Source organism: Lynx rufus, unplaced genomic scaffold (assembly GCF_022079265.1).
Source record: "Lynx rufus isolate CCGP_SWC_20201006 ecotype Redwood Valley unplaced genomic scaffold, mLynRuf1.p SCAF_15, whole genome shotgun sequence".
NCBI lineage: Eukaryota > Metazoa > Chordata > Mammalia > Carnivora > Felidae > Lynx > Lynx rufus.
Genome location: NW_025814829.1, coordinates 51,466,817 through 51,587,517, shown reverse-complemented (window position 1 = coordinate 51,587,517; position 120,701 = coordinate 51,466,817). Strand labels below are relative to the sequence as shown.

Below are 120,701 nucleotides of genomic sequence, written 5' to 3'. Positions count from 1 at the left end.
TACTGCATGGTATCACTATTCAGAATTAAAATAAAAAGCTGAAGTCATCGAAGCAAAGAGTAGAATGGTGATGCCAGGGGCTGGCAAGTGGAAGAAATGGGGGAGAACCTGGTAAAAAGGGTATAAACTTTCAATTATAGGATGAATAAGTTCTGAGGATTTAATATATAGCATGGAGGCTATAGTTGATAATACTGTATTTTATATTTGAAATTTGCTAAGATAGTAGATCTTAAGCATTCTGACCAAAACAAAACAAAACAAAACAGTAACTGTGAGGGGATGATGAGTTAATTGACAATGGGAATCCTTTACAATGGGAATCCTTTACAATGGGAATCCTTGACAATGGGAATCATTTACATATGTCAAATCATCAAGTTCTGCACTTAAACATATTATAGTTTTGTCAAATATATTTTAATAAAGGTGGGGAGGGGGAGAAAGCCATATTTTGTGGATGTTTGAAGTTCCCCTATGCATTCATAGGACTCAGCCCACCCATGGATGCAATAGGTAACTCTGATAGTATCTAAAGATGTTCCCAATGAATTCTACTCCTTGGGATGCACCTGTGACTTGTGTTAACCAATAGGACGCCGCAGAGCGAGGCTGTGCCAGTTCCAGGCCTTACCTTTAAGAGGACTGGCAACTTCTGCTTCCTAAACCATGAACACTTGCTTTGAGGAGCCCGAACCACCTTACATGAAGCCCAGCTCTCCTATCGGAGACAGCAAACGGATGGACCACTTGGCTGCCATGTCATGAGGAAATGACCTGAAACCACTTGAGGAGTGACAGAAGATCAGCTGTTTCAATGTCCCGTTGAGCCTTCTGATGACTCTGCCTCCAGCCCTGCCTATGACCTCACTGGATATCCCCACAATGTAGTCAGGAGTCAAACCACCCAGCCAAGCCCAGTCAACCCACAGAATCATGAGAAAGAATAAACGTGTTGCTTTAAGCATTCAGATTTGGGGTGGTTTGTTCCACAAAAAGATAGTCTTACCAGTGACTGCCTATCCCATGTGGCTGAAGTGGACCAGAGAGCTCCCCAGTCTCACGGTATCTATGGGATCATTGGATGCCAAGTTCCCATGGAAGGGAGCGCTGAAAGGGGAAGTTGTTGAGGAAGGGAGAGGGGGGAGGTTGGGGCCCTGGAAGGAAGGGCACTGAAAGAGAGCCACAATTGCTCGCCAGTTTTAGCAGGAACAGCTGCATTTGGGCCAGTGGTTCCAATGCTGCTTTACAGGTTTTAGCTTTCCCTTAGGTGAACCTATGCTTTGAAAAAACAGTATACCATTGTAGTGTCAGCTAGAGTGAGGCCAAGGGTTCATTTCTCCCATGGTTATTTGGGTTGTGTTTTGTATCTAAAGACCCCTAACTCTGGACATCATTTTATCTCATAGAGGGTCAGAAAAATCATTGTCACGTAAGGAAGGCAGGGTATTTTAATGACTCATTATTTCATATGGTAAGATATTTTTCTCTTCATGTCAAGAAAAATGAACCATTTAAAATTTTTATTTGTTTCCTTTACTCTTAAATCATAGTTCTTTTTTTTTTTTTTTAAGGTAGGTGTGAAAGCTATCCAGGTCTATAAATGGCTTAAAAAAGTAATATCTCTTTTATTAGTGTGTACAGGTTTAAAAAAAAAAAAGTGTTTATTTCTTAGAAGCACACGCTAGCGGGAAGGGGCAGAAAGAGAGGGAGATAGAGAATCCCAAGCAGGCTCTACTCTGTCAGCAAAGAGCCAGATGCAGGGCTCAAACCCACAAACTGCAAGATCATGACCTGAGCCAAAATCAGGAGTTGGACACGTAAATGACTGAGCCACCCAGGCGCCCCTAGTGTTTTTAGGTTTCAACAGAACTATAATGAAGCATGCTAACTACATAAATATTACTTTCTATAGCATTTTTAATCATTGTGACAGATAAGCCATTTGTTTGTTGGTTCTTGATATTTTCCCATATATCTGAATAAATAATAGCCATCATCTCACTGAATTGTAGCAAGGAGTTACATTATGAAAGTTTCATACATAAAATTTTATTCTCTAATAGAGAAAAGGGAAACAATCAAAATTATTAATATTTAAAATAGCTATAAAATACATTGCCCGCTCTAAATGGCTTGATATCTTTAAGAGTCTTTCCTATGTCCTTGAATATTCAATTCTAGTAAATATCACAGCCAAAGAGTTCCAAGCGAAGTGCAATACTTTGGTTCCATGTTTTAGGAATGATGCGGATAAACCTGGAAATAATTGGTGGGTTGAAAAAATTCTTCACATGTCCTTTGACATTATTATTTCCTTCGAAAATCTGAAAGGAAAATATGAGAAGATCTTTGATGATGATGTAACAGATATAAAAATCTTATAGGTGATTTTTTTTAAAAACAAAGAACACAGACATCATGATCAGAGATGATCTTCAGTCAATTATGAAATCATGTGCCTAACAGACCTCTTTAGGGATTCTACCTCACCAGTGATCCGAGCTGGGAAAATAAAGAAATCTGACGTCTGACGCGGTCCCTTTGTAGCTGTGTGACTCCTGGCAGGTTACTTATATTCCCTGATTCTCTATACTCATTGGCAAAATGGGGATAATAAAAGTTTACCTCACAGAAGGCGTTATAAAGACTTTTTTTAAGTATGTACACATATGACAAGTGCCAGAGAGTAGGGGTCACCAACATTTAAAATAAAACGCAACGATATGTGTTTTTACTTATTCTTTTTGCCAAATGCCTTATATCCTCAATTGAACTGTGTTTTATGCCCCCCCTTTTTCTTTTCCAGTTTTGCATTCCCAGCAGGTTCCCCCCAGATTTACATACACCAGAAGCTAAATCACTATTTGTTTATGACAGTGATGCTTATCAAGCTAGAAAGACATCCTAGCTTGTAGTCTATCCTAGCTTGTAGTACATCCTAGCTTGTACAGTGACAGATAAAACAAACTGAACCAACCAAGCGACCAAACAACCCAGGAGTTTAAAAAGAGAGAGAGGTTCAAACTCATTTGCTGAGATAAGTGCTGAGCCCAAGCTGAGCAGTCAGTAAATGTCACCCCCTTCTCCTGCGCTGCCCCTCCACCTGGCTCCAGCCTCACTTCCATTTCTGGAATATTAGGCTCATGTCCTTAGTTTTGCCCCAGCAGCATCTTAACACCATATGACAGGGAATTAAGGAGAATAATGGCGTAGTTCATCTTGAAGGAAATTAGTTTCCTCATCAGTGAGGCTAACAATTGTCTCCTGCTTAATAATATGATACAGAAAGCTTTGGGGCATGGGCATTTGCTGGGCATCAGTCAAGAATAACAAGTATGCCCGAGGTAATGCCAACATGATGTTATTTCACGGTGGAAGGTTTTCTAGACCCTGTTATGGACCGTATGTTTGCATCCCGCTCAGATTCCTACATCGACACCCTAACCCCCAATGGGATAGTATTAAGAGGCAGGGCCTTTGGGGGGTAATTAGGATTAGAGTAAATCGGGAGGGTGGGGCCATCACGATGGGATTAACGTACTCATAAAAAGAGGGGGAGGGGCGCCTGGGTGGCGCAGTCGGTTAAGCGTCGGACTTCAGCCAGGTCACGATCTCACGGTCCGTGAGTTCGAGCCCCGCGTCAGGCCCTGGGCTGATGGCTCAGAGCCTGGAGCCTGTTTCCGATTCTGTGTCTCCCTCTCTCTCTGCCCCTCCCCCGTTCATGCTTTGTCTCTCTCTGTCCCAAAAATAAATAAACGTTGAAAAAAAAAATTAAAAAAAAAAACAAAAAAAGAGGGGGAGACATGGGATCTCTCTCCACACAGAATTCTTAGAGAGGAGGTGCCTGTCTGTGCCTATTTGTCAAATCCCAAAAGCTATGTGCAAATAAATGTAGGGTACTTTTCTCATCACAGCAGCTTTCAAACTGCTTTGTCTTTGCTGGGACACTGGCCGGTACCTTGTCCGCCATGGAGGATTTCTGCCTGTACGATTTCCAATCCACTCCCTGGTCGCTGTAGTGGATGGTGTAGCTCTTCACGTACATTTCCGAGGACAGAGACTTGCAGCCCTGTGTTACAATCGCAGTTATTTTCTTGATTTTGAGTAGGTCAATTTGTAACCACTGCTTGTTGTTGTTTGCCTGTGAAAATGATGAGGACATGTGAATGAGGCAATTAAAACCTTTGATTTTTTTTAGACCAAGATACTCAGAAATGTACAGAGCTCAAGAGGATTTCTTTTCTGTCTCATCCCTTAAGATCCTTTCTCTCAGAGGATTTCCCTATTCCTTCGTGTTTGTTGTCACCGACATATATAAACTTTTACTTGAGTATGACAGACACTGTACAATAATGACTTACTTCTTTGTATCCCTTCCTTTTCGAGGGCCGGAATTTGTTTTGTTTCCACGTACTTACCACAATGCATGGCACATGGTTGGTGTTCAACAAATATTTGTTGAATGAACACATAAATGAATCCTACTTGAGAAAGAATATCATATTGCTAAGTTATCTGTAAATATTATTCTCTTAAATAAATTTGTGTAAATGCCATGAGGGTATCAGGGAAAGAATCTATTTAACTTATTTTAGAAAAGTCCCACTTTTCTTCCCATTGCTTCTATCAACGAGAAGTCCAATTTCTTCTCTTCTGATATTTCAAATAAATGTAATATTTGAGAGCCTTGATAAAGCCATACCTGGGACTTTATGGCATGGTAGCTGTCCTGCCTTCTGGCCTAACAAAATGCCTAATCATATGTTCGCTGATACATACTTGGAGAAAGAGGATCAGAAGGACTGAGTACGAGAGTAATCTAAGAGAAATTTTCACCTTTGGGAGATTTATCATGCCCCATAGTCTCATTCAGTTCTATATGAAATAATGAATATTGACATATTTCTTTATCATCACTTATGTGTACACATATGTATGTGTATATATTTATACACAGATATATGTATATACTCATATACTATGTGTATTTTTAAAGTAAATTAACTGAATTAAAATTATCATGTTAATTAATTTTTTGTCAAGTTTGTAACACTCTCTAGGGACTTTGGTGGTTTCTTTTTTTAAAAATTTTTTAATGTTTATATTTTATTTTATTTTTGAGAGACAGAGAGAAAGAGAGAGAGAGAGAGAGAGAGCCAGCCAGAGCAGGGGAGGGGAAGAGAGAGTGAGACACAGAATCCAAAGCAGGCTCCAGGCTCTGAGCTGTCAGCCCAGAGCCGGACATGGGCTTGTGAACCTTGAGATCATGACCTGAGCCGAAGTTGGACACTTAACCAATTGAGCCACCCAGGCGCCCCAAGGGAATTTGGTGGTTTCTTAGTGTACCTTTAAACTGTATGGTATCCAATCGAAGTTGTACCGGTGATATAGAATATAGGTTGCTAGAGGGTTTTTGAAGGCATGAAAATTTTCGTAGGCATGACAGAGGTAGAGACACCTCAGTCTGTGTGTGTACTTGCATAGGTCTGGCTTAGATTTTTAGCCTCTCTAAAGAGACCCTTTAAAGACATATAATCCTAATAGAAGATTACGTGAAACAGTTCTGACCTAGAATTCCAGATTTTAAAATGACAGCATTAAAAATTAAAATCAGCATTTCATCTTTGAAGCCCTTATTATAGTACAAAGACTAAGTGCAAATCATATACAGAGCAAAGTATTTCAAAAAGTTGTAAAATACGGAGTAGGGTGACACAGTTATACCTGTGTCATATATCTGTCATATATCATATATCTGTTCTATGAACAGATCTAAAGAGTTATCTGGGAAAAAATTGGATGACATCTCTATGTAACTTAATCCTTCATTTTTTATTATTTTATTTATATAATTATATTAGTATAATGTAATACATTATTACTTTTTAAATTTTAACTTCTTCAGGTCTGTTCACCCCTCCATGAAATTGCATAATAAGGGGTTTGGGTGGCTTTGAATGGCGGAAGGACCACTAAACTGTTTATCGGGAGAATGGGTTTCCTGATTCTGCCACCAGACTAAGCGAAAATGATGCAATCTTCTCTGTGTTTAAACTTAACAGGAAAAGTCTGGACCATATGCTTTGTAACCCCCTCACTGTTCTTCTATTCTGTGAGTCTGTGATGGACTAGCAATGAGTTCTGAGATACAGATGTCAGTTCCCAAGACTATCTGTATGGGGTCCAAGCTGTTGTACTTTCTCTACTCCCACCACAGCTCTCTTTCCATTTCTGACAGCCTAACTTAGGGTTAGGACCTGGAATTCTATGGAGTCCAGGGAACTAGAATGTAGGTGTCTTAAGGGAGGGACATAGGAAGATAGAAAATAAGGAAGGGTTAAGTTGACTGATAGAATTATTCTGGTTTCTGATGCCACTGTAATTTTTCAAGTCAGTTGAAAAGTGCGATAAAAATGAGTCAATATTAACAGTTACCCTAAAAACTAAGACACTGGAATTACTCAATGGGCTAATATTAGGAGCAATATTACTCTCTGGAAGATGCTTATTAAACTTAGGCCACTGATTTATAACCCCGGTTTTGTAGCATTTTACTGTGCCTCCAATTGTCCAAAGGAATGTCACAAAATTCTAAAAAATGGGAACATAAAACATTTAAATAGCACTATTAAGAAAATGAAAAATATTGCTAAATTGTGAAAAAAGAGAGAAGGTGTTGGAAATCTAAATCATTTATCACTAAATTGTCTTAATTCAGAGGTGGCAAGCTACAGCCCAAGGGCCATATTTGGCCCCCGGCCTGTTTTTGTAAATAAAGTTTTATTGGAATACAGCCATGCTCATGTACTTATTGTTTATAGCTGCTTTCTTGCTATAGTGGCGGAGTTGAGTAGTTATGACTAGAAATGTATGGCTCACAAAGTCTAAAATATTTATTATCTGGCCCTTTGCAGAAAAAATTTGCCCAGCCTCGTCTAAATCAAGACTAGACCAAAAACCAAGGAGATGGTAACTTCTCTCTGAGCCAAAGTCAGAGCTACAGCTATCAAGTCAACAGACATCCTAGGTCTAAGGACCTAGGATCATAATCTGCAGAAACAGGAGATAATATTCTTGCTTCCCAAGATGCCCATGCTCCTTGTAGTGAGGGCCGTGGTTTTCTTCTAGAAGGCTGAGAGAACTCCACTCATAGGCGTTATTTTACCTTGGCTTGCCAGGCATTCACACGGCCCTGGGCATTGAGACGGGCACGGAAGGGTTCCCAGTAATCTCCCCACCAAGATTTTTTAAATGAGGAAGCTGTGATTTGCTTGTTTTCTATCTTTCCACTTTCCATACCCAGCGGTGTGGAGCATCCTGTCAAGAGAAAAGTAATGTGATTAATTATGCACCACCAGTATTCCCTGTGTGGTGGTTTGCACTACAGAGGAGACAGTATTCATACTCGGTGACAACAAAACAACCATCGCCGACAGTGAACATTATTGCCCATGTGCCAAATCCTACTTTTAGGCTCTCCATGTATCATCTGATGCTGCTAACCACCTCCATTTTACAAATGAGAAGACAAAAGCAGAGCAAGAAAGAGTAACTTGCCTGAAGTAAGACTACCAGAAGAATCAGAAACTAAACTGGGGCGCAGGAAGTCTGACACCAAACACCGCGTTCTAAATATTTAAACTCATTTTCCTCCTTCAGAGAATCATGGAAACTGTCTTTTCTTTGAGGTAGAAAATACTCCTAAACTATCTCTGTATATAAGAGTATACTCCATTTCTCTTTCTAAGGAAAAGCTACAAAGAAGAAGATCCCTGGGGAGTCACATTCAATATTTTATTTTTAACCCTTTGAGGGTGGTTCATGTTACGAATTTTGCCAAGACGTGAACTTGAACGTCAGGCTTCGAGGCTGGGCTGCGAATGTAAGAAACGTAACTAGTGAGTGAGCCCAGCTGACCACACATCATCATCACCTCTGTGACACTTTGTTCTTGTTAGTAAATCATGCTGACATTTTCTTGAAGTGATATCTTTCTCCATGGAAAAAAAAGAGTTTTAAAAAAGAAAATCTACTCTAATAATTATATCAAGAAAGTGTAGAGATTATTATTATTATTATTATTTAATGTTTGTTTTTGAGCAAGAGAGAGAGAGAGAGACAGAGTGTGAGCAGGGGGAGGGACAGAGAGAGAGGGAGACAGAATCCGAAGCAGGCTCCAGGCTCCGAGCTGTCAGCACAGAGCCCAACGCGGGGCTCGAACTCACAAACTGAGCCGAAGTCGGATGCTTAACCAACTGAGCCACCCAGGCGCCCCAAGAAAGTGAAGAGATTTTTAAAAAGTAATGCTTCTTGAATAGAATATAAATGTTTTAAATAGATTGACAGAGTTGAATGTCACATTTTAGAGTGGCTTGTCTCTATGATCTGAACAAACTACCATTTACATCATGTGCCAGAGGGAAAGAAAGGCCAGTGATTTACGGAGCTGTCTCAAGGACTGCTCCTGCTATACAGAATTAGCATTTTATGTCGGAGGTGTTACATACCACTGCTAACTGCGCTTTGACAAAATGCCCATGTCCATGCCCCTCATGGTATCGGCAGTATAATGGATACCGTTATCTGCCTCGATAAGAAGCGGATTCCGAGTTTCAGCTGCTTTGTCCACTGTGAGCCGTGCGAGACTGAGAAGGTACTGTAGCTCCCCAACAGGTGGAGAAATGCACGTTTCAGGTGCGCTATGTATTGATCTCCCTCCCGCTCAGAGCCCTTGGGCAGCTGAGATGCAACGGAAGATTAGCGAGGGCCTTCTCTTACCCCAGATTGCTAGACAGATATTTTCTAGATGCGCTTTGAAGTGAAAGAATGTGGAGAGCTCTACTTTAAGAGTCACCATTCCGATTCTGTGTCTCCCTCTCTCTCTGCCCCTCCCCCGTTCATGCTCTGTCTCTCTCTGTCTTAAAAATAAATAAACGTTGGAAAAAAAAAAATTAAAAAAAAAAAAAAAAGAGTCACCAAAGGAGCATAGTTGATCAGATTCTTAAACATCTTTGTTCCACATGGTAGAATTTTATTATGGCCATTTGTGAGTACCTGGATTTATTTATACCACAGGTCACATTACATCCCTTGAAAAACAGCAGCTTACAGAGAAAGAGCTTGAGCGCCTACATTGGGTGCCAAAGAGAATGAAGAGTTCAATCAGAGTTTCAGGAGGTTGACAAGGAGTTTAGATTCGTTGAAAACATTCATCGAACATCTAATATATGCCAGTAATGTTGCTATGTTCTTCTACTGCATTAAAATCTGGGTGACCTGGAGAACTATGGAAGAGTCAGGCCTAGTCTGAACCTTAGTTCTTATTGAAATGGGCTGATGCAGTTATTCTAAGCTAGGGCCGTTCCTTGCAGGGTCAGGGCGGTGCCCATGCCATCCTGGCACTGTTCAGAGATGGTGCCTGCCCTTTGGCTGGTAGAACCAGTTTTGGCCCAGATCACAATGAGAGTTCACCTGAGCAGAACCGGTTTAGCCAAGGTTTTTCTAGGCACCCAAGTGATTGAAGAGAACTAAAAGTTCTAGCCATTCTTCCATATCTACTTGATTCTCTGCCTGGTGGTTGGACAACAATGCATCTTAGTTCCTTACCATTAACCTCACAGCCTTGTAGCTCCAAGCGAAGGGCAGCTCTATTGTAGGATCTGGTTGGAGAGATCCTAATATATCTAGCCACGATGGGTGGGTCAAACTGATTGTCTTTTATTGTAGAGGCATCTGAATTGCCATCAAAATACTAGAGGAAAAAAAGAGGAAGGCTTAGTTATATAACAATTCTCTATAAAGTGACTTTGTAATAAAATTCTGGATTAATTTAATATTGTCATTTTCAGTTTTCATGTGACCTGAATTAAGTCTCTTGGTTTAAAAAAAAATAATTGGAGGGGCGCCTGGGTGGCTCAGTCGGTGGAGTGTCCGACTTCAGCTCAGGTCATGATCTCACACTCTGTGAGTTCAAGCCCTGTGTCAGGCTCTGTGCTGACAGCTCAGAGTCTGGAGCCTGCTTCAGATTCTGTGTCTCCCTCTCTCCCTGCCCCTCCCCTGCTCATGCTCTGTCTCTCTCTGTCTCAAAAATAAATAAAAACATTAAAAAAAATTTTTTAAATAAAAAAAATAATTGGAGATCACTTCAGGAAGATGAGGTAGACATATTTTGCCTCGTTCCTTCTGCTGAGTACTACTAAAACATAAGGAGCCTCGGAGAGGGGGAGAGAAGAAGGCAGACTGGCTAGGGTCCTTGGGACCCAAGGAGCAACATGGCGGTGGGCTCCCTGGGTTTTATTGTTGCCTCATATGCCCCAGACTGGGAAGCAAAGAAGCCAGCAGCCAAGAAACACCAATGGGTGCAGCCAAAAAAAAAAAAAAAAAAGCCCCAATGAAAACCTGCTTTCTCTAGCCACAGGCCCAGGAAAGAGCAGCTCAGCAAGACAGAAAATTCTCAGATGATAACTGATCTATGTCCAGCTCAGCATTATAGAAAACATCATGGCCCTTCCTCTACTCACAGCATCAAAGGCCAAGTGGGGAGCCTAGACTTCCATGCTCATGAGATTGTAATGAGGCACCCCAGCACCCTCACTGGGATTGTGTCAGAGAAGGGCAAATAGGAATCCAGGACTTTGATCCCCACCAGCTCCTAACAAGACTCCCACCACCATCGTATCAGTGGACACTATCCCGTCCCCACCCAACAGCAAAGAGGAGCTCCCCTTTAGTGGAGAACCTGGACTTGGAAAGAGGCTGGAAAGAGCCAGCGAGGAAAGAGCCAGCTAACACAGGAGATAAGAGCCGCAAGACTGAAAACAGAAAAACAGTAGATAAACACAAGGAAACAGAATCAATTCTTTGAAAAGATAAAAAAAAAAAAAGGCAAACATCTAGCAAGACTGACAAAGCAAAAAGAGAAGAGGTGAATATTGCCAACATCAAATTCAACAGGCAATATCACTATAGATCTGCAGATATCAAAAGGATAATAAGAGTATACTACAAACACCTCTACACACATAAATTTAACAGCCTAGACGAAATGGATCAGTTTCTTGAAAAACACTATCTAGCTCACCCAATATGAAATAGGTAATTTGAACAGCCTGTAACTACTAAAGAAGTTGGATTTGTAATTTACAAGTTCCTGGAAAAAAAATCTCTAGGCCCCTATAGTTTCACTGCTGAATACTACAAATATTTAAAGAATTAACACCAATGCTAGAAAATCTCTCTCAGAACAGAACATGCTTCCCAAATTATTTTATGAAGCCAGTATTACTCTGATACCAAAACCAGAAAAAAAGTACAAAAAAAAAATAATACCACACACCAACGTTCCTCATAAGTATAAGGGCAAAAGTCTTTCAGCTACGAACTCTAACTGTAACCTGTGTTCTCTTTCCAAAACTGATCAGTAGGGACGATAATTTGAGATTTTCATGATCTGTTCTAAGGTGTAGTGCAAATAATTTATTACCAGGGGTAGCTAATAATAATATACAAACTAGTAAAATGGTAAGTGATTTACAGGAAAAATGAAACAGGTTCAAAGTTATCAGCATAATGGCAGACTGACGCCTTACATTCTGATAACTTTCTTTGGCAAGGGGGTTAGGGAGGAAGAGAAGAGTTAGGGCTGGTACATACAGGTTATTGGGAATAATCCCGCTGAGCCTCTGAAAGACCCAGCAGGGGACTGTCACTCCGCAGGCAGGGGTAGCAAAAAAAAAAAAAAAAAAAAAAAAAAAAAAAAAAAAAAAAAAAAAATTCCGAAAAGCACACTGCCTCAGAGCTGCTATTTCCTTCAAGTACACTGAAACAAAGAACAAATAAAATGTAAAAGTATTATCAAAACTTGGAGGCCAAACTCCAAGCTTAAGGAGCATGAGCTCCTTAAGGCACAAAACCAGATTAAATGCCCTACACCATGTCCCAATCTGAGAAGCATGGGCATTTAGTTTGATCGAAAAGTGATTTTTTTGTGTGTGTGGAGTTTTGAAGTTCCATAAATCAGGCTTATCCCTTTAATTTGTATAACAGACCCATGATTTTGCCACTTTCTTTCATAAAGCCCTAAGAAAGCCATTTGTATTTCTACCACCCAGAAAGTTATTTTTTAAGAAGACATAGTCATAGGCATAGTAGCCTAGTAATCCTAGGGTGAGTCTTGAGACTTAGAAAGAAACTGTCCACAGACCATCACGTTCCTTGTGCTGTTCCCTTTGAAGAGCTGCCAGTTTGTCTGGTCAGAGCTGTAGGCCACATAGAACTCCATGGTGTAGTAGGACTTCAGATAGTGTTTGGCACCTTGGGTCTGGATCCCTGTGAGGACCACTTCCCTCTGCATGTCAACCTGCAACAGAGCAAAGCCATTAAGCGGATCTGTCCTTGTCGACAACTCACATATCACCTTCCTTAATTCATTGTGTAACCCGCTTTCTTTAGAACTAAAAAGCCAGCACCTAAGTCAGCAAACTAATAAACTGGCTAGATACAATCCATATTTGAGCACAGAGTACCTGGACTTGAATCCAAGTTTGACCACTTTCTAGCTGTGTGTGATTTTTGGAAGTTAATCAGTCCCTCCGTTTCTTTGTTTTTTTCATCTGTAAAAAGGATATCTAGGATAACGCTAGAACTAACTTTATAGGGTTCATTTTGAATATGTAAAGCACTTAGAATAGTGCCTAAAACACTGCAAGAACAAGAAAGAAAAATATGAAATCACTGTCATTTTATTATTATAGCACAGTAAATGCTATCAGGTTAATAAGGTATACCTGGATCCAAGGTTTAAGGTCAACTTCTGAAGGCTTTTCTGTGATCCAAGCATTATATGATCCACCATTGTTTAATCTTGCTAGTTTGGGCTCCCAATAACCTAAATTCAAAAGAGAAAAAAATTTATTCTGAACTTAAAAAAAACCCAAAACATACAACTAGAAATTTCCCAAGTAAGTTTAGTCCCCGTGGAAAACCAGATCTCTGCAGGAGCCTCTATTAAAGTTAGGCAACCAGGCGGTTGTCACAGGCCTCAGCTACTAAGTCAGTTCATGATTATGAAATCTCGGCTTCAGGTCTGTGCTTGGTTGGTGTCAACCACCACCCACCCCCTTTCTTGCATGCAGGTTGTGTTTATCTTTTCTCAGCTATGTTGGTGTGGTTGCTGCTGAGTGTGCCTTGCCTAAGCGGAGGACATGGGAGGGATTATGGGAAGCTCGTGATCCCTTGCAACTGACCTCTTCATCTTGGGAAGTGCTTTGAGGCAGAGTGAGGCAATTTAGAAGGAGATCCTGACACAAAGTGGGTGATCAGCAGAGTTTCTGAATAGATGAATGGTTAGCACAGCAAAGGGCCCTGTTAGAGGGCAGTATGGCATGTGGCCAATAGACCTTGGGAATCTGGCTGGAATATCTCATTTGTGATCAAATGTGGAATGGGGATGAATGTAGAGAGTTTTGGAAATGGGCACATGGTCACAAGAGTATGGGATCGGAAGGAAGGAAGGAAGGAAGGAAGGAAGGAAGGAAGGAAGGAAGGAGAAAACAAAAAAAGAAAGAAAGAGAAAGAAAGAAAGAAAAGAAAGAAAGAAAAGAAAGGAAGAAAGAAAGAAAGAAAAAGAAAAAGAAAGGAAGAAAGAAAGAAATGAAGGAAGAAAAAGAAAGAAAGAGAAAAAGAAAGAAAGGAAAAGAAAAAAAAGAAAGAAAGGGGGTGCTTGGGTGGCTCAGTTGGTTGTATCTGACTTCTTGATTTCTGTTCAGGTCATGATCTCACAGTTTGTGGGTATCAAGCCCTGCATCAGGCTCTGTGCTAGGTATGGAACCAGCTTAAGATTCTCTCTCTCTCAGAGAGAGAGATCCACTCCTCGCTCAATCCCTGCTGAGAGGCTGTACTGCCTTGTAGAGATTCTGAGGACCCCTAGCTCTTGGTCTCCCGGGGGAGAGACTCCTTAGGAACATTATACACCAGGGAGGGAGGCAGTGATAAAGGAATGCCAACAGGTTTTTTGCTCCTTCCTCTACCAGATGAGCACCTTAAGATAGAGGTGCTTTCCTGTGGTAGAGAAAAGCCTGGAGACAAGCAATGATCCATAGATTCAACAGGCAGGGTTGTCACGGATGGTTTTTCAGGCTGTATACTGCAACAGTTATAGGAGGTGCCTTTCAAAGGCTATGATGCTACTACTTACCCCAATGCCCAGAAGCCCTGATCTGTGAATCAGCTATGATACCAGTGCTTAGTCCCATTGGCATCTTACATTCTACAAAAAAACAGAACAATCAATAATTTTTGCTTAGAAAATACATATTAACAAAGTAAAATTTCGTGGCTAGAGATTATACCTCTGGTGGGTCAGTGACTCAATAGTTTCACCTACCTTATGTGGCACTGACCTAAATATGTTGGATCATAACAGGTGAATGTACTCGCAAGACTGGTGCTCTAACAGAAATAGTGATACCCTAGAGGAAAACCACTGACGTCCTGAAATGCAGTTAGTCTTAAACTGATTTCCATTTGCTTGTATCTTAAAATAAAGCCATTTTACAACATTGCGTACTACCCTTATAAGTCTATGTTCCCAAAAGTTGGACCAAAAGTTACAGAGCTATTTACATTCTGATCACAAAAGAAAATACCAGCCACTGAGATACCTGGATGTGGACACAGTGCTTGGTATTCGACAGGTACCTAATAAATGCTGGCTGGCTGGCTGCATGGATGGACATATGGGAACTGTTTCTCAAATACTGAAATGCCAAGTTCAGAGACTATCCTAGTCATTGTTTAATTCCTGGTATCTTTTCCCTCCTCTGCTCTAGGAGTCTGGAAAAATTCTTCCACTCACTTTCCCATGAATCACATGTCATGAAGGAAGACGCTTTATACTGGTTTCCCAATTGAAAGGCATGCCTTTGGGCTGAAGCATGTGGTTTAAGGTTCCTAGAAGACTGATGTTTGCAGTATAATCAGACCACAGGTCAGAATACAAGCAGCTACTGCTACAGATTGTACCTCTGTCATGCAGAAGTCCCAGAGTTGAGTATTTCGAACTTAAAAGTTAATAATATTCTAGCAGGGACTGTCCTTCTAGAAACATCCCATGGAGCTCAGAATGTACCTCTGTCTATGATGAGAAAAGGTGTCTGCATCCCAGCTCTCTGGTTTTCTCCAACCTCTGTGTCAAGGAGCCACCAACCGGATTTTGATGCCTTCATTTCAAGAGTTTTAAATGAACCTAAAATAGGAAGTGAAGCATGACATTACATACCCAAAGATTAAAAGTTAATATTAGTTGACAGCTGTCAAAGAATCCTAAAATCCCTGCATCACAAGGAGTTTTAGAAAAGAACTCATGAATTATCCATTTCTCTTTAGGCAGGGCTAGAGTTGTAACAAACAGATAAAAACGAAACAAAACAGGCACCTGGGTGGCTCAGTCAGTGTCCGATTCGGCTCAGGTCATGATCTCATTGTTCATGAGTTCAAGCCCCACATCAGGCTCTGTGCTGACGGCTCAGAGCCTGGAGCCTGCTTCGGATTCTGTGTCTCCCTCTCTCTCTGCCCTTCCCCTGCTCATGCTCTGTCTCTCTCTCTGTCTCTCAAAAATAAATAAACATTGAAAAAATTTTTTTAAAAATGAAACAAAACAACACACACACATTACTAAAAGTTAATTGGCCCAGACTTTAAAAAATCTCCAGCATGCCTTACTAGAAAGTAACTTTTACTGATCTACATTTAATGTCACAAGCTAACCCATATATAACACAGCTTCACAGTCTTAAGTATTAAAGCGGCCTTGAATGACTCATTATTGGGCCTCAGGAATATTGTATGTGTTTCCTTCCTCTCCCTTCATTTCACTAGTGTTTCGTTTTTTACATAAGAAAAATAAAAATAAAACATCTATCTCCCATGTTTTCAAATTTTCTATTAGGTTTACATAGTTGGATAGAGATACACATAAACTGACTCAGAAAATCACTGAAGGGCGTTTCTGAAACCTCTGATTACCCACTCTGTTATTTCAATGCTACTCATTGCCAGTTTACACTTAAATTCTGCTGACTGTAATTCGTGACTATTTCCCAGATGGTGAATAAAAATTAATAGCTGATGGTCCTCCTCTAACACACGAAAAAAGATTCCAGCCTTCCACTCTCCAACGGAGATATTTAGATTTGAAGATTTGGATGGGCCAGCCAATTCCAGCTTCTCAGGCTCAAGGGAAGGATGATGGATCTGGTAATTTACATTTGGTAAAAAGCCAGAAGTTTGACCTAATCGCCTCTGTCCCTGATTTTAATAAAGTAGGTCTTCATAGCTCCATTAGTGAGCCACTGGCTTGAACAAACCAACCAAGAACACTCTCCCCCCACCTTTAACCAAACCAGTCCTGTTTGGACTTCTGTGCCTAACTGAGGCTGACCCACATAGGAACTTCCCAACCAAAGTTCTGGCAAAGGACTGACTGCCCTGCCTAGCTTCTCAGAGCATTTGTGGAAGCAAGGCTGCTTGTTAAAAATGCAGAGTCCTGGGCCCTTGTCTGACATCAAAGTCTCCAGAAGCAAAATCTCTGCCTTAGCATTTATGTTTTAACCGGCTTCCTAGAATTTCACTATGCATATTGCAGTTTGAGAATCAGGGTCCCTGGCACTCACACCCCTGCAATGCACAGATATGCCTATAAAACAACTCACTGGCACATAAAAATCCTTTGTGATGGTTGGTTTGTTTAAGCCTTTTCATTACTTTGTACATGAAAGCTCTAAATACCCCTCTTATTTTTTAGCTTTTATAATCCTTAAAAACACTCCCCCCTCCCCCCCGGCACTGCCCCAACAGCCTCATGAGTCAGTTTAAGATTAAGATTCCTGTAGTCACTTGCCCAAAGGTATCAGGGTCAGAGTGTGCAGAACAGAATTCACGGATGCAAGAATCCCAAAACCCTAGTAAGTTTTTAATCTCCTTCCCGACAGAAAGCTGCTAAAGCAGCCTGAGCCCTGTGGGATTCATTTTGTAATCTGTTTAAGACCTGGCCTACGTGACACAGTGCCGTTTGGAAAAAACTGCGTCAGACGTAACATCTCCGTAGAACCGAGTTGAGCCTGTGGGGAGCTGCACACAGTGCCTACACTGGCTGACTTTGTCATACTCTGTCTGCAGTTTGGGGAAATGGCTGTGCCCAGGATCTGTGCCAGAACCCACTCCTGACCCTTAGGAAGCAAATGCACAGGACGGAATGAGGGACAGTTACGTTGCCGAGATCGCCTTCCCTAGCCATTTTTTCCATCCGGGACCTCTTTACAGCGTGCCGATCTTTACCAGGCAGAAGGGGCCAGACCCCTAGCTGGTGCTGTTGGGTGCCGTTTTCCAGCAAGGTCTGGCCGTGAAAGTGAACCACATGAATGTCTCGGGAGCCGCCCATGTTCAGCAGGTGCAACCTCACCCACTCTTGCTCATACATTCTCAGGCCAGGCAAGCTGTAAATCATCCCATTAATGGCTGCAAGGACAGAGGTGCAATCGATTAGAAATCCGTGTACACCGGCAGAGGGGCTGGTGAGGAAGTAGGAGGGCCCTGTTCACCACCCATCTTCTTATCACTCCACCCGTCCGGACCCCTGTGTGTCCTGCTGCCAGAGGGAGGCTAAGACGGGCCCTCCAGCTCCTCCTCATGCCAGCCCACGGCAGCTTCTCATGTGGCTTCTCACTCTTCACCCTGGACCTCACACTTCTTCCCTGGGCTCCACTCACTTACCCTTGACATTTTCCTGCACTACCAAAACAGAAAGACTAACACGAGCCAGATAGGTGAACTCCAGTGGTTAAAGGAAAAAGACTGAGAGCACACACAGCACATCGCCCTGAGGCCTCCTAAATTCAGAGATAGTTCCAGGCAAAATTAGGAAGGCAGACCATAAGGGTTCATGTCTATTGTCTCATTTGTATGATAGCTCCTCTGCCCTCTTCCCAGCTTAAATGTCTGGGGTTCTCAGGCTTCATCCACTCTCCCTCAGTGAAGAGTGTGTGTGTGTGTTTAAAGCACTTCGCAAATTTGATCACCTTAAAAAATAATACAAAATTTTACTGATAAAGCTCTGGGCTACCATGCATTTAGCTGAGATTGAAGTGAGGGAAGTTTTTATTAGTAGTGTTTTTCCAAAGTAAAAAGAACTATATGGGACTTCAGGAACTGAGCGGGTGAATTTTGGGAGCAAAAGGAATTGAGGTCATTTTGGCACCCTTAAGGTTACATCAAGTAAAGAGTACCTATCTTCCTACTCCTCACACCAGGCCTAACCCCCTCACCTGTGCAGGAAATAGATTTCCTAAGAGTGAAACGTGTTTCAAGCAATTATTGGGTCAGCATTGCTAAATCATTACATCAGGATGTGGAATGAAGTCTCTCAACAAGCAGGTGCTCAGTAAACGTTTGATAAATTGAACTGAGTAATAGAATTCCTTCATTTACTCCCTATTTCACCACTTAGTTACAAGCGCGCACTGCACAGGCCAGGTGCTGAGTCTGAGGCTGGGAACTCGGGCTGTCTGCTTACCAAATACCCTGATCAATACTATGCCATGGGGATTACCAAATTACAGAGTACCTTTCAAACTAAACTATCCCGGATGCATTTTACTCTTTCTTTGAGGAATCGGAAGCAGTGGCTCAAGGGTACTGAACAGGAAAGGGGACAGCCAGCTGCCAAGCCTATCTGAGTCTGCAGCCATTGCGTTCCCACCAGCTTGGGAGGTTTTCAGAAGCGTGTGTTTGCCACCCACAACACCAAGTAGCCTAGGCTGAAAAACCTAGAAATGCTAGAAGAGAAAAGGAAGCTCCGCCCAGAGTTATTGGTCAGCTTTCCATTGACACTCTTCTAGAAAGCTTAAGAGAATCTTTTTAACTTCTTTGTGTGATAAGCAGTCAGAGGGTAGGGTTTTGGAGCAGATCATAAATTATGTTGTTCACCTTCCTCTACCCGCAAGCGTTTATACAGGTGAGATCAGATCAGAAGGGCAGCCTGAGTGTGTAAATGGGCTAGGGGAAGCAGAATACACCTACTTAGCCGTGGCGACTGGCTGGGGGAGGGGTGGTGGTGGCACTGAAGTGGATGTGGTATATAAGTCTTTTTTTTATTCCTCAAGCAATCTTCTCCTTTCCTGTTTCATGGAATGACCTACCCATACCCAAAGCACAGATCCATCCTGATGAGAAACCTTACAGCAATTCCCTCCATTCATCAAACTCTAAAAGCAGGGCTTCTCAGTCTTCATTTATTTTTCTAATCCCCAAGTCATTCTCTTTGTTTTTCACCTAATTCTAAATTCTGCCTTTCTCTAAAACTACAGTAAAACCTTGGATTGCGAGTAACTTGCTCTGCGAGTGTTCCGCAAGACGAGCAAACATTTCTAATAAGTTTTAACTTGATAAATGAGTGTTGTCTGGCAATATGCGTTGTACGTGATGCCGAACATCACATGACCACAACTGAGCCAATGGTTCTTGAAATTCGCTTTGATATACGAGTGCTCTGGATGACAAGCATGTTTCCGGGACAAATTATGCTCACAAACCAAGGTTTAATTCAGTGACAATTTACAGACAAAATTCCTGAATGGAGTTCAGAGTACATTTGCTTTTCCCACTCACCCCTCCCCCCCCCAGCAATGCTCTCTTGCCATGATTCTCCTGTGACCCAACTACCAAGTTTCTTATCTCATTTTGTTCTAGATGCTTCTGATGCCACCTGGGAAGTGCTGAGGGCTGGAACTGTCATGTTCTTATTTAGAAAGTACACATGAGTGATCACTTCTTCTAGATACATGGTTGTTCCTTTAGATCAAGGAACAGGTTCATTAACTGTTTACACTGCAGAATAGTGCTAATCCCTAAACTACCATAGACTGACGCACACTGGCTCCTTGTTGGCTGGTTGGGTCAGTTCTGCGGGCTCCTGCGCTAGCTTTCAGACTTCTCTGTCCCCTTCACCTGCAGCGCCACCTGCCGGGCGACATCGGAAGCACCTCTTTAGAAGCACCTCATGTCTAATCTTATGAGGACCGAGGGCAGGAATCACGTGCACCCAGGGGGATTTAGGTCAGAGATTAGATCAAAGTCAGAAGACGATACCATGAAACTCGTGGGAGGTTTTTTCTTCGGAGGATGACAGTCTCCAAGCCCTGGGAGACCGGGGTTTCTTTTCATAGTACCAGCTCTTCCTTTCGTCAAAGACCATAAAGAGTAAGACAAATTCTCTCATGTCCACGGGCGTGTTGCTCTCCTTATGAAGTACTCCTTTTTGGCAGATCAGAAGGGGACCTATCAAGCCAGAATGGATATCTTTTTCCTGGAAGACAGTAGGGACAAATTGCACATATTTCGCTCTCTTGCAGGATTTCCTCTGATGATACAGAAAAGGAAACTTCAGGGGCTCCGAGTTGGAAGATTATAAAGGAATAGCTTACTAAGCCTAGGTATCATTATCAAATACTGTGGCATTCATATTCCCTTCCTCTGATGAATACTTTATCTCAGCATGGCAGTCATGATAATGTTGCAATTAGTGACAATATCGACACTATTATAATCACTATTTATTGAGCATCTGCCAGTACACAAAACACTTTGCCTGTAGTGTCTTATTTAATTCAGACAACAATCCTGTATATTAAATACAAAGAAACTCATTTACTGAACAAATATTACCAAGTGCCTATTGTGTGCTATCTACTGTTTTCTCATTTTTAACTTTTGGAAACTGAGGCTGAGAGAGGTCAAGTAATTTTCCTAGGCCCACGCAGGAAGTGACAGGAGGGTTGACTCGAAGTCTGTGCTCTCTCTCTCTCCCATGCCCCAAACGAACGAGTCTTGATTTTGTAGCTGTTTCATAAAGGCAGAGCTAAAGAAAGCTAATACTTGCTCGAGGACATTGCAAATAAACGTCTTCCTCTGCAAACGTAGTCACTCTAACCAGGTTCAACAATTTAAGTAATCCCCACTGCCCTTCCTGAACACTTGCTTCTCTCTCGCTGACCTCTGAACACAAGTGGCTGTAGACGACTGGCCACAATCCTCACACATTCTTCATGGAAAACAGGACAGACATCTAACAGGAGATCAACTTGACCCTTCCATTTGGTGGACTCAAGTTATAGGGTTAGGGGAATGACAGAAATTTTTAATGGATGTACCTACCGGGTTCACTGCTGAGTAGTAGGCCCAAGCCCGGCAGGCAGAGCCAGGGTTTTCTGGCCCCGACCTTGGAGTGGCGTGCCATACGTATGTATAACTGCTGTTCGGCTGAACAACATTATCTTCCTTAAACCATTCAGGAGAATCATCTTCATAAGACTTTCCCTCTGATGACTTTTCATAGGAAAGCCCATGGGCATGAAGAGAATATGGTCTGGATGCTAAATTTTTAAAACGAACCTAGAAAAAGGAATGGTCCACAAATGTACTTAAGATCAACAAAAATCCAAATTAAAGAATGTCATTATTATAGGCCCAAGTAGATGGCTATTAAATTAGACATAGGTCTATATACAGTAGAATATATTAATTGCATGCAGGTTCAAAGTCACATATGTATTATTTCACCTGATTTTTACAATATCCTATGAGATAGGGCCCAAGTAGTTTACCCTAGAAATACCAAAACATGTTTATTCTTCTGCTAAGCAAAAAGTACTGACATTATGTTCGAATGAAATGATCACAATAGGTGCTGCAGATGTGGAGATGAATGAAGTCTGGGTCTTGCTAACAATAAGCTTTCAACCTCCTGATGAAGAGACACGTGCACATATGGATTCAAGTTAAAAATCTGGAGACCCAGGGCACAGGGAGGGCCCAGTCAGTTAAGCAACCGACTCTTGGTTTCGACTCAGGTCACGATCTCACGGTTCATTAGATCCAGCTCTGCGTTGGGCTCTGCACTGACAGCACAGAACCTGCTCGGGATTCTCTCTCCCTCTCTCTGTTCCTCTTCCCTGCTCACCCTCTCTCTGTCTCAAAATAAATAAACTAAAAAATCTGGAGATCAAAAGTGTTGTAAACAAAGTATGAATGGGGTTCATGGGAATGCCAGGAAGGAGCTATTCGGTTGAATGTGCAGGAGAGGTTGGGGTGGCAAAAAAAGTTTCTTAGGGAAAACAGAACTGACCCTTGCAGTGATGAATGGGAGCTCAGCAGAAGGGGAAATAAAATCATGAGATCATTTTTTTTCTTGAAGATTATCAAACGACAGTAAAACCGTGGTTTGTAAAAATAATTGGTTCCGGAAACATGCTTGTCATCCAAAGCACTCGTATGTCAAAGTGAATTTTAAGAACCATTGGCTCAGTTGTGATCATGTGACGTTCGGCGTCATGTACTACTCATATTGCAAGATATCACTCATTTATCAAGTTCAAATTTATTAGAAATGTTTGCTCGTCTTGTGGAACGCTTGCAGAACAAGTTACTTGCAATCTAAGGTTTTACTGTACTTGGCAAGCAGTCTCTGAAAAGATGTGTTATTATTTGTTCATTTTGGAAAGTAAATAAATTACCCATAGCCCTCCTGCCCCTTTCACTGTTACAACCCCCTGGTGCTTGTGGAAATTCCTCTGACGATCTTAACAATGCTCAAAAGATGACTTACTTGGATGACATCATCCACTTCAGCTCTAATAACAGGACCAAGAATGCCGAGATGAGCTTCAAGCTCCCCCATAGGATCACGTTTGGTAAAAGAGCCATCAAGATACTTTCGAAAGACCACTTTCTTGTATACGGTGTTCTCTGGAACATCGTCAATGTCTTCATTATCTACTTCACTGAAATAATAATAACAACAACAACAATAATAATAGTATTTGTTTAAAAGAACAAATGAAAGACCATTGAAGAATTGGAGGAATTATCCCTGCTTCTGAATATAGTGTCTAGCAGAGATATTTACTAAATACTTAATGAACAAATGAATGAAACTATAAATGAGTAAAAACTTAAGCCAGTAAATATCCTTCTGATCCCAGCTCATGTATCATCTCTTCGGTAAGGGCTCCTATGATCCTTTAGAGTAGGTGAAATCTGTCTATATTATTCTCTAAGTGTTCACAGTATTACCATAGTGTATATAGTATATTCCTGTAGTATTCTTAAATTTCTCTGTTATGTACAGTACAGTATATATCATTTATTTGTGATATTATCTATTAAAATCTGACTCTGACACTAGAGTGAAAGTCCCATGAGGTCAGGGATCGTGCCTAGTCTGCTCATTATTTAATTTCCAGTGCCTGGCAAATCATCTGACACATGACAGGCACTGGATCAACTTTTGTTTAACGTATTAATGAACGAATAATTATAATCATATAGTCACATAGAAGATTTTAATATCAGAAGCAGACAAAGCCATGCAATGGGATTGGCAGCTTGGGGCTGTCAGTTGACAATGGTCACCCCTGTGAACGAAAGTAGCCACCCTTCTCGTGTTTGCTGTTGTTAAATCGCATCATTCCTCACATAGTTCACCAGCTCAATCTGGGGCCAGAGCACATCAGATTTTCTCACTGACTCTTCCATTTCTCAAGCCTATGGAAACAGGCCAAAAGCTCATCCATCAATGTCATAGAATTTGTCATGCACCACAATCCATCAACAGAGAATCCCACTCTGTCTTCCTCCTGGTCTTCCTACACTACTGACCCCATCCTTCCAGACCCTAAGCATAGTTTCACAGAAACATGGGGATCAGCAAAGCAGCTGTGAGTGCCATAAACATGGGTTGCATATCTGGAATGGGATGTAAGATTTTGAAGGACCTGGTTCTATCCCTTTCTGCTTTGGAAACACCCTAAATCTTACTGTTTCAGGGCCTCTCTTAGAAATCCCTAGATAAATTATTCTCATATGGCAGTGGGAGCTACATTTAAATAGGAAGTCATGTGAAAATGTGTTTTAAGCTAACAGAGTTCTAATATGGAAATGCCAGGCATCAGATTAATGAAATAATTTCTGTGAGCCATACCATATATTGTGTTTGCTTACTCTAATTACACTTTGGCTTTTGATTTTCAGTGTAGTTGTTAGCTTTTATAAAATCTGTGAACTATATATTAGACATGGTGTGAGCATGGTCACCAAGCTGTGATTCTCCCACTATTGCTGGCTAAGACTTACCCCTTGTCCCCCCTGCCCCCAACCTCTTCTTTCTCTATATTGTCATCCCAGAATACAGCCCAAGTCCAGAGTCCAGCCCAATATGGCTTCCCATCCTTAAGCTTTCCATCCTTAAGCAGAATTGAATTGAAAACTGTTTTAAAAACATATATAGATCCCTTAGGAACCCTCTGTTGTAAGTCAGGCCACTTACATAATTGCATCTCTGGTTGAAGAATGGCTGGAACCTGAAATGTTAAAGCAGAAGAGGATCTTGGGGGACATTTGGTGTACCTCCTTCATTTAAAAGATGAAAGTAACAAGGTCCAGGAAAGGAACTGACATAATCTATGAAGCTAAGAATGGCTAAAGCTTTTGAAGGGCTTCTCAACACTCTTTGGATAAATACCAAACTTCTTCCCAAAGCCTAGTGGCATCTGGTCTTTGTAGAGCGAGCCCAATGTTTTCTTACACTCACCCCCTTCTTGAGCTCCAGCTACAGAGGCTTCAGGCTTCCTCCTTCCTTGTGGCCTCATTATGCTATTCTCTCTATCTAGAATGTTCAGTGTCAGGTTCCTGAATTCTCATATCACCATATCACCGTGTATCTGCCTTTCCTTTTCGGTCTTTAGCATAGTTGTATTTTACACTTATTTATGTGAGCATTTGATTCTTATCTACCTGCCCAACTAGATGCAAGTTCCATGAGGGCAGGAGTCATGTATGTTTATATTCTATTTTATAGTCTCAACACTTAGCACAATGCTTAGGAGAGTGTAAGCACTCATTCTATAAGCCAAGTTAAAATTCAAATTTAAAACAAAAGAAATCATTATGACTGCCTCAGTTGAAGGTATAAAGTTGCCTTTTTGTTTCTAAGCTGGTTTATATCTTTGGCCTCTGCCACTGGAATCTCATGTAATTTGAATTAAACTTCACCAAGATGCTATACACTTTATATTGATCAGCAAACAACTAAAAGATGTGTTTTTCCGCCAACAAATGCAAAAGGAGATTCCTTCTGATTAGCCAGATTAGCAGATAGCTATGGATAGGCTGGGCTCTGCACTTGGGCAACAAAAGGAGGTAGGAACATGAGTGATGAAAGAAGAGAGAGGAGGGAGCTTCTCTAGAGAATATCACAGACTTCTTATAGTGATTGTTCTTATATTGTCCAAATGTCATGTAATACAGAGAGGTTAATCATAGAATTGACAAAGGAAATTGTTTAGGACAAATTGCAATAGGGGAATTAAATTTTCCCAGAATTAGTATAATTTGCCCAGAATTATCTCCTCAAGACTATTGTAATCTTTTTAGCAGTAGTGGAAAAATGAGAAAATCAACGGAGAAAATTTGGCCAAACCTTTGAGCAAATTTTGAATAATCCCAGGATAGTTCTTCAGCAGCAATGTAATAATATTTCTTGTTTCCATTGTTGCTGCGGAGATACCATGCTGCAATGTTGTCGGGATTTCTGGAAGAGTTAATGTCTGTCCTAACATCAGTTTGGTAAGGGTCATCATAGGCCACGTAATCAATGTCATCAATGATTTCTTCACTGCTCTCTTCCTTCTGCCTTGGAATAATCTCAATGTAATCTCCATCGTTTCCACTGAGGCCTATTACAACTGGCGGGTTAAGTTCCCTTGGTATAAAAGTGTTATTTACTGTAGAAGATAGTGGAGGAGATGGCACCTGACTAAGGTCTGGAGAAGGGGAAGTCTGACCAAATTCTGGAAGAAGCAATGAATGACTAAATTCAGAGGTGTTGGATGTCTGATCAAGGTCTGGAGGAGATGATGTCTGCCTGAGATCAGGAGAAAGGGCTGTTTGACTAATGTCTGGGGAAAGGGGTATCTGACCAAGGTCTTGAGAGAGTGTTGTCTGGCTGGTATCTGGAGAAAGGGTTGTTTGGCCAACATCTGATGAGAGGGTCTCCTGGCCGAGGTCTGGGGAAAGAGGCATCTGGCTGAGGTCTGATGAGAGAGTCTCCTGGCTGAGGTCTGGGGGAAGGTTCATCTTTATGAGATCTGGGGAAATGGTTATCTCACTGAGGTCTGGGGAAACATCTGTCTGGCTGAGGTCTGGAGAAGGGGTTGTTTGTCTGTGGTCTGGAGAAAGGGCCATCTGGCTGAGGTCTGATAAGAGAGGCTCCTGGCTGAGGTCTGGGGAAAGGGGCATCTGGCCAAGGTCTGGGGTAACAGCTGTCTGGCTGAGGTCTGGGGAAAGGGTTGGTTGACTGAGATCTGCAGAGATGGTTGTCTGCCAGGCTTCAGGCTCCAAGGAAGGGAACATCTGAGCAATGTCAGTAGGGAAGGACTTGTTCCTTAGGTCATAGTTGAGCATCTGGCCAGGCTCTGGGAGAGATCCATGACTAGACTCTGTAGTGGAGTGCATTTGATCAGAGTCTTGAATAGGGAATGTTTGATAGCGTTCTTCTGGGGTTATTGTCTGATAAAGATCTGAAGGGGAGCTTGTCTGACTGGTGTCATTTGGGGGATTCTGATTATGGTTAGGAAGTGAGGCTATCAGGCTAAGATTCACAGAGGGGAATGTCTGATTGAGGTCTGTGGGATAAAAAGGTGTTTCCTTGGATTTCTGGAATAACAATGAGTGATTAAGTCTCCTGTCTGCAAATGTGGTATTAGCCTTTCTTAGAGGATGAAAGCCCCTTGGAGATAGAGGAATATGGTGTGCAAGCTTCTCTTCCTTTTTCTTTTTTCGTGTTTTAATGAAAAAAGGGCTTTTCTTCAATCTACCGTTTCCTCCATCCTGTCTTTCTTGCAGAAATTTCTTTCTAATTCCAGAAAATGGGGGGTGGCCACTCTGCTTTCTGTCTTTGTTTGTGAAAGGGCTGCTTTTTCCCAAAGTCCTCGAGGCATTCTGAGGGCTGCTCAGCAGCTTAGTGGCAGCTGTGTCTTCATCAGCATCTTGGACTATTTCATAACTACCTTTCTCAGAAGCCAGATGCCATTTCCCATTCAAAATCTTTGATGGGTTCTTTTGTCTTAAGAGTAACAGATCACCGGGAAGGTCTTCCCACGCTCCCGTTCTGGAAGGAGAAGAGTTGCCTTGTCTTAAATGTCTCCCAGTTTTATATGCTGAAAGTCCCACCTGGGAGATCCCATGCTTTGTTGTGTGGTCTCTTCCTTTCTTGGATCCATTGTGCTTAGCATGTTTTTGATTCCTGAAACCATCTGCATCGAGCGGAAGAAGGCTTATCCCTGTGATATCTGATGGGAGAGGATCCTCCATGGAGTCTTCGGAATAAGGGCTGGAATGTTCTTCTGTGGAAGAGTTGAGAACTGATTTCTTGTCCAAGCCAATGCGTCCCAAGGGGGGACCAGCTGTGGTGGCTTCTGGGCGAGGAAGCATTTTGTGAGGTCCTGCAAAGTTATGGACGATAAGCCTGCTAATGCTACTCAGGAAAGAAGAATTTGAATGAATAGCTGGATCAGTACTTGAAGGAATGAACTCAGAGTAGTTCTCCAGAGCTAGGGCAGTAAGATTAAACTCCTCTTCCTCCTGATTCAGTGATGAATTTCTGAATGACCTAATTCCTAACCACGAAGCCAGGTTTTCCTGATAATCATAGTCAGCATCGTCCTCTTCACCTCTGTTTTCTGAAGAATCACGCATTTTCCGTGTAGTCATGGCTGTAGATGCCAGAGGTTCATATATAATCTCATATGAATCTTCGTCTTCATCCCGGATACACTTAACGTCCCTGAATCGCAGCCTTAGGTTCTTGCTTCTGGGACTGGAATTCACTGTAGTTAATATCCACGTTCCTACAGAAGAGAGACAGAGAAAACAGAGAGCTCTAGGTCCCGAAAAATATAGAAAAACACTGGGATCCATTGTGGCAGATGATTTTCAATGAACTTCAGGCAGGGACGATCCAGCATGGTCTGTGGGCCACCACTGATCCGTGAACTGTTGATTAGTGTTCCACAGTGACAGAAGGAGATAAGTTGATCTAAGGTGTTTAGAAAGCCCGTTAGCAATTTGACATTGCTGTGACATCCAAGCATGTGATCAGTATCGGCCCAAAGGATTGGTCAGTGGAGATTAGGGATAAAAGAGTTAGCATAGAGAGTTTGAGAATCACTATTTTAGAATATATTTAAAAAGGATGCATGAAGAATAAAATGGGCTTTGAATACCATAACCATCCTGTTAGCTGCACATATTGCGAATTGGTGTGAGGGGAGGATGATGATGTTCACCCCAACAAATAAGAGACATATAGATATTTCTAAGCAATAAATGACTTGGGTGGGCCCAGGGAAACTTTGAATCTCTTTGAAATGCTATTATTTGCGGCGTACAGATTTCCTGGAGAGTCTCCAATAGTTAGAGCTCGTTGGGTGTCTGCCGAGTGCTAGGCACTTGGTACATATTACAATTAATGGTCAGAGCAACTCTGTAAAGTGTTGTTATTGTGTTTTTCAGATGAAAACACGGAGCTCAGTGAGGTCAACTCACTTGTCCATACTGAATGCCAGAGCGCATCTGAACAACTCCAAAGCCCACGTGCTTTCCACGGCGCTGCTGGCTTTGAGGCCAGCCTCTAAGGCGCTATATGTGATGGTCACTACTGCATGGTGGAATGACTATCTTTAAAAACTAAAAAAGAGGGGCGCCTGGGTGGCGCAGTCGGTTAAGCGTCCGACTTCAGCCAGGTCACGATCTCGCGGTCCGGGAGTTCGAGCCCCGCGTCAGGCTCTGGGCTGATGGCTCAGAGCCTGGAGCCTGTTTCCGATTCTGTGTCTCCCTCTCTCTCTGCCCCTTCCCCATTCATGCTCTGTCTCTCTCTGTCCCAAAAATAAATAAACGTTGAAAAAAAAATTAAAAAAAAATAAAAATAAAAATAAAAACTAAAAAAGAGAATCACTTTCTCCAACTGCAGACTGAGCCCCTGACCTACCACCACACCCACGCCTGGCTCCCCTCCTCCCCAGGTAGGTGATGGGCATTGAGGAGGGCACCTGTTGGGATGAGTGCTGGGTGTTGTATGGAAACCAATTTGAACAATAAATTATATATATTAAAAAAAAAAACTAAACTAAAAAAGGTAGGGGCGCCTGGGTGGCTCAGTCAGTTGAGTATCCAATTTTGGCACAGGCCATGATCTCCCGGTTCGTGGGTTTGAGCTCGGCGTCGGGCTCTGTACTGATAGCTCGGAGCCTGGAGCCTGCTTCAGATTCTGTGTCTCCCTCTCCTTCTGCCCCTCCCCTGCTCACACTCTGTCTCTCAAAAATGAATAAACATTAAACAAAAACCTGAAAAGGGTTTTTTTTTGATAAAAGAAATGCTCTTTTGTGGCTGAATGTTCACACTTCCTCCTCTAAGTCATGGCTTATCTCTTTGCTGTTGTGTCTTTACTTCTCACTTAGCCCAGAGAAGGATAAATGGAACCCACATTAAGCGACTGGACCCTTTAAGTAATTAATTCTACCCAATAGAAATCATGAGAAATACTGAAAGGCAAGCTTGAAAGGGATCAGAAAGATAAACCCAGGAACTGTGGGAGTCTGGAGAGCTGCAGCAGACCTTTAGAGATCAGAGATGCCTCTCCAAGTGTCTAGGCTCTTACCAACATTATCCATTGTGACGGTCACAGATTCCCCACGCATGGGGAAGAGCGTCAAGGTGTCCTCATGTCTCTTTCCATAGACGAATGAGTGCCCAGTGAAGTGAATGGTCAAAATGTCATCCTGGGTCCCTACACTGCAGAAGTGCCACTGGACAGTGTCATCAAAGCAGAATCCTAGCGTGGGTATACTCTCAGGCACATAGCCATTGATAGCTGAAAGAGTAAAATCTGTTAACACGCAGGCCTCCGCCAACAAAAGGACATGTGTCTAATTATACCTGGGATTAATGTCCTAATATTAACTTGGTTGTGTCAAAGCAGTGATCATCTGAGATAAGCTTCACCAGGTCTAACATGTGACTAGAAGATCAAAGTCAGATTTCCCAAATGAGAACTTAATTTCCTAAGTTAGCCAAGAGGAAATACTCCGATAAAGACAAAGCTTTTCATTCATGTTGACTTCTTCATTGTCAAGTGTGTATCAGATACTTTGTTTTCCACGGTCTGCTTTGAAAGATATTCTAAACATCAATTTAGAATATTATCTAGACTAATTCTACCTGGAAGGAAAGCATAATATAAGAAAGTCGTCTTGACACATGAGTTAGTGAATAAGAAGTAATGTCCCTAAAAGTCATGCATATTTAGTACATTTGCAACTTGTATTGTGCCCTCTTAGCACTGAGATAACCTATAGTTTTCATGCAGGGATTGAGTTCACACATCTTCATTATCTTTCAAAGGGACACAGCTTTAGGCAGTATCTTTTCTCAGATTCTAGGCATGGTAATGAAATCCCAGGCTTGATTTCTTTGAGGACACGGCCCACATCTGCCTGGTTTACCAGCCTAGCCCTGATCCTAGTATGAGGCCTAGCACTAGTGAACCCTTAAATATTTACTGAAGAACTGACACATGTTTTTAGTTTGTATTTCATTCAGGAGGCTCTTCTCAATGGTCGAAAGCTCTATAATATAGTAGCCAGTAGTGACAGGGGCCACTGAGCACTTGAAAGGTGGAAAATCTGGATGGAGATGTGCTCGAAGGGTAAAATATACACCAGATTTCAGAGACTTAGTATATGAAATAAAGAAAGCAAACCTCATCAATTTTTATATTGGTTATATGTTGAAATGATCACATTTGGGATGTATTTCTCTTCATTTTCTCATATGGCCATCAGAAAAGTTTAAATCGCATTTGTGGCTCATGCATAATTTCAAACTGGACAGCGCTGGCCCAGAACTATGACAGATTCGCTGCCAAGATGAAATTATGCAAAGAAAGCGGAGTAACTCCATGTTTTGAATGATTTCCATGGCACCTGCCCGTTCAGATAATCCCCAGCTGCCAGTCATCTGAAGCCATATGAACAGACCGCAGAGAAGCCATCCTCCTAACTATGATCACCTATCAGAGAAGGTGGTCAAATGACTCTTGAGTGTAAGGAAATGTGGTGAGGACCCTGACCACTGTGGCAGTGTTTGCTTCCAGCTGGCTTAGTCAAATCTCTCTCAGACTTGTCAGAGCAGTGGCTCTGGGCACTGAAATTGAAAACTGCAGCAAATGCCTGGACTTAGGCTCAGGCCACTCCCTCTGTTCTGAACTTCTTACTGCTCCCTTCAAACTTCTTCGTGGATTGGCTAAGACGCTTGGCTCCCCATATGCATTTGCCTTAGTCTGATTGGACAGTCCAGCTTTGGGTTACTTACTCAGTTTCTGCCCTGCTAGGAAGAGCGTTCACCTTGCCCCGCCCTCCGTCTGAAATCCCCATATGCCACTGACCAAGCCTGTAGCCCCTCTCCTCACCACCCCCACCCCTCACCCTGCTCCTCCGGAGTGTATGTGCCCAGAGCATGCACATCTGGAGCATGAGACCAAGACTTCCTAAGGGTCACAAGCTTTTGGCCTCGTGTCGTAAAGAAGTTTCTGTAATATCATCCATTAATTTCGTCATCAAAGCGAGGACTGCGAGTGAGGATAAGAGGTGAGTGGATTCTACTCCATGTCTCCACCTTTAGGCACAGTTCTACTTTAAGCACCGGAGTGAAAAACTGACGGACAAAAACAGTGATTTGACTTACTGCTCATGATGTTTGATTCATAAAACTTGGGGTCATCACGTTTCACCTTATCGGGATTTTCGCAGAACTTGTTGATATTGTCTTCAATGTACCAGCTCTTGTTCTCATCAAACACAGCAAACACAGCCTGCTGCTCAATGTCTGCTGCCCTCTGGAGGGTAGAAGTGCTGTGTTCAGTGATTGATGTGCCAGTCCATCACCCGCAACACTGAGCTCTTCTCAGAAACCAAAGAGGCACAGTCCCTGGGGCCACTGAAGCCACAAATGCAGGCATGTATGAAAACCCATTAGGGTTTGGCCCTCATTAGGGCCAAAGGTAATGTGCAAAAGCAAACTGAGCGGATCAGGAAATTCAGAGACTAAAACATCTTAATAGAAAAATTCCATCTCCTCACGGCCGCTGTAATTGTGTTCTATCTCTGTAAGTGAATACCTTTCAACCTGCAAGATTGACCAGATGTGCTCCAAATAGTTGCAAAGGATAAAACAGAAGGTTGCAATAGGAAAACTTTATCCCTCTTCCTATCTGTGTCCTTTCCTAGCTCAATAAGTTAGGGTCTTCCAAATGTCCATTTAAAAAATTTTTCCAAACATATATTTATGGTGTATGCCTTAGGATGAACTTCTTTAATAACAGCTTAGCCTGGTTGGGAATTTTAAGTTACTAATATGAGACTATTAGTCCCTGGTGAAGTTCCATATATTTGTTCACATTTTTTTTTGTATAATTTAGTCTCACTAGAGATGGACCATTGTCTGGGTCCAACTTCACCAGATGCTATCTCTCCAAAGTATTATCTCTCCCATCTCTCCCTAGTTCAGGTCTCTAAAAATAACAAGGACTAGTAGAGAGATTTACCCTTTTACCAGGTGGTATCTCACTGAGCCCCAAAGCAGCCGTGTCAAATTTTTTTAGGAGGGGTATTAGCCATTTCATAAAAGGAAGAAATTGAGAAAGGCGAAGTGACTTGCCGATCACATAGCAAAATATCTGGAATTTCAAACTAAAACAAAATACTGCATCACTCTATAGAATGATTGTCTTCTGCAGTGAGAGTCAGATGAAAATAGACAAGACAAAAAAAAAAAGGAATGTATATTGTCACATTTGCACTAAAGAGGACAACTTAGCATTTTCTGTTCTCTAGAAGAAGGCTCATTCTCTAGTGAGAAGACCTAATCTGTGTCAGCCAGAAGAAGTTCCTAGATTTTCTAAAAGTTTACTCCATGGACAGAATACCTGTATGCCTCGTTTATCCAGGGATCTGCTCTTACAAATTAGAAGTAGCCCGATCAGCCCAGAAGCAATGTCCCTGGTGATGTCCACATTACTGTAATATGGTCTTGTTAAGCACTGGGCATCATTTTCTGTGGGTTCATCAGACTCTAGGATGTTCCACTTGTAAGTATAGGTTTCCCCTGGCTGAACTGCTCTGATCATAGTGTTATTGCCTGAAAGAAAATGGAGGTAAAATTGTCTTCATTTTCAAAATTATTTCAGTAAACAAACAAACAGCAAAATTTTTATTAGAGCCAGGTAATATTAGGGAAGGAATATGTGTATACTAAGCTCCACTTGACAGAACCTTGGATTACGTGTCGCCGTTAGAAATCGCTCCACTAGAGGCCGCTATGGCACTAACAAAGAACAGCACATTTTAGGGTAAATAAATCCCTGAAGTGAGCAGGGTTTCGTTGTGACTTTTAGGATACCCCTACTTGTATATTGCCTGACTGCACAAGTCATGTTACTGAGCAAAGAGGACAGTAGGAAAGCGTGGCAGCCTCTCAGAGGTGAACAGTTTCATTCAGTAGACTCGGGTTCAAACCTGAAGTGAAGGAAGAGTTGACTTCATCTTCATAAGGAGAGAAGGTCACTCCATGAGGGTAAATGCTGTAGACACGGCTGGCCATATTTTTGAACACGATCTACAAAGTTAACTCAATTCATTATTTCAGGACTTAAGCTCAATCGTGAGAATTGATATGGGATGCTTAGCTTGGCAAACGCACTTGCTGGAGGGCGTGCTTATGTGTGTGTGTTCGCAAACTAGTTCTGTTTCTCTGAGCAGCAACCTCTCCCCATCACCTGGAAGAAACTTTTGAGAGAATTTCACTCACACGGTAGGGTGGAAAATGGAAAGAGAAGTCTGCTCTGTATTTTCCTCACAGTATATCACTCTTTCCAAACCTGTCCCCTTCCCCTCTCCTCTCAACTTGGACCACATCTGCCTTCAGATCTGTTCCTTCTCCTCTCTAGACCATGATTCCCTTCTCCAGCCTGGCAGACCTCCCAGGACACTGTCCTTGACATTATCTTCTTGAGGCGCATACAAATAGCCAGATCCTGAATTTCCAATGAGGTATATTTACACTTGCTAAGAGCACCTAAAAGGGATGGGGGAAATCAGAAATGGCGGAAGGGAAAGAAGAATAGAGAAAGGCTGCTTCCTATCCTTTTGTTATCTTTAAATGAACAGAATTGACCTTGTGTGCGGATATGTTAGTTTACCCCCAGGAAGGGGTGAAAGGAGGAGCATTATTTACACAGGAGTGATAGTTAGCCTTCTTAATCTTCAAAAGAGAACCTTAATCTTATCTCCTACTGGTCGATTGCCAAAGCATTTGGCTCATCCTTAATCTGTAGATTACCTGCATTCTAGAACCTTGCCAAAGATGCCAACCTTTAATTTTCTGCTGCCCAGTTCTTATCAAAAGCTTGACTGATGTGGCATATATTTAAGGAAAGCTGCCTGAAGAACACTCGGTGTTCTTGATACATGTCTAAATTTACCTTCATCAGACACCAGCTTATGGGAGAACTACATACCTAGAGCACAATGATGAATTGTTTATACTCAGTTGTGTTTACCGTTATGTTCTCAGCTATGAGGACAACCCTTATATTAAAAAGCTATGCAACTTATTTATTATACCAATTATAGGGATTCTATCAAGGATTCCATCCACTGTATTATACAGCATCCTCTTTTTAAGGATCCATGGGAGAAACTGATCTCACTATCAGGGAAAACGATACTTTCTTTATGAGTACTGCGAATCTTGCCCTGACATATTTCCCTTTTCACTCGGCTGCTGGAAAGCTTTGGACAAAATTTACAGACAACCCGATTGGAACATACTGCGTGTGTTCCATTGTATTTATCCATGGCTTTATTTTCTTTGTCCCCACATTATCCTTCACCTCAATGAAATTGGTTCTTTGCTTTATCCTTTTACAATTTGATGAATTGTCTTAGATTCTTTATGTTGTGAGGTAGGCTATAAATCAGAGAAAATACTACATAAAAACTGAAGTTGCATTTGAATCAAAAATTATAATGGACATATTTATACATTGTCTTTCACTACTTAATTTCTTCCATGGTTCCATATTTGTGGTACTTACTTTGAGTGTGTCTCTGACCTGGGCTCTGATAATAGGACCCAAGATCCCATCTTCTTTGATATTGGGATTCTCCATGCGTTTGGTGAAAGACTCATCTTGGTACTGCTTGTAGACAACCTTCTTATAATGTTTTCCAATTTGGTTTGAGAAATTATCCAAATGCAGAGATCTGTATTTTCTTAAAGTGAAATGAAATTAAAAAAAATTAAACCGTTCGCTCAAATAAAGACCCCAGGAGGATGAGGAAACCCTATGCTTAGAAAGAAGTTCTGCTCTTGAATTAGCTAAAATGCTAATTTTCTTTTAAAAAAATTCTTAACGTGGTTTGCAAAGTCCCAATATCTGCTCTCTAGTTGGAAAACTGGAAACCTCTCATCTGTCTGTCTTCTCCACCACTGATAAAGTTGTAGGTGTGGTTAGAAAAGGCTACCTAGAACTTCCTGTCGCTCTGGTCACTAGAACAGACCTTAGAAATCTCTGGAAAAAGAGCTATCCAAAAGCAATGAGAGGATAAGAGACTCTTGAGAACTGAGAACAAACTAAGGGTAGATGGGTGGTGGGGGAGAGGGGAAAGAGGGCAATGGGCAGGGAGGAGGGCACTTGTTGGGATGAGCACTGGGTGATGTATGGAAACCAATCTGACAATAAATTATATTTAAAAAAAAACAAAAGGAATGAGAGGGTATACTGTGAATTTTTTTTTCTCAAGTCTTCCTTATCACTTAATTTGTGGTACCCTTAGTGACTGACCAGGTATTTCTCAATCTCTAAAGATATGTTCCACCCAGGAAGCTCTGACTATTTTTATTAGACGTAGTTCTGTGCTGTTGGGCTATCCCTTCTACCATCCACCCGATCCCAGTGCCAACTAAAAAGCAGTCACTTTCACCCATCTTCTGTAGTTCTTATGATAAAAGATTTGGGGCAGCAACATGAACCACTTTTCCTTTTGGTCCTCTTTATTGCCTTAGTTTGCAAAAACAGAAGCGCCATGATAGAACTGATCCATTTATGCCTTTATTTTGCACAATAAAAAGCACAGACTGTTGCCAGAGTCCTGGAACCTTATTGCAGTTCTGCCAATTATTATTATCTGATTCTTGAGCAAGTTCCTTTTCTGCCCTTCTTTCTCAGTTACATTTTTTGAATAGCAGATTCGAATAGCAAATACATTCAAATGATTTTGATTACAGTGAAAATGCTCACTCACACACTATATCCCATCAATCCCATGTCTCTGACCATCCCTGAATTTTCTAAATATTCACTTGCATTAATTTCATGTGTATAATTCTAGAGCATCTTTATGCAACTATGAGTTGTAAATATAAATACACTTATAGTCTCATTCCTTAGCAAACAGGCAGCTATTTTATACTTAGTGCTACACCTTGACTTTGTCTTGTATTTTCCCAGCTTTATTGAGGTGATTTTGACAAACAAAAATTGTATATATTTGAGAAGTACAACATGATGATTCATATATGTATGTATGTGATTACCATAATTAAGGTAATTAACACTTCCATCACCTCACCTAGTTACTATATTCATTTTTGGGGGTGAGAATACTTAAGGTCTACTGTCTTAACAAATTTCAAGTATACGATACCAACTATGGTCACCATACTGCTTACTAGGTCCACATTTAAGTGAGATCAGGAGATCATACAGTATTTGTCACTTTGTGTTGGGATGTGTCTTAGCAGTATGTTCTGCAGCTTCATCCATGTTGTTTTAAGTGGCAGGCTTTCCTTCTTTTTTAAGGCTGAGTAATATTTCAGTGTGTGTGTGTGTGTGTGTGTGTGTGTGTGTGTGTGTGTCTGGAATTTTCTTTCCCCATTCATCTATCACCAGACCCTCAGGTTGTTTCCATATCTTGGCAATTGTGAATAATGATGCAATGAACATGGGGCACAGAGATCTCTTTAAGGTATTGCTTTCATTTCCTTTGGATATATATTCAGCAGTAGGATTGCTGGATCTTGTGGTACTTCTATTTTTGATTTTTGGAGGAGACTTCTTACTATTTTCAATAATGGCTATGCCAAATTACATTCTCACCAACAGTGTACAGAGTTCCATTTTCCTCACATCCTCACCAACTCTTGTCATCTCTTTTTTTGTGGTAGCCATCCTCACAGGTATGAGGTGATAATCTCACTGTGGATATGATTTGCATTTCCCTGATGACTAGTGATGTTGAACATCTTTTCATGTATCGATTTGCCATTTATATGTCTTCTTTGGAAAAATGTCAACTTAGGTCCTTTGCTCATTTCTAAAAGTTTACTTTATTTTTTAAAAGATTTTATTTTTAAGTGATTTCTACACCCAACAAGGCGCTTGAACTCACAACCCTGAGATCAAAAGTCCTACCCTCCACTGACTGAGCCAGCCAGGCACCTACCTTCACCCATTTTAAAATCAGGTTGGGTTTTTGTTTGTTTGTTTGTTTGTTTGTTCTGCCATTGAATTTTTTATATATTTTAGACATATGGCTCACAAATATTTTCTCCCATTCCATAAATTTCTTTTTCATTTTGCTGATTGTTTCCTTTGCTGTAGAGAAGCTTTTTAGTTTGATGTAGGCCCACTTATTTTTGTTTTTGTTGCCTGTGCTTTTCGTGTTATACCAAAAAAGAATCATTGTCAAGATCAGTGTCAAAAAGCTTTTCCCTTACCTTTTCTCCTTCCATTTAATTCTTTAATCTATGTTGAGTTAATTTTGTGTATCCTATAAGCTAAGGGTCCAATTTCATTCTTTTGCATGTGGCTATCCGGTTTTTCCAACATTATTTATTAAAGAGACTATCTTGTCCCCATTGTATATTTTAGTGCCCTTGTCAAAGATTCATTGATTATATATGCATGTGTTTATTTCTGGCCTCTATTCTGCTTCATTGGTCTGTACTGTTTGATTAGTATAGCTTTGTAATACAATTTGAAATAAAGAGTGTGATGCCTCTAGCTTTTGGTCTTCTAGTACAATATTGTTTTGGTTATTCAGGGTCTTTGTGGTTCCATATAAATTTTAGGATTTTTTTTTCTATTTTTATGAAAAATGCCTTTGGAATTTTGATAGGGATTGTATGGAATCTGTACACCACTTTGATTAATATGGATATTTTAACAAATTAATTCTTCCTATCCATTAACAGAGAACATCTTTCTATTTGATTGTCTCTTCTTCAATTTCTTTCATCAGTATCTTACAGTTTGTGGTATATAGATCTTTTACCTCCTTGGGTAAATTTATTCCTAAGCATTTTATTATTTTTAATTCTATTGAAATGGGATTATTTTCTTAATGTCTTTTTTGTATATATTGCTGTTAGTTTAATAAATGCAACCTATTTTTATACATTGATTTCACATCATGCAACTTACTGCATACTTTTATTAGTTCTAATAGATTTCTGGTGGAGTCTTAAGAGTTATCATCTGCAAAGAGAGACAGTTTTGCTTTTTGTTTACCAAGTTGGATGTCTTTTATTTCTTTTTCTTGCCTGATTGCTCTGGGTAGGATTTCTAGTAAGATGTTGAATAAAAGTGGTGAGAGTAGTCACTCTTGTCTAGTTCCTGATCCTACAGAAAAAGCTTTCTTTGAGTATGATGTTAGCTTTGGGTTAATTATGTGGAGGTACATTCCTTCCATAGCTTACTTGTTGAGAGTTTTTATCATGAAAAGATGTTGAATTTTGTCAACCACTTGGCAAATGGTGCTCGTGTCAAGACAAAGACCAAGTGGGACTGTGGCTGAGTCCAAAATGGGACAAGGCTGTTTCCAAGTTTGTAGATGGGAGCACTGTCAGAAAACCTACCTCCTAAGCATGAGGTGCCTTCTAAAAATATCTCTCCTTGGTCTTGGCTTCCACTGGGAAGATTCTGGAATTTCTCAAATCCTACCTGGATTCCAAAGCTCTCACAGAAGCACTTTTGTTTGTGGCAGCTGTCAAATTACTACTGTTATGGAGGGATACGATCGGGGGACCTCCTAATCTGCCATTTTTTCCTCCCTTGACTTCTTAATCTAAAAAATATATCTTGGACAACTTTTATATCAGTATAGAGAGAGTGACTACAATCTCTTTTGAAAACAGAGGCATAGTATTCCATCATACGGACGTGCCATAATTTATGAAACTAATTTCCTATTGGAGGGCATTTTAGGTGGTTTCCAAACTTTTGCTACTACTAACAGTGCAAATATCCAGTACGTACACCCATTTCACAGGTGAACAAGTATATCTATATAGTAAGTTCCCAGAGCAAGATTGCTGGGTCAGAGGGTACGATGCATTTACAATTGTGAGCCTATGCATTTGTAACTGTGATGCGTATTCCCAAATCATCTTCTAGAATGGCTGTACCAATGTACTCTTCCACCAACAATGTGCGCTAGTGCTCGTCTCCCACGGCCTTGCCAACAGATTGTATCATCTGCACTTGTGGGTCTGAGAGGCGGAAGACAGTATCTCAGTGAAGTGTAATCTGCAGTTCTCTTACGGTGAGTGAGACGATTTTTCAAGCGTTTGAGAGCTACTTGCGCTTCTGAATTTCTCCCCCTTTCTGACAGCCTTTCTAATCTACAGAATAAAAGCTGTGTCTCACCTGGAGCATTAAAGTAAAACTAACAGAAAATGTTCAACAAGTGATCGCTGCTGTTACTAGCCACTACCGCTGCCGCTGCTGAGTTCCCTTGGTGAGTTTAGAGTAATTCCAGGTTGATTTGTACAAAAAGACCTGAATCCAATACATGTATTCCCTTGAGAGATGTCAGTTCATGACAGTTCATGCCATGCCTTTAGGACTCTGGGACCTTTCTTTACACAGTGGTTAAGACCCCCCAAAACTCACTTGTCCATATTCGCTGGTATTATCGGTGCATAGTCCCAAATGACTTCCTCTGCAGCAATGAAGTATTCCCACCTCTTAATGTGCCGCCTCTGGTCGCGAGTTAGTTTCTTAGGATTCCTGGTTTTCTTTGCACAGCTTGCAATGTCTATATGAGCCTGCATCCCAGCTGAATTAGAATATAAGGGCAGGGAGAGATTTTGAGAGAAGAAACTGAGGCTGGTCAAAATGTAAATCTTTTAAATAATAACAGTAAAAGTAATGCTCAAGCAACTTCTGAACGTTTTGGTCTATAGTTCTTTTAGCACAGTAGAGAAAGGGGCAAGAATAAAAAGCAAAGAGAGGATGGGTTAGGGAAGAAATTTGGAAAGATTTCCTTTGCTTCTTTTAGAGGAAAAAAAATGTAACTTCCAGATCCTTAAAATCTTACGACTTAGGTCTTGTTGATTTCTCATTTTCCCTGTCATCTGTCCCTTTATTTGTAAAATGGAGATGATAATAATAGTATATGCTGTATAAAATTGTTGTTAAAAATTAAATAAGTTAATATAAGAAGCACTTAACCTTAATAATGTTAGTTTTGTTGTTTTTTATTATTTGGGACTCTATCTTCTTGGGGTATTATGACATTTCATGATTTCAAATATAATTTTGACTGCTCAGTGTGAACAGGAAACAAAATGACCCCATCAAAGTGTCCCTTTCTTATGCGTCTGGCTTTTGTATACATTGTTTTGGTACCAAAATAATTTTCTATAGCGATATCATTTACTTACACTTTAGTCCCTGTTTATATAGACCTTCTTCCCAACAGCTTTTTTAACATTTATTTATTTTTGAGAGACAGAGAGAGACAGAGTACGAGCAGGATAGGGGCAGAGAGAGAGGGAGACACAGAATCCGTAGCAGGCTCCAGGTTCTGAGCTGTCAGCAAAGAACCTGACTCTGGGCTCAAACTCACGAACTGCGAGATCATGACCTGAGCTCAAGTTGGCTGCTTAACCAACTGAGCCACCCAGGCGCCCTTCTTCCCCAACAGTTTTAAAACAACAATGTGTAATAATAGAACAATTAGTTATTTTGTTTACATGATACCACATAACAACCTGGGCTGATTTGTTTCCCCACCCGAATCAACTGATGTTCTTTAAACTCACTGCTCAGCTGGTTTAATTCTATGTTTTTTCCATTAAACACACATCCATTGGGTTCCTCCTTGTCCCAGGCTTTGTGTTCATCTTGTTATAAAAGATAATCTTTTCATGTTAAATCTTCTGCACTTTCTGTAACTTAGTGCTTCTCTATAGTGCTTACAGATGTTTTATTTGTTCTGGCACCTAGGTTTTTTTTTTTCTTTAGCTACATACTAAATACCCCCAGGAAGAATATCTCTATGTATGAGTTTATTTCCTTCCTTCTTTTTCCTTTTGAGGAAGTAGAGCCCTCTTTAGTTTTTGCTTCATTTTAAAAAACCTTTGTCAATTTCCCCACTTCCTCCAACTCATGCGTTATATTAAGTCTAAGAGCAGAATAACTAAATTCTGTTCTCAGGACTAAGCATATATGTCTGGGGTGTGGGTGGCTTGAAAGGGCAAAGGAGAATGAGGGAGTTAGTGCCTGGGAAGAAAGGATCCCATGTTCACAAGCAAAACTTTGGAAGAATTTCTTGCCTTGAAAATGACTTGGGAAGAGAGAAGATATGATCCACTTTCCCTTTGGGCCCACAGTCATGTTTGCGGTAGTGGACGTAGAACTGACAAGGGTGATGGCTGAGATCTTATGATGATTCTGCTCCAAGACCTGGCCGTTGAAATGAATGGAGAACAGTTCTGGCCCAGAGCTCATTCCAATCAGATGCCAGCTAATGTGGTCATGGGCACAAACAGTGATATCTGAGAGGGAGAGATGGGGAGTGAAACAGGCAGTCAGCACTCTGTAATAAAAAAAAAAAAATCACTCATGAGCTATGTACTGAGCACCTGCTATGCATCAGGCATTGTTTCAAGGGGTATAGACACTCCAGTTGTGGTTCCTGCCCCAGCAAAGCAGACATCTGAGTGACGGGCAAGCAAGTGGTCACAACTTAAGTGGTACGCAGAGGTAAGAATAGAGCCCACAGATGAGGAAAGTTAGTTCAGAAACACAAGGATTGCTAAGAGATGAGGCCAGGGAGGGAAAGTAGGTCACCAACCACCCTGGTTCACCTGGGCCTGAGGAGTTTCCCAGAATGCAGGACTTTTAGTGTTAAGACTGGGAAAGCCCTGAGAAAGCCTGGGCAGCTGGTCACTCTAGAATCAATCTGGGCTCAATTGGAGGGAGGCACCAGAGCCTCCAATAAGGCTGAGTTCAGGGGCATAAACTTCTCAACTGGATAGAGGTCGAAGCTCTGCCTAAGGGAGAGATGTGACGATGCTTTAAGAAATTTTTAATCACTTCTTTAACCACTTGTTGATTGTTTAAGTGACAAGGCAATGAATTCCTCTGTGGGATATAGGCTCTCCTTAATGCAGTAGGCCACTAGGAGCATTTCATGGATGAAGTAATGAAAACTGAGAATAAAAGCTGAGTTTGGCTCCTTCTTTGTGCTCACGGTGACTGGGAACGTGCTAATTTTCTCTGTGGGAGACTCTAAGCCTCCTTCCATCCTTGACTTGGGGTTTAAATTTCAGATCCATAATTACCAGATGCGACATTATGGAGCTGAGAATCAGTCCCTTACCTGCAGAGAGACTGAGGGGCTTGTATTTTTTAGAAGACCATTGTAACCAGGCAAGGATTCCTAGTATCACGGATGAGAACAAGAAGCTAGAAGCTGCAAGCAAGAAGCTAGAAGGTAGGAGGCTTTGATGGAAGTATTTACCTACCCCATAAAAAATGCTTATGCTGAATTAAGCATTTGATAACATCTGTATTAGCATTTATCATATATTTAATTTACCATGCTCCAAAAGACAATTGCACAGCATTAACTTTTCTCAGTTTCTACTAATGGCCCCCTATCTTGCCTCTCCTAAGCCCAAATACTCTCTCTCTCTCTCTTTTTTTTTTTACTATAAATTCATAAACTCGATGCCCTGACCGAATTACTAATTTTTTTGCATGTAGCTTGCTTTTGTTTGACTTCTATATATTTACACAAATGATTCACTGTTCTGGGACACAGATACAATGTCTCCTTGACCACTCCTCTCTAAGGATTATAGCACTGGAAATGCTACTTTATATGTAAAAAAAGAAAATTCCTCCACACCCCTCTGCACCAGGACAAATGGTTGATCCATTTTTGTAAATAGGCACATTTACAATGACAATGGATTTCCAAGGGCCACACTAAGCTAGAGAAGTGAGCAAGGCTTGAACGCAGACCTCCTAAGATAGAGGGCAATTAACTAAGTTTTGGAACTCTGAATGGAGAAACCAGAGTCATCGGAGTATGTTTGTAACAACAAACTCTGGGAACAACAAACAAACTCTGGGAAGACAGAGTCAAATGAAACAGAATGCAATTTAAAAGCAATATCCAGACCTCCACTCTTGACAAGTTTGACAAGTTTCGTTTTTAGTAAGCAAAGCCACTTGTGATTTTCAGGTACAGAAAATGACCTCTGAGAAGTATGGACTTCTTTAATAAAATAATATTCTCATTTTCCATTCTTTTTCCTCAGGATCTTTGGTTCCAAGTCATTTCTATTGGAAGGGTGGAAGAAGTCTGGATGGGAATCAGTTTTGTTGTTTTTCTTTCTCTTAATAGTGGCTATGATTTTGCTTTTCCACAAGAACCTCCATACAGATGGAAAGAGGAAACCTCCTACATGCCATTGACAATTCCTCATCCATCACCTTGTGAAATGCCAGTGGTAGTTTTGTATGTGGGGTCCTTCTCCTAATCTATCAACCTTCACTGTGCGTGTATTCCTTGTATTCTTTCTGCTGACCCTTCCTGCCAGGGATTGACCTTGAATTTCTGTTTTGCAAGGCTTCCTTTGTGGAAGAAGGCATGGTCACCATGCAGCAGGGACCACAGAACTCACTGAAGGAGACTGAGCTAATATCTTGGAGGTCTTCCTGGAGGCACAGGCCAAGGTGACGCCTGCCCAGAACCTTACATATAATAAGGCTGCACACTCTTCCTCCTAGGTAGCTTCCAATTGTTTGTTGTATTTGTTGTAAAAAAAAAAAAAAAAAAAAAAAAAAGAAAGAAAGAAAAGGATGATAGAATCTGGAGAACCACTGAATTCGATTATGTTATCTTTCTGATTAGGAGTTGAAAAACAGCGAATATGAGTATGGTCACCTTCCGTGGGGCTTTAAGGAAAACAGCGGGATCAAAGGTGCTAATGGTGCTGCTGTGGCCGGGTAGCGTGCGGCCCGCGGGTTACCTGGCATTGTCCCGTTCACGTAACCATTGACTGTGTACATTAAAGACGATGACTGGCTCCAGCTCTTGCTTTCGTCAAACACGGCAAACATCAGCACATGTTGTTTGTCAAACATCTTCTGAATCCCATCCTCAGTCAGGGTGCCTGTGAAAGAAAAGACACGCTTTTTAAGCATCCTAGACACAAGACTCTCGTGAGGTATTCCTACATAGGAAAAAAAATCTAAGGCAAGCAATCATAATAGCTTTAAGAAATTCTTATTTTAAAAAATAGCATCTTTAGCAAGTAATAATGCCTAGAAGCTTATTAAAATTCTGGTGTCCACCTTAAGTATTTTCTTGGATACCTCAGAGCCTTGAGGAATGGGGACTTAATGGCAAATTTGATCTGGCACAGAGAAAAAACAATTGGGGCTGTCAAGGCTTCAGGAAAAGCGTTGATTTCCTCCAGTATCAACAGGCCCATGAATAGGTATTTTAGCTCAGTTGGCCAAGGACGTTTCAAGTTTAATACAGCCATCTTGCCTGGACGTGTAGTGAGACAGCAGGTCAAGATTAATCCATTCTCATGTGAGGAGGAAACGCAGCTGAGAGTCAAATAAAAGAAGAGGTTTTTATAAGTTTGAAATATCTTTTGTCAGAGCCATCACGGTGTCTTTGATAGGCAGGCAGTGAAAACATATGTTTGTGCAGTGAACAAATGAATTAGGAAGGTATGTATATGCGGTATGCCTGTATGTATAGACAGACGCTGAATCAATCATATTATTTCCCACAGTGCAGTTCGCTGTGGTAGTTTGTTGTTTTAATGGAAGACGGGCTGAATCCTCTGGGGGTGTAAAATGAAAATTCACGCTTGCTCCTAAGCCCAGCCGATGAAGTTTTGTTATAAAGTCAACTGAATATGTTTGAAACCTGCCACCCAAAGTGTTCAGCTTGTTTATAAGACAGGAAGCTGGTGTTTTGTGTGTTTGTAAACCAAATTACCAACCTAAACCTCAGGTACGTTAGTCTAAGTTCTTTCCAAGTACTCTCAGCAACATATAGGCTGCTGTACACTTTCAAAGAGACTTGGCCTTGAGGTAAGTGTTAGGGTCACACAGGCAGGGCATTGGAACATGCTCTCAGACAGAGGTTTACTTAGGAGAGTCTCCCAGCACTGAGATGAAGGAAGGATTAGGGGAAACACGAAGATTCCAAACCCTCAGATAACCAATGTCAGGCAAAGAGCTGGTGTCCCACCCCCTTCTCCCTCTGCCTGATTTACAAAAAGGTACCAAAATTCTCTCGAGCCTCATTCCATGAGAGCACTTCTTATCCTTTCAACATCTTAATCGTTGCTGATTTTTCCTTACCTTTCTTACAAATAAGCAGAGGTCCAATCAGCCCGGAGTTGAAGTCCTGTACCAAATTTTCATAGGAGTAATAGGTGTGTGTGAGGCACGGAGGGTCATTGTGAGTGGGCCCGCTGTCCTCACTGATATTCCACACATAGGTGTATTCCTGGCCTGGAGCTATAGCATCATCCAGCTTTTCCACAGGGAATGTGTGGTCAGAGTAAGACGCACCTGGAAAAGAAAGGCGTGAACACATCTGGACGGTTTCTGAGGACTACTTTTTCATCTTCTTCAAATATGGGGGAACGTCCGATCTCTACAGAGATGTATATACCTTTCCACAGTGGACCTGCATTAGTTGGAAAGATTCACATATACCCACTTCTGTGTTTATGCAGTTGTAAGGGTTTTGCATCCATAGTGAGCTGAGGTGAATAAAAAATGCTATGAGTATATTTTTGTTAAAGTTTAAGAAGTTAATTTTACAGGGTATCTAAATGATTATTACTTAAATAAAATCAGAGAGCTGAATCACCTTTGATTGGTAAATCATCTCAGAATATGAGAATGGGTTCTATTTCTTATTAAAAAAAATTTTTTTAATGTTTTATTTATTTTTGAGACAGAGACAGAGCATGAGCAGGGGAGGGGCAGAGAGAGAGAGGGAGACACAGAATCGGAAGCAGGCTCCAGGCTCCCAGCTGTCAGCACAGAGCCCGACGCGGGGCTCGAACTCACGGACCGTGAGATCATGACCTGAGCCGAAGTTGGACGCTTAACCGACTGAGCCACCCAGGTGCCCCAAGAGAATGAGTTCTATTTCTATTTTCTCTGTGGTGCTTGACAAGACATCTTCCATTTAACTTCCTATTAGCATGGGATGGGAGTATACCCAGAGCTGTTTCCATATTGTTTTGTGTTTCTTCTGTATTTCGTATCTTCTTCCCAACCTCTGCCACCCTCAGCCCTGCCTGATCGCCGTATCACGCTTCCACCAACTGATCAGTCTCACTTTCCCCAGAGCCTCCGAGTCCAGCTCCTCTGTGCAGTCTAGCTGCCCTTGCGAGTATGAAATGTGTCTACCTTCTGAAGTTCAGATGTCTTACTCCCGTTTTTTGTGTACCTGAAGACCGACTGCTAATGTACGTACTTGGCTTTCCGGACTGGTGGGAGATGTAGGAATGGGTCTTCCTTATTGGAGAGAGGGAGCTAGGATTCTGAAGATGAAAACAGGGGCAAAGGCTTGGGCGGGTCGTTCAACAACAAAAGGAAGATGTGGCCAGAGATGAAGCAAAGGAGGTCAGGAAGGGGAGAGGTCAGTGTTGTAGATAGCCAAGTGCCTGAGGTGTGCCGCGTTTAATTAGGTGAAAGTTTCACTATCACTATCTGGTGCCAGAATTTCTCCTGTTCAGTGCAGCAGCTTGACAAATTTGAGGCGGAAGGGAGATCATCAGAGTGTAGACATTGGCAGACAATTAGGATCAGGAAAAAGGACTAAGACATTTTACGTGACGGGGTAAAGGGCCAGTGAAAACTATTCTTACGGAAGTGACTGTGCTTTTTGAAAACAAAGGATTGATTTCTTCCCTTCCATTCTCTTTCCTTGTTCCTTTTCGTCTCTTTATTCCTCCTTCTCTCCCTTCCTTCCTCTCTCTTTTTCTGCCTTTTATCATCTTTATTGAAGTATAAATTGCATACAATCAAATCCACCAATTTTAAGTAGAACATTTGCTGAATTTTGACAAATGTATATAGTTGTAGAGCTACCTCCACAATGAAGGTACAGAATAGTTCTATCTCAAGGAGGTTCCTTGTGCCATTTCCAGTCAGCACCTTCCCTTACCCTCTGGGCCCAGCAGCTACTGCTCTGCTTTCTGTCATTATAGTTTTCTTTCCCATAAGGACATACAAATGGAAAAACACATTATACACCCCCTTGTGTTTGTTAGTGTTAGTATGGTAGATCTTTTTCCATCTGTTACTTTGTCCTGTCTTTGTCTTTAAAGTGGATTTCTCAAATTCAGCACATAGTAGGGTCTTACCCAGTCTTACAATTTGTCTCTTAGTCGTAGTGTTCTGCCCATTTGCTTATAATGTAATTATTGATATGGTTGAGTGGAAGTCTATGATCTTGCTCTTGTTTTCTATTTATCCATCATGTCTTTATTCCTTATCTTTCTTGCTTTCTTTTGGCTTGAGTATTTTCTTATAGTTTCTTTTTATCTCCACTTATTTTATTAACTTTGCTTTGTTTTCTTAGTGGTGCCCTTCAGCTTACAAGATACAACTTTAACACCGCAGTCTACCATCAGATAATATGGTATCGTTTCACTTATAAGAAATTTGCAATAGAGGGAGGGGCCAAGATGGCGGAACAGCATGGAAGTTTTTGTGCATCTCTCATCCATGAAATACAGCCAGATCAACAGTAAACCAACCTGCACACCTAGAAAACGGATTTGAGGATTAACACAACAATCTGCACAACCTGAACCACAGAACTCAGCAGGTACATGGCACAGAGAGGTGAACTGGGGGAGAGAGAAGCCAGAGAGGGTAGGAAGCTGTTTTTGCTTGTGGAGAGAGGATGGAGACGGGGGGAGAGTACGGGAAGGCACCCCTCCCACCCCCCCAGAAAGCAGCTGGAGAGAAAAGGAAGAGTACGCAAGGGACTGAACAAAAAAAGGGAGAAAGGAGAGGGTTTAAATTCCATCAAGACTCTACAAACAGGAGGAGCACAAAGTCTGAAACTCTGTAGCTCGATACCTGGTGGTGCTCTGGTGGGAAAGGCAAATCCCCATGAGCAGAGAGTGAGGTCCAAGGGGTCCTCAGGCCACATGGGAGAGAGGCAGTTCCCCTGCAGGAAGGATACCTGGTAGAGGCTATGTGGCCAACCCACAGGCAAAGGTCCCAGCAGACCCCAGAGAACAACCACATTCGCTGGTGCTAGAACAAGGTCATTAAAGGTGAAGCCTGGTGCCAGATGTGTGTTGTGATTTTCCATAATCCTTGAAAAGCTGCTGCTACACAATCACGTGAACTTTTTCTGGGGGGGGGGCTGGCACTGAGCTGCAGTCTCTGGCATCAGCAGCAACACAGTCCCATGAACGTTCCTGGAGGCAGGCAGCCACCAGGCCATTGCTCAATGAGACCCTCCCCCAGAAGGTCTGAGCAGGTCAAAGTCATGGTCCCACAGAAGTGAGGGGTTGGGAAACAGCACCACATCTGAGATAAAACTCAGGAGGGAGGTGCTGCCTGGCAGGCTGATGGCTTGGTCATGAACAGTGTAAAAGCTGGGAGTGGACAGAAGCCTGAGACAAAGGAGGGGTGCTTGCTTGCCGGTAAGGGAGAGCACAGAGTTCTGATACTAGAGACTAGGTAGCTGGGTGACGCCATTTTCACCCCTCCCACACATGCGCATACCTGCCTACATGAGCCACAACAATCCACCCCAGAAAGCTAAGCAGCGTCATCTAGTGGAGAACAGAGTCATTACACTAAGCCCCACCCAACTGGGCCAACTGTGCTCTTGAGGACCTCTCTGCCTGCCTAGTTTACAGACTATAAAGTACTTCATAGTTTGACTTCCAGGGGAAACCGATGTAATTTCAATCATACTTCAGTCTGTTCGCTGATCCATCTATTCAATTTTTTTTTCTTATTCTTGAATAAAGAGAAGATATTTATTTTTTATTTTCCATATTTATTAAAAAGATTTTTCTTTAATTTTTCTACTATATTTTTACCTTTTTGTAAATTTTTTAAATTCTATTTTATTTCTATCATTTCGTTTTATTCTATTTCACTGTATTCATTTTTTTTCAAAATTTCAAACGTTTTCTTCTTTTTTTTTTCCTTTTTTTTTTCTTCACCTTTTTTCTCTAATCTACCAAGCTCCTTTCAACAACCATACCAAAACACACCTAGGATTTGGCATTCTTTATTTGATTTTTTTGTGTGTTTTTTTTAATTAAATTTGTTTTACTTTATTAATTCCTTTTCTTCCTTCAAAATGATGAAACAAAGGAATTCACACCAAAAGAAAGAACAGGAAGAAATGACAGCCAGGGACTTAATCAACACAGATACAAACAAGATGTCTGAATCAGAATTTAGAATCACGATAATAAGAATACTAGCTGGGGTTGAAAATAAATTAGAATCCCTTTCTGCAGAGATAAAAGAAGTAAAAGAAAGTCAGGATGAAGTAAAAAATGCTATAACTGAGCTGCAATCTCGAACAGAGGCTACGGTGGCAAAAATGGTTGAAACAGAGCAGTGAATCAGCGATACAGAGGACAAACTTATGGAGAACAATGAAGCAGAAAAAAAGAGGGAGACTAAGGCAAAAGAGCACATTTTAAGAATTAGAGAAATCAGTGACTCATTAAAAAGGAACAACATCAGGGGCGCCTGGGTGGCGCAGTCGGTTGAGCGTCCGACTTCAGCCAGGTCACGATCTCGCGGTCCGTGAGTTCGAGCCCCGCGTCGGGCTCTGGGCTGATGGCTCAGAGCCTGGAGCCTGTTTCCGATTCTGTGTCTCCCTCTCTCTCTGCCCCTCCCCCGTTCATGCTCTGTCTCTCTCTGTCCCAAAAATAAATAAACGTTGAAAAAAAAATTAAAAAAAAAAAAAAAAAGGAACAACATCAGAATCATAGGGGTCCCAGAAGATGAAGAGAGACAAAAAGGGGTAGAAGTTTTATGTGAGAAAATCATAGTGGAAAACTCTCCTAACTGGGGAAAGACACAGACATCAAAATCTAAGAAGCAAAGAGGACTCCCATTAGATTCAACAAAAACCAACCATCAACAAGGCACATCATAGTCAAATTTACAAAATACTTAAGCAAAGAAAGAATCATGAAAGCAGTAAGGGAATAAAAGTCCTTAACCTATAAGGGAACACAGATGAGGTTTGCAGCAGATCAATCCACAGAAACCTGGCAGGCCAGAAAAGAGTAGCAGGATATATTCAATGTGCTGAATCAGAAAAATATGCAGCCAAGAATTCATTATCCAGCAAGGCTGTCATTCAAATTAGAAGGAGAGATAAAAAGTTTCCCAGACAAGAGTGTGATGCTAAGTGAAATAAGCCATACAGAGAAAGACAGATACCATATGTTTTCACTCTTATGTGGATCCTGAGAAACTTACCAGAAACCCATGGGGGAAGGGAAGAAAAAAAAAAAGAGGTTAGAGTGGGAGAGAGCCAAAGCATAAGAGACTCTTAAAAACTGAGAACAAACTGAGGGTTGATGGGGGGTGGGAGGGAGGGGAGGGTGGGTGATGGGTATTGAGGAGGGCACTTTTTGGGATGAGCACTGGGTGTTGTATGGAAACCAATTTGACAGTAAATTTCATATATTGAAAAAAAAATTAAAAAAAAAAGTTTCCCAGACAAACAAAAATTTAAAAAGTTCATGACCACTAAACCAGCCCTACAAGAAATTTTGAGGGGAAATCTCTGAAGGGAGAAAAGACAAACAAAACAAACAAACAAACAAAAACCAAAAGCAGCAAAGACTAGAAAGGACCAGAGAATATCACCAGAACTCCAACTCTATAGGCAACATAATGACAATAGATTCATATCTCACTCTAAAAGACAAAGGACTAAACGCTCCAATAAAAAGACATAGGGTAACATAATGGATAAGAAAATAAGACCCATCTATATGCTGTTACAAGAGACCCACTTTAGACCTCAAGACACCTTCAGATTGAAAGTAAGGGGATGGAGAACCATCTATCATGCTAATGGTCACCAAAAGAAAGACAGAGTAGTTATATCAGACAATCTAGACGTTAAAATAAAGACTATAACAAGAGATGAAGAAGGACATTATATCATAATTAAGGGGTCTATCCACCAACAGGACCTAACAATTGTAAACGTTTATGCTCCAAATGTGAGAGCACCCAAATATATAAATCAATTAATCACAAACACAAAGAAACTCATTGATAATAATACCATAACAGTAGGGGACTTCAACACCCCACTCACAGCAAGGGATAGATCATCTAATCAGAAAATCAACAAGGAAACAATGGCTTTGAATGACACACTGAACTGGATGGACTTAACAGATATATTCAGAACATTTCATCCTAAAGCAGTGGAATACACATTCTTCTCCAGTGCACCTACAACGTTCTCCAGAATAGATCACATACTGGGAAACAGATCAGCCCTCAACAAGTACAAAAAGATCGAGATCATACCCTGCATATTTTCAGAGCACAACACTATGAAACTCGAAATCAGCCACAAGAAAAAATGTGGAAAGATAACAAATACTTGGAGACAAAAGACCATCCTACTAAAGAATAAATGGGCTCACCAAGAAGTTAAAGAGGAAATTAAAAAGTACAAGGAAGCCAATGAAAATGATAACACCACAGCCCAAAACCTCTGGGACACAGTAAAGGTGGTCATAAGAGGAAGTATATAGAAATCCAGGCCTTCCTAAAGAAGGAAGAAAGGTCTCAGATACACAATGTAATCTTACACCTTAAAGGGCTGGAAAAAGAACAGCAAATAAAACCCCAAACCAGCAGAAGACAGGAAATAATAAAGAATAGAGCAGAAGTCAATGCTATTTAAAGAAAGAAAGAAATAAAAAAAACCCCAGTAGAACAGATCAATGAAACCAGTAGCTGGTTCTTTGAAAAAATTAACAACATTGATAAACCACTAGCCAGTTTGATCAAAAAAAAAAAAAAAAAAAAAAAAAAAAAAAAAAAAAAAAAGGAAAAGACCCAAATAAGTAAAATCAAGAATGAAAGAGGAGAGATCACAACTAACACTGCGGAAATAAAAACAATAATAACAGATTATTATGAGCAATTATATGCCAATAAAATGGGCAATCTGGAAGAAATGAACAAATTCCTAGAAACATATACACTACCAAAACTGAAACGGGAAGAAATAGAAAATTTGAACAGACCCATAACAAGTAAAGAAATCGAATTAGTAATCAAAAGTCTCCCAAAACACATATGGCCAGTGCCGGATGGCTTTCCAGGGGAATTCTACCAAACACTTAAAAAAGAGGTAACACCTATTCTCTTGAAGCTGTTCCAAAAAATAGAAATGGAAGGAAAACTTCCAAACTCCTTCTATGAAGCCAGCATTACCTTGATTCCAAAACCAGACAAAGACCCCACTAAAAAGGAGAACTATAGACTAATTTCCCTGATGAACATAGATGCACTTATCCTCAACAAGATATTAGCCAACCGGATCCAAAAATACATTAAAAAAATTGTTCACCACGACCAAGTGGGATTATACCTGGGACGCAGGACTGGTTCAATATCCGCAAAACAATCAATGTGATACATCACATCAATAAAAGAAAGGACAAGAACTACATGATCCTCTCAGTAGATGCAGAGAAAGCATTTGACAAAATACAGCATCCTTTCTTGATAAAAACCCTCGAGAAAGTAGGGATAGAAGGATCATAAAAGCCATATATGAAAGACCCAATGCCAATATCATCCTTAGTGGGGAAAACCCGAGAGCTTTCCCCCTAAGGTCAGGAACAAGACAGGGATGTCCACTCTCACCACTGTTATTCAACACAGTATTGGAAGTCTTAGCCTCACCAATCAGACAACACAAAGGAATAAAAGGCATCCAAGTTATCCAGGAGTAGGTCAAACTTTCACTCTTCACAGATGACACGATACTCTATATGGAAAACCCAAAAGATTCCACCAAAAAACTGCTAGAACTGATCCACGAATTCAGCAAAGTCGCAGGATAGAAAATCACTGCACAGAAATCGGTTGCATTCCTATACACCAATAATGAAGTAACAGAAAGAGAAATCAAGGAATCGATCCCATTTACATTTGCAACACAAACCATAAAATACCTAGGAATAAATCTAACCAAAGAGGTGAAAAATCTATATGCTGAAAACTATATAAAGCTTATCAAAGAAATGGAAGAAGACACAAAAACATGGAAAAATATTCCATGCTCCTGGATAGGAAGAACAAATATTGTTAAAATGTCAATACTACCCAAAGCAATCTACATATTCAATGCAATACCTCTCAAAATAACACCAGCATTCTTCACAGAGCTAAAACAAATAATCCAAAAATTTGTATGGAACCAGAAAATACCCCGAATAGCCAAAGCAATGTTGAAAAAGAAAACCATACGCTGGAGGCATCCCAATCCCAGACTTACAGCTGTATTACAAAGCTGTAATCATCAAGACAGTATGGTACTGGCACAAGAACAGACACTCAGATCAATGGAACAGAATAGAGAACACAGAAATGGACCCACAAATGTATGGCCAACTAATCTTGGGCAAAGCAGGAAAGAACATCCAATGCAATAAAGCCAGTCTCTTCAGCAAGTGGTGCTGGGAAAACTTGACAGCAACATGCAGAAAAATTATTCTGGACCACTTTCTTACACCATACACAAAAATAAACTCAAAATGGATGAAAGACCATTAACATTAAGAACTCAGGCAACAACAGATGTTGGCAAGGATGTGGAGAAAGAGGAACCCTTTTGCACTGCTGGTGGGAATGCAAACTGGTGCAGCCACTCTGGAAAACAGTATAGAGGTTCCTCAAAAAATTAAAAATAGAACCACCCTACAACCCATCAATTACACTACTAGGTATTTATCCAAGGGATACAGGTATGCTGTTTCAAAGGGGCACATGCACCCCAATGTGTAGAGCAGCACTATCAACAATAGCCAAAGTATGGAAAGAGCCCAAATGTCCATCGATGGATGAATGGATAAAGAAGATGTGGTATGTATGTGTGTGTGTGTGTGTGTGTGTGTGTGTGTGTGTGTATAAACGGAGTATTACTTGGCAATCAAAAAGAACAAAATCTTGCCATTTGCAACTACATGGATGGAACTAGAGGGTATTGTGCTAAGCAAAATTAGTCAGAGAAAGACAAATACCATATGACTTCACTCATATGAGGACTTTAAGATACAAAACAGATGAACACAAGGTAAGGGAAACAAAAATAATATAAAAACAAGGAGGGGCACAAAACATAATAGACTTTTAAATATAGAAAACAAGTAGGGTTACTAGAGGGGTTATATGAGGGGGTTGGGCTAAATGGGTAAGGGGCATCAAGGAGGAATCTACTCCTGAAATCATTGTTGCACTATATGCTAACTAACTTGGATGTAAATTAAAAAATAAATGAATTAGGGGCGCCTGGGTGGCGCAGTCGGTTAAGCGTCCGACTTCAGCCAGGTCACGATCTCGCGCTCCGTGAGTTCGAGCCCCGCGTCGGGCTCTGGGCTGATGGCTCAGAGCCTGGAGCCTGTTTCCGGTTCTGTGTCTCCCTCTCTCTCTGCCCCTCCCCCGTTCATGCTCTGTCTCTCTCTGTCCCAAAAATAAAAATAAACGTTGAAAAAAAAATAAATGAATTAAAAAATATAAATAAAATTAATGCTTTTGTTAAAAAAAAGTAATTTGCAACAGTATATTTTCATTTCCTCCCTCCCAGCCTCTGTGCTATTTTGTATTGTACATAAATTTTACTTCTGCATTTATAATATACCCCACAATAAATTGTTATTATTTTTGCTTTAAAGTTTAGGTAATTGATGATCTTTTCAAGAGATTTAAAATGAGGAAGAATTTTCTCTATATTTACCCATTTCTGGAGCTTCTTATTGCTTCTTGTGGATCCAAATATCCTTTTAACATGATTTTTTTTCTGATTAAAAGACTTTCTTTACCATGTTTTTCTGGTCTGCTAGTGAGAAATTATTTCTTCTTTCCATGCCTAAGACAGTCTTTATTTTGTTTGTTTTAAAAGAGTATTTTTGCTTGGTATGGAATACTAAGTGGGCAAATGGCCCTCTCCTACCCCACACCAGTACTTTAAAGAGATCTCTAATTGTCTTCTGGCTTGCATTGTTTCTAATGATGTCTACTGTCATTCTTATTTTTGTTTCTGGGGTTTTGTTTTTTTCAGTGCTTGTAACATTTTCTCTCATTCTTCTTCAAAGCTAGTCAAATTTATTAGTGGGGGGTTGTATACCAACTTCAGTGACACTAATGTTAATAAGCTTGATAACCCACTACCATTGGACCAACCAACATTTTCTGTTTATCACAGGTCTTTAGCAACTTGATTATGATGTGCCTTGGAGTGGTTTTCTTCATGTTTCTTCTTCTTGGTTTTGTCAGGCCTTTGTAAGCTTATAGTTTCATCACATTTGGGAATTTTTTATCCACTATTTCTTTAAATATTTCTTCTGTTTCTCCCCATTCTAGGATTCCAATTACATATATGTGATGTCTCTTGATATTGACCCATAGCTTAGTGATGCTCTGTTCATTTTGTTCGGTCTTTTCTGTCTTCATGATTCATTTGGATAGTTTTTATTTCTATATATAATATTTTCTAATATTTTCTTCTACAGTGCTGTTAATCTCAGTGTACTTCCCATTTCGGCTCTTGTATTCGTCTGTAAAGTTTCCACTTACGTATTTTCATACCTTCTGTCACTCTTCTCATCATGCTCTGGAGCATATGGAGAATATTTATAATAGCCTGTCTTAATGTCTTTGCCTGCAAGTTCTATTATTTCTTTTCTCTCTGGATCTGTTTCTTTTGATTAAGTATTTTTTGGTTATGGGTCGTATTTTTCCTGCTTCTTTTAATGCTCATTAGTTTTTATTAACCTTGTGAGTTTCACATGTTGGTTGCTGGATTTTATTGCATTCCTGTAACTAATATTGAGTTTTATGCTTGTCACCTCCAGAGCAGTCTGCAGCCTAGACTAATGTTATCCAACTCCTGTGCCTTCTGATGATTCTACCTCTCCCCAGTGCCCATTAATTAGGCGGTCTTTCCACTTTTGATGATGGGGACATAAACTATGTTTATGTGTGTGGTCCAGGGAGTGTTCTGGCTGTTTCTGTCTGGTGGTATTTTCCTTACCTTCAATACTTTCCTCACATGCACGTGCAGATCAGTATTTAGTTGAAGACTTGACAGGACCGCTGTGTAGATTCTCAAGAACTCTTTCTTTGTGTCTATACCATCCTCTTCAGGATTCTGCCCTATAAATCACAAGTTCCAGCCACTCTGGCCTACCAAAAGTCTCCGTTTCCTTAACTCCAAGAGACTGTTGAGCTCACCATGAGACCATTCATCCTCTTTGTGCTATGCCCTGGAAACTCACTCAAGGCAGGGAGCTTGAATACTCCTAGGGCCCACTTCATTTGTTATTCTTCTCTCATGGAGGATTCTCTTGTGTTGTCTGTTGTTCGATGTCTGAAAACTGCTGTTTCATACATTTTGTCTGCCTGTCTAGTTGGTAAACAAAAGGGTAAATCTGATAGCTCTTTTCCAAAAGCCCAAGTTTGAGATGTTAAATTTCTACATAGAATATTTTACATTGCAGCCATGTCGGCTACCCTTGTTTAACTGCCCATCTTCAGGAAAATCTATTCTACTCACAAACACTCATGTGAGCTTGCAAGGCATCGGCATATTTTGGGGCTCCCCAGATGGGAGTGGGAAATAGGCACATGCATCCGTCATCAGTGAGGCATTCAGGCACAGCAGCAACATGCATTACTGTACAACATAAGGTTCTGAGCATAGAAGCCATAATGTAGAAGAGTTGAGTAGGTGTATCCAGATTTACTTACGTATCTCCATAGGGCGGAGCATCATCTTTATATGCATGGGAGAGAAAAGAACCAAACGAGATAATATTATAGTCATGATATCAGTCTTACAGACGGGAAACAAAGATGGATTTTAACGCTCTCAGAAGCTGACAGTTTAATGCTGGGGATTCAGCTGGTGGCACACGGAAGAGAAAACCAGTCACAGCTGGACCTCAAAGTCTTCACTAAAGACAGGAAACTGAATCAAGTTACTGTTCACGCAACACGAATCCAACTGTGTTCACTCATTCTGGAAAACTTTTAAGTGTTGTCTTACTCATAGGGAAAAGTCCAAGTGTGTTACCATGACGGCTGAAGTCATCCGTGAGTTTTCCCAGTCTACCTATCCAGGGTAATCTCCCTCCATATCTCTAAGCTGTGTGCATTTTGTACTCCCACAGCAACCTACTGCCTCCAAAATATATCCCAAGTTTGCACTCTTCTCTGTATCTTTACTGCCATCACCCCAGGCTAAAGCTATCGACTCCAGAATTAGCCTATTAACTGGGATTCTGGCATAAGAGTACCCTCCCAATCCATTTCCCAACCTGTATCCAGAATGATCCCTCAAAACTCCAGATCTTACTTTGCCATGTTCTTGCTTGAAATCCTGATAATAGCTTCTACTTTCACAAAATTCTTAACATGGACCGCAAGTCCCTGTATGACCTACCCCTACTTCTCTCTCCATTCTCATCGTGTGTGACTTTTCCCCTTGCTTACTACATATCACTCTCTTGGGCCACCTTTTAGTTCCCCAGACAAGCCTTTCCAACCTACCTCAGGGTCTTTGCAGATACTACTCCCTCTGCCTAGAGTGTTCTTCTCTTTCTTCCTTTTGACAAATGCGTGCTCATCCTTTAGATGTAAGCTTACTCCTGATCTCTAATTGTGTTATAGACTTTTTTCTTTTACTTCACTCATTATAATTTATAATTAAATGTGTGAGGCATTGCATGATTAATTTCATTTTCTCCGACTAGATAACAACTAGTTGTATCGTGCATATTCGGTCACCAGAATGTAAGCCACTCGAAGGCAGCTGCTGGATTGTATTTGTGTTAGCACGTCTGGTGCCTTTCACAGTGCCTGGTGTGGAGAAGGTGCTCACTGAGTGTTTATGGAACTCTTAAGATATAAGGTCCTGTGGGCTAGAACCAAAGCTAGCGAGTCTTAGCTCACAGGTGTTTTGTTAGGATTGCATGGCATTAAAACAAATTAAATGCCAACATTAACACTATGTAGATATCATATAAGAATCTGGATTGCTCTCTTCTCTTAAACAACAGCAACAACTAAAGCATGGACATTTCACGACACTGAACCAAATTCCTGTATCCAGGAGTTTGCCTGACCTGATACCTGGTTACCGCCTTTAGATAGGGCAGTGGCTCTGTGATCCCCAGTCCCTAAAGGACACATTTTTTTTTTCATTGAATTAGCCTCCTGACTTCTATAGGCATCTAAATTGTGACCCTCGTGCTAGTGAAAAGCTTAACGTGGCATTCTGTTGTATCTTTTCTTCTCCTCAAAGATAGTTTGATGCCGATAAGCAATATTTATTCTAGGCTGAACTCTCACTCTGATGATAAAAAGGATCTGAATATTAAAATTATTAGGAGTTGAGAAATGTTAAAAGCTTGAATAATTTCCTGAGAGTAGTACTATTATTTCAGTCTAAATCAAAAAGAAAAAAAAAGGAGTTTATGAGAAGTCTCTGCTAATAAACAGGAAGTATTATCTCTGGAAAGTTACAAAATAGCTTTGGTAGAAAAGAACAAACAGGTCTGATAAGGAGAGTTGCCCTCTCAGATCAAACCTTGTCTATTGACTGGAACTGGCATGGCAAGTTAGTGACTAGAACTATCGGGAATCAAGCCTGAGGGCCCTTATTCAATGCTTCATGCCTCTTGGCCTCAGAAGAAGCCAATTTATGTTTCTGGACATGATGCTTCCACTGTTCCAGCTGTTAAAACATCACAGGAAATTCCTATAGTAGAAAGTGACATTCTTTCTACTGCCTTCATAAGCTCTCAAGAGGACAAATGTGATATTCTTTGTAGGGTGAGAGATAACTATTAAAGTTCTTCATCTCTCTCTCTCTCTCTGGATAAATGCATGCTCAACCTTCAGACATCAGCCTAAATGTCAGTTTACTCATTCCCTGATCTCTGAGATATATATATATATATATATATATATATATATATATATACACACACACACACACATACATATACATATACATATGTATACATACATATACATATACATATATACATACATATACATATATATACATACGTATATATATACATATACATATGTATATATATACGTATATATATCATATGAAGTGTATATGACATATAAATGGAATATATATATTTATATTTCTAAAAGTATTCATAAATACATATAATATTCATCGTAATTTTTAATTAAGTATTTGTGAGATTATATAATTGATGATAGATTGTGAAAGAAAGTACGTGAGTTTTGAGGCCAGAATTGAAATTTCTTGACTGTATCACTTGTTGACTGGGTGACTTTGGGAGTTTCTTGACCTGCCTTTGGGCCTCACGTTTCCCATTCATAACAATATAATCCTTTCTCTAGTAATAATATTATCATCTTTGGTGGGTTATGAGAACTAAAAACTGTACGTAAAATGCCTGGCGCCTAACCAATGCTATAGCACTACACTTCACGATGTTGGCTTTTTCGTTCTCAGCCACGTTGCAATGGATACAGCCTCTTTCCTTTGTGTTTTACCTCCGATTAGCTGTATCTTAAGTGTTCACCTTAACACATGTGAGAAAGATTAGAGGTGGTGACGTATCTACTCTAAAGTGGTAAAAACTGGTAATAATACTGGGCTGTTAATCACGATCACCAGCAAAATTAGTAAATTTCAGAGCACGGGGGAGGCTCTGTGCTAGGTTCCTGGACGCAAATATAAAGAGGTAAGACCCTGAAGTCTACCCACAGCCCAGTAGGGTACATGCTGATGTCTCGGCTGTGGTGGGTTTCACCTCTAGATTTCTTCTAGGTCCACTTCAGTGGAGAAGCCACAGTGTTCACATTGTGCATCTGTAATTACAATCAAGCAATATAAATATCTAAGAATCACCTAAAAGGCTTTAACACATACTAGATATGGCAATGAGACTGATTCTCTAATGATATCAAATTTATTTTTAAATGGTCATGGTTTTGTATCCTGCTTTATTTGAACTGATGATTTTTAAGTGTCTGTCTAGTGACCAAAGCAAATCATCGAGAACTTCATATTCGTGTGAAAGGAATAGGAATATGAAGTTACATGTAAGATACATTTCAAATAATTGAATGAATGGCTTTAATTAAGTTTGCTATACTACTTAAAAGGTGAATACGAGCATCTTAAAATAAATAGTGAACAAAGTTGTACATGGGCATAGCTTCTCCAATTACACTGAGGACTGAGATAATGAGATAATTGGGGCATGATTTTATTGTGGTTTTTGTTCTTTTCACTTCCAAGTATTTTATTTTACCTTTAGCCTAAAATAAACCAGGCATGGTGTATCTTTGATTTCACAACCTACCTAATATGAGGTATGAAGTATTAACAGCTACTTAAAGGAAACATTTATGAAATGCATTTTTTGATGAATCGGATTTTGACTTTGTCATCAAAATAAAAGCCTAATCTCTTAACAGAAGAGGGGAGAAATGGACAGGAAGGACTATTGTGCTAGAGCACAAAAAGTCCTTCTTCAGCTTCTTGCGAGAATAAACTCTTTACACAAGGGTAGCCCTTTGTTTTATATTTACTTAAGTCTGTTCACTGCCAGCTCAGTTCATAGTCAGCATTGCAATTTGTTTACTCTTGTCACGATGAACCAATTATTTGCCAAAGGCCCTTGGTTTTTTGGTTTTTTTTCAAATGTAAAATGCTGCCTACAAGCTTTGGGAAAGTGAAGATCTGAGAAGACCTGTTTTGGTCACCCAATAGGGTGCTCATTCTTGAGATCCTCCCTTGTTACTTATTTATTTTTAGAACAGCTCTTTTCCTCTCCATTTAATAAACTTAGCAAATGCTTCAGTGTGTATCTGAACACTCAGAATCTTCTTTTTTTGAAAAATTTTTTCATGTTTATTTATTTAAGAGAGAGACAGAAACAGAGCACCAGCAGGGGAGGGGCAGAGAGAGAGGGAGACACAGAAACTGAAGCAGGCTCCAGTCTCCGAGCTGTCAGCACAGAGCCCCACGCGGGGCCTGAACCCATGGACGGCGAGATCATGACCTGAGCTGAAGTCAGACACTTAACCAACTGAGCCAGCCAGGTACCCCGTAGAACCTTCTTTAGAAGCTATAATTTAGGTAATGGGCAAATTAGAATGCTGACGTTCTATAAGGAACCTGGTTCCACAGCACAGGATGTGCAAGTCTCTTTTGAAGGGGAGTCCACATTTCTGAGACTTACGAGAATTGTTGTATCAGCCATTAGAGTTGTCCGGGTATTTACCATATACCCAAAGAAGGATCTGTATAAGGCCAAAATACTCAGATGAAAAGGGAAAAATATCATTGCCTACATTATGTCAAGTATTGGAATGTTTTGGAAAAACCCTAAGACTAAGTTTTCATATGGAGAATTTGGCAACACTAGATGCAAACCTCTGGTGGAAAATGCCTGCCTGCCTGCCTTCCTGCCTTCCTGCCTTCCTTCCTTCCTTCCTTCCTTCCTTCCTTCCTTCCTTCCTTCCTCTCTTTCTTTGAAAAATTCTGAATCCAAAGCAGACTCCAGGCTCCAAGCTGTCCGCACAGACCCCGACACGGGGCTCGAACTCACGAGCTGTGAGATCATGACCTGAGCCGAAGTCGATCACCCAACCAACTGAGCCACCCAGGCGCCCCTCTTCTTTCTTCCTTTATTCAGAGTTGACTTACCAGCAGATAGCTGAATATTGTAAAACTAATCTTGTGATCTAATACTCGTAACGCAACTCACACATTTAAGTGAGGATATAAAGCAAATAAAAGAATAATATTAAGATTCATTCTGAAACGAACTTTTAAAGTTAATTGACCAAAACAGCTACAAAAATCTTACTAAAGAACAAAATTTGCTCGACGGTGCATCATTACAAACAATTCGGGGCGTGCAGTCTACAGAGTCTCTGAAATTTTAACCTCAAATCGAAACTCTCAGTGATAGAAACTTTTTAAATGATTTGGTACAGCTAAAGATATTTTATTTCCTGCCTTAAAAATATACTCTTATCAAGGGTGCCTGGGTGGCTTAGTCAGTTAAGAGTTCAACTCTTGGTTTCTGCTCAAGTCATGATCTCACAGTTCATGAGTTTGGGTCCCGCATCGGGCTCTGCACTGACAGTGCAGAGCCTGCTTGGGATTCTTTCTCTCTCCCTTGTTCTCTGCCCCTCCCCCACTAGTTCTTTCTCTCTCTCTCTCCACACACACACACACACACACACACACACACACACACACACTCCTTTTAAATACATGTGTAAAGGAAATGTTCTTGTGAGCATTTTTACAAATCATGGCTTGTCCGATCTGTCAAATGGGTTACTCATCCTGCCCTATATATGACTGAGGTGTCTCTCGGGCACACCTGGGGAGGGGGGGTACAACCAGAAGTGGTCAGCAATGCCAACGACAACCTGGCATTTATGTCGGGTGATGCCAGCTTATGGATGAAAGGCCAGGATGAGACTTTCACACCGAGTAGCCTCTTTCCCGGCCAGAACTCAGATTTCCAACCTAACGAAAGCACAGCCAAACATTTCGAAAAGCAACAAGGCTTCTGGCCAACCAAAACAGATGTTACAAAACCCGTGAGTGACAGCTCAGGATCTTTACCTGTAGACAACACCACAGGCGACAATGTAGACTTTCGTTTAGAGTCCATTTACTTAGACTGCACATAATTCTAACATTTGTGGGTGTTTGCAAAGTCTCATAGTGGATTGGAAGGAATGGCTTAGAGATAAGAGTTTTACTTCTCATCCTCTGTTTCAAGAGAGTCTGGGGAAGTACAACATATACTCAAAGTGATTTAAAAAAGTATTTATGGGACTCCTGGGTGGCTCAGACAGTTAGATATCTGACTTTGGCTCAGGTCATGATCTCATGGTTTGTGAGTACGAGCCCCATGTCGGGCTCTGTGCTGACAGCTCAGAGCCTGGAGCCGGCTTCGGATTCTGTGTCTCCCTCTCTCTGTCTGCCCCTCCCCCCCCTCAAAAATAAATAAACATTAAAAAAAATTTTTTAAAGGATCTTACACACGTAAAGAAATAAACCCCAAAACATCTGGAAAATGTAATGATTCAAAATGACTTCTCTGTGCTCCGGATAACTGAGGTTTTCTGTGCAATTTTAGTTCATTTTGACATCTAAAATCTATGAGTTTTATTTCATTCAAGTGTAGATAAAATGATTAGCACTATTCAAGGCCAAGGCCTTCCTTCATCTAAGCTTCTGGAAACAAACTTTAACACCTGCACTGTGAAAAGCCATGACATAACCACACCAACAATGGCTGACCTTGGGTGTCAAACACGTGCCAAGAACTTTACATATATTATAACTAATCCCCGAAATAACCTTCATTGGGAGGAACTGCTATGCTCATCTCACAGATATAAAACTAAGGGTTAGGGGTAAATGAAATTGCCCAAATTTAAATATTTTTTAATGTCTATTTATTTTGGGGATAATGGGAGAGAGAGAGAGAGAGCGAGCGAGAGCACGTACAGTGGAGGTGCACAGAGACAGCGAGACAGAGAATCCGAAGCAGGCTCCATGGTGTCAGCACAAAGCCCAGTGTGGGGCTCAAACCCATGAACCATGAGATCATGACCTGAGCCAAAGTTGGACACTCAACCGACTGAGCCAGCCAGGCACCCAGAAATTGCCCACATTTAAAACCAGGTCATCCTGGTTCTAAAGCCAGCATTCTTTCCATGGCTATCTTTTCCTTCTAGCTAATGAGAGTAGGTCTCCACATCGTTGGTGGGGCTCAAGGATTAATTCCCAGAGAAGTAGGGTTAGTGTCAAGGTGGTGTCATTCCCTGGTTAGATGAGGCGGCCATAGGGGCAAGGATTGAGTCCTCTCTCAAGCCATCTCTCCAGTACCTACTTCTGCGAGAAAGGAATCTGGATTCTCATGTAGCTGACTCAGTATGTAGTTAGTTGATTTCCATACTCCCCAAATTAGTTCAAACCATAGAGGAAGGCTCTGGGCCAGAGTGAGTGTCAGGCAAGAGGATATTTTATTTTAACACGGAGGGTACACTAAAACGAACAGGCTTGTCTTTTACCACGCAGGGCACTCAACCTACTTCCTAGATTTGCATCTCGCTTCCAAAATAAAAATTCCACATTCTCCACCAATCTGTATTTGCCTTTCTCAGATTTAGGAGAGTCGTGGCAGTAATCGGGTGGCCAGTGGAAGGGGCGGGAGCATCTTAAATCGTTGCTCATAAAGGACTGGCTGTGGCGGAGCGTGGGAACAAATAAACAGTAAAGAAACGGGGGCAATGGTGCAAGGTTTTGCTCCCTGTGCAAACAGCCCCGCTGGAGTACAAAGTCCACAAACCTTATCTCCTCCCCTATTTGAAATGGAACGTGGATGTGACATTTTGGGGGTTTTCCCCTCTGACATTCCATTGCTGAATTCTTGATGTAGTCATCTGGAAGCCTCATAGGTAGGTTAAATGGTTGTTTGCTACACTGCCGTATGATTTTAAGAACATAAGAGAGACTCCTGTGCATGCTACCTCACTCAGAGTCTTGCCAAATTGGCTCTTTAAGATGCCTGAAATTTCACAGTTAATCCTTCATTGTTTTTCCTTAATCCAAAGATCAAGCACTAATGCAAATAGTCCTGGGAAGGGTAGTTCATTGACCTATTATCAGTCATATATACCTTAGTTGGAATGAGTTTGACGAATCAATTCACACAAGAAATATTAAATGTAAAAGTCACTTTGTAAGCCATAAATTGTCAGATAAATATGGAGTTATTTGAACATATTTTAAAACTTTTTCACTGAGATATAACATAACTGGAATCCATGTTGATTGAAGACTCAATGTTACCATCACGTCTAATGTTTATCAAGTGTTTACTATATGCTAGACATTGTTCAAGGCTTTCATGACAACAAACCGATATGGGGCAGGTATGATTCTTATTCTCATTTTACAGATGAGAAAGATGAGGTAGAGAAATGCTAAGTAACTTTTCAAAAGTCACACAGCTAGTAAGTGTCTGAGCCAGGATTTGTACCAGGCAGTCTACTTCTAGAACCTGCACTACAACCCACTTTCCTACTCAGTTGCTCTCTTCAAAGGTATGATGGCTGGAACACAGGGGAGGAAGAAGATTTGTGAATCATGAAGGGCCTGAAGTTATTTAAAACTCTTATTATACCAATATCTATTACAACATAGATACAATTTTCTTGTATCGGTGCTTATACCAGTATTGTGGTCTGAACGTCAGCATAACGGAAATAACTAGAATGATGTCAACAATAGGTGCTTACTATCATGTGTCTGATGTAGTCACTTTTACCACCTTCGTCCTCGTGATCTTTGCCCTCGTTGTCTTATCATCACTGTCGTTTATTGAGGGCTTCCCATGTTCCAGGAACCATGTGTTGTCCACTACCTAAACGATCTCACTTAATCCTCAAAGCAACCTTACGGCGTTGGTATAACCATTCCCATTTTATAGATGATAAAACTGAGGTTCAGAGATGTTAAGGCCATAGAGTCAAAAGCGATACAGCTGGAATGGGAACCTAAGTCTGCCTTCTAAGCGTACGTTCTTAACCACGTCACTGTGTCCAAAATTTGAATCATACTTCTACAAGCACCACCACAAAATACCACGTATTAAGTGTGCTTTTTGTGTTAGCTTGGCCCTCTGTCAGGCTAGTCCTATCTCATGATTTCAAACGACAGTTCATGGGTTAAATCCAGCCAGCTGCCTGTTTCTGTATTAAAGTTTTACTGGGACCCAGACATACTCCTTCGCTTACACGTTGTCTGTGACTGCTTTTGCGCGAAAAGGTATCGTTGAGGAGTTACAAGAGAGATCCGAAGGCCAACGGTATTTGCCATCTGGCTCATCGCAGAAAAGTCTGTGGACCTCCCTGCCTTAAACCATTTGGCAAGGTGCATGTATTACTATTCTCATTTTACAGATGAACACACTGGAATTCAGGAAGATTAGGTAGCTTGTCCATCCAACTATAAGAGCAAGAACCTAGTGAGAACCCGAGGTCTAGATGACCCCAGAACTTGTTCATTTTCCTCTTTGAAACTTAGAAAGGCAACAACTTTCGTAATTACCATTGAAGGAAAGATTTCTCTAACACGTGGTTAACAGTCTGCTTTTCAATGTTTGACACTGCTGTTAGAGTTGTACATTTTCCGCTGACAGGGGGATATTAAATTCCTCTTACCTTCTGAGAATTTACTGTATTTAATTCCTTGAGGGTGGATGCTCAAGGGCTTGTCTGCCTTATTCTTGAAGTGAACTTTCATGATATCTCCAACTTCCGCATACAAAGTTGGCCCAAGAAGTCCTATGGAAACAAGGATTTATAATGGGTCTGTGTTCAGGACTACCAAAGACAGAGCTGCTAAGCATGAACCCCATGAGTAATGGCGGTCGTTCCTCCTGGTCCTGAGGCTGACCAGCTCATTGCCTCTACATGGCAGGCAGGTAAGGACAGGAAGGCAGAAATGCTTGGCTTGTGCCCAAAACAAGTCAAGAGAGAGGGGGAATAGTTCTGACCATGTCCGCCCCCATTCAGACCCACCGTCATTTCTTGGAGATTACTGTCTTTGTCTTTGGTCAAGAAAAGAAAGATGGTCATTTTCAATTACACAAGGTGGTTTGAGGGAAGGTGACTGGCTCCATGAGATCTCCCTGAGGTGGGAGACCTCAGAGACCTCAGTGAAGTGAGGGAGCAAATCATACAGTACTCTGGCCCTGAGGCAAGTTCAAAGTCCCTGAGGCAAGAGTGAGCTTGCTGGATCCAAAGAACTGTAAGACAAATGGTGAGGGCAGAGTGAGAACAGATGAGGGAGGGGTGGGTCATGTGAGGCTTAGGGGGCATGGTAACGACTCTGGATTTTCTCCTAAGTGAAATGGGAAATCACTGGGGTTTTGTGAAGAACATGTGCTCCTGACTGATTCTGATGTCCTTTAAATCTTGAGAACCTGTCACCAGAAGTCCTATTTCAGACAAGTGACAAGAGTTGACCGCTCTCATTGCCAAGCCATCTGTAAACTCTGTGGGGCTGGCTTCTCTCCACTAGGAATCACAGGAGAGCAATATAATATCGATATAATATAATGACCATCACCACTGCCCATGAATGCCAGTCAAAGTCTGTGACCACAGAGCAAATCTTCAAGGAGATAGTAACATACCCATTTTACAGATGAGGAAACTGAGCCTCAGAGAGTTTCAACATCTTGCCCAATAGTATGTAGCTAATTAGAGGCAGCTAACCTATCAGACTCTACATACTGGGCCTTTAACCACCTTTTAATAGTCCACCCCTCACGCTATGTGTATTCATTCACTCAAAACATATTCATTGAGTGCCCACATTGTCCTCGCTGTCAGCATTATAATGGTGAGTAAAACAGGCGCCTTCACAGAGCTTACAAAAAAGGTAGGAAAGCCAGATTTTAACAAATAATCCCACCAACATTTGATGACAAACTATGGTAAGTATTGTGAAAGCCAAGTACAGAACACCCTGAAGAGCATTTTACAGAGGGATTTCGTCCAATCTCAGACGCATGGAGGGGATCAGGGTTGGGAAATACTTCCTTGAGGAAGCAATGCTTTAACTGAAGTCAAAGTGGGATTAGCATGTGCAAAGGGTCCACGGCACCAGAAAACTTGGCCTCTTTGGAGAACTGACAGATGGCCATGGTGAAGGTGAAGCTTAACAGGCAAGAGAAAGGAGCAGAAAGTGAGGCTGAAGGCATAGTCAGAGGCCCTGTCATGTAGGGCCTTCTGGGCCATTTAGAGTTTTCCTCTAAGAGTATCTGAAAGCCATTAGAGAGTTTTTAGCAGAAGTGAGACACGGACCAGATTTGGGGTTTTAAATCTCTGGCTGCGTTGGTGGAGGATGAGCCGAGGAGAATCGAGAGTGGATGTTGAGAGAGCAGATAGAAGGCTCCAGGGGGGTGATGTCGGTGAGTTACCGTAAAGTTACAGTAGCGGAGGTGATAAGAACATGCTAGAGAGCGCTTAGGAGACCAGACTGCCAGGCCTCAATGGATGGGATATGGGTGGAGGGTGAGGGGTCCAAGTTGCTGTGGATGGTCGGTGACACTCTGGCTGGGCAGCTGGGTGCAGGAAGGTGTCGTTCTCCGAAAGGGAGGCCACTGTGGGAAGGTTTTGTTTGGTGGGCGTGGTAGGCAGAATGAAGGCCCTCCCTGAGGTGTCCCCATCTTAACTACTGGGACCTGAGAATACGCTACCTTATATGGCCGAAGGGGTTCTGCCCCTTGGGAATGATGAAGATCAGGATGTCGAAATGATAATGGATGTCGAAAGGATGTTTCAATGGATGTTGAAAGATAGGATGTCTACCTATTGGCAAAGAGAAAATGGGACTTCTGAGACAGAGGCCCTACCTTTCTCTGCTCCTATCTTTTTACCCACAGTTTTCTTTTTTTTTAAGTTCATTTATTTTTGAGAGAGAGACAGAGAGATAGAGAACGAGCAGAGGAGGGGCAGGATGTGAAGCGGGCTCTGCTCTGACAGCAGGGAGCCCAGTGCGGGGCTCGGACCCATGAACCACGCGATCGTGACTGGAGCCAAACTCGGGAGCTTAACGGACTGAGCCACCCAGCTGCCCCAGGACCCAGTTTTCTTATTCCTTTCGCTGAGCTCCCGGTGCTAGACTTTATGCTGATCATGTGCCTGAAGCTTTTTGTTTGTTTTTGTGTTAGCTCTGCACAGGGCCAGTGAGGTCACGTGGTTCAATCCTCGTTTTGGAGACAGTGACAAAGCCCAGGACATGGGGGCAGGGAGGGTGGCTTGCTCAAGGTCAGTCACTGGGTGGCACTGCTCAAATCTCCGGACTCTTGAACCTTTCTCTCCCACCTCGCACAGAGCGGGTTCAGAAGCCCCCCTTTCCTGAAGTGGTTCCGGTGTCTACACCATTTCTGACTCCACTGGCTGACCTCTCTCTTCTGGCTGCTGCCCTCCGTCCTAGCTGCCGACAGAAGCCCCCACTGGCTATTCCCACCCGCTGGGATGCCCCGGAGCCCACAAGAGGGCTATGGTGTCACAGCGTGCACCGGTTTCGTTGCCATGGGAGCCTCGCCCTGGCGATTTGTCTGTTGGCATCATGGGGCTGCAAACGCCCGGTGCCCAGGATAAGTCTTCTAAGTTATTTAACCTAATAAGACCTCTTGCTGCAGTGAGCGACGTGGAATGTTTATTTGCCTCCCTTTCGGTTTCTTCGGAATTAAGGCAAAACAAAGCGATGTGTTCGTAAGTGCACCCCAAATACCTCCCCGCACGTGGGCAAGCACAGGCCTGGACGTTGTCTGAGCCGCCGTTCAGCTCCTCCGTCGGCCAGATGGCCCGAGACCCATCCCACCCTCTCCTCAGTGGCCGACAGTGAGGTGGGGGGAAGGAGCCGCCTATCTTGTGGTCCCAAGAAGGTAGCACAGCATGTACCAAATGGTTTTGGACTTGAAAACTATTAGCTGGCTATGAAGCCAGCTAACCCAGCCCCCTGCTCTCAAGGTGAACAACGCACTACAGAAAACAGGAAAGCCCGTCGTGGGGTTATTTTAAAGCCCCTTCAGGGGCAAACATTTCTTTTTTTTTTTTAATTGTTTTTTCAACGTTTATTTATTTTTGGGACAGAGAGAGACAGAGCATGAACAGGGGAGGGGCAGAGAGAGAGAGACACAGAATCGGAAGCAGGCTCCAGGCTCTGAGCCATCAGCCCAGAGCCCGACGCGGGGCTCGAACTCCCGGACCGCGAGATCGTGACCTGGCTGAAGTCGGACGCTTAACTGACTGCGCCACCCAGGCGCCCCAAAGGGGCAAACATTTCTTAATCCTCCTGGAAAAAATTCGGAGTCAAAACTAACCATTTTCAAGCCCCAGACAGGATTCCCGAAAATGAGACTGGCCCCTCCACCTGTCCGGGGGTCCTCAAACCTCGCTGGACAGGCACCTTCAGACCTCTGGTCCTACAGCCTAGCCCCCACCCGCAATTCGAATGACTCCTGGGCTCACGCTGCAGAAGTGGCACATGACTGGCTCCAGGTTCGGCTAGAATCGTACCCGCCAGATGGGTGGAGGAGGAAACAGGGAAAAGGTACCAATGACACAGGACGAGGCTGGGGGATGGGGCAGGTCACATAGTCAATGGTAGTGTTTAAACCCAGAGCTTCTCAGGCTTTTCCTTTACCCCAAATTTGCCCCACTCTATCAGCTACTGTAGAGATCCAGTGAATAAAACACTACCCTTGCCCTCAGGGGTTCATCGTTAAGTGACTTGGGGAGTTCAGGAAGGAGCTCCTTTTAAAACGGGTGTTAAAATGCCTCAGAATTCACATAAAACAAATGCGTAATGAGAAATACAGGGGTTGACAGAGAGGTGATGTTGTAAGTGCACAGGGCTTACACATAAATTAATGATCAGGTCTACTTTTATTTTTAAGTTTGTTTATTTATTTAGTTTTAGATGGGGGAGGGGCAGAGAGAGAGGGAGAGAGAGAATCCCAAGCTCCACGCTGTCAGCACAAAGCCCCACTCTGGGCTCGATCCCACGAACCGTGAGATCAAGACCTGAGCTCAAATCAAGAGTTGGACGCTTAAAGTACCGAGTCACCCAGGCGCCCTGATTAAGGTCTACTTCTAATTAATGAGGTTGAATCAGGAAATGTCCTCAAAAGTTAATCATCTCAAAGGATTTTGATCACAGCACTCTCCTCTCCAAAACCTATCAATGACTCCTTCGTGGCTAAAAGAGAGTCTCCAGGCTGGCACTGGCCTTTCCATCACTCAGCACAGTGGCTTACACGACCAGAGATTCAATTCAGTCACTTGGCAAAAGCCACACAAGGCAAGGCTCTAAACACCTGCCCAGTTCTTCTTCTCTCCAGGCCTAATGAATATGTTTCCCAGCTCATTTTCCCCTCACCCACCTACAATTTAATTTAATTAAATAGTTCTGAAGTATCTGTCGTACGTACAAAGCGTGGAGCCAGAGCTATGAAAGTGAATAGACTCTGTGACAGAGGACGGGAGATCCTTGAGCTTTCTGCCCTCAACTACAAACTTAATTTTATTGGTAACCTTATCGTCTGTTGCCTCACCAGCCCCCGTGAAGGTAGTATCTCATCTGTCTCCAGCTAATTCGGCCCAAGCTTTGAATCCCCTCACTTCCTGTTTCCTCTGAATCTGGTTCCAGCAATTATTCTCTCTCAGATATTGTTATCTTCCCTTTTCCACTGGATTCTTCCCCTGAGCGCTTAGGTATTTTAAGTCACTGTATTCTTGTTTGTAAAACTCCAAAATTGTTGATTTGTGACTGAAGGGCAGGCTCCAGCCAAGGGAAGACTGAAGGTAAAGGGCGGTCAGAGGAGGCAGGACAGAACGGTTTGCACGGAGAGACAGAAGGAGGAGTTTGGGAAAGTTGACCCTCTTCAGTTGGTTAGTGTGGGAGGATGAGGGAATTATTGACCAGGGGGCCCAGCTGGAGGAAGTTCTCTCTTCACGGCCTCTATCATTCCTGCGGAATATAGTACCATATTCAAGATCCCAAAAACCCACTCAACCCACTTGCCTTGACTAAAGAAGAGAGGAGGGAAAAGGAGAGATTTCTCTTTGAAACTGATAGCTGTTGTACATCTCACACCATAAATAAAACAGGAGAAGAGATGGGAAAACCGATGCAAAAGAATCAGCCATATATGGTTCCTTTGAGTGAGTCTAGGGACCCAGACGGAGGCACCGGATTATTTGTTAAGGTTCATCCACACTCAAGGATAAGAAAGACAAGGTAAGGTTCTGTCTTGTCCACTACCGCCTGCTTCAATGCCCAGCCCATCGTGGGTGCTCAACAGTAGTCTGTTCAATGCGTGAATAAACTTAAAAGTTCAAACACTTCAAAGTTTTGTCGAGCTTTTTGATCAATGTCAAAAACAGCCAGCTTCCTGGCCATGTCACCTCATGGGCAAGAAGGGCCCCCTGCCTTGAAATTCTCAAAAATATGAACCAGGGGCCCCACATTTTCTCTTTGCACTTGGACCCGCACATTCTGTAGCCTGAACTGGTTAAAAACAACCAAAGCATGCATTTCTACAAAGATGGTGCCAAATTGACGGTTTACATATATATGAATATCAAATTATTCGTAGAGGTTTATCTTTAAAATTAAATAGTATACTTCAGGCTTACCTGAAATCTTGGATCGTGGTTTTTCTTTCTGAAAATATGGTTCATACTCTCTGTAGACAATTTTCTGAAAGGAAGTTGCAAAAGGATTCGAACTAGAAATAAAATACAAAAATTAATTTGAGAGGCATATAAGACATCTATATCTCATCACAAGACAGATGGCTTTCTCATGTCCTCAGATATGTGGTAGGAATACCAGTATTTCAATTGTGTTTCAGAAACCCGAGATTTTATAAACATGAATAATACGTGAAGTTAATAAAACAATTATTGATCTCTTTAAGAATATTCTGTTGAAATAACTGTTCTTTCCCAAATTGAGTCTGCCTTAACTAATGTACTCAAAATCCATTTTCTTTTTTTTTTCTTTTTTTGTTTAATCTTTATTCATTTTTGAGAGAGAGAGAGAGAGAGAGAGAGAGCACGGGAGGAACAGAGAGAGAGGGAGACACAGAATCCGAAGCAGGCTCCAGGCTCCGAGCTGTCAGCACAGAGCCCAATGCGAGGCTCGAACCCATGAACCACGAGATCACGACCTGAGCTGAAGTCAGATGCTCAACCGACTGAGCCACCCAGGCGCCCCAGAATCCATTTTCTAAAAAAGGACCTAAGATCATTGTGTGAACCCAAACGTTAGGCTTAGATTTTAAATGACTAAACCCACAACCAAATCCTCTATGAATAAATACATGGGCAATTCCTTAACTGATGAATCAAATACATATGTAAATTACCTGAGGAACATGGCAAAAAACCACTGATTTGGTGGACCCTATTTCTAGCTGAGAAGTTGGAGATGGGCTAATGGAGTAAAAGCCCTGGGGATTCACCCTGGAAACAAACAAATGAAAAACCCACGTCTCAGAAAATGTTGAGTAACTTGTCCCGACGAGGATCAATGGAAAAGTGGCAGAGCCAAGACTCCAAGAGGTGAAACCCCTGTATTCATGGTAAAGTATCACAGAAGGGGAGTCAGGGAGAGCACTGAGCTTGCTTCTGGCCTTTTTTCCTTCGGCATCGCTAAAGCTGGGCACAGCGTTCCTACTGCGGTCTTCCAGATGAAAGTAAACGGGAAGGTAGTTGGGGGAAATTTCTCAAAACTGTCTAAACCCGTTGAACAAACTGGCTTCGTGAGGCTTCCTAATCCAGACAGGGTGGCCCCCCCCCCTAAAATCAGGGCCTCACAGAATGGGATACTCACCACCTTCGCTGCAGTGTCTATATAGTGCAGTGGTTAAGACAACACGTTGTGGACTCTGTCTGGGGTTGAATCCCGTGTCTACCCCTTATTAGCTGTCTAACCTTGAACAATGTACTTAATCCATTTGTGCCTCAGTTTCTACAAGTGTGAGATGAGAATAATAGTAAAATCTTCAAGGGGCTGTTACAAGTATTACATAAACGGCTACCTGCAAAGGGCCTGGAGCCAGCGCGTTGTAAATATCCAATTCGTGCTAACTAGTCATATTTTTAAGAGGTAATAAAAGTTGGTTTTTAGTCTCCATGTTTTCCTACGAAGCAGAAAAATCGTTAATTGCAGTAATTCTTAAACTTTTTAAAATGTGGGATATAAGAATTGTGTTAATGTTTGGGGCCAGAATTTAAGGAAGTAGGAGTAAAGTGTTTTGGAAATGAGTAGTTAGCTATTCAAGGTGCTGGGTTCTCAGTCGCTGAAAGCGTTCAGTAGAAACTAGACAACCACTTGGGGGGTGGGATTGGTGCTTAGGGTTGCAGGGGAGTAGAAGGTCAAACATCGATGTTAAAAATGAACAAAATTACCTCTGAGAGTTCTTAGAACCCAAGAATCTTAAGATTCCATATGGTAGCTGTGTCCCTCATGTGGGAATCCATTTATATTTATTTAATCTTTAGTACAGTCGAAAACAACCCTCCCCTCCCCCACCCCCGATCTTGAAATACATGACCACGGATGATGGCATAAAAGCTTTACTAAGCAGAATCAGACTTTTGTGTGGGGTGTGTATTTTAATTTTTGTTCAATAAGGGTATATTTTCTACCATATTTCACTGTATATATTGTGTGTACATCCTGAGGTATATCTGTTTTGATTTCGAACAACTGAATTGCTGTTCAAAAATAATCTAAGTAGAAAGCTGAAAATAACAGGATTTCCAACAACAGGCATGATGAATTTTTCATTTATGAGGATTCTCTAAAACTGATTTGATCATAATAAGAATCATATAAAGCTAGAACCCTAGAGGGGAAAAGAATATATGTTTTCGTTTTCAATACCTGTTACCTACATACATGTAAGTGACTGAACAAGTTTCCTTAGGGAAATTTTCAAAAACATTTACTTCAGACTTCAAACAAGAATAATGGATATATGTCACCTCTCAAAGGCATTCTCCTGCTAATACTGGATGAAGTAAGAGGGGAGATCTTTGCTTTGTGCTAAAATACACTTTGGCAAAGAATGGAATTGTCTAGACCGATCTCCTTAAAGTGAGTGCCATTCAGCTGCGGGTGCAGGCCACTTGAGCACAAGCTCTGAGTTTAAGCAGCCAGATATACGGGTTAGATTTTTCACTAGAAAGTGCCAGAGAGAGAAATGACATGATTTGAGGTTCAAAAATATTGACAGTTGGCCTAGGTTATCATTCCATGGTCTGGGCGCAATAATTGGCACCAGGGTTATGACTCTTACGCGAATTCTGGAAACTCAACCACAGGGTGAGGGGATTGGATAACCAGTCATGGTGCCCTGTGGGCTCACCATGTGACTCAGGCTTTTGCCCTGTGCGGTTCTGCTTGTCATTTTCGGAGTCAACTACAGAAGGAAGAACAAACTTCCAAGCACAAGCACGGGGTGCCCCCGCGAAGGCAGCAAGCTGTTACTGTCTGCCCACGAGCAAGAGAGATTAATGTTGGGAAGCCTGTTATTTTCTTCGGGGTTTCTGGCGGTTCCCTAAGACTGTGGGTGCGATCTAGATAGATCATCGACTTGAAAGACAATATTTAAAATACATTTTTTTGGGGCGCCTGGGTGGCGCAGTCGGTTGAGCGACCGACTTCAGCCAGGTCACGATCTCGCGCTCCCTGAGTTCGAGCCCCGCGTCGGGCTCTGGGCTGATGGCTCGGAGCCTGGAGCCTGTTTCCGATTCTGTGTCTCCCTCTCTCTCTGCCCCTCCCCCGTTCATGCTCTGTCTCTCTCTGTCCCAAAAATAAATAAAAAACGTTGAAAAAAAATTAAAAAAAATACATTTTTTGAATAAGGATTTCTTCTTATTTCAAGACCAAGATAGTATGTAGTACCCTCCAAAATAACCCAGTTACAAAGCAATTCTTTGAAGGATCTAATGCTATACGCTACAAGACTCTTGAAATATTACATTATTTTTTGGCAGATTGCTTTGGTTTTGTAATTGTAAAAGAGGAACATGTCTTTCACAATCACGTAAACTGTGAAGTTAAGTTAAAAAAAAAACTTGAGTCACACTGAGAGGTTTACCATTAAAAAGTATAAAAATATAACTGGAAATAGTGAGTAGGTCCTATAATTTGTTTCATTGCTGGGAAGTCTTATTTTTTTAACCTTTCAATTAGGAAAAATAGTTTGCAATTCAAAGAAAGAGTTTTCTTATTTCAGCCACCTTTTCGTTACGTATGTCTGTTAACAGGGACCCTTCCAAAATAGCCCGGGGTAGACTTTATCCCAGGGACTAAGAATGTGAATAAAACGAGCCACATGACGCGGAAGACAAGGTAAAGGAACAAACATGTTGCAAAATTACCGACCGATGATGGTTTGAAAGTCATTTGTAAGAACACAACAAAATTGTGGCAATTTGGCGACCGCGATCGGACACTCTGCTTGTAATGAAGGCCAAAGCGTGCATCTGTAGTTTTACAAGAGGAAGCCATGTGGAGGACGAAATAAATAATATGTAACTAGACGTTCTAGAAAAACACGAGCCTTCCAAAATTCTGGCCTGGGACTTCGCAGGAAGGGCGAATGAGGTGCTTCTGCATCCATCACCGCACTCAACCCCCAATGAGCCGCTCTAACGAAACTGTATTCACCAACTCTTGAAAGCGGCACCTGTGTCTCCGATAACCTCGGAAGGACACACACTGCATCGTGGATACGCTGCCCCGCTAGAAGCAAAAGTGGCAATTCTGTTTCCAAACTTAGCGATAAGGTTTTTTGCTTTTTTGTTTTTCCCGCTCTGTTTTGCTGCGCAAGCCCCGCGATTGCAAAGGAAAAGCTCCCTACAAGAGGTAACTCGATGCTCCCCGGGGGGGAGCCCACCGGCCACCACAGCCGCCTCACCTCGGGTCTGCGGGCTCGGGGCGGTAGTCCCAGCGGATGCCCTGCGCGGCCACGTAGAACTGCCTCAGCCGCGCCGCCTCGGCCCCCGGGCGCCCCCAGCCTGCGCAGCCGGCGCCCAGGACCACCAGGACCCAGAGGCGCGGGCAGCCCGGGGCCATGGCTGCTTCCCCGCTCCCGCGCGCCGCCGCCGCCGCCAGCCGGGGACCTGGGCCGCGCTCGCGTCCGTCGCCGGTCGCGCCCCGCGCAGCAGGCCGGTCCGCCGTCGCGGCTGCAATGCGCCCCGGGAGGCTGCGGGTGGCGGTGTCCTCCCGCCCTTCGGCCGGGGCGCCGAGGCCGCCGCGGCTTCCAGCCGTCCTCCCCTCCTAGCGCCCCTCCAGGCCAAAGGGGGTTGGCTGGGTCCGCGCCCGCGGGGACGGGAGGGAGGAGGCAGGGCGAGGGGTTGGTGAATGTTTTACCGCAGGTGGAGAGAAGGGCAGAAATGGAGGCCCCCGCGGGCGGGGCGGGGCCCAGGGGTTAACGAGCCGCGGGCAAAAGCGGTCCGGCCCTTGCACCTGCTGAGCCCGCTGCCCCTCGCCACCCACCGCGAAAACGTCCACACCTGCTACGCCCTCTGCAGTTCCCAAGGCGGCGTCACCCCACGCCCCTAGCCGCGTCGGTCTCCCGATCTGGGGGAAAGGGTATTCTGCTGTGGTAGGGGCACAGGGACACCTTGCAATTGCAGGGGAGGAAGCGGGGGCCTGAGCCCGGGCACGGGGCCGGCAGGCCTGGACCACCGCACTGACTGCTGCTGCCCGCGCCCAGCTCTGGCCGGAGGAGGGCCCGAGGCCACGGAGGCAGCACCGCAGAGGCAACCAGCAGAGCAGACCTCAGTCCCACTCCCCGCGCCGTGCTGGCTTGGGTCGGCGACGCAACCTCTTTAGAGCTCGGTTTTAACATCGGCCCAAGAGGGGGATGAGAGCCTTTCCCCCGATGCAGTTGTTAGCAAGATAAAAGAATACTGTGAGGTGCCCGATTCGCCCGCAGCTGAGAGGAGCCCGCACACGCGTATTACTCCGATTGTGTTTTTTCCCGCTGCAGGGCCCCCCCCTGTGTCTCCCCGAGCACTGGGCTGTTTCACAGGGCCTTAAGATCTTATTTTGCCCTCGCTAGAAAATCGGAGGCTTAGGTTGTCCGAAGCATCACTATCGCTCTCCGAGGTTCCCCGAACCTGCGGGCCTCCAAGCTTCTGTCTCAACGGTTTGTCTCGGTAGATTGGATACCTTGTAATGGGGCACCTCGCACGAGGTGATGTCACGTGACGTCGGGCCCCCTCCGGGCTTCACTCTCCCTCCACGCAGGCTTCTTTCTGTCTGCTGCTTTGCTGATACTACTCTGCCAACTTACAATGCCCATCTCTTCGTCTTTGCTGCCCACTGGTTGAGTTCAAATGGAGTCCTACCCATCTCCCGGTAGGAGTATCTCCCGAGTCTCCTTCTGGACTCAAGTTGCCTATCCCACTTTATGAGCTCCTACAGCAGTATTCAAACAAAACACTCGTATTGCTCGCCCTCTGTTACTTTGCCGGGATGTCTATCGTTTCCCCAATTAGGTGATCAGCTGTTAGAGCAGTAACAGGGCCTTACTCTTCTGTATCTGTGACAGCAGTGGTTTGAAAGCCGGTCCACCATCAGAATTCTCCAGAGGAGCTTTTACAAATGGCAGATTCTGACTCTGGACACAGGGCCGGTGGCCACCGTCCTGCAACACCCAGCCCAGTGATTGGCCTAAGATAAGCAGTCAGAGATGCTGTCGACAGGATATGAGAAGCTTTTTAAGAGCAGCGAGTCCCTAAATCCGCCAAGGTTACCACTGAAGCTCTTGCAAAGTTACTGTAACCCTTTAGCTAGACGGTTTTGCCATTTTTATTTGCATATGCACCCACGTGTTGTTTGTTCTGCATGACACGTTTACTGCCTCACAGAGACAAGGCAACTGTCCCGTTTGGCTATTTTTTGGCATCAGTTCCAGATAACTACTGTGTAACTTTCAACAACCTATGCATTAAACATGTGGTTTAATAAAGAACATCTGTTCTTTCTTACAGAACGTTCAGGTGATAAAGATTTTTTTCTGCCTCTCTGATTTCCTGACTTTGTTTTCTTCTGTGATTTTGTGTGTTGGGGGGGGTGGTGTGGTATATATTTGCCGACTGAGTGAAGGGTCAATCTACCATTGGGACAGCAGTAATTATGCATTACATTGATGTAAACAAAATGATGTACACAGACCTTATTGAACAAAATGTCAAATAATAGAGCGTGGTATGTGGGAAGAATCCTTTTAATTGCACATTTGAATTTTGGTCTTGAGGTCCTTTCGGGCGGACTGACCGGTGGAGGGAAGGCGACACGTGCCTTCCTGTCTTGCTTCTCGGTCTTCTGCACCCTCTGGTGCCAACCAGAGGCTTCTTGGAAGGCTTGCAGCCAGGGTGTGATAAGTTTCATGAAGGGCAAGCACTGGAGACCCCAGAAGATCTTCTAGAAGTCCCCTCAAGTCACAGACACCACCTGCCTCCCAACAAAGTAGAGTATGCCTTCCTCCAATCCAAAAATAGAGGCATTTTTTATGTTTCCACAGTCTGGTCTTCTGGTAAGTCAGATGCTTCAGTCTCTGGCTAATGAGTCTTTCAAGAAAGGGACAGCTGGGCAAAACCCACAGACCACTGCAGGCATCCAGTCCTGGCTGCCGAGGCTTAAGGAAGAGGTGAAGCAGGAAGGGTGGGTGGAGAGTTCGGGCTTGTGGCACAATCCTTCTGCTGTCATCCAGGACTAATCTACAGGAAACTTCATGCCTTTTTTTTTTTTTTTTACAAGTATTTCCAGAAAGCTGCAGCAAATATGCCACAGTTACAGCCCAGTCTGGCAGGAAGCCTGATGTTCAAAAATAGGATCCTATGGAGGTTGAGTGAGGTGACCCAGGAGGACAGGTCTCTGAAAATGAGACGAAAGAAATTGAAATAATTACATGTTCCTTCAAAGCAAGCAAGCAAGCTAGCTAGCTAGCTCTTAGCATTTCTGTCCCCGAGGATCAACATAAGCTCTTTCTAGATTCTAGATAATCTGCCATCTAGGCTCCTTTCCTTAGGAAACCCAACTACTCATACTGAGCTTTGGGGGACAGAGAAAGTAACCAATTATTTTTGTGTTCCAGCAGGTCACATAGGGGATTGGCTGCATGAAAGTTGGTAGAATGTTTCCAGGAGTGTGACTTGTGGTTATCAAGCAAGGCCGCGGTGTTTTTTCTGTTTGTTTGTTTCTTGGTTTGTTTTTAATGTATGAAATTTAGGTCCGCAGTGTTGTTAATACCACCGAGCGGCCATTAATGGGAATGTCACACATCCTGAAAGAAGTTATGTCTTATTAGAGCATTTCTATCCCAGAGGAAATGGGAATCCTCGCATAAACTTACTTTCTATTGTCACTCTACTGACGTACCCTGTCCCCTGCTGCCAACGCAATTTCCTTCAAGGCTTAAAAATTTAATACATGCTTAAAATGTAACTCATGATTATATACTAAAAAGTCAAGTTTTAGTATTCTTTCTCTTCCCCCCACTTACTTCAAAAATATCTTCACGGGTGACTTACCTTAAGGGCTTGGGTCAAATGCAGCGTTTGTGAAAACTCCGTATGTTCCTAGGTGGCTACAGGACAGAAACACAAAGATTTGCCATGTGGTGCTGGGGCCTTGATGACGGCGCAGCACAGAGTTCCTGAGACATCATGCATGAACACCCGACCCTGGAATTCTGCTTTGAAACGCTAACAAAACTGGGGCTCCTGGGTGGCTCAGTTGGTTGAGTGTCTGACTTCAGCTCAGGTCATGATTTCACAGCTCGTGAGTTCGAGCCCCCAGTTGGGCTCTGGGCTGACGGCTCCGAGCCTGGAGCCTGCTTCCGATTCTGTGTCTCCCTCTCTCTCTGCCCCTAACCCACTCGCGTTCTGTCTCTGTCTCTCTCAAAAATAAATAAGCATTAAAAAAAATGGTAACAAAATTAAATTCCTGCAATATTTTGGAGATGCCGTTTAACAGCTCTGGGCAATTTGCGTTGCACGTACACCCCCGTTAAGTTATTGTTGAGCTGTAGGTACTGAGTACCCACTATGCCTCTTCCTGGGGAGAAGAAATCCTTAGAAAATACCCAGGCTTGATATCTGATCATCTGGCAATAGTTATCAAAGCATGGTAGTACTTCCCCCTATGTTTGTTTGTTTGTTTTAATTTTCACAATGATCAAGAGTTCTACTGACATTTAGTGGGGGAAAGGGCCAGGGGCACTGGATAGCCTAATAGGCATATGACGCAAAAGATTTATCCTTCATTCCATACAGTTTTAGGATATCTACTCAATATTCCTGTAGGTGAATAACCTCTGAGTCTAGAACTTATCTTGCTTTAAATATAATAGCGTATTTTTTGTGTCTTTTAAATTACAATTGCCATGTGAATTGAGAGAAGGTTATAACAGGTTTTCCAATCCTTTACCAGAGTCATTCATCATTAAAAAAAAAATCAGGTCGGTGCTGGCAATGCCTCTGATGCTGTTTGAGTCACTAAAAACTGTTGGCCACTGACTGTTGGTCTTTACGGCTGTTGACCCAAAGGTGCAAGCCTCATCACATCCACTAGAGTAGTCCCTCGGCTTTAGCGTTTTATTTCTATCATGTATCACTTTCCCTTTCATTTCTCCTTTACTTTACAATGAGTAAATCACTGATTTTTTTTAAAAACACTGTGTGTAGTTAGGATATATTATCTGTGTATTTGACTTGAGAATTAGTAAGGGGGATTTTGTAAAAGTTTTGTTGCAAAAGGGGGACATTACGTACAGTCATTCTGATGTATCACAGTGAGTTACAAAGTCAAACTAGAAAAATTTACTCAACCATGCAACATGTCTCTCTTACCTTTGAGGGTTCAAGGGGCTTTCTCCATCATCTGGAATAAGCAAGAAGACACAAATGATTGGTTTAAAGGGAAAAAAAAAACTAGATGAACGAGAAAGGTCATCAGTGGTAAGAGTCATTGGGGAAAGTCTGTTACTGATTTTCACACAGGCTCATTATCAGGGGTGCATTGGGAACAAGCTGTGCATCGGGACCCGTGTGGGGCTGAATGAAAACATTTGACAGTATGTAATCCACACTCCACTCATGTTTCCTCTCTTGCTTTTCAGTGACAACCTCTTCTTTGTCCTCTGGTCCTTGCCGTCAGCCTCTCAGCTGTTTTTGGTTGCTGTTGACATTGAGATCGCTGGTTCTTGAAACCCATTTGTTTGGCACTTGAGGTCCCCTGTCATTGCAACCTGTGTCACACTCCCCCAGCCACTAGTTGGGAAGCTGATTGTGTAAACAAATCCATACCCACATAACAAAGGCTGTTTTCTTTCTCTGGTAACATGGGTGACCAGGGCCTCCTGTCTTAATCCAAACAATGGGCTCGCAGAGTGGAAACTTTAAATATGGCAGCCGGCCTACCCATCGTCCCGTGGAGAGTTAAAAGGGGAAAGCATCTTATGGCTAAATAAATTTAGAAAACACTAAGCCAAATGAAGGGGAACAAGTATATTTATTACAGGGCACTATTGAGCCTTCAATGTGATAATGAATGTGCATTTTGAATTTGCAGGAGAGGAACAGAGTACGCAGCATTTTCCTATTATTTGACCGTAGAGTCCTATAAAGTTAAAATCACATTGCAGTGGGTCAAGGAAAATTCCCCATCCTCACAAATGAATTTATTTATTTTTATTTTTAAAGGTTTATTTATTTTGAGAGAGAGAGAGAGAGAGAGAGAGAGAGAGAGAGAGCACTCACACCAACAGGGGAGGGGCAGAGAAAGAGGGAGAGAAAGAATCCCAAGCAGACTCTGTCAGCACAAGGCTTGATCTCATGACTATAAGATCATGACCTGACCAACGGAGCTACCCAGGCGCCCCAGATTTATTTATTATTAAAGATATTGGAGGATGGGCAGCTGCCAGTCTCTCGTCATGGTCTGGAGGGTTCTTTGGCAACGTCTCAAATCTAAAGAAAGAACTGGGGGGGGGGGCAGCCGAAGGCAGAAATAATGTGATTCCTACATGGTTATGGAGAATAGGTTCTAGATCTTAGGAACTCTTGCTTCTGCCTTCTGGATTTGGTTAAAGAAACAGAAATGTCGCACAGAGGGACTGATTGCAGCTCTTTAAACAGAGTGACGCTCTTTCTTTGTCTATCGTCCTACTCACCCATCCACAGGAGAGTATGTGAAGGAACTTTAGAACACCAGCCTCAATGTGATGGTGATTCTGTGAATGGAGAGATCTTACAATTGCGGAACAAGAGGGTCTGCCCTAGAGCAGTTAATGATCAGAGCTGAAAGTCAATTCCATGAGAGCTCCATCAGGTATGACAGCCACTCTCAGTCACCTGCATTTGAGCATTCCTGACCCCTCTGATGCCCCTTGTTACCTTCCATGAGAAATGATGAAGAGCCCCATTAGTGTGTGAAGAGAGGTTTCTGAACTCATGACTGAGCATCCGGACCAGACAAAGAAACAATGTTTTAATCCATAAGAGATGGTTTCCCTTCTTTCATCCTAAGCCAAGCTCTTTTTTTTTCCTTTCCTTTCCTTTCCTTTCCTTTCCTTTCCTTTCCTTTCCTTTCCTCCTTTTTTTTTTTTTTTTTTTTTTTTTTTTTTTTTTTTAGTTTATTTGGCAGGGGGGGAGCAGAGAGAGAGGAGAGAGAGAATCCCAAGCAGGCTCCGCGTGGTCAGTGCAGAGCCTGATGTAGGGCTCGAACCCACGAACCATGAGATCATGACCTGAGCTGAAGTTGGACACTTAACCAACTGGGCCACCCAGGCCCCCCTATAGCTCCTATTTGATGAACAGTCTGATAAACACAGCCTCCCTCATAGAGCATCTTCATCCATTGGGTCACTTCCCTGCTTCCATCCTGCATCAGCCCCGCAAGTTTTCAGGAGAACGTACAGATCTCTCAGTGTGCCACCCCAGATCATGACTGAGCAGCTACCCTCCACGCCTCCGGCTCTATCTCTCGCTTCCTCCACAGCATTTTTGGTTCAGAGGCACCAAAATGCTGAACGTAGCGCTTGCCTGGCCACTTACCCCTTTCAGGTCTTTCCATACACCATTCTCTCTGCTGGAACTCTATTTCCATTTATTTCCCTTTAGGGAAATCCTTCTTATTCTTCCAAGGTAGAGCTTAAAGGAGCCTTTGCAGACCTATCAGTTCGGTTGGGACACCTCTCTTTTGTGTTCCAGTCATATCCAGGGCGTGTTTTGGCCTCACACAGGTACTACTTCAGCATTAGCTTAGATTTCACTTATCCGTCTCCCTACTGGGCTTGCACAGTCTTTAACATCATGGCCATTACCCTGGGTCCCACTACCGAGCACTGCCGGCCAATAAATGACTATTGCATGAAAGAAAGATGAGGAGGGAAGCACGGTCCTTTCCAGTTGGTCTTGGTGGTAACTAAGGTTACCTAGACCTGAGGCCTCCAAATGCCAATGGGCCAAGGGGCATCATCAGAATTTGGAGGGGAGGGCTTTTGAGAAATTCAGTTTTCCAGACCAATTTCCAGATCTCTCTTTATAAGGATCTGTATTTTTAAAATTTTTTAAAAATGTTTTTATTTATTTTTTTGAGACAGAGAGAGACAGAGCGTGAGCAGGGGAGGGGCAGAGAGAGAGGGAGACACAGAATCAGAAGCAGGATCCGGGCTCCGAGCTGTCAGCCCAGAGCCCGATGCAGGGGTTGAACTCATGGATGGTGAGATCATGACCCTAGCCGAAGTCGGACGCCCAACCGACTGAGCCACCCGGGCGCCCCTGTAATTTTTTTATAAAGGTGATTCTGATGCGAGGTCAGTTCCCAAGATAACTTCTCTTGGGCTTGTTTCCTTTGAACGCAAACATGTTTTCAAACATGAACTCCTGACGCTATGGTTTCATGGCCCCTCCCTCGTGACACTAAAGAAGAAAAGAAGAAGACTCTTTCCTATTTACCTTTTTGCCTGAAACGCTTTCTTAGGAGAGCCAGGAGGGTCCCACACGTCACCAAACCTATTGTAGAAGCCACTGCCCCGCCAAAGTAAGTCAGGGCTTCCTGGATAGTCAGCGGCCCTGCTGCAAAACAAACATACACGCGGGGCATGAGAAGCATGTTGTGCAGAAGACCATCATTCTTCCAGAAGGGCCCCGAGAAGGGCCTCGGAGCTGTGAGATCAAGTCCTGTGCTGACAGCCTGGTGTCAGACATCCGGAAGCCATAAAACTACTGCAATAGAATGCTAACCGGGGCCCAGTTCTATTCCTAATGCTTCAACATCAAACATAATTTCCAAGGGAGTCAGGTGAAGGGGCCCTAATAAAGTGGATGAAAGGATTACAGGGGGTGGGGGAGAGGGGCAAGTGGGTGATGGGCAGGGAGGAGGGCACTTGTTGGGATGAGCACTGGGTGTTCTATGGAAACCAATCTGACAATAAATTATACTCAAAAAATAAAAATAAAAATCTAAAAAAATGTGAATTAAATGATTAAAGAAGTAGAAACTTAAGCAAATAAAATAAACCATGGGTAATTTTTTTTCTTTGGCAATCAAAGACTTAGTTATGCAACAAAAGGTAGTCCTGACAAGCCGTAGAGAAAAAAATGAAAAAGAAAAAGGAAGGTGGGTGAGATAAGCCTTACAAACAGATGAAGCTTCATTTAAACAGATCCATGTGTTTTTAGAGGCATGTGGTACAGAAAATTCTTCTGAGATCATTAATTAGGAATCTTCATGAAATAACCTCCCATTAAAAACATTCTGAAACTTCAAGATGTATTTATTACACACAGGTTATAAAGACATGAGAGGGTGCGTCTGACAAATCTGAGCTCCGCACTGGAGTGGGGATTGTCTGTAGAGTCACTGAATTTAATTCCCACTGCTCTGCAGGAGGCAAGGAGATTCTGCTTGATTCATTGTGAAATATTTATTAAACATAGGGGAAACCCAGTGAAAGTGAGACCACTGTCGGAAATACACAGACCAGGGGCACCTGGGTGGCTCCCTTGGCTGAGCATCTGATTCTTGATTTCAGCTCAGGTCATGATCGCAGGGTCATGAGATCAAGCCCCACATCAGGCTCCGTGCTGAGTGTGGAGCCTGCTTGAGATTCTCTCTCTCTCTCTCTCTCTCTCTCTCTCTCTCTCTCTCTTTCTCTCCTGCTGCCCCTCTCCCCCACTTATGCCCTCTCCTCTAAACTAAAGAAAGAAAAAAAAAATTAAAGAAATACACAGAAAAGGAATGCTGATTTTGTTATGTTCCTTATCAAATGACTTCCTAATCCATACCTTGGCAGGTTGGCATGGGGGTTGACCACTGGCCATTCTCTTGGCACGCGGTTCTTGCTGAGCCATTAAGTAACTGGCCTTCTGGACAACGGAAGCTGCAGGTTGAGCCGTAGCTGAAATTTCCCCAGGGGCTGGAGCAGTTCATCGTGCCTGGCTCGGTAACATGCAGCTCAGAGCACTTGACGGCTGCAGAAAGAAGGAATGCGGGGAAAACAAACGTTCAGAAGGAAGGTAACAGAGATTCTGGTTTCATTTGTGACCTGGCTAGCGTTGCCAGCAGCTGGCGTAGGAATGTGAAAGATCAGAAAGGAGATGAGCCACTGCTGACATTCACACCAGCTCCTCCAAGATCACACACACGGAGATGTCCGCTCAGAGGGTGACAGCCGAAGAACCAGGGGGGAGCATTCAATAAATACCTCCTAGTGGTTCCATCAATCTTACCTACAAAAATACTATTTTCAATATTTGGCTTCTCAAAAGCACCGCTGTTCTAAATGTTATTCTTACCGCCATGGGCGATTTGCTGGCATGTCAGCACGTGTTTATTGAGACACTTGGTAAGCGTTCAGCATGGCTGGCCTCTGGAAGTTTGAATGAAGTCGAGAATGTCACCCCCTTTAAACTTTTCTTCAGGGAGGGGCGCCTGGGTGGCTCAGTCGGTTGAGCCTCCGACTTCAGCTCAGGTCATGATCTCATGGTTCATGGGTTCGAGCCCCGCCTCGGGCTCTGTGCTGACAGCTCGGAGCCTGGAGCCTGCTTGGGATTCTGTGTCTCCCTCTCTCCCCCTCCCCTTCCCCCACTTGCACTCTCTCCGTCTCTCTCTCTCTCAAACATAAATAAACGTTAAAAAAAAATCAAACTTATCTTCAGGGAACTTCGGGTTATTGTCCCTAATTTGTAGATAGGAAACTAAAGCTCAGGAAATAAAGTTGAACTCAAATAAACATTCTTGAGAAATGGTGACATTTACAAAGTGCTGTTCCTGTGCTTCATGGGGAATACAAAGACGGGAGAGACACGGTACTTCCCGCAGGGGGTGACGGCTCTTCCAGAGGTATCAGACATGGCATATCTTTTCATTCAGGTTCCAGCTATGAAAATACGGCATGATCACACTATCACATAATTCGTAGAACGGCAGCGAGTATTTCACAACTTGCTGTCCTCACACACTTGGACATTTTACAAGCGTTTCCTCCCTTACGTCTTCGAGAGCAGGCCACTCGCTTGTGACACAGCAAGGGGAGCGGCGACACGCCTGCGGCAGGTTACCTCTCACCGGGATTGGTGGGGACTTCACCGAGGAGCCAACACGTGAAGGGGTCGTTGGGGCTGGATGCGATTTCAACAGGTAGGTGCGACGCTGTGCGTGGGCGCCAGCTGGAAGATAGCACCCGAACCGCCTGCCCCATTGCCATTACCTCTGCACTTGGGAGCTCCCGCCGTCCATTGTCCCGAAGGCCTGCATCTGAGAGCACGGCCTCCCGTGAGGGTGAATCCAGCGTGGCATCCAAAGTAACACGTGGTATTCGGGCCAAAGGTTCCCAGACCATGCCTACAGGACACTGTTCCCTGCTCCAGAGTGATGAGGGCTGGGCATCGAACCTCTGAGAGAGGAGCTGATACCACACCTGCTGTGAAAAAGCATTTCCATTTAGAGAGATCCCAGTCACACGGGGCGTAACGGGGTGAAGACTGACGTGGCGTAAGCGCCTTCCACTCTTTCTGTAGCAACGAAGGCTCTAGCGACAGCTCCTCAAGGAAGTTGAGGAAGATTGGCGACCTCAGGTATGGAAAACCAGGTGAGAAAAAAAAATACTGAAAAATATCCTTGGGGAGGTAATGCTCTAGGCCCCAGGAAGAACGGGGTGTGGGGCATGAGGTCAATGTTACCAATATTGACAAAAGAAAAAAAAGAAAGAAAGAAAGAAAGAAAGAAAGAAAGAAAGAAAGAAAGAAAGAAAAGGAAGATTTGGTGCCAAAACGTAGAAATTCAGTAGAAAGCAAAATACACACAGGCCAATTGCCTGCCCTTGCTGCTTCATTGGGACGTGGCATTGCCTGCTGGTCAAAGGTCAGCACGAAATGTAAGGTATGCACGATGCCACTGGCTTTGTTGCTAACTTTCCATGTCGCAGAAAGATGCTCATGACCTCTCTCTCGGTTCCTCGATTTGAAAAACTGGGTTAGTGACCCCCACGCCTTGTACTTCTCATCACAATGAATACATGGAGAACATGCAATTGACTCAGTAAGGGTCTCTGAGCAAAAGAGGCCAAAATTACGAAAGAAAATTTCTGCTTAAGAATTGGGGCGCCTGAGTGGCTCAGTCGAGAAAGCGTCCGACTTCGGCTCGGGTCACGATCTCACAGCTCGTGAGTTCAAGCCCCTCGTCAGGCTCTGTGCTGAACGCTCGGAGCCTGGAGCCTGCTTCGGATTCTGTGTCTCCCTCTGTCTGCACCCCCCCTGCCACGTGCACTCTGTCTCTCGCGTTACCTCAAAAAATAAACATTTAACAAAAAAAGAATAAATGTAACTTCAGGGAGCCTGGATGGCTCAGTCGGTTAAGCGTCATGGCTTAGGTTTTGGCTCAGGTCATGGTCTCACAGTTGTGAGCTCGAGCCCTGCGTTGGGCTCTGTGCTGGGCAGGGAGCCTGCTTAAGATTCTCTCTCTCTCTCTCTCTCTCTCTCTCTCTGCTCCTCCCCAGCTCGTGTGTATGTGTGCACATGCTCTCTCTCTCTCTCTCAAAAGAAGGAAAAAGAAAACAGCACCAATATATCTTTTATTTCACAAAAGTGAGAAGTCCTGTCACTCCTTATAAATTCTTAAATCCATAGGCTATGTTTCCTAGATCCCAACAGATATTTCGTAACAAGAAACAAAGCTTTCACGATAATAACGCAATCATGCATACCTGTCACGTAGTAAGAGCTTATATGGGCTTTTGTTACTTTTGAAGAAGTTTCCAGAAGAAGAGTGGTCTCAGTGAGTGTATTTTACCTTTGCAGGTTGGTGGAGGTGCTGTCCATTTTCCGGAAGCTGTGCATTCAACATCATTAGATCCCTCCAGCTTAAAGCCCTTGTTACAGGAGAAATGACAGGTGTAGCCAACACTGAATTCTCTGCGGGTGTCAGAACAAGCCAGGCTTCCCTGCTCTGGGGCAAATAATTCTGGGCACTTGATGGCTGGAGAGTCAAAGAAATTAGGTCACAATCTTCAAGTTTCCTCAGAAGCCAGTTTTGCACTGAATTCATTCATTCATCTATTGAACAAACACTTATTGAGCACCTACTAGGTCAGGTGTTTTGCTAGGCAGCAGGTGTCCCACAAAAAATAGGACACAGGCCGTTTACTACAGAGGCAGGAGGAGGGATGGCGGGCGCACAGAGGGAAGTGTAGGTAGAAGGGACAAAAATGAAGTCAAGGATTTAAGCAGTCACACAGAAGAACCCACAGTTTTATCCTTTTCTCTCTGCGCCTGTGCCTCCCATGGCTCTCCCTATCCAGTCGGGATGGGTTCAGTCCAGGACTCACTTCTGCCCTGCCCGAGGCCGCTTCTTCTTAGGTAGCCTGCCATCTCCTCAAATTCAACATATCTAAAAACACAATGACCGTCCTCTGTCCTAAACTTTTGCCTCCATTTGGATCCTCAGGCTGCTTTTTTTTTTTTTTTTTTTTTTTTTCCAAATACCACAGTTCCATAGAACAGGAAAGCGGAAGAGCTCCTGGCTAAGCTAGATTAGTCCCTGGAAATTCCCTGAACTGACTTCATGTGGACTTGCCTCTCGTGCTTGGCTCACGCTGCCCTGAATTTCTTTCCGTTTTCATTGAAAAAAAATCCCACCCATCCTGGAGGATCCGACTGAATGCAGCCTCCGCAGAGCGTCTCCTGATCAGCGCAGCCTAAAGGCTTCTCCTACGAACGCATCAGTTTTTCGTCTGAACTCCTATGTTGTCTTACCACATGCCACGTCTCCCCTCACCTACTGGATGGAACGCTTCTGAAACCCAAGAGCCATAAGACTTTGTGTCTTTCACAGCTCACGCTTCAGGGGCTCAAGAGCTAGTATTCGGCAATCGTTTGCCAAGTGGATGAATACAGGAATTTTTAATTTAATAACCATTTCCTTCAAAATCATTTTACAATATTGCAGTTATATATTTCTGTTAGGATCATGTCTTTTTCTCCATTACATTCTGACATAAGACTATTATTTATTATCAAATATTTGACAAACTGAGTGACTATTCTTTTCATTTACTTATTTGTTCATTTATTGAGAGAGAGTGAGTGAGCATGCAAGGGAGGGGCAGAGAGAGGGGAGGGAGAGAATCCCAAGCGGGCTCCGCACTGACAGTGGGGCTCGAACTCGTGAACTGTGAGATCATGACCTGAAGCTGAAATCAAGAGTTGGACGCTTCACCGAGACACCCAGGCGCCCCTACTCTTTCTTTGAATCCAAGCTTTCTGAAAGCAGTGCCTCGGTCAGTCAGGCTCATTTTGCTTAGCACTTTTGCCTTAAAAACAAAAGAAAATAAAACCCCTTGAAGTCCTAGGTAATTACTTCATGGGAATGTGGTATTTCTGGCCTTTCCATATCACCCCACGTGTTTTCCGGTGACAGGCTATCCGCCAAAAGATTGTGGATCCTCATGGCCTGAGTCCACTCAAATAACTGAAGTAACACACTGAATCTCAGTTTAGAATGCTCAGAGTTTTGAGTAATTAACAAATGTATGTTGGCAGGTCAATTTCATTTACCAAACATTTATTAAATATATCTATTGGTGGGGCGCCTGGGTGACTCATGGGTTAAGCGTCCAACTTTCACTCAGGTCATGATCTCGTGGCCCGTGGGTTTGAGCCCCACGTCGGGCTCTGTGCTAACAGCTCAGAGCCGGAAGCCTGCTTGGGATTCTGTGTCTCCCTCTTTCTCTCCGCCCCTCTCCCACTCACACTCTGTCTCTCTCTCTCTCAAAAATAAACATTACAAAAAATTTAAAAAATCTATTGGTGTACGTCACAGACATTAAATCATCTGTGAACATTTTCACTAAAACAACTTTTTCAGACTCTTGGGATTTCATTCTCAAACCCCAGGAAATGCACAACGTCAGCGGCAGGAGAGCAGGGACCTTGTCATCTTTTCAACACCGCATCCACGGGACAGGGTCTGGCACATCGTAGGGGCTCCAGAAACGTTTGTCAAATGAACAGAAAAGCCCATGAGCACAATTTAATTTGGATGCATTCTAACAAGTGTTTTTAGGTGGTCTGAAGAGAAGTGACTGTTTTAAAAAATTGATTCAAGTGACTTTCAGTACACAAAGAGAATTGCCGAAGCACCAAATCCACTTGGGGCTCTTGCTTTGGTCTGCGTTTTGTCAGTCTTGTTCCGCCAAGATTGTCGATACAGGTTTGTGTGTGTGTGTGTGTGTGTGTGTGTGTGTGTATGTGTGTGGTTTTTTTGGTTTGTTTTTTGTTTTTGTTTTTGTTTTGTATGGGAAAGTCTCTGAACCCTCTTAGGTAAGAATTAACCTCGCCCAAACAAAGGCCTCTAAATAAATTTAAGGATTTGACTTTGAATCAAGTGCGGAAGTAGGTTTTCCTGCCTGAGGCAGCCTTGATGAGGTACACGGGAAGTCTAACTCCCATCTGGAACATCACGGGCTCTCGGCAAACATGGCCGAACTACATCTGTGGAAGAGCTGAGGGCAGACGTAGAGGAAGAGATTTTTACCAAAGAATGACCTCTTGGGTAACTTGAAAAAATAGTCCTATTCTTAAGCCTCCTGTAAAACTGTCCCCAAACCTGAGTGATTACAAGAAGAATAGAAAACAGATAAGGATTGCTTTTATCACATGATTAGTGCTCTATCTTCATGGACTTCTGAGACAGCTCTGTCTACCACAACCACCTTCACGGATATCTTCCTGTAACCCATGAAGTAAGCGTATGTGATTGCACGTCAATGCATAAATTGTTGGGTCCACTGGCATTCTGTCGTCAACTGACAGCATACTGGTTTGTATTATTTTAGACAGATTCAGTTAATTCTTCTCTGTTTCTTAGTATTATCTCTTTTGAGTTAGATATCGTTTCTGTCAGGAAACTTTTGGAAAGAAGATACAGTGTAAATAATAAGTTTAACCGAGTTGGCTGTTCTAGACTCCAAGTTTCGAAATGAACACTTGGAACCCCCGTGGAGTCAGAGAAATGTTGGAGGAGGGGAGAGAAAAACAGAGACGCAAGCCAGGCCAGAGCTTAGAGGGTACTTGTGTGCTATATTATAGGACTTGGGTGAGCAGGGACATGGCCGAAAGGGCAGAGCTGGGACTGGGACTTGGAACAAGGACCTCCTTTCCCCACTAGGGGGAGGCTGATGATTAGGAGTTGGGTCCAGCGTCCAAACATGGTCTCCAGAGCGTCAATGTCAAAGTGATGAGGAGAGCCGTGGTCCGAATCAAGATAGTGCCCCGACAGTTGGGGACCTGAGGGTCATAGCAACCAGATGTAAGCAATTCCGGAAAGGACTCTGGGTCCCAGAGGACTAAGGCAGCGAGGAGAGTGGGATATCAGGCAGCGCCCAAGTCCCAGAAGGCCAGGAACTGGTGTTCTCACTCGAAAGGAAATGTCTGCGGAACCACTCAAGAAGGAAATCTCTCACTGCACTCTGACGTGAGAGACCGAACGCTCCACTGCCACACTGGCCATGCTAACTTGGTGGCCCTCACACCACACCCCTCTGATACAACCTAGGACGCTGCAAAACTGTGCAAAAATCGGGGTTCCGGGGTCAATGTTGAAGGGTTAAAACTTTATGGGCTCAGGCACGTAAGAAAAAAAGAGGGACTCTTTGCCCACATCTAGAGAATGCATTTGGAGAGTGGGGTGCAAACACAGGCCCAAAACCCAGAGCTCAAGATCAGGCTCTGACAAGGCTGAGGAATCGGAGGCCTGCTGTTGGCTAAGGCTGCTGTCCGTGGTCAGGACTGGTTCTAGGCCCCAGGTGGGGCTGGTCTGCATGGTGGGGGGCAAATGCCTCCTCTCGTGGAGGACAGGGGGCTGGCAAGGTGTGTGTATGGGGGGGAGGGGACGGGCTTCAGAGAATAGAGTTATAACAACCATAGTGGTTGCATGCATGATTTCAAATTTTAGTGAGATAGTTCTTAGGCGTTTTTTTATTCTTTAGCCTTACCACAGAATGTGGGAAAACAGAACTCACGGTAAATGTCAATGGAATAAGTGGATGAGCAAATGAAAACCAAGTGAGGAAGCACAAACCCTTAGTGTTAATCCCCCGTAAATGGTCTAGATTCCTCAGGTGCCTGTAGTATAGCGTTCTGACAGCAGATGGCAGCATTCTACGCCTTTAACCCCAGAATTCTTGACCACAAGAGAGACCTCAGACATGATTGCGTCCACTCCTCTCCTTTTGGAATCCAGAAAACTGAAGCCCACGGTGTGATGGGACTTTTATGGCTCAGGACTTTGGGGAAGAGCGATACAGTTCTTTGGGTATTAATCTAGCATTCATTCCACAAGAAGGAATAAACGATATTTTAGCTTTTTTTTTTCCATATAACTAATAGATTTCTATCAACATTCTCTCTTGTCTGATCACCAGGCACTGCCATCTCTGAAGTCAATTTCAACCCTTAGAGTGGCAATCTGGCCAGTGGAAAAGAGCGCCCTTAGGAGACTGACAAGGGACTTCGGAATGCTGCCACAGGGTGGCAGTGCAGGGTAGTGGTGAAAACAGCAGCCCTTTAATCAGGTGAGACCTGGGTTGGAGTCCAGCTCCATACTGCCCAGCTACTTGGCCTTTGCCTACTGTGGATCCTCTCAAAGTCTCTGTTTCCTCTTCTTTAAAATGGGGATCGTGGGGCGTCTGGGCGGCTCAGTAGGATAAGCGTCTGACTTCGGCTCAGGTCACGATCTCACAGTTCGTGGGTTCAAGCCCCGCGTCGGGCTCTGTGCTGATAGTTCAGAGCCTGGAGCCCGCTTTGGATTCTGTGTCTCCCTCTCTCTCTGTCCCTCCCCCACTCACGCTCTGTCTCTCTCTGCCTCTCAAAAATAAACATTAAAATGGGGATCACAATAACCATGTTCAAGGTTGTCATGTGGATTGAATGAGATCCTGCCTGTGAAATAGCTGCTACTTATTACGCAAGCCATAAACATTGGCTATTAGTGCTGGTCTTATTATTACTGAGCACACTGAACAATAACTTGGGCCACTGGTGCCTTTGGAAAATAAATGCGAGCTATGAATTAATTACTTCAGCAAACTCCTATTTTAGAGCACACTATATGCTAGGAACTCGTAGCCAGATGTTTTGGGGGAGACAAAGATAGATAGGATCCAGCTCCTCCAATCCACTGGCAATAGGGCTTGTGCTTGAGCAAATGTAACCAGTCAATGATAAGCTTCAGCTGAGCGGCATTTGTCACACAGCCACTTTGATTCTAATTGCTGCAGGGACACGAAGATGAAGAAGGCACGGTTCCTGTCCTCAAGGACCTCGTAATCCACATAGAGGCAGAGCCAGGAGAGAGGCGCGCGAGTAGACTGAGGTCCTCAAGGGGCCAGGACGAAATCATCCGCATCCTTGCATAAGCTTGGTGCCTAGGCATTAGCAGTGCTCACGGGTGGTGCATGGAGGAATAAATTAAGTCCGCAGAAAAAGACTTGATAAGGAAGTAAAAGTCCCAGGGACATAGCTGAACTTCATCACTTGTGAACCTGTGACTTTCGGCGAGTTACTTAACCTCTCTGAGCCTCTGCTTCTCCTCCAGAAAATGGAGAGGATACTGCCTTTCCTCGTTATATTTCAGAACGGTGGTAAACATCAAGTGTCATGATGACAATTAGAATGCTTTATAAAACTGTGCAATGTTTTAAGTTAGAAGAATATTCAAAGAGAGAGAGACAGAGATTACCAATGCTCTGTGGAGAGTGTGTTTCCTTTAGCTTAAGAACAGTTTTACATGAATCCCTGGTGATTCTTCATTCTATAATATTATCCGAGAAGCCGTAAGAAAGGACACACCCACGATCCTACCTTCACATGTTGGTGGGGGACCTGTCCAATGTCCAGAAGGAAAACAATCCAATATTTCTGGTCCAGATAAAGAGAATCCTTCATCACAGGTGAATTGGCATCTGGACTTATAACTGGAATCTCCAAGAGGCTGGACACAGGTCATTGTTCCATTCAGAGGGCTTAGCAGAGGTGTGCAGGTAAAGGCTACCCAGAACATGGTACAGGAGAGAAGGATCATTTTAGAACACGGCAACCTGACATCAGCGTGTGCGTGCGTGTGTGTGTGCATGTGCGTGCTGAATCCACAGGGGCAGCATTCGGTTAGAAATGATCGTTTGAATTTCATGCCGCTTTATCACCAGGTAGAGGTCGTGGCACCAGGTAGAGGTCGTGGTTGTATAAAATAGCGACTGACAATTGATTGTCATTCTGGAACCTTCACCCACAGGGAGCTTTAGAGGTCATTTTAAAGCTGTTGTTGTTTTTAATGTTATTTATTTTTGAGAGAGAGACCAAGCATGAGTGGGAGAGGAGCAGAGAGAGAGGGAGACACAGGATCTGAAGAAGTAGGCTCCAGGCTCTGAGTTGTCAGCACAGAGCCGGATGTCCTCTCATCGGGCTTGAACTCATGAACTGTGAGATCATGACCTGAGCCAAAGTCAGATGCTGAACTGACTGAGCCACCCAGGAGTCCCTCAAGGTCATTTGAAAAGGAACTGGTGCTTTGGGAAGATAGTGACACAGCTCATTTCAGTTGTCCCCGCACAGGAGTGGAAGTGGCTGCTTCCTTGACACCTTCAGAAAGGGACCTAGTGACCTTGCCAGAAAACAATGACAAATGACTGGAAGTAGGAAAACAAAGTAAAATACTTTCTCCTCCCACAAAATCTACTTTCCCCAACCAAGGAGTATAAAGAATCCGGGTCTAAACCCTGGCTCTGTTACTTATTAGCAATGTGTCTCTAGACTTTTCTGAACCTCAGTTGCTTCATCTATGAAATGGGAAACATAATACTCCTTGCCTTGTAGGGCTCCTCAGTTATAAAATAATAAGCTAGTTAAATCATATGTAAAAATTAAGTTTGAAAATATTTTTTAAGTCATTGACATGTGGTAGGCACATAATGTAACTGGCCACCTGCAAAAGCTCTTTCCACCAATGTCATCCTACAGGGACCAGCCCCAGTGACTGTACATGTTCACCTACAAAGAAAGGTAAATTAGATCTCATGGCTCTTTACCGTAGTTTATGCATATAGAGTTTGAGGCTCCAGGGCATTTGCTTGGGTTGGAGATCATGCTCTGTGACTTTAGGCAAGTCACTTAACCTCTCTGAGCCTCAATCTCTTCGCTTTAAAAATGTGGAGAATAGGGGCACCTGGGTGGCTCAGTCGGTTGAGCATCCAACTCTTGATATCAGCTCAGGTCATGATCTCGCAGTTACGGGATTGAGCCCTGTGTGCGGCTCTGTGCTAAGCGGAGCCTCCTTGGGATTCTCTGTCTGCCCCTCCCAAATATAAAATAAAATAAAATAAAATAAAATAAAATAAAATAAAATAAAATAAAATAAAATAAAATAAAATAAAATAAAATAAAATAAAATAAAATGAAATGATAAAATAAAATAATTCAAAAAAGAAAATGAGAATAGCATTGCATACCTTCCAAAATTTTTACAAAAGCAAAAACACTCTGTGTGTAAATGTTAATAGTTGCCAACTAATGAAATTATAAAGTCCAGATTCAACGTGGTGACATTTAAAAATGAAGACTGAGAAAACGTATGGTTTAGGGTGTTTCTTTTTCACTGTTTGCTTTGACAGAACCATAGTCAGTGACAGCAGGGCTGAACCTGAGGCCATTCTCCAGCCGCTGACTTTGAACTGCCTGAGGTTCCAAGCGCAGTTTTTATACCTTTCTCTTCCCTTCACCTCTTCCTCTCTCCAGGTACATTCTCCTCGGTCTGATCGACTTTCCCAAAGATCTAGGCATTTTCTGCCACCTGAAACGTCTTTCTGTGTTCAGTGTGTATGTGTGTGGGGTGGTAGAGAGGAGAGGAGACAAGAAGACTGTAAGGACACAAAGGAGGGTCTCGATGACCTGCAGTCCGTGTCCAGCTTTTGTGGCCGTGCCTGCTGATAGCTGGGGTGCATGTCAGAAGGCAACAGGGCAAAGGGGACACTGAAAAGGGAAACTGCCTGATAACACTCTCTCATAAGTCTTACATCAGCCAGTGGATTGCAAGCCTCGTGGTGCCTTCCTGCCCAGCCCACATTCAGGTACTTCACTTGATCTCACCCGGCAATAATAGGAGAAAGTTCAGTCGGAGTAAACAAAGAAGTAAAAGCAGAAGGGAACTGGGAGGTCACAGGAAGCTGTGGTGAGTGTCAACCTCGTTGCCGTGAAACACAGGCAGGACAATGTGAGGCAATGAACTGTAATTCGGATTACTGTGATAGAATTCTATGGAAGAATTCTAATCCCTGTGATAACCCTCTTAGGGGACTCCAAGTTCTTCCCCAACGTTCCATGGACTTTGGAATGTATCCAGTCTGCAATGTAGCCAGGATTAAAGCCGAGAAGGCGAAATCACAAGCCTTACTCTGGTCTTTCCAGACCCTGCTGGAAGGTGTATTCAACCCCAGTACCAGTGGCTTGCCTGCTCTCTGATGCCTAGAAGTGCAGGACATCCAACTCTGCTGAGTTCATTCATTCATTCATTCATTCATTCATTCACTGTTGTCCTAACTTAGCTGTGGTGTGTGTGTGTGTGTGTGTCTGTGTGTGCACTTGAGTGTGACCTGAACAGCAAGTGGTTTCCTCTTCATTAAAAACACACGTCTGCCTGCTTTCACTCAGATGTTGAAAGCCTGTGCAAAGTGACAGGCAAAGGCAAACGATGCAGAATTATCTAGTATCATCCCTATTTGACTTTATTATTAGAATTGAATCTGCATCACGAAAATACTAATTGCATAGAGGGAAAAATGAGTGGGGAAAATTTTGGAAGCAGTCATACAAGAATGCCAACCATGCCTATCTCAGGCTGGGAGTATTTAAGACGATTGTTTTGTGTGTGTTTCTTTATTTCTCACTTTTCTGTAGCTTTTATAAATGAAAACCCTGCTTCGTAAAAGCAATTTCCATAAGCCTGAAAAACTGGATGCACTGAGTGGAAAAAGGCACGAGGGGTATGAAAAGCCTCTATCTGTTCTTCAGTTGGCAAACACAAATGACCAGAGACAGTTCTGGTTCTTAAAATATTGGCAGACTACCCTGGCTTTCTTTTCAGCTCCACACAATGTGGATATACACGCTGAGGCTGAATATGCATGTTGTCTCTACTGAGGATCCTGTAATCTTGCGTTTATAGGTTAATTGCTTCCTCTCTACATCACTCTTCACTTTACCCTGGGTCTATTTCTCCATTCCTACGCAGATCTTGGAGGATATCTGCAGCACCTGTAGATCCTGCCTCTCCTACTGCACTGTTATACCCAGAGGTCATACTCCGTGGTTCCCAGGAGCCGAGTGCTGGGTCAGCCTTGGTACAGCCATCCTGAAGCTATTTTTTTTTCCTTCTGGCCTTTCTAGGCACTGTTTTCAGCCACGTGAGAACAGTCTACCTGGTTCCTGATAGAAACTTCCAGGTCCTAGTAAAGGTCCTGGTAAGGAGTGCACAGGGGCCATTCCCTAGCTCTGATTACCAGACACCCCGCCACTGGTGTCACCTGCCTGGCCCCGCATTTGGGATCACTGGGTCACAAGATGAAGAGTGTTTCTTAATTTTCTGGTCCATTTCAAGCTTCTGGCCCCTAGACGGTCACCGCCGCGAAAATACAGCCTTTTAAAACGCAGCCTACCCTGGATTTCCCAGACGCTGGAGAGAACTCAGCTTACCCTGGCATTGTGGGGGAGGAGCACTCCAGGTCCCCGTACCCAAGCACCGCAGCTCGCCTGCTCCCACCAGGAGTAAGCCCTCGTCACAGGAGAAGCTGCAGGTGGATTGGTACCGAAAGGCTCCAAACGGGTGGGAGCAGTTCACCTGGGCCTGGTCTGGAGCCGGAAGATCCTGACACCGCAGCGCTGAGAGGTGAGGAAGTAAGGGAGTGAGGAGAGGGGATCACACAAGCTCTCGTTCATTTTGACCCCTAATCCCGTCTAGCGCCAAGAGCAGGGATTTCTTTTTTTTTTAATTTTAATTAAATTAAAATTAATTTATGAATTTAATTTAATTTAAAATGAATTTAATTTAAAATTTTTTTAATTTAAAAAAAATTGATTTTTTAAAACTTACATCCAAATTAGTTAGGATAGAGTACAACAATGATTTCGGGAGGAGATTCCTTAGTGCCCCTGGCCCATTTAGCCCATCCCCCCCCCCCCCCACAACCCCTCCAGTAACCTTCACTTTGTTCTCCCTATTTCTGAGTCTCTTCTGTTTTGTCCCCCTCCCTGTTTTTATATGACTTTTGTTTCCCTTCCCTTATAAGAACAGGGATTTCTGAACGGGGCATGTTTAAACCGGAGGATGAGAAATGGCACAATGGCACTTGAAGGATTTTATGAAGAAAATTCTGAGGCATCGTAAGCATTTTGGCAATATGCAGGAATAATTTTTTAAACCTCATACTTTTGGACCCATGAGTCTATGCTAAGTATGTAATCAAAATGAATAGCAAGAAATCAATCCACGGGGGCACCCGGTGGCCCAGTCGGTTAAGCATCTGACCTCACCTCAGGTCATGACCTTGCAGTTTGTGAGTTCAAGCCCCACATCGGGCTCTGTGCTGTCAGCACAGATGCAGGGGATTCACATCAATTGCCCAAAGATCCCAGTAAATAGCAACGTGAAATGCCAACATTGCACTTCTGGGACCTGACTTCTGTGTGGGGTACCCCTCGTAAAAATAATCCTAATGACTTCCCTGTGTCTTTGTTCTTCTATAAGAGCAAAATATTGAAAACATGAACTACTGAAAGAAGGTCACTTTGTAAAATCAGATCACAGACATATAATTTATAAGGTAACATTATTATCATTTTGCATACATTTGTAAAACTCACAGGAGTTTTTAAAGTGAATTTATTTATTTTGAGAGAGAGAGGGAGAGAGAGAGAGCGCATGAGCTGGGTCGTGCCGGAGAGAAAGGGAGAAAGAGAATCCCAAGCAGGCTCCGCGCTGTCAGCACAGAGCCCCACACAGGGCTCGAACTCGCGAACCGTGAGATCGTGACCTGAGCCAAAACCAAGAATTGGATGCTTAACCAACTGAGCCACCGAGGCACCCTCAACTCATAGCAATTTCAAGCTTGCTTTTTACCCACATTCATTCACAACAGTAATGAGGCACGTAGGTGAGGCAGATAATAATACTCCCGCTCTACAGAAGACACTGAACTTCTGAGAGACCAAAACCGTGTTGCCGGGGAATGACAGAACTAGACTAAATGCCCTGCCCCTTACTCTTCTACGTTGTTCCTCACGCATCATTCCTTCCTCCCAGTCCCATCTTCTTCATGCCAACCCACTCGGCGGGTTTCAATTGGTGAAACCTTCACCTTGAGTTCCAATATGCTGTAACGAACGGGTGTTTTGCTCACCGTTTCGACCCTGGGGCCAGCACAAAGGTCCGGGTAGTTCTTAGTGAACGTCTGAGGAATAAATCAATGACTGCTAACTGCATAATAAGCTGAGAGACACAGAAGGAACGTGCCGATGTCACATTACCTTCACAGACCGGGGCAGGCGCTGTCCACCGTCCCAAGTCAGTACACTGGGCCATGTCAGCTCCTTTCAGCCTGAAGCCATCAGCACAATGGAAGCTACAGCTGGTATTGTATGGAAGCGGTCCCGAGAGTGGGGAGCAATCCGTGCTTCCATGAACCGGACTCTCCAGTGGCTCACAGGCAATGGCTAAATGGAAAAAGTTGTCGTCTGAAACTGGGTCATGGAAGGGCTCAGTTCTCTCTCACGAGAGCCACTCAAGCGATGCGTCTTCCTACCCATATTATCAGTACGTTCAGAACCCTGAATCCTCCCTTTTCCAAAAGGGAAACTGCCTGGGACACCTTCCCGTGCCCTCTTTGCCTGGGTCACTCACCTGCCCTTTGATCGCAGCTTAGACTTCACTGTCCCTAGGAAGCCTTCCCTGACTGCCCCCCTCCCAGCAGCTCAGGGGTAGGGACTCCCCTAGTGTGCTCCCCACAGCCCCTGCACTGTGCGGAGACTGCTGTGGTCCTGCCCTTGGACCACAGTCTCCCTGAGGCTGGGCTTAGCCGTTCCTAGTTGCGTCCCACAGCCTGGCCATGTTTGGTACCTCGAAGGTACTCTTCAAATATTTACTGATGATATTTGCAGAACTGGATCAGGCAGGAGGAGATATATAACAGGCTGGACGTTTAAGGAAAAAGCTGAAATAACATGGCTTATTGTTGACATCCTATTAGCTAGGTTTATAAAATGGTCCTGAGTGGGCCATATCTCTGAAACACAGGATGTCAGCGTCATCAGACTTCAATTGCCAGGCGAGTGCAGGCCAAGGACAGTTCCTGCACAGAATTGAGCCCTGAGTGGCCTTAGCTCTGATACAGACCAGTTTCCTCATGTGCTTCCTTGATAAAGCATTTCATTTCCAGGCTATTCCTGGGTTTTTTTCAGAGTGTGAAGACCACCATCACACCCTGGGCTTAGACCTCTGGTTGTTACAGAATCGGAGCATCAAAGAACCAAAGATCCTCCAGAGCTTCTCTCTTTACAGATGAGAAAAGGAAGGTTCTGGAATGAGTTACTTCCCTGACGTCTTGTATCCGGACGGTAGCAGAGTTGGGCTTGTGATCTCCATCTCCTGGGCACTCACTAATCCAATCTTCAATTTCCTGCTCCCCTATTCACCCTTTCTGCCTCAGAAGCTGAGGGCAGGAGGCAACTGCACAGAATTCAGCTTTGTGCTGTTGTGTAACCGTCTAGGGTTGCATCACGGCCCCTGTGGACGCAGCGCGCCTCGCTCCTTTGTCAAAGTCACCTCCAAACGCTAATGGGGAATCCCCCTCTTTGTCCTAATAGCCACCATTCTGGCTTCCTCTCAAGTAGAGGACATTGTCCCACAGCTTGTATTGCCAGTGAGGCAGAAAGGGAAAAAACGAGGCAGAAATGAAGGTTGATTGAATGCCCAGTCTAATGCTAGCTACTTTCTACGTGCTGTTTAACTGTGTGCTTTTTATATATTTCATTCTCACAAAAGCACCTTAGCTCATTTCATGGATGAGAAAACCATGCCTCCTGGAGGCTGAACAACCTGTTCCAATGTCAGAACCTGAAGGAGGCTACCCTGAGCCTTTCCACTGTGCCATGGCCCCTTTCTGGGTGGAAGAGGGCTACTAAAGGAAAATCCTACCCTCACAGGCTGGCAAGGGTGCGGTCCACTGGCCAGAGCCATTGCAGCGGAGAGTGGCCCAGCCTCTCACTTGATAGCCAGGTTCACACTCAAATCTGCAGCTGGAGCCATATGCAAAGGCAGTGAGGGGATGAACACAGTCCATGGTTCCTTTGCCAGGGGCTTCCAGGAGCGGACACCGCACAACTAGAGAGAACAACCAAGGACAGAGAGAAAGATACTAAGGAAGGAGAAAACCCAGACCCACAGCTGGAAAGTAATGATATAACTTCCAGGAAATCCAGGTAGAGCTAGGAATCTGTAAGGGTCAGGAGACCCTAATGATGATTTGTCCAGACTTGGACAATCCATCCACAGGGTGACCTTAATCTTAAAAAAAAAAAAAAGACTCCTCCAAGGTTTTTATAATGTCCTCTATTCCTTTATCTCTATAAACCTGTTGTGGTAGGTCTTCTAGTATCTAGAAGACACTAGAAGGATGTAGATGCCATCCTTTCCCTCTTGCGTGAAATTTATGAATGGAGCCATTCTGAAAACTGCTTGAGGGCTCTGAGTTTGGGCCAAGGGAGGACTTTTTAAATTTATTTGTAGTCAGATCAGCCTCTTGATTTTTCTGGAGCCTGGCCCTCTTTTCCCATCCTGATGTACTAAGTGGCAGGTGGCAAAGAGAGTCAAGTTGTGGTGATTCAGGCCAGCTTATCCATAGACCCCCGCCGTCCTCCGTACTCACAGCAAGGACTGGCACGGTAGACATCGCATATCCCCAACCACGGGAAACTCACCTTCACACCCTGGGGGTGAGGCTGTCCACACCCCCGAGGCTGTGCACTGCACCACCTCCGGCCCGACTAATGCAAATCCCTCTTCACAAGCAAAGTGGCAGCTGGACCGGTATTGGGGCGCTTCCGGAGAGGGAAGACACGTCATGCTTCCTCGCTCAGGAGTCTTCAGGGGTGGGCACTGGGCAGCTACAAACAACCACAGAGCAAAGGTGTGAGCCCTTGGGTTATGCCTTATGTGAAACCTTAGGATGCCCCAGCAGCCGTCTGCACCTTCCGTAAGTCATGGGCAAGGTGAAACACCTGGTTGGTTCAATGGTACTTTCAGGAGCCATTTGGAAAGATCCAAACATCCCCATTTTGCATTTAAAGAAGCAAGGTCAAAGTATCAAATTAATAAGACTCAACCCCTAAGTCCTCATTATTATACTGTTCACTTTGCAATTAGCAAAGGGAGAGAGGTCCCTTTGTGATGCTTTTGCCTGAGAATCAAGAGTTAAGGTGATCACCTCACTCTATAGATGCAAAACATCATGAAAATCAAAATCAGTGTCACTCTCATTGACGGGTAGTAGTAAAAATCAGAATTCCCCATCGAATGTAGATGCTCATTATTTCTCACATTTTTCTAAGGTTTTTTTTTTTCTTGAGAGAGAGAGAGAGAGAGAGAAAGACAGCATGAGGGGCAGAGAGAGAGGGAGACACAGAATCCGAAGCAGGCTCCAGGCTCTGAGCTGTCAGCACAGAGCCGGACATAGAGCTCGAACCCATGAACCATGAGATCATGACCTGAGCTGAAGTTGGACACTCAACCAACTGAGCCACCCAGGCACCCCAATCTCTCGTGTTTTTTAATGGAGAAAGCTTATTTTCCCCTTATTTGCTAGTCGTCATCGAGGATGGAAAGAGTAGGGTCCACATACCTATACATTGCGGTGGGTTATTTGTCCACGTTCCAGAAGCCAAACATTCCAGCTTGCTGGGTCCATTCAATTCGTACCCTTCGGCGCAGTGGAAGCTGCACTCTGAATTGAAGGAGAAGTTCCCGAGAGGGTGGCTGCAGTTCATGAGCACATGTTGGGGGAGACCAAATTCCCCACACTCTTGGACTGTGGGGACAAAACATTAATTTTCTTTTCATTGCAGGTTTAAAGACAACGTCAGGTTTGCTGGACGTTGGAACTATTTGTATGACCCTCTTAATCCTGTCTTTCTGGGCCTAGTCTAACCCAACCTGGTCATCTTTACTTGGTTCCTTTGCATTGGCTACATCTTGGGATATAATCAGTCTTTCAGTGGTTTTTATTTCAAGCAAGCAAAATCAGCCTTTGTTTTGCTTCCCTTTTACCGTGTAGGCTTTTTTGAACCAATGGTCTACGGATAAAAGGTTTCACCCAGAGGGTGTGTCTTGGGACAATTTGAGTGGGGCTGACCGACAGACCCCAGAGAGGACCAGGATGAACTTTACCCCCTGGAGAGTCTTCAACATGATTTGCTTCCTGGACCACCTCCAGCACAAGACCAAAGGCCACAATAATATCAACAAAATAGCGCCCTCACCATATTCACACTCTGGTCCATAGAATCCAGGGAAGCAGGAGCAGGTGTAGTTCCCAATGGTCTCAATGCACTCTCCTTGCTTGCTACAGGACATGTCCTGGCAGGACGCTGCACGGATGCAAAAGGGTCAGTATGGTACGCATTCCCAGGAGGTATGAAGAGAAGTTAGATTCCTTTCCAAGCCACAGACTCAGCCCCTCTTGGTATAAGACTGAGCTAGCCAAGCAACACAAAACTACAGTGTCCTCTGGAGCGCCAGCCTGTTCCCTGCAAAGGGCATTGTGGGAGCCTACCAGAGCATTGCATAGCTTCCATTTTAAGCTGTTGTCTAAGGAGGGATTGCTTTGTGTAGCCCAGACAAAGAGCCACTGATTGATGTGTAGACAGAGAAACTCCTCTATGTGGTACAAAATAGATTGTGGCTTTTTAACCAAGAATATGCATAGAGTTGTATTATTACAGAAACCCCTATGATGGGCATTACAACATAAAGGCTGGGCATCAGATGTGGCGGGGGCGGGGGGGGTGGGTCACACATATGTCATCAGAGTCCTGGCTCTGCTGCCTACTATTACAGGACCTCAGGCAAGTGACTTCTCTGAGGCCAGCCTGCCCCGGGTTAGGGCCAAAGCCTTCCACTGTTTGTTGATTTCAAATCTGTGCCCAGCGCCGCACAGTGGAGGGGCAGGGGGACCACATGAGACGCTTAAGACCTCCTCGTGGTACAGGACAAACAATCCCACGGAGAGATGTTTCACGGGCCTAAATATGCCAGGCTTAGGTAGTGCAGAGTACGACTGACTAGCCACACCCTTCTCAGTGAGTCCCAGTGGAGAAGGGCTGAGGTTCCTTTCCTACAAGAGACTCTTTGTGGGCGTGTGCATCATGCATCCGATGGAGGGTTCTGAGAATGTTGTCACTGATGAGGTCATAGCTGGGGGCAAGGCCTGTGGCTATATTTTCTGGTGGCGTTTCCTCTGCACACATTGGGCCACTTTAGGGTTGATTACAAGAGGGAAGTCATATGTCACATTCAGGCTTGTGCTAGATGATGTCTACCTACATTCCCTCTCAACTCTGAGAGGCTCGAATTCTAGAGGTTGTGCCGGTTCTACAAGAGGGCATTCCCGAGGCAGCCGGCAAGTTTGGTGGGGCTGCACGGGGGCCCTGGGAAGGGTCCGAGTAAAGGGAAGATGCAGGAGGCGATAGAGGTCTGGTCCACATCTTCCATCGTATTCACCTTGACCCCACCAATGTCTTACAGCCGTGATACCCATGCCCTATGTTCTTGGAGCACACATGGTTTGTTCTGATCATAGCTTCCTATGGATCTCAGAATGATCTCATGTGCTACAGGGGGTGGGAGAAGCCACATCAGAGAGATGCAACCAGTTCCAGTGTAGGCGCGTGACCCCAGGAGGACCACGCTTCCATGCATGTCTGCCTACTCGGGAACCGCTCACTCTGTCGAGAAGCAAACATACTTGCAGGGTCTCTTCACTGTCAGTTCCCTTCCCTCATGCCACTGGTCCCTACCAGCACACCTGAATGCATGCTGCCGTCGAAGGGAATCTGTAAGCAGATTCCTTCATAGCCTGGACCTTCCTCTCATCAATGAAATGAGAGGACCTGACTGATGAAGTTCTCAATAGGACTAAATGAAACTAATACGAAACAGGCTTACGACCCATGAACTAATAACATCACAATAACGTAGTGATGTACAATAGCTATCAGTTATAGCTGTGTCTCCTAGGGGCCAAGTTATCTTCCAACGTATACTGCCCATTATATGAGGGCGCCGTGGTGCTGAAAAGCTCTGGATATAAATTTTAGGGGACTAGAAACTCCTGAGCATCTGTTTAATCAGTTATACACTGAGGAAGGTGGATCCGATGATTGTAAAATGTCCTTCTAGTTTCAGAAAAACCCAGGTTTCTCTACTCCTGATCTTATATTCTTCAAGGTGCTCCTTAATGCTGCATGATTGTAGTTTTTTTTTTAATTAATTTTTTTTAAGTTTATCTATTTATTTTGAGAAAGAGAGAGAGAGAGAGAAGCAGAGGGAGAGAATCCCAAGTAGGCTCCCCGCTGTCAGTGTACAGCCCGATGCAGGGCTCAAACTCACGAACCGTGAGATCATGACCTGAGCAGAAATCAGGGCGCTTAACCTACTGAGCCACCCAAGCACTCCAACTGTCATTTATTCTTTGTTTTCACATACCTGACTTTGTGACTCGATGTTATTGACTCAGTGGCTCTATTAGTGAACCAGGGAAGGCTTTTTTTTTTTTGAAACAGATAAACTTCAGAGTACAGAAGCTCCTACCTGTGTAGCATAGTGCCCGCTTCTTTTTCCAGCAGGGCTCATCGTTCCACTTGCCAGGGGCCGACACGCTCTTGATATAGATCTCCACACAGTCCTGGTTGTTCTTCTTGTTGTTGGGCTCGTTGTCAGCCCAGTTCTCGGCCTCTTTGGTGAGGACCTTTTTGGTTCCCACCCAGGTCCATTTATCATTGATCCTTCGGATCCCAATCCAGTAGTAAGAGTTGAAGTAAGGCACGACATCATTGAGGTAAGCGATCTCTTTTTTATTCTGGATGGCCACTAAATCCGTGTAATGCTTCTGGCAGAACATCCGGGAATAATTCCATGAATATGCTTTGGTGCTGTAATTATAGGTCCACGCTGCCACTTCTTTCTGCTTTATTAATTCTGAGTAAAGGAGAGCGAGTGCCAGGTTAGCATCCTTCACCGGGAGTCCGTGAGCATAAATACGCTTCTGTGTCAGTCAGATGGGTTTCTGACTGGAAGACAAAGAGCTAAAATATGACTATGTTGTGTCTAATCTAGTCGTCTTAAGAAGGAAGAGTGGTTTCCATCTTTCACCCAAACACATATATATGTGAAGTCAAAAAAAGAAAATGTACTGTTCTGAGGACGCTTGGTGCTAAAAGATTTGGAATCATAAGAGAACAGAGTTGGAAGGGACCTTATGAGGCATCTAGTCTCCTTTGGTAAATGGAAGAGACATAGTAAGTAATTTGTCCTTTTTAAAGGACACACAGAATGTCTTGGTGGCTGCCTCATATCTACAGGTTCAACCTCTTCTCGTGGAAAATAAGATGCTTTATGATGCGGAGCCTACCTGCTGGGCCAGCCTCATCACCCGCCATATTTACCTTCTTAGCAAAACAGAACTCCCACTTCTGTGCTTTGCACATGCTCCCTGCTAGTCTGGCTGCCCTCCCCACTTACGCCTGGTAAACCTTTCCTCCCCCTGCTTTCCTTGACTTCCCCGGGTAGGCACGTCTCTGCCTCCACTTCCCGTATCGCCCTCTGGGCGTTGGAACGTCTCTTCATATGACACGGTCCACACCGGCCAGATTGTGAATTTTATCTCTGGGTCCTTAACACCAAGCACAGAGCATGGTGCTTAACAGGTGTTCCGTAAATACTTGTTGAGTGAAGCACAACGTGTTTGTGGCAGAGGCAGGTCGCAAACCAGATCTCCTGGCCTGCGATCCGACGCTCATTCCACTGCTCTTGACTGTTCCTCTTTGATAAGTTATGCTACGCCCTCCATCTCTGCTCACTCACGTGGCAAAATAGGGCTTAGAACAAGCCGTTTGAAGCAATGCCTGTGGCAGCAAGTAGCAATAAAGTTTGTGCCCTCTGAAAGTGTAAGGGGGACTCTGATGAAAGCTGTTGTTATCGTGGCCAGTGAGTGGGAGCTCACCCGGGCCAGAAGAGGCCAGATCCCACACGAAGAGGTGTACAATGTAAGCAATCAGGCCTGGAAGTGCCTCTTTTTCCTGTTTATAGAATCTTGTTCCTATTCAACCCTGTCCTCTGCTGCCCGCACGAGGGTCATTTATGTTTGTCCCTCCCCCACTGACACCTCTACTGCATTGTTTTGCCCTAAGACTTTATTTTGGCATCACCAGGGCTGCGTTATTGACTTTCATGGACTCTGGGCAGCTTTTCTTTTATAAGCTCCTTCCTCCGTAATAAAATACTAAAAACTATATTTTATAATTGCATTAGTAGAAAGACATACATATCAGTACGGTATACTAAGACGTTTCTGTGGGTCCCTGACAGTACTGTGGGCCAGGGCCTGCTGAGCCCAGTGGCTAATTGGTCCTGGATATGTCCATTTCGGTTTGTCCCAGAGCCTTTCCACCAATATGATGGTGTTGGGTGCATTTTTCTTCAAGGCGTCTGGGCGGGAACAGTTTTCCCATTCCTTGTAACAACTGGCTAGCATCCTTAACTTCCCCTCATTACTCAGGCCTAGACGAAAGGTTAACACCAAGTTTACCAAAGATTAGGGCACTGAAGCAAAGGAGTTGGGCAGTTCTGAAGATCACTGTCTGAAATCTCCAGTTCCAGATGGCTTTTAGGCAGCTGGCCTGAAACAAGAAAGGAAAACTTCCTTTTAGTACCCATGTGAAATCAATGTGGCCCCCCAAATCCCTGTTAGTAATCATTGTATTGAGTTCTAATCCTCCTTGTTTCCAGCAGGGTGGAGGTTCAAGTGCTCTGCTTCCTTCTTGTTTCTCCCTGCTCTGCTCCGAGCCCTGCTCTGCACCCAGGCTGAGGACAGAAGTTGTTTCTTCTTTCATTCGATAAGTATTTATCAAGTAACTACTTTGTGCAACTAAGATTTTTCATTTACGAAACATTTTATAATTTTCGTGTAAGAAGAGTATTGTCATTATTATTATGCAATAATCTCCCTTTAAGAACCACTATGCCATACCCCAAAATAATAGGAAGTTGCACGCAAACTCCCCGATCTGCACAGATACGTCTGACCTATACTTTGATGCACAGGGCATGGACAAATGGTGCTGGGCTATGCCGTCTGCTCTGTATTATTGACCTATGTCTTGTCTCCTTGCTTTACAATGGTGGCCTATGTCCACAGTACTGTTCAATATTTAATACATATGCACGGTACCTATATATTTAATATTTATTAATATGTATAATAATCCTATTCCCTTTGGATCAATAGCAAGTACTATATTTAATGGGCTCCCTTCTGTGGGGACTTCATGCAATCTGTTAACATTTAAAAAATGTTTCGAGGGGCGCCTGGGTGGCGCAGTCGGTTAAGCGTCCGACTTCAGCCAGGTCACGATCTCGCGGTCCGTGAGTTCGAGCCCCGCGTCAGGCTCCGGGCTGATGGCTCGGAGCCTGGAGCCTGTTTCCGATTCTGTGTCTCCCTCTCTCTCTGCCCCTCCCCCATTCATGCTCTGTCTCTCTCTGTCCCAAAAATAAATAAAAACGTTGAAAAAAAAAATTAAAAAAAAAAATGTTTCGAGGGGCACCTGGGTGGCTCAGTCGGCTGAGCGTCCGACTTCAGCTCAGGTCACAATCTCGCGGTTCGTGGGTTCGAGCCCCGCGTCAGGCTCTGTGCTGACAGCTCAGAGCCTGGAGCCTGTTTCGGATTCTGTGTCTCCCTCTCTCTCTGACCCTCCCCCGTTCATGCTCTATCTCTCTCTCTGTCTCAAAAATAAATAAACGTTAAAAAAAAATTTAAAAAAAAAATAAAAAATGTTTCGAGACAAATAAGTTCCGGGAACACTCACCTTGGCCAACTCCTTCATGCTGCACATGAAAGTACTAAACATTGGTGAGTCTAAAATCGCATATGCTTTCAAAAAGTTGAACCTTTTAAATTTGGATTTGTTATTACCTTTTTTGTAAAAGAAGTGAGATTTAGTGATCAAGAAAAGACTTCAAGCTTAAAGTTGTATTGTATTAGGTAAAAATTTTGTAGAGGAGGAGGAGAGAAGATGAATAATATAAAATTTCCTATTATTAGGAGCTCGCTTATATATTTTTTTAAGTGATGAGGGCTATCAGATCACTACAGTATTTAATTCCACTGGAATAAAAGACATGATGGGACATTTACTTATTGTAAAAGGCTAATCTTTACAATGTGTTGGAAATCCCATCGCTTGTTAATTTTAAAACTGATGATGAAAAATATTAGCTTTCTACTTAGACAGGTGTAAGGGGTTACACAATTTTCCAGAATTCTCTCAGAGGCACAAGGAACAGAAGCATTGCTGCTAAAGAGCACAATAGTGTAGGCTGCATGAAGGGGACCCCAATATTCACCTTTGACCTTGCGCTGGGCTCCTCCAGTAGACTAGAGAGAAGTATAGTATTTTCACTCTAATGGTGCTCTCCCTGTGCCCTTTGGAAGTGGTTTTCTCCCTGTGCAGAGCATTTCTAGGGGTTTCTCTGGCTTTGGGGCAAGCTCAAGGAAGTGTGTGGGGAGGCCCCTGCTTCCCTATCAGCGTCCAACTCCGGCCACTATCCTAAAAGAGCTGTTTCATGTCGTAACTTCTTTGTTTAAACTTTGAAATATGGTTTGGTTTAAACAGAATTGAGAGAAAGAGAGAGAGAGAGAGAGATAGTTTTAAACATTTCAAGGTTTTAGAGGACTTGGTAGGTGCTTCTGATCAAGCACAACATGTAAGAAAGGGAAATACATTACGCATCTCCTACTTTGATCATATTTTTCCATTAAAAAAATCACTAAATATTAAGAATGACTCCTCACAGATTATTTGAGAGACGAAGGAGGCCATAAAGATTAATGCCAGGTCAGTTAAGCATTTCTCCAGCATTCTGCAGCAGATCTTTTGGACTGTGAATACTTGAGATGAGTTTCAGTGAGTAAAGATGATTTGCCTAAGCTTGCTCACCTGGATGGATGTTGGGTTAGCATAGTGATTACCCTTGCGGGACTTTTGAACTCCTTTGAAAGCCAGATAAAAGCTATCATCAGGATTCTTAAAAAAAAAAAAAATGCACAGTTGCAATGTTTTTAGACAGTTTCAGAAGACTCATAGATCCACTAAGTCTGTCCACGTTTAATGGACTGCAAGTTCGAATCTCTGTTAACTGTAAGGCAGCACCTTGGCTCACTGGAAACTGACAAGGGTTTTATGTGGAGAATGGATGACGCCTTTGAGTGGTCGTTTTCCTCTGAGCCTTCCTTGGGGTGGGCAGGCCTTCCACACCTGCCCCTGTTCTACAGTGTCGTCTTCAGATCTAAGATCCTGGAAAGTTAAGGGCCGTGTCCTAGTGTTACTAAGCCTGTTTAGTGTTGAAACAAGAGGAAATGACTCTAGGAGAAATGGCCATGCGCTCTGCTAATCTTTAACGTTCTCTGGCAGCCCACTTCAAACTGGAAGTCACCGAGAAGCCGTCTGAGACTGGGTCATTAGAATAACATCCTGTGCCTGCGTAACCCTTCATTAAAGCCACTTCACACCGCGATTGTCTTTAATTTTACCTTTCCTAAGAACTACAAGTATGGGGTGAAGAGACGGGCAGAGAGAAAGTGGAAGGAGAAAGTGTTTATCCCTTGCCCTCCCTTGGCTTGGGTACTGGATGCCAGCAGAAGTCCCATAGCTGTCGGCATTGCGAGCGGCGCACAAAGTCGGGAGAGATGATACCGCGGAAAGGGATTCTGTTCTCCTGTCTGCATTGTAGACCACAGCTTTGCACTTTTAGAGCAGAACTGACAAAGTCCCTCCCTGGACCCTTTGCCTTCTGCCCCGATGCTACCTGATTTCTCTCCTTCCTCTGGTTCAGCTTCCTTAACTTCCTTGCCTCCCTTTACTCTCCGGCCTCCTCCAAACTCCAGCCTGTGAAATGGCCCTTGCTACCTTTATCACTGAAATCCTAATTACCAAACCCAGTGAACATGTGCCCTTGTTATTTTCCTTGACCTTTCTGCAGCAATAAATACTGCTGAGTAGTTCCTTTTGTTTAAAATGCTTCCGTGGCTCCTTCTCTGGATTCTTCTCTTGCATCTTGAGCAATTTTGATGAGTCTCCCTCTGAATCTACTTCGACCCTCTTCTGGCACTTGTAGAGATAGAGATTTCCCTGGGTTCTGGCCTCCATGACCCTATTCTCTTATCACTCATCTGCTGTCCTGAGGTCACCTTCTGGTCATCTCTTTGCCAACGGCCCCAACACTGTATCTCCATCCCTGACTTCCCTCTTGAGCGTGATGTCTGCAATCCAAGTGCAAAGCAAACAAATGATCGCCCAGCTGGAGGAGGATGCTGGCAGAGGCTTCTCAAGGGCAAGGGCTCTGCCTTAGGTCTGAATCTCAGCTATAGTAGAGAGCAGGTGCTTACTGCTTAATAAATATTTTATGAATGGATGAACAAATAAAGAGCAATGGCAGAGAAATGACTGAAAGTAAGACAGAAGGGTGTACTGAGTAGGAAAATGTCGAAAAATGTGTGATGATTAGACCTAAGTATTTAAGGGCTACAGCAGTAGTTGTATCACATTTGAAAGTATATTATTGGGCAGAAGAGCATAAGAAATCGGTGCAAAAAAATGATCTTGGCACTTTTTCTCATTCTATTTGGGTGTGAGAGAAGCAAGGGGCATGATGGTTCACATCCCACGTGAGGGAAAAAATGAGTAGGACTCACTCTCTTCACGCCATGTGGGTAAGATAGAGGGATATGTGGAGAAGTGCGGGAATCAAGGATTGTTAACCTAGGTCATGTGTTTCAGGAAAGCTGGGAAGGGTATCAAATAGCAGCAGCTCTTAGATGTTGGGGGTGAGAAAGCACATTTCTCTCCTTTGCCCAAACCCTTCACATGAACCGGTCATCAAATCCCACTGGCTTTACCTTCTGACCTGATACCTGGTCGTTCTCTGGATTTCCGCTTACTGCTACAGAGCTAGTGCACACATCATCCTTTCCTTCCTGGACATCATCTGACTGGTCTCTTATCCTCAAGTTGCCCATCTTCCATTGTTTCTCTATAATGAAGTCAGAGTGATGTTTCTAACACAAAAACCTGACCGCATCACTTCACTACCTAAAATCCATCGGCTGTTCCTACCCCTTGAGCAATACCTACAAACTCCTCGAGATGACACATATAGGACCCCTCAAAATGTGGCCTCTATTTGTCAAGTCTCATCTCCTGCCATTAATTTTCAATTTATTTGTGCCTCTCCCCCCCCAACCCCGATTCTACAATGCATTTGTAACGAAACATCTCGTAGTTTCCAGAAGGCACTGTATGTGCCCAATGTTCTTCTTATTGCCCAGAGCACTCTTTCCTTCTATGTGTGCCTGGCTCTATAAGTCCAAACATCTTCTCTTGAAAGGAGCCTTCTCTACGATCGATCCTTCCCCACCGGTCACCAAGACAGGCACTTCCTGGCCCCTTGTCTATTCCAGTAACTACTGATTTCCCAAGTGCCTACAATGTGTCAGGCGCTCTTCTAGGCACTGGCATTAAAATGGTAAAAACAGACATCATTCCTGTCTTACGGAATGTATGGTCTATTGAGAAAGACAGGTAATGAAGCACCAATAAATACATGGCAGTTCATGACAAGTAAACGTGAAAACTGGAAGCTAGCGAGAAGTCGGGGGAAATAAGGTGAGGCTATGTGATACAGGGACTTGTGGTCACCTTAGGCAGGGAGTTCAGGGCAGACTTCTCCAAGGAGATGATGTTGAAACTGAGAGCAGAATGGCCAGAAGAAGCCATCCAGGGAGAAGCAGGAGGAAGAGCATTGAAGACAGAAGGAAGAGCGAATGTGAAGGCTTTGGGTGGCAGCCAGGTGTGTGTGGAGAGTTCAAAGAACATGAAGCCATCAGTGTGGCTGGAATGGAATGAGCAAGAAGGGCATGACACGAAGCTGGTCACAGATCACTCCGGGCTTTGGGAACTAAAGCTGGGGGGTGAGATTTGGTTCTAAGTGCAAAGAGGAGTCAGAGGCCGGGGGGTGTGAATTTTAAGAGAGGCAATGATGTCGTCATTTGGTGTGAAGAACTGGGAGGTCCCAGAGGTCAACTGGAAAGGTGAGTTGGGGCCCGATCTTGCGGGTCTGACATAAATGTCAGCAGAAGGGATCCAACCGTCAGTGTTCTAAACAGGTGCACGTAACCATGGTGGCTTTGATGACTCAGAGGTAGAGAGGCTGAGCTGAGAGAGGAGACTAATGTACTAGTCCCAGTGGGAGTAAATGGGGGACGAGCTTGGGGCTGGGGTCAATGGGAATGCAAAGTGGGGAGGTAGATATGAGGGTCGCTGGGGAGGCAGGACTATGCAAGGTGCTGGTGGCAGAGTCCAGGTTTCACAAGGCATTACAATGGACACAACACTTCCCTCAGGTTCTGGATGGGAGTGGTGGTGGCATAGCACGGATATTGGTAGCCCCAGCTTAAAGGCAGACCATGAAACACAGTGGAAAAAAGAGGTCTCCAAGCCAACAGCAAGTTAGAAATAAAGACAGAAAGGAGCCCCGGACATTAACACTAAGAATCAAAGCACGTGTTTACATTAGACTACCGATCACCATTGTTTAGGTTGATATACTAACATTAAAAATAAAGCAGCATACCTAATTTTTGAAAGTCCATCGGAACCTGGCTGAGCTACATCCCTACAAACATAAAAGAATCATTTTGTATTTGACTTTGTAACATTTCTGTTTGCTTTTCAGCCAGAGAAGCGAGACACCTAGCAGACAATGTAATAAATGCCATTCGTGAACCCACCACGGCCTACTTTCTAGGGTTAGGTCCAGGGTCTTTTTCTCAGTGTTGCCCATCGCGTGGTAGGTCATTTTGACTTCTGAGGATCTGATTAATAAGCCTCTGCTTACAGAATCCTGAAGTTACATATTCTAAGAGCCAGTGGTCAGCCCAGGAGAGTGTGAACCACATAGTGGCATTTTGAAAAACAGGTCATGGAAGGAAGAAATAGAAGCCACAGACCTAAGATGGTTAAGGTGTAAAATGGCAGAGAATCCAGACCTGCTCTAGCCCACTACATCTCTCCCAACATCAGTGCAACTTAACTGCCAGTTCTCAATCAAAGGCTCTCCTCCCCGAGATTCATCTGATGGAAAATACCCCACCAGCTAACTCTTAACCTCTTTCCTCAGGTCCTAGAGGTTAACTGAAGCCACTCTGAACTTGAAGCCAAATTTACACACAAAGGGTTGAGGTTCCGGAATCCCAGGGGCCAAATGTGCTCAGGGGCGAAGGAAGAGGTCTAGTCTTTGGAATAATGAAACCAGTGTTAGAGGTGGAACCATCAGGCCTGGATTGCAGACTTCCAGCCTAGTTTCTTTTCTTTTTTTTTTTTTTTCAAGTCATCTACCAGTTCGTTTCTTTCTTTCTTTCTTTCTTTCTTTCTTTCTTTCTTTCTTTCTTTCTTTCTTTTAAAATACGAAATTTATTGTCAAACTGGTTTCCATACAACACCCAGTGCTCATCCCAACAGGTGCCCTCCTCAATGCCCATCACCCACCCTCCCATCAACCCTCAGTTTATTCTCAGTCTTTAAGAGTCTCTTATGGTTTGGCTCCCTCCCTCTCCAACTTTTCTTTTCCTTCCCCTCCCCCATGGTCTTCTGTTAAGTTTCTCAGGATCCACATAAGAGTGAAAACATATGGTATCTGTCTTTCTCTGCCTGACCTATTTCACTTAGCATAACACTCTCCAGTTCCATCCACGTTGCTACCAAAGGCCATATTTCATTCTTTCTCATTGCCAAGTAGTATTCCAACCTAGTTTCAAGATGCCAGTGGAGGAGCTTCTGAGCATAAAGCAAAGGAGGCGATAGGGTGGGTTTCCTAACCTGAGACCCGTGTGGGGGTTGGGGAACCCCCTGTCCTTGCCCAGAAAGCTTGGTGTTTATGTGGATGTTTGCATTTTCATCTGGGACAGAGAGTTGTACTTTCACCAGAATCTCAAAGAACTCCACAATCCAATGTGTTAATACACTTCCCAAATAGAGGAGGATCCCAAAGAGAATAGAAGGAAGAGATGACTAAGTCCTTGTCCATGTAAGTTGACCAATACCGGGAATGTCTGATATGCAAAAGAGGAGACAAAAGCAATCCACGTTCTTTTGTCACTGGAGTTCAAACTCAGGACAGACTCAAACTCCTTTCCCCTCTCTCCCTAGTCCTCTTTATCTCTATTTCTCCCCAACACAGAAAATCCCCATTGCCAATATTTGAAAAGTGAACGATAGTAAAGCAAAGAGGGGGTTGAAATCATGGGTGAGTGCTGCTCTCTTCCGGCCTCCCGCAGAAAGGAGCTCAACAACAGAGATGTCCGGTTGGTTCCTTTCTAGCCACGGACTGCAGGGTTTGGGACTGTGGGAGAGACTCCTGGCAAGTTGGGGGTAAAACCGTGTGTATCTTATCTGTTGATAAGTTCATGAATGCCTAGTTTTCCTTGGATCTTCCCTGGATCCCAAACCCCCACGAATTTTTTTCTTTTTCACAACAATAGCTGACATTGACAAATCAGTTACCATGTGCCAGCCTCAGATTTACACGCTTTTCAGAGCAAATCCTACTTAATCTTCAAAATGACACCATAAAGTAGAGCGAGCACCATAGGGGCACCTGGGTGGCTTGGTCGGTTAAGCGTCAGACTCCTGACTTCGGCTCAGGTCATGATCTCACTGTTCCTGAATTTGAGCCCAGCAACGGGCTCATGCTGACAGCACGGAAACTTCTTGGGATTCTCTCTCTCTCTCTCTCTCTCTCTCTCTCTCCCTCCCCTGCACACACTCTCTCTCACACACACAAAATAAATAAATAAACTTAAAAAATAAAGTAGAGGGGCACCTGGGTGGCTCGGTCGGTTAAGCGTCCGACTTCGGCTCAGGTCATGATCTCACGGTCAGTGGGTTCGAGCCCCGCGTCGGGCTCTGTGCTGACAGCTCAGAGCCTGGAGCCTGTTTCGGATTCTGTGTCTCCCTCTCTCTGTGACCCTCCCCCGTTCATGCTCTGTCTCTCTCTGTCTCAAAAATAAATAAAAACGTTAAAAAAAAAGTAGAGCACTGTAAGTATGTCTATTTTACAGATGAGGAAACTGAGTCACTAACAGCACTGAGACTTAAGGCAGCTATGGAAACCATGTGGTTACTCTGCAAGAGTCCCAGCTGACTCCTAGGGCTCAGAGAAGGAACTAGGAGAGCCCGGATGAGAGAGCATTTACCCACAGGTGTGCCACAGGGCATTTGCTCAGCCTTGCCCTCAAGCCACAGAGAAGACCGATCCTGGAGAAGGGGGTCGAGGGTTTACCAAGATCTGTGCCCGCGAGAGTTTCTGTAAGCTCTAGTAGGAAAAACAGGCGCCGTGGAGCCAGAGGGCAGAAGTCCAGATGCAGACAACACCAAGCCTAATAGGGGGGCTGTAGGTGCAGCACCTCATCTCCGCAAGGTGCGGCGACTTCATTTGTAACATGGAAATAGCAACCTCACCTCCCAAGGATGTTGGGAGGGTCAAAGCAGACAGCAGGTTTTCAGATGCTCACAGTCCAAAGGGCTACTCAACATAAAGTGCCACGACCACTGCTCTTCTGCACTCTCTAAACCTTTGCCCGCCTGACTCAGCCTCCACGCAGCATCTCGTCCACTTCCCAGAGTACAGAGAAACGAACTTACCATCTCCTCTGCGCCTCGGCTTCCTCTAGGCTGTCTGCCCGACCCAGACTTTATAGCCTCCCTGCCTCCCCTCTGTGTCAGGCTGTTTAGAAAAGCAACTTCCTATTCAAGTTCCAGAATTTCACCACAGCCCTTCACATGAAGTTGGATGTTGATAACACAGGAGTGGTTGATAATAGTTTGCAGTGGTCACCAAGGGGACAGGGGTCACCTACCTCAATGGGGGGGAGGATCTGGAGACAGGGGCAAGTGTGAATCACTTCAGGACATCCCGGGCTAAGTGGTGCAGGAATAGTGCCCACACCCCCCCCCCAGGAGTCAGGTTTCCTCTGATTATGCTACGAGCCCCAATTTAAGGTCGTACAACTGGAAAACATGCTTTGTCTTAATCATAATGTCCTAGTGTAAATATTCCAGTTACTGTGAAATCTCAGTGAATGTTGACTATTCCAGAAGCGAGGCAAGGGACCAAAAATTGTAAAAAAAATAATTAAGGTGGGAAAGGAAAAAACCACTGAGAAAATCCTGGCTACTGGGGGCGATTGCCGGAAACAGTTTTGACACGAAATATAAAAGAGACATGGGTCGTTGTTAGGAAAGGGTTTCTGCTTCTTGTATCAGGAAAAAAAAAAAGATGTAAAACTGGAAGGTTTGTGTGTGGGGATAGGAGGCTGTGGGCTCAGGGCTGAAGACCTGGGCTCTGTGGTCCAGCTGCCTGACATCCGTGTTGGCTGCACGGGCGTCTCACCATTAGGCAAATGACCTGAACTCTCTATACCTGTCTGCCCACCTGTGAAACAGAACGATGGTACCAGAACTCACCCCACAGGGTTGTCGTGAGGTCGGATGCTTGAAGCAATGGCACACGGTCGCACCCGACAGCCAGCTCTGCTGCTCAGAGTTATCAGCCAGCAAAATCAAGTCTCCAGGACTCAGCGTCAGGTCGGAAAACCCTAACTCTTGATTTATTTTCTTGGGAATCTGGTTGTGCAGTAATGGGTGTTACTCTTTGCCCGCCGGGGGTGTGCCCTAGCAAGTTCCTACCCTCCTTGTGACTCAGTTCCCTCAGCTATCTTAGTAATAAACAAGGACTGTGGTCGCTGCATGGACGCATCAGGGCCATGGATGGATTTATACGGGAAGGACTTGGAGCATACCTTGTCCACGGTGGGGGCCAAGTACACGGGAGCTGTGGTTTTCACGAGACTTGCTTCCATTTCCTCTGTTTGTACTTTCACTCTCCAGACCCTCTTTTTGGCATTACCTTCCTTTTTTTTTTTTTCTTTTTTTTAAGAGAGAGAGGGTGAGCAGGGGAGAGAGAGAGAGAGAGAGGAAACAAGGGAGGGGCAGAGAGAAAGGAGGACAGAGGATCAGAAGAAGCGGCTCCGCGCTGTCAGCACAGAGCTGGATGCGGGGCTTGAACTCACGGACCTGGAGATCTTGACCTGAGCCGAAGTCAGACGCTCAACCGACTGAGCCAATGCATTTTAAGTCGGATAATGCTAAGTTTTTAGGGAGTCTGAGGGAAGGATAGAAGGATTTGGGGGAAGAGGAATGGCAGGACGACAACTTGACTTTGTTGGAAGGCTGTTCAGGCTGAACGCCATTTGCTCACGTGGATATTGTCTGTGTGGAAATTTTAGGTTGTTTCTATTTATGTGGCTATTAACACAAGGAATCCAGACACACAAGGAATATTTGCATCCCTTCAAGGCTCCAG

General features: G+C 43.4%; 2 protein-coding genes across 8 annotated transcripts; both read right to left on the bottom strand.

Moving 5' to 3' along the window:
- Nucleotides 1-1,902: 1,902 nt before the first annotated feature.
- On the bottom strand, nucleotides 1,903-77,489 carry F5 (coagulation factor V). Of its 2 annotated transcripts, XM_047077031.1 has the most exons (25): nucleotides 77,317-77,489; nucleotides 73,019-73,110; nucleotides 67,025-67,147; nucleotides 45,851-46,063; nucleotides 44,497-44,640; nucleotides 41,788-42,009; nucleotides 40,121-40,286; nucleotides 35,261-35,438; nucleotides 33,681-33,780; nucleotides 33,092-33,303; nucleotides 31,852-32,002; nucleotides 29,768-29,980; nucleotides 25,532-27,959; nucleotides 22,661-22,835; nucleotides 21,211-21,447; nucleotides 20,146-20,362; nucleotides 17,338-17,517; nucleotides 15,131-15,247; nucleotides 14,198-14,269; nucleotides 12,789-12,889; nucleotides 12,206-12,361; nucleotides 9,610-9,754; nucleotides 7,169-7,320; nucleotides 3,962-4,144; nucleotides 1,903-2,327 (listed from the first exon to the last, which is right to left on the bottom strand). In XM_047077031.1, the coding sequence occupies exons 1-25, from the start codon at nucleotides 77,472-77,474 to the stop codon at nucleotides 2,181-2,183; spliced, it is 6,282 nt and encodes a 2,093-aa protein (XP_046932987.1). In that variant the 5' UTR covers nucleotides 77,475-77,489; the 3' UTR covers nucleotides 1,903-2,180. The 2 variants fall into 2 exon arrangements, with proteins under 2 accessions (XP_046932987.1, XP_046932988.1); XM_047077032.1 differs by lacking the exons at nucleotides 1,903-2,327; nucleotides 3,962-4,144; nucleotides 9,610-9,754 and having other exon boundaries at nucleotides 7,188-7,320.
- A 2,128-nt stretch (nucleotides 77,490-79,617) lies between these two features.
- Nucleotides 79,618-120,213, bottom strand: SELP (selectin P). 6 transcript variants are annotated; one of them, XM_047077033.1, is made up of 17 exons: nucleotides 120,139-120,213; nucleotides 109,816-109,906; nucleotides 107,820-108,206; nucleotides 105,491-105,598; nucleotides 104,854-105,039; nucleotides 103,934-104,119; nucleotides 103,152-103,337; nucleotides 101,486-101,671; nucleotides 99,656-99,841; nucleotides 95,774-95,959; nucleotides 89,706-89,891; nucleotides 88,126-88,338; nucleotides 86,702-86,887; nucleotides 85,370-85,489; nucleotides 82,262-82,292; nucleotides 80,942-80,997; nucleotides 79,618-80,285 (listed from the first exon to the last, which is right to left on the bottom strand). In XM_047077033.1, the coding sequence occupies exons 1-16, from the start codon at nucleotides 120,196-120,198 to the stop codon at nucleotides 80,943-80,945; spliced, it is 2,553 nt and encodes an 850-aa protein (XP_046932989.1). In that variant the 5' UTR covers nucleotides 120,199-120,213; the 3' UTR covers nucleotides 79,618-80,285; nucleotide 80,942. The 6 variants fall into 6 exon arrangements, with proteins under 6 accessions (XP_046932989.1, XP_046932991.1, XP_046932990.1 ...); XM_047077035.1 differs by having other exon boundaries at nucleotides 85,370-85,486; XM_047077034.1 differs by having other exon boundaries at nucleotides 88,126-88,335.
- Between the last annotated feature and the right edge of the window lie 488 nt (nucleotides 120,214-120,701).

Excerpts from the sequence above, each read along its gene's own strand:
- F5 (XM_047077031.1), bottom strand. The coding sequence starts at position 77,474 with ATGGCCCCGGGCTGCCCGCGCCTCTGGGTCCTGGTGGTCCTGGGCGCC. Across the intron at positions 22,836-25,531 it reads TATTCAAAATTTGCTCAAAG|TGAAGTAGATAATGAAGACA; the intron begins GTTTGGCCAAAT and ends TTATTATTTCAG. Across the intron at positions 20,363-21,210 it reads ACTACTCAGCAGTGAACCCG|GAAAAAGATATCCATTCTGG; the intron begins GTAGGTACATCC and ends ACTGTCTTCCAG.
- SELP (XM_047077033.1), bottom strand. The coding sequence starts at position 120,198 with ATGGAAGCAAGTCTCGTGAAAACCACAGCTCCCGTGTACTTGGCCCCC. Across the intron at positions 88,339-89,705 it reads ACCTCCACCAACCTGCAAAG|CAGGTGTGGTATCAGCTCCT; the intron begins GTAAAATACACT and ends GCTTTTTCACAG. Across the intron at positions 85,490-86,701 it reads CCCCATGCCAACCTGCCAAG|CAGGGCCGCTGACTATCCAG; the intron begins GTATGGATTAGG and ends TTTGTTTTGCAG.